Source organism: Lissotriton helveticus, chromosome 5_1 (genome assembly GCF_964261635.1).
Source record: "Lissotriton helveticus chromosome 5_1, aLisHel1.1, whole genome shotgun sequence".
NCBI lineage: Eukaryota > Metazoa > Chordata > Amphibia > Caudata > Salamandridae > Lissotriton > Lissotriton helveticus.
The window spans coordinates 112,281,897-112,426,075 of NC_136065.1; positions in this window are offsets into that span (position 1 = coordinate 112,281,897).

The window sequence follows — 144,179 nt, forward strand, 5'->3', positions numbered from 1 at the left end:
GGTAGTAGATAAAAGTTGTTTCCTTACCGGCCACTGGTGGTAGGTGGGTGCGAAAGTTTAATTGCCTGCCCTAAATAAAAAAAAAAATGGAACCAAAAGGGATTGGTTAGTCATCTTCTCACACCCAGATGCTATTAAAAAAAGACGCAAGAAAACTACAACGTTTTCCTGTATTTTTTCCATGGAAAGACTGAAGTGTTCATTTCCTTATACATTCTCATTTACTTTTTAACCCCTTAAGTGCTGCTGTCGGCCGTCGCGAGCACTACCTTCGTAGTGCTGCGCACGTCCAACGGCCGACGCAGCCCCGCCCGTTTTTGAGGAAGAGCTGCACTGCCGCGAAATCGCAGCCGCAGCCAACGGGTTAAGATACAAAATCAACAGAGTTCCACATGACAAGAGAAAACAAACCACAACAAATGGAAAGGTCGCCAGCCTCTGTGGTTTGCACTTTATAGCTTCTGAGCTTCTGAAAGAATGTCCTTCAATGTGGCATTCAATGAGATTTCGCATTGGCTCTTAAATGCTAGTGTATGTGTCCATACAGTTCTTTTCTAAGACAAGGTTGAGTTGCTAAGAATGGATTAAACATGTAAAAGAGGTAAACATTCTGTATTGTTAAATGTATCTTGGAAACAATGTCAAGGTTGCTTATTTTGACCAGTGTTAGTGGAAAATGTTTCCCCTTCAGCAGGTGGGGGTGGGGAACGGGAGGGCGGCTTGGTAAATGGGTGGGAGGTGGATAACAGGACTTGGCTCTCTCTGTGCCTACAAAAAACAAGCATTTGAAATGCAATAAGTCTCGCATTTGTTAAGGTTAGAGCTGTTGGCGTTGAAAATAAAAAAATTTTTTACTTTAGTTTTTTTATTTGTAGTGGAGTTAGTATATTTGCATAGCACTATTGCCAATGGTATAAAAAAGCAAAAGTACAAAACATTTACATTTTCAACGCAAACAGCTCTAACTTTAACAAATGTGAGAACTATTGCATTGGGAAATTCAATCGGTCTCGCATTTGTTGGAGTTGGAGTTATTGGCGTTATAAATGCCAATGTTTTTTAGCTAGCTATATTGCAGGGTACCATACCATATGTGGGCAAAAGAGGTCCCGTGGGACCTCTTTTGCCCACACATGGTACTGCACCCTGTAAACTTGGAGTTATTGGCATTATAAATGTCAATGTTTTTTACTTCCCTTGTTGCAGGTTGTAATACCATATGTGGCTGGTCCCATGGGACCTCTTTTGGCCACATATGGGTCTGCACCCTAACAAGATGGGGTTATTGGCATTATAAATGACAATGTTTTTTTACCTAGACATGTTGCAGAGTGCAGTACCATATGTGGCCAAAAGCGGTCCCACTGGACGTCCTTTGGTCACATATGGTACTGCACCCTGCAGAAGATATGGTAAATCAAACCTACCCATAATGCATTGCACGCAAGACAGTACCATGAGTACATTCAAATAGCTATGTTCATATATACAATTGAAAGCTTTGAAATGTGACAAAATAATTATTATATTAATTCCGGATTAGGTTGTACTCTGTGTGGAGCTGATGAAGGGAAATTTATAGAAAGTCTCATATACATGTGACATATGCTAGTGAGTAATGTAACCACTGACAGCCTTGCTTAGGACCAAACATGTGTCCTGCCTAAAGCCCTTTAACCCCTTTAGCTGCGGCGGCTATTCCGCCGCAGCGCTAAGGGGGCAGGGCGGCGGTGCGGCGGTCCCGTGCTTGTGACGGAACCGCTCCATCACGGCACGCGGGTGAGCTGTGCTTGTGATGGAACGGTTCCGTCACGGCCCCGCCCGCTCAATAGAAAGCGCCGCACAGGTGCAAAATCAGCGCCGCGCAGGTGCGGAGGCGGGGCCGTGACGGAACCGTTCCGTCACCAGCACAGCCCACCCAAGGCTCGTGACGGAACGGTTCTGTCACGAGCATGGGAGGGGTTAAGAAAATAGTGCTCTGAGGTTGTAATTAGTACCTAGGGAGTAACAACACATGTAAGAGGGGGTGTCCTCATGGGAGGTAACACGAAGAGACAAAGTGGTACTAAGGAGGTGCTACAAAGCCTATTGACCAATGAAAGTCAACCATTTAAAAAGCACAAGGACAGGAGCCAATTAAATAGATGGACAGAAAGTGGGCAGCACTTTATGCCCATATCCTTAATACAGCAGGTCTCAAAGAGACAGCACAAGTGCTGCCTAGGCGAGATCTAACAAGTAGAGGTCATGTGTGCCTGTTAGTTGAATGGCATGGCTAAAAAAGAGTGTAAAGTTTGTGAAGGATGTCTGTGGGTTTTATAGTAATTAAAAAGTCAGGAGTCAGAGAGATGGGACAAAGGTTGAAAGGAGGATTTTTTAAAATATCAATGGTGGTTTGTGTGTACTCTAGGAATACATATGCGAATCCCGACTATAGACAAGCACTCTGAGGCAGTCAAATAGGGTATGAAGCAGTTTGTAACCCTTCAACCCCTTCAGATAAAACAAAAATAAATGTCTGCGTGTCTTGATCACACGCACATCACTGCTCATTTGGAACTTTAAACATTTTGACTCAGCAGTGCAATGCCATTCAAGATGCATGCTCCAAAATGCTTCTGAAATATAAATATGACACTACTCTGCCTTCTAGTGCACTTATAGGTAATATTGTGTGTGTGTATATATATATATATATATATATATGTACATGTACTCTTTGCTCTCTACTGATGACGGGCTAAAACCCAGAAACATGTGGCTAGAGATAACAGCACTACCTGCAACAACTTTGGTGGAAGACTACAGCAACTTCGAAAGTAAGCGTACTGCATTTACCAAGATGCAATGGGGTGAACTGTGCTGGGATAATGTCACCACTGAATTCCAAATTGATCACATTCTTATTCATGCATTGAATAAAGTTGGCAGCATCCTCACTTGAGCCATCCCATATTTTGTTTCAAAAAAACAATATTTTTTTGTTTGATGACAATTACTACCACCAGGTGTCTGGGACGGCGATGGGCACCTGCTTCGCCCCCAGCTATGCGAACTTGTTCGTAGGCTGGTGGGAGGAGCAGGTGTCCAGGTCGCCAGGAGAGATGGAAATGAATAAGGTTATCGCCTGGTATAGGTATATCGACGATTTATGCATTATATGGGATGGCTCAAGTGAGGTTGCTGTACAAAACTACCAAGCCATGCCTCCCTGGACCGGAAACAAGCTTCAGAGGACCGATTTCTGGCATTACAGCCGTCTTCAGGCCGGCTTGCTTGAATCCAGTGGCAAAGTGAGCAAGGGACTCACGTCTGAGCATACCCTGTCACACTTATGGCGGCCAAAGCGGTACAAAAGGGGGTGGTGATGGACGGAGCATCTGAATCAATCAAACACTCACACCCAGTCAAAAGATCTGGGTTTAATCCATCACCGTTCTTTAGCCCACTCTGCCACCCCAGTTCAGACATGGCCATATGCAAATTAGTCTGACCCTGTGCCTCATGGGAACAGTCCAGCCCGAACTGCCAAGCCATGCCTTCCCTGGACCGGAAACAAGCTTCCGAGGACCGGTTTCTGGCGTTACAGCCGTCTTCAGCCCGGCTTGCTTGAATCCAGTGGCAAAGTGAGCAAGAGACTCACGTCTGAGCATACCCTGCCACACTTATGGCGGCCAAAGCGGTACAAAAGGGGGTGGTGATGGACGGAGCATCTGAATCAATCAAACACTCACACCCAGTCAAAAGATCTGGGTTTAATCCATCACCGTTCTTTAGCCCACTCTGCCACCCCAGTTCAGACATGGCCATATGCAAATTAGTCTGACCCTGTGCCTCATGGGAACAGTCCAGCCTGAACTGCCAAGCCATGCCTTCCCTGGGCCGGAAACAAGCTTCCGAGGACCGGTTTCTGGCATTACAGCCGTCTTCAGCCCGGCTTGCTTGAATCCAGTGGCAAAGTGAGCAAGGGACTCACGTCTGAGCATACCCTGCCACACTTATGGCGGCCAAAGCGGTACAAAAGGGGGTGGTGATGGACGGAGCATCTGAATCAATCAAACACTCACACCCAGTCAAAAGATCTGGGTTTAATCCATCACCGTTCTTTAGCCCACTCTGCCGCCCCAGTTCAGAAATGGCCATATGCAAATTAGTCTGACCCTGTGCCTCATGGGAACAGTCCAGCCCGAACTGCCAAGCCATGCCTTCCCTGGACCAGAAACAAGCTTCCGAGGACCGGTTTCTGGCATTACAGCCGTCTTCAGCCCGGCTTGCTTGAATCCAGTGGCAAACTTAGCAAGGGACTCACGTCTGAGCATACCCTGCCACACTTATGGCGGCCAAAGCGGTACAAAAGGGGGTGGTGATGGACAGAGCATCTGAATCAATCAAACACTCACGCCCAGTCAAAAGATCTGGGTTTAATCCATCACCGTTCTTTAGCCCACTCTGCCACCCCAGTTCAGACATGGCCATATGCAAATTAGTCTGACCCTGTGCCTCTTGGGAACAGTCCAGCCCGAACTGCCAAGCCATGCCTAAACAAGCTTCCGAGGACCGGTTTCTGGCATTACAGCCGTCTTCAGCCCGACTTGCTTGAATCCAGTGGCAAACTTAGCAAGGGACTCACGTCTGAGCATACCCTGCCACACTTATGGCGGCCAAAGCGGTACAAAAGGGGGTGGTGATGGACGGAGCATCTGAATCAATCAAACACTCACACCCAGTCAAAAGATCTGGGTTTAATGCATCACCGTTCTTTAGCCCACTCTGCCACCCCAGTTCAGACATGGCCATATGCAAATTAGTCTGACCCTGTGCCTCATGGGAACAGTCCAGCCCGAACTGCCAAGCCATGCCTTCCCTGGACCGGAAACAAGCTTCCGAGGACCGGTGTCTGGCATTACAGCCGTCTTCAGCCCGGCTTGCTTGAATCCAGTGGCAAAGTGAGCAAGGGACTCACGTCTGAGCATACCCTGCCACACTTATGGCGGCCAAAGCGGTACAAAAGGGGGTGGTGATGGACGGAGCATCTGAATCAATCAAACACTCACACCCAGTCAAAAGATCTGGGTTTAATCCATCACCGTTCTTTAGCCCACTCTGCCACCCCAGTTCAGACATGGCCATATGCAAATTAGTCTGACCCTGTGCCTCATGGGAACAGTCCAGCCCGAACTGCCAAGCCATGCCTTCCCTGGACCGGAAATAAGCTTCCAAAGACCGGTTTCTTGCATTAAAGCCGTCTTCAGCCCGGCTTGCTTGAATCCAGTGGCAAAGTGAGCAAGGGACTCACGTCTGAGCATACCCTGCCACACTTATGGCGGCCAAAGCGGTAAAAAAGGGGGTGGTGATGGACGGAGCATCTGAATCAATCAAACACTCACACCCAGTCAAAAGATCTGGGTTTAATCCATCACCGTTCTTTAGCCCACTCTGCCACCACAGTTCAGACATGGCCATATGCAAATTAGTCTGACCCTGTGCCTCATGGGAACAGTCCAGCCCGAACTGCCAAGCCATGCCTTCCCTGGACCGGAAACAAGCTTCCGAGGACCGGTTTCTGGCATTACAGCCGTCTTCAGCCCGGCTTCCTTGAATCCAGTGGCAAAGTGAGCAAGGGACTCACGTCTGAGCATACCCTGCCACACTATGGCGGCCAAAGCGGTACAAAAGTGTTAAAATCTGGTTTGCGATGTCAACGTTATCGGCGCCATCTTGTCCCCTTTCAGACTCACGCACACTTACAGCAGCAGCCATCTTTTTGAAAACCATGGTCTCTCTGCCCACTGCCAATAGCCAACGCATCTCTCCCCCTCACCCCCCCGGCCTCGCAAGCATCCCCCGCGCCCCGACAGCCCCCGGTCTCTCCTGCCTGGGCCATAAACGCACCTCCAGCGCGACCCTGCCTCCGAGCCACATCCCGTGCTGAACCCTCTCACTCTTTCATCTCATTCATAGAACAGGCCCCCTTTTTGATAACCTCTTACTCTCTGCCCGATTGTCCGGCCTGATCCCAGGCCATCACCTAGCCCAACAGATGCAGTTTATTGCCCCCCACAGTAGGACCTCGCCTCACATCAAAGGAGCGGGGATTAATCAATGCCTTCACACCCCTAGATCCGACCGATCGCCCGCATTCCTGTTCCCAGCGGAATGTCCAGCTGCGCGATAGCCATCATGCTGAGATTTGGGTGGGGACCCCTACTGTAGATATGTGTGAGAACGGGCCTGAACCGGGGATTCCAAAGATGCCTTTTTCGTACATCAAAGCAATACCATGGATGTCATAAATGTAATAAAGCCATAAACTTGTGTATAAGAGGCCAAGCCTCAGAGATGCGGTTAGAGCACCTCGAGAAGATACCCTGTTGTCTGATTTGACGTGTTCTGCTCCGTCGGAATAAACTCCTGTTTCCCGCCTTCCAGTCTCCAGCGCCTGCCTCTTCATTTGGTAACCTTGAGTTGGGTGAGAGGCGGCTACCGCCGGGCAAACATTGAAAAGGGGTAATCGATCTGACCTGCTTCCGCCCTTTTTCCACAATTGGCGTCCCAAACGTGGGGCCCATCAGCGACACGTGGATCCAGTGGGAGAGGTCCCAACGACAGTGTGAACGACTGCAACGATCGGGAAAGAGCTCCTGCCCGATAGACCCTCGTCTGGCAGCCGATCATCCGAACTTCACCGGTTCCGAGCAGACCTCTCTCGAGTGATCTACGGTCCTGACTGGGAACCATCAGGAGTGCCACAGCAATTACGGAGAATAGAGGACGATCAGGCGCTGGAAGCGGAAGACGAGAAACTGTCCATGCGGTCCGGGTAAGGTCGTGTAACACGACGAATTGCGAATTGATTGTTTGATTGTCTTGGAAAATACTAGTATTACGCATTTGATTGTTTGGTTCTGAGAGATTCTCTGTCTACAAACGGGGAAGGATAGGAGTATTCTCCCTTTGCAGATAGTGAAGGGTAGGTAGCGCAGGCTTTTGCCCCCGTTGTAACCCGTCGCGCCTACTTCCCTCTCCATTGATTGATTGTTTGTTCGAGCATTAACTGTTCGAAATTGGTTTTTCTGAAAGGATCTTCTCTGCCTACAAACGGGGAGGAACAGGAATTTCCCTCTCTCTTTGCAGATAGTGAAGGGTAGGTAGCGCAGGCTTTTGCCCCCGTTGTAACCCGTCGCGCCTATTTTATTCCTCATTTGATTGATTGATTGTTTGTCCGAACATTGACTGTTTGGAATTAGTTCTCTCTTTGGGTATTCCCTATTTGCGAATACTGTAGAATAGAAATATTCTGCCTAGTCTTCGCAAAGTAGTGAAGGATAGGTAGTGCAGACTTTTGTCCCCATTGTAACCTGTCATGCCTATCTTCTCCCCATTGTTCAGTAGTTGGTTCAGCCCGGACCGCTTTTTTGAGGTGGATCATCCGGCTCCTCTGGAGGGCACCCCTAATAAGGATATGTTTTTAAAGTATGGACTAGTCGCCGTAGCTTATAGTAAGTTATGGCATAAATATACTAAAAAGGATCAGGAAAGTCAGTGGCCACTGATAGGATCCTTCGATGATACTAAAATAAGCGTGCTGGAAACAGCCCTTCGTAACCATAAAACAACGCCCACTATGCTTGATAGTTTTGGCATGTGGCGCAAAGAAACAGAACAGCAAAAGAAAAGAAATGAAGTCAGACTAGAAAAAGAATTACGAAACGCAGCTCATTTAGCCGCGAACAAGTTGAAAGAAGAAATAAAAGAAAGAGAGGAAGCTAAACTAAAACAAGAATCTGAAACATCAAGCCAATGTCCCGTTAGAACGCCCGCCACGCTTTACCCTGAGCTACCTTCGAAGCAGCGAGCGAACGATGATCTACTGCTAGGTCCCCCGATCATCTACATGCCCCCTCCATACGCCCCTTCCCAACCCCTAGTGCAACGCACGCAACCCCCAAGCACAGATGAGAGCGGTACCAGAGGCTCGGTCCTCACGGCCTCCGCACCGGCCGAGCCCCTTGTACTCAGCGCAGCGAAAGCAGCAACAGTAGATGACCCCGATACTGAGAAGAAAGACCCCGCTAGATTAAATCGATTGAGTAAGAATGAACGAGCAGGGATTGATAAAATCGTAAAGACGCTAGTGGAACGGAAAGAAAGCGAAGATTACGTAACAGATATATGCAATTCGTACGCCAATAACCACAAACGACACTTTGTTACACGTTTCTGTTACCACACCCTTAAGGCTTATGAAGATCGGTACCAAGCCAAAGGTCCTGAAAGCCTAACGACTCTGTATAGAAAAGTCGACATTGGAGACAGAGGTGAGTGTGATGTGACGGACCTCTTCATGCGCACGCTTGAAGTCTCCCGCCACCTCACTGAACAAAGATTAGAAGCTAGCACCACGACCCCTGTAGCGACTGTACCTCAAACCGAGGGAACTAACACCATGATGCCGATAAGAGAAGCAGCTCCTTATTGGGTCCCCTCACGAGGACAGGGAACACACGACGATATTAACCACCAAGATGCGAGGGGGAGGGTAATGTACAACTGGGTCTACCAACCCTGGGATCGGCAAGACATCCTGACTTTTCGAAAGTCCTTGCCTGATCTACGAAAGAACCCCACTGCCTTCTACACAGAATTAGGTACCGCCTTGGGGTCGACGATTATGACCCTAGCGGACATCGACTTGTTTTTCGGGCTATGTCTACCAGCTGATGTGTGGAAGCTAATCCGGAAAGTCGACCACCTTGAGCTGTTCGGACATACCTGGTTACAACTCGATGGCATAGACAAGCAACGAGTGCCCGGACAGAAACCTTTGAAATCAATTCTAGACCTGCCAGACAAAATCGTACAAAAACTCAAAACCATAGTCCCAGAAAAGAAGGTGGACTGGTCGATAGTAACGGCCTGCTGCCAGAAACCCCAGGAAGACGTATCAGAATACTTTTCCAGGTTCGAAACGGTGTTCTCCGATTACAGCGGCCAGGACATGACCTCTGCAACCGGACATCACTTATTCGTCCAGAATTACGTAAAGGGCCTGACTCCAGAAGTCTCGCAGAAACTGCAGACTAGTGAAAGTAGTTGGGCTGCCTCCAAACCCGCGGCTATCCTTCAGATGGCTCAATACTACGAACGACAAAAGAATGAGAACGACAAAGCGACTGAGAGAAAGAAAAAGGACTTGAAAGAACGAGTAATGATCGCTCAATTGCAAGGAGCGACGATAGGTAGGGAACCGTACAAAGGACACTACCAGTCGACTGCCCCTAGAAATCCACCCCCTAAAGACCATACCCCCGCGCCCTATGCTGGACGGACAGACATTGACGACAACCAGTGTGCGTTCTGCAAGGGATTTGGGCATTGGAAGTCCCAGTGTCCGGTCCTGCTAGAAATGTACAAAAATAGAGACACGAAAGACGTAGCGGATGGGCCGAAAAATAGAGGACAGGGACGAGGGCACACAAACGACGCTAGCAATGACAGACCAGGCAGACCGAACACTTTTGACCGCCCCCGACAGAACCAATGCCAGCAGGCTGACTGTGACGATGCCCGCGACTTCGCATAGGACTGCCAAGGGCAAGGGAGGGATCCAGTCGAGCTCTATGTTGACCAGCAAGGTCCTTATGTCACCGCTAAGGTCCTAGGTACGAAGTCTCCATTCCTGGTAGACACTGGCGCGACACGTAGTGCGTTATCTAAACGACTGATTCCAAGGGCACCCTTGTCTGGCTCACACATAACATCAATAGGTTTTGATGGAACGCCCTCCACTAATCCCTTGTCCGCGCCGATCTCCTTCGACTTGGACAATAACCCCACTGACACGACGTTTCTGCTTTCCTCCAACACCCCCGATGCCATTATGGGGCTTGACTTACTGAAGCATTTCCGAGTTACTATTAGGTGTTCACAGGACGGAGTTCGAGTCATTCTATACGATAACCCGACTCTGCTCAGACCTTATCCCTTACGACACATGTTCTCCATCTCTGACGCTGACTCATCCTTACTCGAATCTCTACCTCTGTATCTGTGGGCCAAAACTGACGCTGACGTAGGACGCATGATGATTGACCCTGTGCACATAACTGTTCGCCAAGATGCGATACTCCCAAAACTCCCACAGTATCGGATATTGCCAGAAGGTGAGAAGGCATTGGTAAAGATAATTCAGTCCCTGGTAGAGGCAGGAGTGGTAGAGGAAGTAGTCAGCAATATTTGCAACAGCCCTATCCTACCCATTGTAAAGAAGCAGGGTGAGGGAGATGAGAAAGCGTACCGCTTCATCATCGACCTTCGAGAGGTCAACAAAGTGGTTGTACCTCAGTACCCCTTAGTCTCGGATATCATCACCATTCTGACCCTGATTCCTTCCACAGCCACCACCTTCACTGTAATCGATCTCAAGAATGCATTCTTCTCCATCCCCATCCACCCAGACAGCCGCTACCTTTTCGGCTTCACGTTAAAATCCCGCTCATATAGATTTTGTAGAGCTCCCCAAGGTTACACAGAAAGTCCCAGCATCTATAGCCAGGCCCTCAAGAGACAGCTGGACGCCGTTCAGCTGCCGGATGGAGTGGTGTTGATACAATACGTCGATGATATCCTTTTGGCGGCCGACACCACTCCACTTGCAGTCACTACCACTGTCCAACTCCTGCACTTCCTTGCGGAAAATGGCCACAAGGTCTCCAAGAAGAAGTTGCAATTCTGCCAACCCCAGGTCACCTACCTAGGCCACCTCTTGTCCAAAGACGGGAGAAAGCTTACACCCGATCAAATTCAGGCCATTCTAGAAACCCCTGTCCCAAAGACACAGAAACAAGTCCGCTCCCTAGTAGGCCTCACCTCCTTCTGCCGGCAGTGGTTGCCAAACTTCAGCCTCATTGTAAAGCCACTGCTTTCTCTACTAGCTAAAGATGTCCCCTTCCCGCTCCCTTGGACCCCTGAATGCCAATCCTCCTTCAAAGAACTTCGAGACGCCCTTTGTTCTGCACCAGTCCTAGGAACCCCCGATTATACCAAACCCTTCTCTCTCTACACTCACGAAAGGGAGGGATGCGCTTTGTCTGCCCTGACTCAAACCATCGGCCCCAAGCAACGACCATGTGCCTATTTCTCTGCCACTCTTCATCCTGTAGCGAGAGCCTTGCCTGCCTGCCTTTGAGCCGTAGCTGCCGCTGCTGTCTCTATCCGACAAACTGAGGGGATCGTACTCTCCAATTCCCTCACGGTATTAGTGCCACATGCTGTTGACACCCTCCTGAACCAGACTAAGACGCAACACCTGACTAGCGCACGACTGACTGGATACGAACTGACTCTGCTTGCACCCCACATCACGCTGAAAAGATGCACCACGCTGAACCCAGCCACCTTGTTGCCTCTTCCCAAAAATGACCCAAATATCCCCCCTATACATGACTGTGTGACCCTCACGGACGAACAGACTAGGAGTAGAGTTGACCTCCGAGACACTGCCTTCCCAAACCCTGACGGAGAGCTATGGGTAGACGGCTCTTGCATCAAACTCCCCGACGGCACCACCTCAGCTGCCTATGCAGTTACGACAGCCCGAACTGTAGTTGAAACCGCCCGCATCACGCAACGATCCGCACAGGCGGCAGAACTGATTGCCCTCACGCGAGCATGTATCCTAGCAAAGGGGACGACAGCAAACATTTACACGGACAGCCAGTATGCCTTCGGGGTGGTTCATCATTTTGGGCTCTTATGGAAGGAGAGGGGATTTCTGACATCTCATGGCACACCCATCCTGCACGGAGATCTAGTCTCCGCTCTGACTGCAGCGGTTCTCCTCCCCAAACGACTTGCCGTAATCAAATGCCAAGCACACAAAAAGGTGACAGACATCATTGGACAGGGAAATGCACTGGCCGACATCACTGCCCGAACCACAGCTGAGAATAGGACGACGACTCGCATGTACGTGACTAGGTCACAAGCAGAAAAATGGACGGACGCTAGGGAAACTATTAGGGACATCCAAATGGCCAGCTCACCACACGAATTGACTGAATGGGCACGAGTGGGATTAAAAGACGATGAAGGCTGCTGGCGGACAAAAGACACGAACAAATGGTTGCTACCCAACTCGTATCTGATCCCCATACTGACTATGGCTCATTCCCCTGCACACATAGGATCTGCCCCTATGACCGAACTTGTCTCCCGAGTTTGGCATAACGATAGAATTGCAGACTCAGCCAAACGATTAGTCCAGCAATGTCTAGTCTGCCTGCAACACAACCCTGGGAAAGGAACTGTCGTACCCCGGGGAGGGTTTTGGGTCCCCAACCATCCATTTGAAGTCCTACAGATGGACTATATCCAGTTAGAGAGATGTCAAGGACTGAAGTATGTACTTGTTGTTGTATGCGCTTTTAGCAAATGGGTGGAAGCCTACCCGACGTGTGACAACACTGCCATTGCCACTGCAAAAGTACTACTGAAAGAGTTCTTCCCTCGCTACGGCCTTTGTCGTATTTTATGGAGTGACAATGGCCCCCATTTCGTAGCCGAGGTATCCAGCTTACTCTGAAGGGGCTGGGGGTACGACAGAAATTCCACGCAGTTTTTCACCCCCAATCTGCTGGACTGGTCGAGCGACACAACGCCACATTGAAACTAAAACTGGCAAAAATAGTGGCTACCACAGGACTAAAATGGCCAGACGCTCTTCCCCTGGCATTGCTGTCAATGCGTTCCACCCCCACCAAACACCACTTGACCCCTTACAAGGTTGTTTTTGGCCGACCCATGAATATCTGGTCTGCACCCAAACCGACATCTATTCACGACGCCCCAGACGTCCTAATGTCTGACTATCTGTATAACCTAACTAAAACGCTGTCCGTTATTCATCATCAGGTGCTGCAGGCCATTCCCGATGCTTCCAGGGGCCCCGGACATACCATCCAGCCTGGAGATTTCGTCCTAATTCGGAACTTCCAGCGGGAGAAGAGTCTGGAACCCCACTGGACGGGCCCCTGGCAAGTTTTGATCACCACCCGAACAGCTCTTCGAGTGGAGGGAAAGTGCAATTGGCTGCACGCACACCACTGCAAGAAGATCTCGTCGAATCTGACAACAACCGAAGGCGTGACCACGCAAGAAGAGCTCCTGAACAAAGTTCGACCATCCCTGAGCTGCTACCCGGAAACAGACGCGCTTGAACTGGCAACATATCCCGACCCCACTGTGCCATCCAGAGAAGGGTACAACCTGCGACGAAAGGAGGGAGCTTCGGCTAAATAGACCACTGACTGAGTTATATTCTCAGAGCGGTGGCCTAACGCTACTAAGGTCGCCAGGAGAGAAGCCAAACGAAGTTTGTGGTTCTGCCCACTACCGAGCCCCCTTGAAGATGATGGAAGCGCCCGATACGAAGATGATGGAAGCACCCGACTTGAAGATGGTGGAAGCGACCGGATATCCAAAGACCCACTACAGAAACCCAAAGACTGACAAAATGCACAGTTCAAAGACTATTGCCTTCTTTGTTACCCTTCTCTTCTGTCTCCTCCTCATGACCACCCTCTGGATCTTGGAAGAAACCTCACCAGCACGAGAGACACTTCTAGCCACTGTACTACCTGTCACCGTGAAGGAACACCACCTGATCTCTCTCTCACCTCAACTCCGAGAAAGACGTAAGGAGTTTTGGAATAACTCCTTCGTACAACTTTTGCACCAGCACAACCTAGCCGCCAATGCCACCAACTGCTGGATCTGCGGGTTGCTTCTGCATGCCACTGGTCATTCCATCCCTTTCATCCCCTCACCATTCTCTGTTCATGGCTCCTGCCTCGCCTGGTTGATTCTCCTGCAAGAGAGCTACAGAGATAAGACAATCTCCAGCGAAACCATGTCACACCTTTATCAAGGGGTCTGGCTGAACGAAACAAAAAAAACGGCTGCACCCTTTTGCCCACTGACGTCCAACACCTCTGTTCACTTGGACATCCCAGCCAAAGAGCGTGTCGAAATGCAGGTGTTCAACAACCCGGCCAGACCTACCTTCTCCTACCTCCGTAAACGAACAGCAGCCACCCTGACTGTGGCCCTATCAGTTGTCAATGTCTCGGGTCTTGTATGCATCGAAGGCCTCGGGACACAATTTGTAGGTCACAGTGCCTGCAACATCACCAGAACCTTGAACGCAATTGACCCATCCTCTTTTGTCACTTCTCCAAACATGTACTTTGTCTGCGGTACGAAAGCCTACACCTGGCTCCCAAAAGGCTGGGGAGGTACCTGCTACATTGCCTTCATCCTTCCTCCGACCTTGTGGCATCTGCAAACCACCACCGACAAAACCGAGAGAGAGACATTGAACAAGCCGACTCTGCCGGAGCACAGTTCCTGGACGCAATGAAGGGACTTGTTCCACTCTGGGGTCCAATGGCAAACAGCCGTGCCATCCGACATTTGACCCAGGCAGTTGAAACAACCATGAACATTACAGCTGGCATCCTCACAAATAACACGGCCGAGCTTCAAGCGGTCCGCTTGGTGCCCCTTCAGAACCGCCTTGTTCTAGATGTGGTTCTAGCAGATCGTGGAGGGGCATGCCGCATCATAGGGTCTAGCTGCTGCACCTATATACCGGACAATTCACCCTCAGTGTACAAAGCCATTGAACATCTCCACAGACTTTCCTCAGAAGTCCACCAGGAACAAGAAGAATGGTCGCTTGGCGGATGGTTCTGGAGTACTGTAAAGAACTGGGGGTGGAGGTTGTTTACAATTATACTGATACCCGTTGTTGTGTTATGTGGGTTCTGCCTAGGAATTCAATGCCTGCCGCCTTTGTGCTCACTATGTGCAAACTGTATCTGCCCAAAGACTCTGGACTTTGAGAAGGAACGCATGAGAGCATTGTACGACGTCGAGGTTGAGGATTTAATGAAGAACGATATCGACTAGACAAAATGGCTAGATATGTTGAAACGGGAGGACTGTTAAAATCTGGTGTGCGATGTCAACGTTATCGGCGCCATCTTGTCCCCTTTCAGACTCACGCACACTTACAGCAGCAGCCATCTTTTTGAAAACCATGGACTCTCTGCCCACTGCCAATAGCCAACGCGTCTCTCCCCCTCACCCCCCGGCCTCGCAAGCATCCCCGCGCCCCGACAGCCCCCGGTCTCTCCTGCCTGGGCCATAAACGCACCTCCCGCGCGACCCTGCCTCCGAGCCACATCCCGTGCTGAACCCTCTCACTCTTTCATCTCATTTATAGAACAGGCCCCCTTTTTGATAACCTCTTCCTCTCTGCCCGATTGTCCGGCCTGATCCCAGGCCATCACCTAGCCCAACAGATGCAGTTTATTGCCCCCCACAGTAGGACCTCGCCTCACATCAAAGGAGCGGGGATTAATCAATGCCTTCACACCCCTAGATCCGACCGATCGCCCGCATTCCTGTTCCCAGCGGAATGTCCAGCTGCGCGATAGCCATCATGCTGAGATTTGGATGGGGACCCCTACTGTAGATATGTGTGAGAACGGGCCTGAACCGGGGATTCCAAAGATGCCTTTTTCGTACTTCAAAGCAATACCATGGATGTCATAAATGTAATAAAGCCATAAACTTGTGTATAAGAGGCCAAGCCTCAGAGATGCGGTTAGAGCACCTCGAGAAGATACCCTGTTGTCTGATTTGACGTGTTCTGCTCCGTCGGAATAAACTCCTGTTTCCCGCCTTCCAGTCTCCAGCGCCTGCCTCTTCATTTGGTAACCTTGAGTTGGGTGAGAGGCGGCTACCGCCGGGCAAACATTGAAAAGGGGTAATCGATCTGACCTGCTTGCGCCCTTTTTCCACAAAAGGGGGTGGTGATGGACGGAGCATCTGAATCAATCAAACACTCACACCCAGTCAAAAGATATGGGTTTAATCCATCACCGTTCTTTAGCCCACTCTGCCACCCCAGTTCAGACATGGCCATATGCAAATTAGTCTGACCCTGTGCCTCATGGGAACAGTCCAGCCCAAACTGCCAAGCCATGCCTTCCCTGGACTGGAAACAAGCTTCCGAGGACCGGTTTCTGGCATTATAGCCTTCTTCAGCCCGGCTTGCTTGAATCCAGTGGCAAAGTGAGCAAGGGACTCACGTCTGAGCATACCCTGCCACACTTATGGCGGCCAAAGCGGTACAAAAGGGGGTGGTGATGGACGGAGCATCTGAATCAATCAAACACTCACACCCAGTCAAAAGATCTGGTTTTAATCCATCACCGTTCTTTAGCCCACTCTGCCACCCCAGTTCAGACATGGCCATATGCAAATTAGTCTGACCCTGTGCCTCATGGTCACAGTCCAGCCAGAACTGCCAAGCCATGCCTTCCCTTGACCGGAAACAAGCTTCCGAGGACCGGTTTCTGGCATTACAGCCGTCTTCAGCCCGGCTTGCTTGAATCCAGTGGCAAAGTGAGCAAGGGACTCACGTCTGAGCATACCCTGCCACACTTATGGCGGCCAAAGCGGTACAAAAGGGGGTGGTGATGGACGGAGCATCTGAATCAATCAAACACTCACACCCAGTCAAAAGATCTGGGTTTAATCCATCACCGTTCTTTAGCCCACTCTGCCACCCCAGTTCAGACATGGCCATATGCAAATTAGTCTGACCCTGTGCCTCATGGGCACAGTCCAGCCAGAACTGCCAAGCCATGCCTTCCCTTGACCGGAAACAAGCTTCCGAGGACCGGTTTCTGGCATTACAGCCGTCTTCAGCCCGGCTTGCTTGAATCCAGTGGCAAAGTGAGCAAGGGACTCACGTCTGAGCATACCCTGCCACATGTATGGCGGCCAAAGCGGTACAAAAGAGGGTGGTGATGGACGGAGCATCTGAATCAATCAAACACTCACACCCAGTCAAAAGATCTGGGTTTAATCCATCACCGTTCTTTAGCCCACTCTGCCACCCCAGTTCAGACATGGCCATATGCAAATTAGTCTGACCCTGTGTCTCATGGGAACAGTCCAGCCCGAACTGCCAAACCATGCCTTCCCTGGACCGGAAACAAGCTTCCGAGGACCGGTTTCTGGCATTACAGCTGTCTTCAGCCCGGCTTGCTTGAATCCAGTGGCAAAGTGAGCAAGGGACTCACGTCTGAGCATACCCTGCCACACTTATGGCGGCCAAAGCGGTACAAAAGGGGGTGGTGATAGACGGAGCATCTGAATCAATCAAACACTCACACCCAGTCAAAAGATCTGGGTTTAATCCATCACCGTTCTTTAGCCCTCTCTGCCACCCCAGTTCAGACATGGCCATATGCAAATTAGTCTGACCCTGTGCCTCATGGGAACAGTCCAGCCCGAACTGCCAAGCCATGCCTTCCCTGGACCGGAAACAAGCTTCCGAGGACCGGTTTCTGGCATTACAGCCGTCTTCAGCCCGGCTTGCTTGAATCCAGTGGCAAAGTGAGCATGGGACTCACGTCTGAGCATACCCTGCCACACTTATGGCGGCCAAAGCGGTACAAAAGGGGGTGGTGATGGACGGAGCATCTGAATCAATCAAACACTCACACCCAGTCAAACGATCTGGGTTTAATCCATCACCGTTCTTTAGCCCACTCTGCCACCCCAGTTCAGACATGGCCATATGCAAATTAGTCTGACCCTGTGCCTCATGGGAACAGTCCAGCCCGAACTGCCAGGCCATGCCTTCCCTGGACTGGAAACAAGCTTCCGAGGACCGGTTTCTGGCATTATAGCCTTCTTCAGCCCGGCTTGCTTGAATCCAGTGGCAAAGTGAGCAAGGGACTCACGTCTGAGCATACCCTGCCACACTTATGGCGGCCAAAGCGGTACAAAAGGGGGTGGTGATGGACGGAGCATCTGAATCAATCAAACACTCACACCCAGTCAAAAGATCTGGGTTTAATCCATCACCGTTCTTTAGCCCACTCTGCCACCCCAGTTCAGACATGGCCATATGCAAATTAGTCTGACCCTGTGCCTCATGGGAACAGTCCAGCCCAAACTGCCAAGCCATGCCTTCCCTGGACTGGAAACAAGCTTCCGAGGACCGGTTTCTGGCATTATAGCCTTCTTCAGCCCGGCTTGCTTGAATCCAGTGGCAAAGTGAGCAAGGGATTCACGTCTGAGCATACCCTGCCACACTTATGGCGGCCAAAGCGGTACAAAAGGGGGTGGTGATGGACGGAGCATCTGAATCAATCAAACACTCACACCCAGTCAAAAGATCTGGGTTTAATCCATCACCGTTCTTTAGCCCACTCTGCCACCCCAGTTCAGACATGGCCATATGCAAATTAGTCTGACCCTTTGCCTCATGGGCACAGTCCAGCCAGAACTGCCAAGCCATGCCTTCCCTTGACCGGAAACAAGCTTCCGAGGACCGGTTTCTGGCATTACAGCCGTCTTCAGCCCGGCTTGCTTGAATCCAGTGGCAAAGTGAGCAAGGGACTCACGTCTGAGCATACCCTGCCACATGTATGGCGGCCAAAGCGGTACAAAAGAGGGTGGTGATGGACGGAGCATCTGAATCAATCAAACACTCACACCCAGTCAAAAGATCTGGGTTTAATCCATCACCGTTCTTTAGCCCACTCTGCCACCCCAGTTCAGACATGGCCATATGCAAATTAGTCTGACCCTGTGTCGCATGGGAACAGTCCAGCCCGAACTGCCAAGCCATGCCTTCCCTGGACCGGAAACAAGCTTCCGAGGACCGGTTTCTGGCATTACAGCTGTCTTCAGCCCGGCTTGCTTGAATCCAGTGGCAAAGTGAGCAAGGTACTCACGTCTGAGCATACCCTGCCACACTTATGGCGGCCAAAGCGGTACAAAAGGGGGTGGTGATAGACGGAGCATCTGAATCAATCAAACACTCACACCCAGTCAAAAGATCTGGGTTTAATCCATCACCGTTCTTTAGCCCTCTCTGCCACCCCAGTTCAGACATGGCCATATGCAAATTAGTCTGACCCTGTGCCTCATGGGAACAGTCCAGCCCGAACTGCCAAGCCATGCCTTCCCTGGACCGGAAACAAGCTTCCGAGGACCGGTTTCTGGCATTACAGCCTTCTTCAGCCCGGCTTGCTTGAATCCAGTGGCAAAGTGAGCATGGGACTCACGTCTGAGCATACCCTGCCACACTTATGGCGGCCAAAGCGGTACAAAAGGGGGTGGTGATGGACGGAGCATCTGAATCAATCAAACACTCACACCCAGTCAAAAGATCTGGGTTTAATCCATCACCGTTCTTTAGCCCACTCTGCCACCCCAGTTCAGACATGGCCATATGCAAATTAGTCTGACCCTGTGCCTCATGGGAACAGTCCAGCCCGAACTGCCAGGCCATGCCTTCCCTGGACCGGAAACAAGCTTCCGAGGACCGGTTTCTGGCATTACAGCCGTCTTCAGCCCGGCTTGCTTGAATCCAGTGGCAAAGTGAGCAAGGGACTCACGTCTGAGCATACCCTGCCACACTTATGGCGGCCAAAGCGGTACAAAAGGGGGTGGTGATGGACGGAGCATCTGAATCAATCAATCACTCACACCCAGTCAAAAGATCTGGGTTTAATCCATCACCGTTCTTTAGCCCACTCTGCCACCCCAGTTCAGACATGGCCATATGCAAATTAGTCTGACCCTGTGCCTCATGGGAACAGTCCAGCCCGAACTGCCAAGCCATGCCTTCCCTGGACCGGAAACAAGCTTCCGAGGACCGGTTTCTGGCATTACAGCCGTCTTCAGCCCGGCTTGCTTGAATCCAGTGGCAAAGTGAGCAAGGGACTCACGTCTGAGCATACTCTGCCACACTTATGGCGGCCAAAGCGGTACAAAAGGGGGTGGTGATGGACGGAGCATCTGAATCAATCAAACACTCACACCCAGTCAAAAGATCTTGGTTTAATCCATCACCGTTCTTTAGCCCACTCTGCCACCCCAGTTCAGACATGGCCATATGCAAATTAGTCTGACCCTGTGCCTCATGGGAACAGTCCAGCCCGAACTGCCAAGCCATGCCTTCCCTGGACCGGAAACAAGCTTCTGAGGACCGGTTTCTGGCATTACAGCCGTCTTCAGCCCAGCTTGCTTGAATCCAGTGGCAAAGTGAGCAAGGGACTCATGTCTGAGCATACCCTGCCACACTTATGGCGGCCAAAGCGGTACAAAAGGGGGTGGTGATGGACGGAGCATCTGAATCAATCAAACACTCACACCCAGTCAAAAGATCTGGGTTTAATCCATCACCGTTTTTTAGCCCACTCTGCCACCCCAGTTCAGACATGGCCATATGCAAATTAGTCTAACCCTGTGCCTCATGGGAACAGTCCAGCTTGAACTGCCAAGCCATGCCTTCCATGGACCCGAAACAAGCTTCCGAGGACCGGTTTCTGGCATTACAGCCGTCTTCAGCCCGGCTTGCTTGAATCCAGTGGCAAAGTGAGCAAGGGACTCACGTCTGAGCATATCCTGCCACACTTATGGCGGCCAAAGCGGTACAAAAGGGGGTGGTGATGGACGGAGCATCTGAATCAATCAAACACTCACACCCAGTCAAAAGATCTGGGTTTAATCCATCACCGTTCTTTAGCCCACTCTGCCACCCCAGTTCAGACATGGCCATATGCAAATTAGTCTGACCCTGTGCCTCATGGGAACAGTCCAGCCCGAACTACCAAGCCATGCCTTCCCTGGACCGGAAACAAGCTTCCGAGGACCGGTTTCTGGCATTACAGCCGTCTTCAGCCCGGCTTGCTTGAATCCAGTGGCAAAGTGAGCAAGGGACTCACGTCTGAGCATACCCTGCCACACTTATGGCGGCCAAAGCGGTACAAAAGGGGGTGGTGATGGACGGAGCATCTGAATCAATCAAACACTCACACCCAGTCAAAAGATCTGGGTTTAATCCATCACCATTCTTTAGCCCACTCTGCCACCCCAGTTCAGACATGGCCATATGCAAATTAGTCTGACCCTGTGCCTCATGGGAACAGTCCAGCCCGAACTGCCAAGCCATGCCTTCCCTGGACCGGAAACAAGCTTCCGAGGACCGGTTTCTGGCATTACAGCCGTCTTCAGCCCGGCTTGCTTGAATCCAGTGGCAAAGTGAGCATGGGACTCACGTCTGAGCATACCCTGCCACACTTATGGCGGCCAAAGCGGTACAAAAGGGGGTGGTGATGGACGGAGCATCTGAATCAATCAAACACTCACACCCAGTCAAAAATCTGGGTTTAATCCATCACCGTTCTTTAGCCCACTCTGCCACCCCAGTTCAGACATGGCCATATGCAAATTAGTCTGACCCTGTGCCTCATGGGAACAGTCCAGCCCGAACTGCCAAGCCATGCCTTCCCTGGACCGGAAACAAGTGAGGATGCTGCCAACTTTATTCAATGCATGAATAAGAATGTGATCAATTTGGAATTCAGTGGTGACATCAGTTCAGATACAGTAAATTACTTAGATCTCCAAATCAATGTAGTGAATAATGCAATACATGTATCTCTCTTTCGCAAACCCCAGCAGGTAACTCAACCCTTCACGCTGCTAGTAATCATCCACCAGGCTTGGTGAGGAGCATCCCATATGGGGAATTGCTCAGAATGAAGCGTAATAGTACAACGGAGGAAGATTTTGAGATGGCTGCCAGTGAAAGTATTGATAGATTTCTCAAAAGAGGTTACAACAGTAAATTTCTATCAGATACTCTTAGTAGAGTGAGAAAATTAGCAAGGAAAGATATCCTAACTAATAAAAAAAAACACAAAAAGGTTAAGGAGAGTAATAACAGTGTCAGAATGATTACAACCTTTTCTAATAATGCCAATGATTTAAGAACTATATTGAAGCGCAATTGGCATATCCTAAAAACTGATAGTGTGATCGGGGGAGATATTCCACCTGCTCCCCTCATCACTTTCAGAAGGGCTCGATCAATAAAAGATGAATTGGTGCAGAGTCATTTGCAAGCAGAAAATAAGAAATCTGGGACCCTAAGGGAGCTTAGGATCTTCTATCCCTGCAGCAAATGTAAGGCTTGTGTAAACAGCAAACGAACACTGACTTATGAAGTAGCTGGATTACCTAGACCGAGACCTATTTCAAAATATCTCACATGTCAGACCAATTATGTGGTATATTGCCTACAGTGCCCGTGTGGCCTCCGCTACATAGGCAGCACAATTAATTCTGTGAAATTAAGAATATTAGTACACATGAGGGCAATCGCTAAAGGAGATGTTAATTACGCAGTAGCGAGGCATTTTGTTGAGAAGCATAACAGTAATAGGGATCTATTGCGTTATTTTGGTCTCGACCAGGTACCAGCACAAGTCAGAGTTGGAGACAGAGTCAGGAAGCTCAGAAGGCTTGAATCTAGGTATATAATTGATTTGGGAACTAAGACACCAAATGGACTCAACATGTGTGAGGAAATGTTGGTCCACTTAGGAGATTGAACAAAAAAAAAAGCGTTGCATGTTGTTAGCTATAACGTGGTTGTTTGTCACATGAATTGTGTACTACTGATGTCCCATATAGGGGAGGTTAGTCGATACACGGCTTAATTACGATTCCACCGCATAAATTATGCCGATACATGGCATTATAATCATGATTAAAAGTTAATGATTGTTGAAGTTATAAAGGAACTAACAATCATTAGAGATACTGTAAACATGTATATATTTATGTCACTGTTAATGAAAACTAATGATAAAGTTTGATTTTACAGTGTTAAGATGGCGGTCACAAAAACAATGTCAAGTCCTTTCTTAATTTTGATGACACTTTGAGATCACGTGACATCTGTAACAACCAATAGCTTAAAAGAGTATGCTTCAATGGCGGCTTTTATGAAATACGAGACTAAGCCATAGGCGAAACGCGTCTTTTTCATGTTTTGCGCCCACGGACTTTTTGAAAAATAACCCCATTTTGTTGCAGTAAGCCCTGTGAGTGCCTTTTCCTATTTCGAATGGATGGTGGGAACTCGAGCGTGATATATATATATATGTATATATATATATATATATATATATATATATATATATATATTACCTACTGGCGGTCGCCAGTAGGTATATATAGTTAGGATTTTTTCTCTATGGGATTTTTGAAAATTCTATGTCTAATAACTTTGGCGTTTGTGGACGGAATTGGCTGAAATTTTCAGGAAAATGGCACATTCTGTTTCTGAGCAGCCCTTGAAAATTTGGGGGGGGTTCGTCAAGGGGGGGCCAAGAAAAAAGGGGGGTCCCAAAACGTGTTTTTAACATTGAGTTTTCCAAAGGGCGGTTGGCCTCACTTTTAGCCCGAACGGCTGAATGGATTTGCACGAAACTTGGCAAAATTGTAGGGACTGGTAGCCTGATGTGCCTTTGCTAGGTCTCAATATATGTGCTCCAGTGGATTTTGAGAAATTAACGTTCAAAAAAAGATATATATCTGTAACAGCGGACCGGGCAGCGCTCCGGTTCGCGGACTTTTCGCGGTACGGAGCTTTGTGAAGCGAAGCTGATTGGTTCTCCGGTGTCTGTGAACATTCCAAACAGTCCGTAGCGGCCGCCATCTTGTCTCTCGGTAGGATCGAGAGACAAGAGGAGGCCAAAGCGAAGGGGCAAATGACCATAAGGGGGCATAGTACATCCTCGCTGACCCCCTAGGTTTGATGTGGAGGTTTTAAAAGGGTCCCGCGGGGCAAAAAAAAAAAATAATAATAATAATCGAACGGCTGAATGGATTTGCACGAAACTTGGTAAAATATTAGGGACTGGTAGCCCGATGTGCCTTTGCTAGGTCTCAATATATGTGCTCCAGTGGATTTTGAGAAATTAACGTTCAAAAAAAGATATATATCTGTAACAGCGCTCCGCTTCGCGTAACGGAGGTTTGCGAAGCTGATTGGTTCTCCGGCGTCTGTAAACATTGCAAACAGTCCGTAGCGGCCGCCATCTTGTCTCTCGGTAGGATCGAGAGACAAGAGGAGGCCAAAGCGAAAGGGCAAATGACCATAAGGGGGCATAGTAGATCCTCCTTGACCTCTTAGGTTTGATGTGGAGGTTTTAAAAGGGCCCCGCGGGGCAAAAAAAAAAATAATAATAATAATCGAACGGCTGAATGGATTTGCACGAAACTTGGCAAAATTGTAGGGACTGGTAGCTCGATGTGCCTTTGCTAGGTCTCAATATATGTGCTTCAGTGGATTTTGAGAAATTAACGTTCAAAAACAAGATATATATCTGTAACAGCGCTCCGCTTCGCGGAGATACAATTATATCTGTATTACTTAGCTGTTGCTAACACCAGTTAGCGACGGCTAGTAGGAGATAGCGACCATCTTGGGCCCCACTTTGCATGTGAGCGATATTTATCACTAATGACATGCAAAGTGGGCATGCCAAGATGTTAGCGACTGGAAACAGTCGCTAACATCGCTATCTCCTATTATCAACTTTTGGAAATATTCGCGATAAGCGCGAATATCTCCAAAAGCTAGCACCTGCCCTGAGCAGTTCTTAGCCATGTTATCCAATGGGAGGTGGATAACATGGCTAAGAGCATTAGCTCGGTAATGCATGAATATCGCTGAGTTTTCAGCGATATTAATGCATTGCGGTCGTTTTTTATCGTATTTGCGATAAACCTTGATAATAGCAAGGTTTATCTGCGATCATTTCTGACGATGCTTAGCGGTAAAAAAATCGTTGCTAAGCATCGTTAGGGATAAATATCGCTTAACTTTGGTAATATGCCCCAACGTCTGTTAACGTTCGATTCGAAGGAAATCAGGAAGTGTTGAAAAACATTGTCTGCGCCATCTTGTCTTTTTTCAAATGCCACACTTTTGTCGTGCACGGCAGTCATTTTAGATGCCTTGACCAGACCCACTCTGTGCTCGCTGTCGATCCTTAGCATGGCTCCCCACCCTCGCAAGCATCTCCCCCAGGCAGTGGTCACCCCCGCTCTCTGTCTTATGCATGGGTAATAAACCTCCCCCCATCTGCGCTGCTCTTCCCTGAGAATCACACCCTGTGCCCGCCCGACACCTCCCTTTCGCCCTATTCACTACCGCACCCTCTGACACTCCTTTTCCTCTGTGTCCGATTGTCCAGGCCGGTCCTAGGGTATCAGCTAGCCCTGCAGATGTAGTTTATGGCCCCAGCTGTAAAGAATCACCCCTCTTCAAAGGAGTTATAGTAGATCAAGGCCCACACTCGATGAGATCCGTCACAGCAGACGCGTTCCTATTATCTGAAAACCATCCTGTATTGTGATTGGGGAGGGGACCGAGCCTGAAGCGGAAGATTCCAGGGATGACTCTTTGTACATCAAAGTTTTTACAATTATGTGTCACATTAAAAATATATAGCACTCCGACAAAGTAGTAAGATTATAAAACTTTAATAACTTATAAATATATACAAGAAAACAAAAACAGTAATAACATATAAACATTTTTAGGGAAAAACAACGAAGTAGCGGTCGGCTGTGCGAATAGTCCCAACGCAGCACAACGTCCAGATTTCTGGCGTGGGGCGTCGCGGGGGGTGGGTCATCAGTAGCAAACTGTTGTGCGAATAGTCCCAAGGCAGCAGAACGCGCTGAGATGTGGATGGCACCCAGGTGATGTCCAGTAAGTTGCCGCACTGGTTTTGGTATCCTGCAATGCTGCTCCGAATAACGGCGTGGGGCGCCCCGGGGGAGGCGGCGTGAACGGGCCTCTCCAGGTGGAGTCTCATCTGTTGTAGTGGGGCACCCCTTTACCGTTTCAGTTGCCATTCCGTCCGTTTTTGGTCCACTGTGTCAAAAGCCGCAATTCAGCTAAGTTGCGCCCACTCTTGCGGTGCAGCGATAGGCGGCTGTCACAGGACTCTCAAAATGGCGGCAGGCTGTTTCCTTTTTGGGCCTGGTCCACTGAAATGGCCCTGGGACACCTTGGAAATCGGACGCTTGTCTGCTAGGTCTTGGACCCCATTCTCGAAAGCGTCCCCTCCGCCTTGAGGATTCATCAAAAGTTTTGGGGGCCCCCGACTCCTGTAGGCTTCTGGTGGGGAGCGGCTGCCATGATTGCTCGCGGAATGACCACGACGGAGCTACGAGATGGTGGTGCTCTCATGCTGACGCCAGGTTCAGTCTGAAACATCCAGAAACAAGGTGGGGCTTTCATCGTTTGGGGAAAAAAAAAAGTTTTCATCCAATGAAAAGTGTTGTTTTTAGGTCATATGATCAAGCCTTCCATCATTAGGAAACCAAAAGTAAAATGAACCAATGAAAAGTTTTATAAACAAGTCACATGACCTGTTATGCGGCATAGGGTATAAAATGCGGAGAAAATACGTTGGCACGTGAGGCGGCGTCAGTAGCGGACCGATGTGCGAATAGGCCGAAGGCAACACAACGCGCCAAGATCCGGATGGCACCGAGGTGGTGTCCAGCAAGTTGCAGCACTGGTGTGGCCATCCTACAATGCTGAAAGTCGGCGTGGGGCGCCCCGTTGGCCTGTGAGTTTGCGTCAGTAGCGGACCGATGTGCGAATAGGCCGAAGGCAGCACAACGCGCCAAGATCCGGATGGCACCGAGGTGGTGTCTAGTAAGTTGCCGCACTGGTGTGGCCATCCTACAATGTTGAAAGTCGGCGTGGGGCGCCCCGTTGGCCTGTGAGATGGCGTCAGTAGCGGACCAATGTGCGAATGGGGCCAAAGGCAGCGCAACAATATTTTCGGAATAGAAGACACCACAAGGCGCTGAGATGCCAAGATCCGGATGGCACCGAGGTGGTGTCTAGCAAGTTGTGGCACTGGTGTGGCCATCCTACAATGGTAAAAGTCGGCGTGGGGCGCCCTGTTGGCCTGTGAGATGGTGTCAGTAGCGGACTGATGTGCGAATGGGGCCAAAGGCAGCGCAACAATATTTTCTGACTGACACCACAAGGCGCTGAGATGCCAAGATCCGGATGGCACCGAGGTGATGTCTAGGAAGTTGCTGTACTGGTGTGGCCATCCTACAATGGTAAAAGTCGGCGTGGGGCACCCTGTTGGCCTGTGAGATGGTGTCAGTTGCGGACCGATGTGCGAATGGGGCCAAAGGCAGCGCAACAATATTTTCTGTATGGAAGATACCACTAGGCGTTGAGATGCCAAGATCCGGATGGCACCGAGGTGATGTCTAGCAAGTTGCTGTACTGGTGTGGTCATCCTACAATGCTGAAACTCGGCGTGGGGCGCCCCATTAGCCTGTGAGATGGCGTCAGTAGCGGACCGATGTGTGAATAGGCCGGAACCAGCACAAGGCGCCAAGATCCGGATGTCACCGTGGTGGTTTCATAGTTGAGAGGCACTTCATCTGCAGTGGGGCGCCGAGATCCGGATGGCACCGAGGTGATGTCTAGCAAGTTGCTGTACTGGTGTGGTCATCCTACAATGCTGAAACTCGGCGTGGGGCGCCCCATTAGTCTGTGAGATGGCGTCAGTAGCGGACCGATGTGCGAATAGGCCGAAGGCAGCACAACGCGCCAAGATCCGGATGTCACCGTGGTGGTTTCATAGTTGAGAGGCACTTCATCTGCAGTGGGGCGCCGAGATCCGGATGGCACCGAGGTGATGTCTAGCAAGTTGCTGTACTGGTGTGGTCATCCTACAATGCTGAAACTCGGCGTGGGGCGCCCCATTAGCCTGTGAGATGGCGTCAGTAGCGGACCGATGTGCGAATAGGCCGAAGGCAGCACAACGCGCCAAGATCCGGATGTCACCGTGGTGGTTTCATAGTTGAGAGGCACTTCATCTGCAGTGGTGCGCCGAGATCCGGATGCCACCGAGGTGATGTCTAGCAAGTTGCTGTACTGGTGTGGTCATCCTACAATGCTGAAACTCGGCGTGGGGCGCCCCATTAGCCTGTGAGATGGCGTCAGTAGCGGACCGATGTGCGAATGGGGCCAAAGGCAGCGCAACAATTTTTTTGGAATAGAAGAGACCACAAGGCGCTGAGATTCGGTTAGCACCGAGGTGGTGTCTAGCAAGCTATGCAGCTGAGTTGCGTGCGCACTTGCGGCGAATAGGTCGAAGGCAGCATAACAATGTTTTCTGAATAGAAGACACCACAAGGCGTTGAGATTCGGTTACCACCGAGGTGATGTCTAGCAAGTTGCCGCACTGGTGTGGCCATCCTACAATACTGCTCCGAATAACAGCGTGGGGTGCCCGAAGGGGGGGGGGGAGGCGGCGTGAACGGGCCTTCCTAGGTGGAGGCTCGTCTGCTGTAGTGGGGCGCCCCTTTACCGTTTCAGTTGCCATTCAGCTGAGTTTCGGCTGCTCTTGATGCTACAGCGACAGGCGGCTGCAACAGGACTCTCAAAATGGCGGCCTGTTCTTTGGATTTGGGCCTGGTCCACTAAAATGGCCCTGGGACACCTTAGAACTCGGACGCTCGATTTTTTTTCCTTTCCTGTACATGCAAAAAAAGGTAAATGCCCGGTACGTTACACGCTTCATCTGCCACGATGAACTCTCCAGAGGAACCGAAAAAAAATATAGTTATGGTAACTATACCATGCATCGTGATATGGAGAGGTGGCACCAATTAATTATAGTGCTGCATAAAAGAGAGATTTGGAGGAGAACCCCTGACCTGCTAGTACATTCATCAAAGAAGTGGCACTGACAGCATCAGAGGCAAGGGAAACGGTCCCAAATATTTAGAAGAACTTTGGAAAGATTAAAATGACCTGTTTAGATTGTGGCAAATTAATTTCATGTGGACAGATGAGTGTTACTCTAATAAATACAGCATATGAACATCATCATAGTCGATGGTTGGTAGAGACATTTTGACTATATCCTGGACCTGCCCGTCCTCGCCCAAAATGGCGCCGGAATAAATGGGACTCGTAACTCCTTGTTGTGTACTGGTTGCAGAACCTTGAAATCACGAGATACGTATGCAGTTTTGAAGCACATGGCGGGCGGGGACGAGAATTGATTGAATATTTCGACATCCCTATTGATATTAAGTTCTGATGTGTTATTGATTACTGTACTATTGAAAGTTCGAATTAACGTCACCCATGGTACTTGCCCGCAAATGTATATCTAGATAATTTTATTGTAACTGGCCCTGTCGTATTTTAATTATAAAATGTACGTCCACCGATTCCGTAACTGTTAGACACCTTAGTTCTTGCAACCTAATGGCCCGCCCGTTACGTTCCTCTACAGTGTAAATGTCTACTCATCATATACAATTACAGTTTGCTCCGTGGCCGGCCCACGTGGTTATAGGCTCGTATTTGTATAATGAAATTTTCACAATAAAGGTTTTTAAAAGAAAACATGGTAGTAGTATATACATTGGTAAAGTTTTTAATAATAGTCACTGTTTTAGAATCATTAAAAGGCAAGTGAAATAAAGCAGACCAATTACATGAAGGGTAAAAGGTATAATACGAAGGAACGCAGTAAAGATAAATGGTCAAGGGCTGTTGTGTTTTCTATTCCTGCAACATAAAGTGATCGATAAGAATCTCATATTCAGGCGTATCGGCGACTAAGACAGCAGGTCGACCCTCTTTTGCTCAACGGCTCCGTCATGGGACGAAGAAACGCTCTTTTTCTCGAAAAAAGAATATATTTTACTTGCAGGACAGTTGTAAATTTTCCGGGAAAGTACATTAGCCTGGAACATTATAACATATATTTAAGAAAAAATAATGTTCGGAAGTAATAAAAAGCGTAATTTTTAGGTCATATGACCAAGCCTTTCATCATTAGAATAAGAAAAGTAAAATGAACCAATGAAAAGTTTTATTAACAAGTCACATGACTTGTTATGCTTACGTTACGCGCTGCGCGCCCCGGATGACTTCCGGATGCGCTAACGCGGCGCGTCATATGACGCATTACGCGACAACGCAGGTCCAGAATATAGTCAAAATGTCTCCACCAACCAGCGGTCGGAACACAACCCCTTTCAGCAGGCTAAATAGTTCTGTTAAATGACAACAGAAGGGACAGGCAACAAGAACCATTAGTCAAAGAGGGGAGGGCTAGTTCTTCTCTACCGGGTTACATTGGGGCGCTACCGGAACTGATCGAATTGGTAGTCTACAGTGTTTCTGGATGTTTCAGACTGAAGCTGGGGTTAGCATGAGAGCAGCACCATTTCGTAGCTCCGTCGTGGCCATTCCGCAACCAATCATGGCAGCCGCTCTTTATCGTTATTTTGGGCGGGGTGGGTGGCGGAGCCGAGCTGTTTTGCAGCCATCATTGTGTGGAGTTCAGTTCATTTCACTAGTTTTGTATTTGTCATGAGGGGTTGTTCCTAATGTTTCTATTTTAGCGAGGTCAAAAAGAGATCCCATTAGTGGCCTACTGATTTTGCTCGATTCCTTTTCTTTTTTTTTTTACACGATTTTTCGTTATCTGCAAAGACTAAACAGAGTATTGCAACTCTGTGTTTGTTTGTAAATAGAGAATGAACCAAAGAGAACCAATTCTAAAACAGTAAATACTTGGATAACAATCAATCAAATGGAGAGAGAAGCAGGCACGACGTATTACAACGGGGGCAAAGGCCTGCGTTAACTACCCTTCACTATGTGCAAAGAGAGAGTACTCCTAATAGAAATGAGGGGGGGGGGGGCACCATTCAAAGCAGATCAGTGTGCATAAACACGAAAATGTTTTCACTTACCACGTACTTGACATTCGACAGCTTATGATATTTGCTATTAAAAAAACATTGAAATTCACTGAAAAAACCATAGGTTATAGACCATATATAGTTAGGAATTAGCATTTAGACAAAACCTTGAAATTTCACTGAAAAAACCATAGGTTATAGACCATATATAGTTAGGAATTAGCATTTAAAAAACCTTATTTTACTCACACAAAACCATTGAAATTCCATATATAGTTAGTTGCACTAACTATATATCGCGCACCCGCAATCCACTGCTGATGATGTCACATATTACATCATTCATGACATGGTCAGTGACATCACTGATGACATCACTGATGACATCTCAAATGACATCACTGATGACATCACTGATGACATCTCATTTGACATCAATGACCACATCACTGATGATATCATTCATGTGACAATACAATGCATCTCCTCACATTTTAATATAACCTCTGTTTCACCCAGTGTTAAATACAGAGTATAATTTTTGAAACCATTGACACACCAATACTAGTTACTACATATGTACTCACTGATTCCTACGTCTACACACACATTCACTCATTCACCCATACAATCATTCATACATACAATCACTCATCTTTACAACACTATCATATGCACTCATACACCTATACAGACACTCACACTCTGCCACTCATCCATGGAGTTACTCACACACCTAGTCAGTCCTGTAAAGAATCAATCACACTTCCATTTTCTTGTCTATACAGTTAAACATAGAGCACCTTACATTTTCAAACATATACTAACACATACTTACCTTGTTATACAATCATTGATATAAGTACACATTGATCTGCACAGAGTCACACACCTCCCAGCCAGCCACACACACACTCAGTCTCCCATACAAATACTTGGACAATCAATCAGTAACCCATATAGTTAATCATATAGCTACTGATCAACACATGCAGCAGTTTACAGAACAACAGACATAATGATGCACAAATTAAGACACTTTAGTCACTAACCCATGCACTCAGTGAGACACATTTAATCACTCACTCATACATTCAGTCATGCACCTACTAAATCCATTGTCCAGAAACTTATACTTCCACTCATTCTTCAATATGTAAGACACATTTTAACTTTACAGAAACATACAGTCACTGGATGTTGTCATCAGTGATGTCATCAGTGATGTCATTTGAGATGTCATCAGTGATGTCATCAGTGATGTCACTGACCATGTCATGAATGATGTAATATGTGACATCATCAGCAGTGGATTGCGGGTGCGCGATATATAGTTAGTGCAACTAACTATATATGGAATTTCAATGGTTTTGTGTGAGTAAAATAAGGTTTTTTAAATGCTAATTCCTAACTATATATGGTCTATAACCTATGGTTTTTTCAGTGAATTTTCAAGGTTTTGTAAATGCTAATTCCTAACTATATATGGTCTATAACCTATGGTTTTTTCAGTGAATATATATATATATATATATATATATATATATATATATATATATATATATATATATATATATATCCAAAACCACACGCTCACCTCCAAAGAAAGTAAGCAGGACACAGCTCCGAGTGCCAACAAAGGATTTATTCGAGCAGAACACAGCTTTGTCCTCGCAGTCCGTGAAACGCTATGGCAGACGCGTTTCTAGCCGGAAATGGCCGTCATCAGTGCCGGCTTCACAGGCTTGGCTGGTAAGTCCTGGACATAGAGACTGCCCCCTAAGTAGCAGTCTCTCGGCTCCTCCTCCTAAATGCAGGTACTTGGGTGGATGCTTGTGATTCAAAGGAGTGATGCATGGTGGGAACTGGAGTCCATCGTGGTGCCGCATACAGTGATGGGGTGAACCAAACACCTCCGTGGTGTCCCAAATTCATGGCGCAGGACTGTGTGCCTCCATACTGCTCCCAGGTTTGTTTCTCAGCTCGAACCTCCGTTGGCACTCTTATCAGGCAGTATGATACTGCCTACTCTCTCCCCTTGCGTGAAATAACTGCCTGGTGGCAATGACTTTTGCTTGGGGGGGCGCCGCGTTGTGCACTCCTCGTGCTATACCACAGTTTTTGCCTTTTAAACGCGGAGCACCAGATGGAGAGGGTGTGTCCTTGGTACCGGTATCGGCAACCCGGTACTATACATCCAAAACCACACGCTCACCTCCAAAGAAAGTAAGCAGGACACAGCTCCGAGTGCCAACAAAGGATTTATTCGAGCAGAACACAGCTTTGTCCTCGCAGTCCGTGAAACGCTATGGCAGACGCGTTTCTAGCCGGAAATGGCCATCATCAGTGCCGGCTTCACAGGCTTGGCTGGTAAGTCCTGGACATAGAGACTGCCCCCTAAGTAGCAGTCTCTCGGCTCCTCCTCCTAAATGCAGGTACTTGGGTGGATGCTTGTGATTCAAAGGAGTGATGCATGGTGGGAACTGGAGTCCATCGTGGTGCCGCATACAGTGATGGGGTGAACCAAACACCTCCGTGGTGTCCCAAATTCATGGCGCAGGACTGTGTGCCTCCATACTGCTCCCAGGTTTGTTTCTCAGCTCGAACCTCCGTTGGCACTCTTATCAGGCAGTATGATACTGCCTACTCTCTCCCCTTGCGTGAAATAACTGCCTGGTGGCAATGACTTTTGCTTGGGGGGGTGCCGCGTTGTGCACTCCTCGTGCTATACCACAGTTTTTGCCTTTTAAACGCGGAGCACCAGATCGAGAGGGTGTGTCCTTGGTACCGGTATCGGCAACCCGGTACTATACATCCAAAACCACACGCTCACTTCCAAAGAAAGTAAGCAGGACACAGCTCCGAGTGCCAACAAAGGATTTATTCGAGCAGAACACAGCTTTGTCCTCGCAGTCCGTGAAACGCTATGGCAGACGCGTTTCTAGCCGGAAATGGCCGTCATCAGTGCCGGCTTCACAGGCTTGGCTGGTAAGTCCTGGACATAGAGACTGCCCCCTAAGTAGCAGTCTCTCGGCTCCTCCTCCTAAATGCAGGTACTTGGGTGGATGCTTGTGATTCAAAGGAGTGATGCATGGTGGGAACTGGAGTCCATCGTGGTGCCGCATACAGTGATGGGGTGAACCAAACACCTCCGTGGTGTCCCAAATTCATGGCGCAGGACTGTGTGCCTCCATACTGCTCCCAGGTTTGTTTCTCAGCTCGAACCTCCGTTGGCACTCTTATCAGGCAGTATGATACTGCCTACTCTCTCCCCTTGCGTGAAATAACTGCCTGGTGGCAATGACTTTTGCTTGGGGGGGCGCCGCGTTGTGCACTCCTCGTGCTATACAACAGTTTTTGCCTTTTAAACGCGGAGCACCAGATCGAGAGGGTGTGTCCTTGGTACCGGTATCGGCAACCCGGTACTATACATCCAAAACCACACGCTCACCTCCAAAGAAAGTAAGCAGGACACAGCTCCGAGTGCCAACAAAGGATTTATTCGAGCAGAACACAGCTTTGTCCTCGCAGTCCGTGAAACGCTATGGCAGACGCGTTTCTAGCCGGAAATGGCCGTCATCAGTGCCGGCTTCACAGGCTTGGCTGGTAAGTCCTGGACATAGAGACTGCCCCCTAAGTAGCAGTCTCTCGGCTCCTCCTCCTAAATGCAGGTACTTGGGTGGATGCTTGTGATTCAAAGGAGTGATGCATGGTGGGAACTGGAGTCCATCGTGGTGCCGCATACAGTGATGGGGTGAACCAAACACCTCCGTGGTGTCCCAAATTCATGGCGCAGGACTGTGTGCCTCCATACTGCTCCGAGGTTTGTTTCTCAGCTCGAACCTCCGTTGGCACTCTTATCAGGCAGTATGATACTGCCTACTCTCTCCCCTTGCGTGAAATGTAGTGAATAATGCAATACATGTATCTCTCTTTCGCAAACCCACAGCAGGTAACTCAACCCTTCACGCTGCTAGTAATCATCCACCAGGCTTGGTGAGGAGCATCCCATATGGGGAATTGCTCAGAATGAAGCGTAATAGTACAACGGAGGAAGATTTTGAGATGGCTGCCAGTGAAAGTATTGATAGATTTCTCAAAAGAGGTTACAACAGTAAATTTCTATTGGATACTCTTAGTAGAGTGAGAAAATTAGCAAGGAAAGATATCCTAACTAATAAAAAAAAACACAAAAAGGTTAAGGAGAGTAATAACAGTGTCAGAATGATTACAACCTTTTCTAATAATGCCAATGATTTAATAACTATATTGAAGCGCAATTGGCATATCCTAAAAACTGATAGTGTGATCGGGGGGGATATTCCACCTGCTCCCCTCATCACTTTCAGAAGGGCTCGATCAATAAAAGATGAATTGGTGCAGAGTCATTTGCAAGCAGAAAATAAGAAATCTGGGACCCTAAGGGAGCTTAGGAGCTTCTATCCCTGCAGCAAATGTAAGGCTTGTGTAAACAGCAAACGAACACTGACTTATGAAGTAGCTGGATTACCTAGACCGAGACCTATTTCAAAATATCTCACATGTCAGACCAATTATGTGGTGTATTGCCTACAGTGCCCGTGTGGCCTCCGCTACATAGGCAGCACAATTAATTCTGTGAAATTAAGAATATTAGTACACATGAGGGCAATCGCTAAAGGAGATGTTAATTGCCAAGCAGCGAGGCATTTTGTTGAGAAGCATAACAGTAATAGGGGTCTATTGCGTTATTTTGGTCTCGACCAGGTACCAGCACAAGTCAGAGGTGGAGACAGAGTCAGGAAGCTCAGAAGGCTTGAATCTAGGTATATAATTGATTTGGGAACTAAGACACCAAATGGACTCAACATGTGTGAGGAAATGTTGGTCCACTTAGGAGATTGAACAAAAAAAGAAGCGTTGCATGTTGTTAGCTATAACGTGGTTGTTTGTCACATGAATTGTGTACTACTGATGTCCCATATAGGGGAGGTTAGTCGATACACGGCTTAATTACGATTCCACCGCATAAATTATGCCGATACATGGCATTATAATCATGATTAAAAGTTAATGATTGTTGAAGTTATAAAGGAACTAACAATCATTAGAGATACTGTAAACATGTATGTATTTATGTCACTGTTAATGAAAACTAATGATAAAGTTTGATTTTACAGTGTTAAGATGGCGGTCATAAAAACAATGTCAAGTCCTTTCTCAATTTTGATGACACTTTGAGATCACGTGACATCTGTAACAACCAATAGCTTAAAAGAGTATGCTTCAATGGCGGCTTTTATGAAATACGAGACTAAGCCATAGGCGAAACGCGTCTTTTTCATGTTTTGCGCCCACGGACTTTTTGAAAAATAACCCCATTTTGTTGCAGTAAGCCCTGTGAGTGCCTTTTCCTATTTCGAATGGATGGTGAGAACTCGAGCGTGATATATATATATGTATATATATATATATATATATATATATATATATATATATATATATATATATATATATATATATATATATATATATATATATATATATATATATATAACGTGACTTGACCGTGATGTCATATTAAAACAGATCCAAGAGTTCATGGAGTATCTGAAAACACATGTGGAATCATAGATCCTGAACAAATCGTTAATAACAATGAAGGACCGCCTAAAGAAGCATGAGAAGCATGAAGAAAACATTAGAGCCCAGAAGCAGAGAAAATTAAAGAGAGACTGGTGATTATGAAAGTGGCAGAATCTTGACTTTCTGCAGGAAATATGATCATCTTTATAACCAACAAACTGCACAGGAGACAGTGAGTGGCGAAAACAGAGAGACCTCAGTGTCGGAGATTCTACAGCAAGTGGCAGTGAATCGGATGTATCAGTGGGCAATGCTTCTGTTGAGGAACGTGACCCTCGTCCTGTGACTTTTTTAGACGAATACCGGCATTTACGTCGGGGTCGGCAAACAACAGGGGATACACCGGTACCAAAGACGAGGGGACAGAGAGGCAGGGGGTGAGGCAAAGGATGAGGAAACGCTGAAACACACGGAAAAGAATCCAACAAAGATGGCAAAAGAGGCAGAGGTCGGGGCAGCATGGTAAATAACAAGACACGCTCCAGAAAGGCCTACTAACGTATCTTACAATGGTTAATATAACTGTTATTAATCTTTCAAGGAGACCGATGAGTGATATAGAAAAACAGACACTCTGCCTAGGACTCTCTTTCTGCCCTTGCTATCCTTTTAATTATATCAATGCCAGGATAGATGTGTTCAAGTATATCAGAAAATTAAAATTGAAAAAGTGGCACAAACTTAAAAGACTAGGAGGTAATAAAAAACATGAGTAACAACATCACTACCCGATATGACAATATAAATATAGGAGACATTGATACTTTAGTCACGATGATTGAATTAGAACAGCACTTTGATGTCACCAACAATGAGATCAGTACAACGCAAGTCCTTGATGAATTAGATATAGACTCTGATGCTTCTGCTTCTACTGATTTCAGACCCAGGTCGACTTTTTTACCAATTATACCCCATGACAACGTTGACACGTTTCACGATCGTGTCAATAGGGCACTAAGCAATTATCGACAAAAGTCCAATAGGGCCAACAAAGGTGACAGAAATCATACATATGTTCAAAGACAGGTACTCAAATCCCTCACTGAAGACGAAGACATTGTGATCCATCCTGCGGACAAAGGTGGCAATGTCGTCATCTTAGACAGAGAAAAATACATCACTGAAACATTACAATAGCTAGATGATACCAAATTTTACATGCCCATTTCCATTGACGCATACAACAACAGTATTCTGACCATTTGGGACAAACTCACCATGTGTAAAGACAAACGGATCTTGGAATGGGAAGAGTTTTGCTACCTCAAAAAAGATCACCCCAAACTTCCAGTATTATATTTACTGCCGAAGCTACACAAAGACCCCATAAGATCACGTGGGCGTCCCATTGTATCATCTAGGGGGAGTGTAGCAGAACATATATCTAAATACGTTGACCATTTTCTTAGGGACTTTGTCATTAAACTACCCAGTTACATCAAGGATACCAAGGATTTCCTGAGTAGAATACAGGATGTGCAGTGGGATGATGACTCTTTGTTCATCACTCTTGATGTTCATTCCTTAAATACAATCATTGATCACCAATAGTGATGCGTGTTCTTATTATCCTAACACCAGACCAGTAAGATTCCGTGACCACAGTCTTATGATACTTGACATGACAGAATATTGCCTAACTAATAACATCTTTACGTTCAATGGTACCCTGTATAGAGAGACCACAGGAACAGCAATGGGATCAAGCTTGGCTCCAGCTTTGCCAATCTGTTCATGGGACGCTGGGAGGGAGACATATTTGCCAATCCTGACTACACCTCAGATTTTGAACATGTGTCAATGTGGCTTAGATACATCAATAACTTGTTCTTTATCTGGAGGGGTTCTGAACATGATGCCAGTGAGTTTATAAAAAAGTCAATGTCAATGATCGTAATATTGTACTCACTAGTAGCATTAGCAAAACCAATGCGGAATATCTTGATGTAAGTCTTGAAATCAAGCAAAAGCAAGTACACTCGGCCTTGTTCAGGAAGTCCACGGTGGGCAACAGTATACTTCACGCACTCAGCAGCCATCCAGAGGCTCTCATGTGGAGCATCGCCTATGGTGAGCTGCAGAGGGCTAAACTGTACCACTGAAGAAGCAGACCAACAAGAAAGCAAAGCCATGGTTGAGCACTGCAGGATGAGGGGATATCCCAATTGGGTGCTCAAAAAATCAAATGAGAGGGCAGATGGGGTGAACAGAACCCAGACAATTTGAAATTGCCACATTGCCTACGCATACAGGTGAGTACAGCAAGAGAATTATTATGACGTACAACTCAGACTCCAAAGACATCAAACATATTCTGTCTAAAAATTGGGATATTCTGAAATGCGATAACATCATGGGTGATGCCATCCCTGTCAGACCCAATATAACATACAGAAGAGGTAAGAACATTAGGGACATGCTAGTACCTAGTGATATCACCATTTATCCCAAAAGATACGACCATGGTCTCAATGGTTTCTTTCCTTGCAGCCACTGCAAGGCTTGCAGGAACAGTAATTCCCGAAACCAGGAAACGTACAATGGTGTTAGTAAATCTATAACTGAGTTTTTTACCTGTAGTTCCACGTTCGTCATATACGCCATAGAATGCCCTTGCAAACTCTGGTACATTGGCAGCACCAGGCTTATGGCGTAAAGCACAGTAGAGCTATTACCAACAATGATCCCAAATGCCCGGTAGCAAGCCACTTCTATGAAAAGCACTTCTAGAATTCTTCCCATCCGGGCTTTTTTATCCTGGAACAGATTAACAAGGACCCTAGAGGAGGGAACAGAGTCCTGAGACTGAGACAGAGAGAGTCCAAATACATTGTGGACTTTCAAACTAAGATCCCAGGGAGGCTTCACCAGGACGAGGAGCTTGCCATACATTTGTCAGAGGAATAATGTTTCTGTGGTGTACTTTTATCCAAGTGTAATGTTGTGTTGAAATTCATACATGCAAATATTTTGTGTTCTAATTCTTCGTGGTTCAAGTTGTTCTGATCTGTATTCTTTCTTGTACACTCTTTCTTCCACTTTTTGTGCATTATAATTGGTATAGAGAACATGCATTTTGTTTCAATTAGAATAGTAGTATCCTTGCAGATCCGTCAATATCACAGTGCTAATTCACTAATTTTCTTTTCTTTTGCTTTCTTTGCAGGAGGAAAGGAAGGGGCCCAGTCACCTGTACTCACCTGCACGGGCCACCTGCCCTTTTCCCCTTTGGTCTCACCATCACGAATCACTAACATGGTAACTTTTTTGCATAGTATGTGGGATATGAAGAATAGAAAGACAGGGCTCTGTCTTACCAGTCGGACTTTCAATCACAGAACCATGAGTCTGCCATGGGCAGATGCACTTGTCAGTTCTAGATTTTGCTTTTCTTTACCATTCCCTTATACTTTGATATCAGGGACAACAATTAGGGCACTTGCCATACGTTGCATGTAAAGGGCACGTAGAGAACTGTGAGGTCTGGTCATTTTTAATGAAGCCAACTGGCATTGCAACCATGGAGTCAGTACTGGCTCCATTTGGTCATTAACTGATAATGTTCACAGGGCACTTTGCCTTAGGGAGCTACCAGGGACAATACGGCACAACGCCGGCATGTGTCCCAATATTTACTGTCCACATCAGAATAGCGCCCTTGATGCAAGTGCTCACGCATTATTCAGTGACTTTTACATTTTGGGATGCAACATAACACCATTGTTTCATCCAATGTAATGTTATTTTGTGTGTCACCTTGTCTTTCGATTGCAACATTGATAAAGTTATATTGATTTTGAATTACGTCTAGTTTCACCTGGCTGGCATTGCTCATCCGAATGCACTAGTACGTTTCCTTTTTCGGAATCTGAACGACACAGATCAGAAACGGTTTTATTTTATTTCCTTTCACTTGATTGAGCATATGCAACTGTCATGGCATTGTTGTGCGGTTATCACAACTAGGCAGTACAATATTAACTGTGTATTTACATCATTGACTTTTTACCATTACAATATGTCTGCCATTCTCAGTATTTCTGTGATTGTCCTATTTTGATGTTTATACAACCCACCTTGCTTTATCAGTCACCATCTCCCTTTGTGCACTTTACACGTGATCAAGGCTTCGGATGAAGTTGAAACTCTGGCGGAATATTACTTGTGCGGAGTTTCATTGTCCTGAGAGCGCACGGATTCCGATTTGGATGGGATTTGACTGCCGGTATGCTCTTCCGGCATGTACGCCACTTTCCTTGGGTCCCTCACGGTCCAGGGGCGTAACAAACGCCCCGCAGCCCCCGCAGTGCGGGGGGGCCTCACTCTCTACAGTTAATGAAGGGGGCCCCGGCCCCCTCAGCTCTTCTGAGATCTGTGAGAGAGGCCTGCGCTAAAGCAGGCCTCTCTCCCTCTGTGTCTGAAGCAGGTGCAGCCTGCTCGGAGCCCCTCGCCCCCTCCCTCTGACTCAAGAGAAACAAAGTATCAATATACATTGTTTCTCTTCAGTCAGAGCCAGGCAGGCCCGGAATGAGGATGGGGGTGGGGGCCCAGGGACAGCAGTCTCCACTGCTCCTCTGAGGCAGCTCAGAGCCGGGCCCCCACTCTCTCCTCTCCATAAGCAAAGCAAGCCTACCCCACAAGAGAAAAGAAGGGACAGGGCCACCCCACAAGAGAAAAGAAGGGACAGGGCCAAGGATGGGGTGGGGGCCCCACCCCACAAGAGAAGAGAAGAGACAGGGACAGGCCCCCCTGAGAAGAGACAGGGACAAGGATGGGGTGGGGGCCCCACCCCACAAGAGAAGAGAAGAGACAGGGACAAGGATGGGGTGGGGGCCCCACCACACAAGAGAAGAGAAGAGACAGGGACAGGCCCCCCCCCCGAGAAGAGACGGGGACAAGGATGGGGTGGGGGCCCACCCCACAAGAGAAGAGACGAGACAGGGACAAGGATGGGGTGGGGTGGGGGCCCCAGAGACAGCAGTCTCCACTGCTCCTCTGAGGCAGCTCAGAGCCGGGCCCCCACTCTCTCCTCTCCATAAGCAAAGCAAGCCCATCCCACAAGAGAAAAGAAGGGACAGGGCCAAGGATGGGGTGGGGTCCTCAGAGAGCAAGAGCAGGAGACAGCACAGAGCAGTGCTCGGGACCCTGACAAGGGTGGGCTTAGGCCCCCAGAAAGAGCATTCTCCAGGGCAAAGCTCACATGAGAAGGGATGAGGCAGCAAAATGGTTCCCTCAGGTAAGCACTCTTGTTAGAACACGCCATGGGCGTCCGCAGGGAGAGGGAAAGGGGGGCCGAGAAGGGTGCAAGGCAGAGGGGAGAAGGGTGCAAGGTGGAGAGGAGAAGGGTGCAAGGTAGAGAGGAGAAGGGTGCAAGGTAGAGAGGAGAAGGGTGCAAGGCAGAGGGGAGAAGGGTGCACGGCAGAGGGGAGAAGGGTGCAAGGCGGAGAGGGAGAAGGGTGCAAGGCGGAGAGGGAGAAGGGTGCAAGGCTGAGCGGAGCAGGGTGCAAGGCAGAGGGGAGAAGGGTGCAAGGCAGAGGGGAGAAGGGTGCAAGGTGGAGGGGAGAAGGGTGCAAGGCAGAAGGGAGAAGGGTGCAAGGCAGAAGGGTGCAAGGCAGAAGGGAGAAGGGTGCAAGGCAGAAGGGAGAAGGGTGCAAAGAAGAGAGGAGAAGGGTGCAAGCTAGAGAAGATGCAAGGCGGAGGGGGAGTCGGGTGCATGGCAGAGGGGAGAAGCGTGCAAGGCAGAGGGGAGAAGGGTGCAAGGAAGAGGGGAGAAGGGTGCAAGGCAAAGGGGACGGGTGCAAGGCAAAGGGGAGACGGGTGCAAGGCGGAGGGGGAGAAGGGGCAAGGCAGAGAGGAGAAGGATGCAAGGTAGAGAAGGGTGCAAGGTGGAGGGGGAGAAGGGTGCAAGGCGGAGGGGGAGAAGGGTGCAAGGCAGAGGGGAGAAGGGTGCAAGGCAGAGAGGAGAATGGTGCAAGGAAGAGAGGAGAAGGGTGCAAGGTAGAGAAGGGTGCAAGGCCGAGGGGGGAAGGGATGCAAGGCAGAGAGGAGAAGGGTGAAAGGTAGAGAAGGCTGCAAGGCAGAGGGGAGAAGGGTGCAAGGCAGAGGGGAGAAGAGTGCAAGGCAGAGGGGAGAAGGGTGCAAGGCAGAGGGAGAATGGTGCAAGGTAGAAAAGGGTGCAAGGCGGAGGTGGACTAAGGTACAAGGGGAAGGGGAGAAGGGTGCAAGGGGGAGGGGGAGAAAGGTGCAAGAGGGAGGGCAAGAAGGGTGCAAGGCAGAGGGGAGAAGGGTGCAAGGGGGATGGTGATGAAGTTAAAAATGTGCCCCCTCTGGAAACATTTCTGCGGACACCCATGGAACGCACACTACTTTGTGAGGGAGAGTGGGAGAGAGTGGAGAGAGAGAGAGAGTGGAGAGAAACAGTGGAGAGAAACAGTGGAGAGAGAGAGTGGCTAGAGAGAGAGAGTGGAGAGGGAGTAGACAGTGGCGAGAGAGTGGAGATAGACAGTGGAGAGAAAGAGAGTGGAGAGAGAGTGGAGAGACACTGTAGAGAGTGGAGAGAGAGAGTGGAGATAGAGTGGAGAGAGAGAGTGGAGATAGACAGTGGAGAGAAAGAGAGTGGAGAGAGAGTGGAGAGAGCATGGAGAGACACTGGAGAGAGTGGAGAGAGAGAGAGTGGAGAGAGAGTGGAGAGAGAGAGAGAGTGGAGAGAGAGAGAGAGAGAGAGAGAGAGAGTGGAGAGAGATAGAGTGGAGAGAGAGAGAGAGTGGAGAGAGAGACAGTGGAGAGAGCGAGTGGAGAGAGCGAGTGGCGAGAGTGAGTGGAGAGAGAGAGTGGAGAGAGAGAGTGGAGAGAGAGAGTGGAGAGAGAGAGAGTGGAGAGAGAGAGAGTGGAGAGAGAGAGAGTGGAGAGAGAGAGAGTGGAGAGAGAGAGAGAGTGGAGAGAGTGGAGAAAGTGGAGAGAGAGTGGAGAGTGGAGAGTAGAGAGAGACAGTGGAGAGTAGAGAGAGACAGTGGAGAGTAGAGACAGTGGAAAGAGAGACAGTGGAGGGAGACAGTGGAGAGAGAGTGGGTGGAGAAAGAGTGAGTGGAGAGAGAGTGAGTGGAGAGAGAGTGAGTGGAGAGAGAGTGAGTGGAGAGAGAGAGTGGAGAGAGAGAGTGGAGAGAGAGAGTGGAGAGAGAGAGTGTGGAGAGAGAGTGGAGAGAGAGAGAGTGGAGAGAGAGAGAGTGGAGAGAGAGTGGAGAGAGAGAGAGTGGAGAGAGAGAGAGTGGAGAGTGGAGAGAGAGAGAGTGGAGAGAGAGAGAGAGTGGAGAGAGTGGAGAAAGTGGAGAGAGAGTGGAGAGTGGAGAGTAGAGAGAGACAGTGGAGAGTAGAGAGAGACAGTGGAGAGTAGAGACGGTGGAAAGAGAGACAGTGGAGGGAGACAGTGGAGAGAGAGTGGGTGGAGAAAGAGTGAGTGGAGAGAGAGTGAGTGGAGAGAGAGTGAGTGGAGAGAGAGAGTGGAGAGAGAGTGGAGAGAGAGAGTGTGGAGAGAGAGAGAGTGGAGAGAGAGAGTGGAGAGAGAGAGTGGAGAGAGAGAGAGTGGAGAGAGAGAGAGTGGAGAGAGAGAGAGTGGAGAGAGAGAGAGTGGAGAGAGAGAGTGAAGAGTGGAGAGAGAGTGGAGAGAGAGAGAGTGGAGAGAGAGAGTGTGGAGAGAGAGTAGAGAGAGAGAGAAGGGGGAGAGGGTGGAGAGAGAGAGTGGAGGGAGAGAGTGGAGGGAGAGAGTGGAGGGAGACCGAGAAGGGAGATAGTGGAGGGAGACAGAGAAGGGAGACTGAGAAGGGAGACAGTGGAGGGAGAGAGATAGTGAGAGAGTGGAGAGAGAAAGTGGAGAGAGAGACAGAGGAGAGACCGTGGAGAGAGAGACAGTAGAGATAGAGTGGACAGAGTTGAGAGAGAGAATGGAGAGAGTGGAGAGAGAGTAGAGACTGAATACTGACTGACCGAGAGACTGACTGACTGACCGAGAGACTGACTGAGAGAGAGAGTGTGACTGACAGAGAGAGAGACTGATTGAGAGTGAGACTGACTGACTGACAGAAACTGACTGAGGTAGAGACTGACTGAGAGAGAGACTGAGAGAGAGAGAGGCAGAGACTGACTGACAGAGAGAGGCAGAGACTGACTGACAGAGAGATAGACTGATTGACTGTGAGAGAGACTGACTGACAGAGAGAGACTGACTGAGAGAGAGACTGACTGAGAGAGAGACTGACTGAGAGAGAGACTGACAGAGAGAGACTGACAGAGAGAGACTGACAGAGAGAGACTGACTGAGAGAGAGACTGACTGAGAGAGAGACTGACAGAGAGAGACTGACTGAGAGAGAGACTGACTGAGAGAGAGACTGACAGAGAGAGAGAGACTGACTGAGTGAGAGAGTCTGACTGACAGAGACTGACTGACAGAGAGAGAGAGAGACTGACTGACTGGGGTAGAGAGAGAATGACTGACTGAGAGAGACTGACTGACTGGGAGAGAGAGAGACTGACTGAGAGAGAGACTGACTGACTGACTGACTGAGAGAGAGACTGACTGACAGAGACTGCCTGACAGAGACTGACAGAGAGAGAAAAAGACTGAGAGACTGACAGAGAAAGAGAGACTGACCAACAGAGAGAGAGAGACTGACTGACAGAGACTGACTTAGAGAGAGAGACTCACAGAGAGACTGACTGACAGAGAGAGAGACTGAGTAACAGAGAGAGAGACTAACTAAGAGAGAGAGACTGACTGACTGACAGAGAGAGAGACTGACTGACTGAGAGAGACTGATTGAGAGAGAGAGACTGACTGAGAGAGAGAGACTGACTGACAGAGAGAGACTGACAGAGAGAGACTGACAGAGAGAGACTGACTGAGAGAGACTGACTGAGAGAGACTGACTGAGAGAGAGTGACTGACAGAGAGAGAGCGAGAGACTGACTGACTAAGAGAGACTGACTGAGAGAGACTGAATGACAGAGAGTGATAGACTGACTGACAGAGAGAGAGACTGGCTGACAGAGAGAGACTGACTGACTGACAGACTGACAGAGAGAGAGAGAGAGTCTGACTGACTGACAGAGAGAGTGACTGGCTGAGAGAGACTGAATGACAGAGAGAGATACTGACTGACAGAGAGAGAGAGAGACTGTGATGGAATTGGGGTCAAAGTGTGTATGAAGCTATGCAATGCCTCTTAAGATTGCTATTGTCTAATAAAAATAAAAATGTATTCTCAAAATGTGCTCTTTGTAGTTACATCTGCTTTTGAAATACTGCATTGTCGTATTATCCAATGTTTTAAGACGGAAACGAGAAGGAGCAGTGGATGCACTTTTGTCAAAACTAAACGATGAGTGGGCCCAATGTTGTATATCATGACAGGAGTCTGCATCAGGAAACCCACCTAACATTGGGCAAACTTCCTACTGATGGCAGGGACCCTGTAATGAATGGACCACCACCTTTGATAGCCTGCTGGCAGACTAAGCCCAACCTTTAACTCCACCATCCAGAGTTACTTATAACTGCTGTATTGGTGACAGTGGCGTAACAATCGCCCGCATCCCCTGCAGTATGGCAGGTCGCTGGCCTGAGAGCCCTAGACTGGCACGGAGAATGGGGTGGGCCCCTCCATGTAGTTTGCAGGGGGGCACCCTCGTGTTTCGTTACGCCACTGTCATGGTCTGGAAGTTGCAATGGTGATTGGATATATATATATATATATAAATATACACACAAATACATATATTTCCTGACAGGTAAAATAGCTGGAACGCCCTCTGCAGGTGTTCTTCTGTGACCCTCAGATCAGAGGTAGATAGAAATGTTGCGGGCTGCCAGAGCCATTTATCTTTTTATGGTCCATTAAATTAGCACCTATATAATGCATTCCTGTGTAAGCTTTAGGTTGGAGATAGAAATCTAGTGCGGCTCAGCCTCTCATCCTTGTAGACATCATTAAAGGATTTCCATCGACTAACTGTATGAAGTGTTATTTAGCGTGGTAGGAAATAGCAAAATCTGGCTTCAGAAGTGCTGTATGAAAGCAAACATTTAATATGTGTGTGTGTGTGCATATGAGAGTATGGCAACAGATATATATCCTTAAATATATGAATCATCTGAACCAAGAGGCCATATTACATATATATGTATAAATTGCATATAAGGACATACATGGTTCACACCATGAATATATGAAGCATTCTAACCAATCGTCCAAATTACATTTTGAGAGAGAGTTCCTTTTGCTAAATGCCTGCTGTTACGATCTCAGTGCAAACTGCAGTTCACATTTTGTAATCCTGCAGGGACAACTCTGCCTCACACACTTCCTGAAATAGACAATTTGAGTGGTGTTTAGTTGGGTGTTGAGAACAGCCGTGCTACAGAGCATGAATGAAAATGCAGCCTAAACTCGCATATCTCTTTGGGTGGGTGTGATTGATGGAGCGGGAAAGCCTGACATTTGGGTGTCAGCTGATGGCAGGGCAGTATTACCCTATTGTTCGTTGTACCCAATGGCGAGGCTAATTTATGGACCAGCTCACATAGGAAGGGATGCAATGGTGAGGTTGTTCAGGTAGACTTGGTTTAATCCAAGATTTTGAGTAATTGCTAAGCTGTATGTTATTGGTGTTTCACATGCCAACAGATGAATGCTGAGAAGAGAACTGTTGTTGCTTTGAGCCACATCAGCAGGTCAGGGGGTCGCTTTATTTGGATCCAAATGGATTTTGTAGAGATGCCTGTGAGTAATGGTTTGAGGTACATTCTTGTTGTTGTGTGCATCTTTTCCCAATGGGTTGAGTCTCACCTGACTAGTAGATGAATTGGCACACAGTAGCTAAGCTATTGCTAAGGGAACTCATTCCTAGATTCACATTTCTAATTACATTGAAATCATATAGAGGCACACATTTCCATATGAAGTCGTGAAGTTACTGTGCACATCTCTCGATGTGGATCAAAGACTTCAATGTAGCTACAGGCAAAAGGCATCTGATATGGTGGAGCAGGTCAATGGTACCTTGAAATCCAGGTTGGCTAAAGTGTGTGTTTCAACATCTTTGAAGTGGCCTGATGCTTTACCACTAGTACTAATGAGTCTGCGCAGCATCCCTGACAGGAGAACTGGGTTGTCGACCCACAAAATACTCATGGTAAGAGCGATGCATTTGCCTGACGTGCCTGTCAACTCACTTGTGAAAATTTCAGAAGATTTGGTCCTTGACTACTGTAAAGGATTGGCTGAAGTGGTTCATTCTGGGTCTCATCAGGTTGAAGCAGTGACTGCACAGACATCAATGGATCTCTGCCTCGACCTGAACTCAGGAGATTGGGTTCTCATCAAGAGACACCTGAGGAAGAACTGTTTTGATTCTCATTGGCGTGGTCCATACCAAGTGATACTGGTGACTACGACTGCTATGAAATGTGGCGAAGTACCGAAGAGGGTCCATGCCGCTCACACACGTCGAGTTTCAGGTCCCTATGATGAAATCGCTCCTCTCCCAGAAGAATTGCCGTCGGGACTGAAAAATCACTGGAGGGGACAAGCTGTATGGGTACCTGAAGAAGCTAGGCACGCACCAATTCAATCTGAGGGGGGTCAAGCTACGCAAGACCCTGGTATAGACTCTGAGGGAGACAGTACTGTTGCGAGTGACAGAGAATCTGAGTCAGTGGAAGAGACTGGTGTGAAGAGAAATCAGGTGCCGTTAAGGAAAAAGGTGCTGCAGGCGAAACCTGGCCTGTGAGACAGAGGAGAAAGACCCTGAGAATCGCATCTGAAGGGGAACTCGCACCAATAAGTGAGACTTTAGAGTTGGATCTGAGTGAGACTGAGAAGAACACAGAACGTGCGAGGAGAACCAGAAGGGCTGAGTGCCTTGTCGGAGGTATTCCTCTCCCAAGTGGACTAATCTGGTTGCAAATGCCAGGGAGAGCGAGGTCCGAGATTTTGCTGAGAGTTCCTGGGATTGAAGCAAATGCATTTCTGTCATTGACGGTTACTTTTCCACCAAGGTTAAGTGGTTTGTAGACTCTGATTTTAGAAGACATTGAATTCTCATGTTTCAGAGCACCACAGTATCCTCAACAGATTGCAGCATTGAGAGCTGAACTGTTCCAACGAGTTATTGAGGCCAGAGTGGAAGAAGAGTAAAATTAGGCATTCCATTTTGAAGAAGAAGAAGGAAGAGGGCTAGGCAAGTCTCCTGAACTCAACAACTCTGTAAGAAAAAAAAACTTTCCAATACTTCAACAATTGCTCCAGAACATGTCATACATGGAGAGCGAAGGAAAATAAGACTCTGCATGCTATTCCTCTCTTTGAACTGTGATCCAAGCTACTCTTTTAAGTTTATCCGAAAGCGAGGAGCATGGGCTGGTAGTACATAGGACATCCACCCATGCTACTGTTGTTCCTAAGGAGGGTACATTGTGATTGGAGAAAATCTTAATAGAGCAAACTAGTTGCTACCTTCAAATAGAGATTATACCGTAAATGCTTACGCTAGGTTGCTGTATGAGTATGTGGACACTATGGAAGTGAGAGATTGTTAAGTGTCCTTGCAGTTACCTGCATCAGTAGAAGAAGGGATAACCTATCATCACTTACCCTTGACTTATGGCATTAGTTATAGCTTGCTCCTTAGTATGTTCTAAGGAAAAGGTCATTATACAGACCCTCCAGGATATCGCGATTTCGCAATTTGCCGCGAAATCGGCACTTTTTAAAAAATGCTGCGATTTTTACAAAAATGCCTGCGAAATCGGCATTTTTGTAGAAATCGCGGCATTTTTCGCTATATCCTGTGGGGTCTGCTTTATCCAAAGACATGCACCGGTTGCCCCACACCTGTAGATGATCTACAGACACTGGGGTCAGAGGGTTAAAGCAGCTCGGCTGCAGCTGGCAGTGTGAAGGTCTAGGCTCTTTGTCATTCAGAGCTGCCCGGGACTGCACTCGTTCGCACCTCTTCCTGGCCCACAAGAATGACAATGGGAGCCCTCACCTTGCACATCAACAGGAGGGGAGGGGGGGATGGGTTGTTGTCACAGAGGATGGAGCAGGGATCGGACAGAGCAGTTCTCCTTCGAGTGTAATGTGAAAGGGTTTGCAGTGACAGGAATAGGAACTTCGAGTCTTAGGCCTGTGAGAAGGCTCATTTACTGACCTGGCAAATTGTTTTTAAACACAGTCAGCAAGTCAATTTGGGAAAGAAACGGAGAACAATTTAAATTGAAAACAAAAGACACGCTACCTTAAATCTGTTAATATATATTTTTTTAACTCGAATCTTGCATTGCTGAGAGATTATCTGCAGCATGCACACCCGGAACTGTCTATGTGCTTGCACTTCTACTCTAATGTGAATTGTATTGGCAAAATGTCTGACCTTGCTTTAAAGATGTTGCACTAAGTGCTCCATCCATGTACGATTTTTAGCATTGGATCGTAGCAAGCTTCTCCTTAAAGCTGAAGTTTAGTGCAAAAACGCTGGGCTCTGTATGAGCATACTATGAAATCATGGTTTTATTCTATAGATTAAAGAATTAGCAGAGTATCAATTTTCCGATTTAAAAAAAAGGACTACAGGCCATAGAAGGCAAACAAGCAATGGCACCTTTCAGTACTCCAGGATATGGGGTGAATGGATGAATGAAAGATTGAATAAATGGATAATGAGAGAGGATGGATGGATTGATGAGAGGGGAAGGATGGAGAGAAAATTTAAATAGCTGGATGTATGGGTGGAAGGGTAGCTGGATGATGGATGAGGGGAAAGATGGATGAGGGGAAGGATGATGAATGAGGAGATGGATGGATGGATGGAGGGGAAGGATGGATGGACGAGGGGAAGGATGGATGGATGGAGGGGAAGGATGGATGGATGAGGAGAAGGATGGATGGATGGATGGATGGGTGAGGGGAAGGATGGATGATGGATGAAAGGAAGGATGGATGAGGGGAAGGATGGATGGATGAAGGGAAGGATGGATGAGAGGAAGGATGGATGGATGAGGGGATGGATAGAGGGGAAGGATGGATGGATGGATGGGTGGGTGAAAGGATGGATGGATGATGAGGGGATGGATGGATGGATGTTTGATGAGGGGGTGGGTGAAAGGATGGATGATGAGGGGAAGGGTGGATGGATGGAGGGATGATGAGGGAATGGATGGATGATGAGGGGGTGGGTGAAAGGATGGATGGATGATGAGGGGAAGGATGGATGGATGAAGAGTGGGTGGGTAGATGGATGGATGGATGGATGATGAGGGCAAAGGATGGATGGATGATGAGGGAAAAGGATGGATGGGTGATGAGGGGAAGGATGGATGATGAGGGGAAGGCCAGATGGATGGATGGATGGATGGATGATGGGTGGGTGAAAGGATGGATGGAAGGAAGGATGGCTAAGTGAAAGGGTCGATGGAGAGAGAAAGGGAGGATGGATGACTAAAATAGTGGATGGGTGGAAGGATTAGTAAGTGAAAGGATGGCTGGATTGGTGAAAGGGTAAATGGCTGAATGGATGAGTGAATGGATGGATGGGATGAAGAGTGGATGGATAAGTGTACAGATGGATAGGGTGAAAGGGTGGATGGATAATGGAGATGAGTGAAAGGATGGATGAGGGGATGGATGAAGGGATGGATGAGTGAAATGATAGATGGAAGGATACATGATGGATAGGTTTGCAAACGGTTGAATATGTTTGGAAATGGCTGGGCTTACTTATATACTATTGCGCGACCTCTGATGTGTCTGTAAAACGTACCTATTGTCCTGAAGTTTTGTCTTGAATTTTGAGCTCCTGTCCTGAATTTGTGTCCTGAATTTTGACCCTTTGTCCTGAATTTTTACACTCACCGTCCTGAATTTGCACCAATGCCAGTTGGTCACCCTATTCGCTGGCTTGGAGACAGAGCGCCGTGCAGAGATGTCTGTCCCTCAAGATAAACAGACAGAACCACTCAGCCGAGAGAGCTGAGGCGCACACGGGACGGGGTATCTGCAGAGGCGCGCTGGACAAGGGATGAAGTGTGAGGGTTGAGCTCACCTATTGCAGACCATTTCCCCCTGGGAGTGAGCCATGGGAAAAATCCTAGAGGCGAGAAATTTAACACGGGCGTCAAGTGGCCCCATGTCATGGGTGTCAACTTCAACCAGTCCCCGCTTTTAAATCGGAGACGATTTGCAGGCTGACATTTTGCAATGAAACTACAAGTACCAGCATGCAGTTCGCTACTGTGTAACAAGTGACCACTTGGCGATTTTGACAGCTCTTTCTCTAGTGGTTAGGTCTGTCGAACGGGCATCCGGTGGGATATCAGGTTGTGTTCAAAATACACTGTACTATTTAACGTGCTTACTAATAAAAGGGGCAATAGGTATAGCCATCATTAGTGCAGCAGGTACAGTGGCACCCAGCTCTAAGGCTATTGCAAGACACAAACTGACCTGCAATGGTACGCCTCTTCTGGCGCAGGGCTTTGCAACGTGACGCATCTGGGAGATGCGTCACGTAGTAAATACCCCGCACCATGGTGCATCTTTTGCGCCGCCGCTGCGTCACAAAAGTGACGCAACGGCTGCGTAAAAGCAGCGCAAGGGGCTTGTAAATCTGCCCCAAAGTGTCTACATTGTAAAGAAACCAAATATACATAGCTTCATGTTGTTAAATAACAAAAAAAACTAAGATATCTGTGTTTGTTGTAGGAAAAATGGCCACATAAAATGCCACAAAATTGCCGCTAAATTTCCATATTTGTGCCGCTAAATTTCCATTTTTGTGCCGCTAAATTTGCTATTCCATGCCGCTATATCCTGGGGGGTCTGATTATAAGTACTACTTTTCAAACTATGACGTTGTACTCTCAGAAAAACCCGTATATAAACAGTTGAATAAGTATGATGCCCAAAGGAGAGTGGAACAAATGGATAACTATTTTGCAACAATAGTAACACTAGATACTTCCTATGCGCATAGACATAATTTAACCTGAACACCAACCGATATAGAAAATATTTTTATAGACCAGGTAGAAGATAGACGTGGGGGATTAGTTAATAACATTGATAACAAGGATAAGGATTCAGATTGGACCAACGAGGAGGTAGATCATAAGGTGATGGGAAGTTCTGGTCCAATAGCTTTAGATTGGCAGCAGCGAGGGAAGATCGGTATACGACAAGCTGAGAAGTTAAAATTCACTATTTGTGGGATAGAATGTTTGTGATCATATATTTTTGTTCAGTGGTCCTTCGAAGACGTTTTTGCAAGACTCAGTTCGCATGGTTCCGGGAGCATATTTTCTGTGTAGGAAGAATGCGTATCTAGATTTGCCGAGCAAATGGTATGACATGTGTTACTTGCCGGGTGTGTTTCCAAAGATATACCATGTGGATGATTTACCGAGTCCTGAAGAAAAGCCAAAAAGCAGGGAAAAGCATGGACTGAATGCCGGAGAGGTTGTGAGAGACATTTTTGGAGAAATTATTCCTAGTTAGTGCTTAATGATATCAAGATCAGGAGACCGTCTACTATTGTGGATGAGTTGTCTGTTAACACAGCTAAATCTTTGCTACTCATTGATAGGGAGATGGTTTTGATAAGGGTGATGGTGATGCAGAACAGGCTTGCAAAGGAGGGCGGAGTCTGTCGAATGCTGAAGGTCCAACAGTATTGTACTTATGTCCTGATAACAATTAAGATTTGAAGGGATATTTTAATAATATCACTCATATACACCAGAAAATACAGGATTTGGAAGCCAAATGAGTTTTGAATAAATTGGAAAGGGATTTAGTGCAGTTGGAAAATGGTTTACACATTTGGGAAGTGGAATTTTTGGATACATCCTATAACCGTTGCTGATTTTCATTATTGGTATAATAGTTTTGGTTGGAATGTTTAGGGCACATAAATGGCATAAAGCGAGACAACTGGAGAACTCCTTAAAAGAAAGAGAAGGAAGTTTTTGATATGTTTCTACCAAGAATTAGCCGCGTTTTAAGCCTAAATACTGTTTTGAAATTTATTGTTCGTTACTGTGGAAACATAACGTTTTTAACATGTTGGAAAGATGAAGATATATGATGACCCAGTTTACACATAGAATAGGATTCACCTTCAGGAGTCATCAGTGATCTGTTTTGATTTTAAAATTTATATTTTTTGATCATGAAAAAAGTAATGATGAATGTCATATGTTCTGCTTTGCCCGTTGTATACTATTATACTAAAAAATAATGGGAAACAACCTTTACAACGCAACTTTTACAACAAACTACCATTACAACAAAACTTTTACAACGCAACATCCATTACATAGCATGCCATTACAACGCAACCATTACAACGCATGACACTACAACGCATGCGTTGTAATGGATGTTGCGTTGTAAAAAATGCGTTGTAAAGGTGTGCGTTGTAAAAGTATGCGTTGTAACGTCATACAACCAAAATAATACAATAGGCTGCCTAAGGTCTTTATGTACAATATACTAACAGAAAACATTAACGTAAAGAAACCTACCCTACTTATGTACTAATTGTGTTAAATAGTGAGATTTCCATAATTAGATAAATTTGCTAGCGAAATGTAATGCAGTTATGTAAACTTATAATAGAGTGATGCATTCTTATGTTAACTAAAGTCGTAGGCCTGAAATGGAAACCACTGACACTTTTCGCTTTAGGATTGATGTTCTGAATTTCATGTGCACTGTGGAAGCTGTTGCAGGTGTAGAAGCATAATTTTAGCCATAGTAATGTCTTTGTTTAGCAGATAGGCAAGGGGGGAAGAAGTTGCAATCGCATGACTCCATAGCAATACAGGAAAGGTGTTGGTTTTACATGGTAGAAGGCATGGGAATCAAGGACAAATTATTGCACATGATGTACATAGAGAACACCGTGGAAAAGTACACTCATGACTGTACCCATTGTGAAATACGTGCAAGATGTGCATCATGGGAAAGCTATCTGTGGGTAACTAATTGTTGGAACTAGGGAAAGTTCCCACTTTCTTTCTTGCCAACAGAGAGGAATCATCTTAGACCAAACTCTTTCTTTGTGACAGTGGCTTTATGCTGCTTGGCCTGTCTCAACCAACAGTCGAGAGACTTCTTAGGAAGTCTTTACGACTGGCACCTTTCCTCCTAATTCCAAATACGTATGTAGGGATGTCATCTTAGTTATAGAGTAGGGATAGATTTAATGCTTTTCATTCATCAACCTTCGATGCAGGGAAATTTGACTCATGCTTCTTGATTACCTGAATCCTCTTTCTTCAGATTATCATTTGTTTTGTTCATGTTGCACCGTCTAAATTTGTTGCATAGATTTGGCTTTATGATAATTCCTTTGTATTTTTATACCCTTGTGTTGAAGTGTCTCTATGTTCAGCTATTTTTGGCTTTGTAATAAACTAAACTAACCTTTCTAAAGTGTCCTTTGGTTATTATGTATTCAGAAATAGTGTCTTGAATTGATTGTGCATTAATGTTCGGCGCTCAGAGAGGGACTGTGAGGCTGTGCATGTTCTCCACCGAGGCTGTGCATTACAGCCTGTGGAGAGCATGCAAAGTGTGCATGGCTGTTTGGCCGGCCCAAGGCGGTCCGTCAGACTGTCATGCACACTTTAGAGTGTGCTCACCACTCCTCCCACTGCCCCCCTCTCTGGCCAGCCCTGCTCTGCCCCGCATCATAGCAGGGATGAAAAACTAAAATGATAAAACCATTGGTTATTATCATTTAGTTTGCCTTTTTAAACTGCTCGTAGAGCAGTGGGGCGATTCTCCTCCACCTTAGCGGAGGAGCCACTGCTGAACACTGCTGAATGGCTCGGGTAGAAATGAATGCCTATCAAGACCACAAACATGCTGTGAAAGCAGCCACATCACATGAGCAATATGCAGAGAAGCATACTCACTGCCTGCCTACAGGCACTGACTACCTTCATCCATGTGGCTCGCCTGACAGTGGCTTTACCCCCATGGACAGACCAGCAGTTTATTCTACCATCCCCTAAACCCCTTACTGGGAGTAACAGTGGTTCAGAGGTACATATGGTGGAGTTCAAGACTGACTGGGACAGAGTCAGGTCAGCTAGCATTCTCATATCATTGGAGGCGAGAAATTACTAAACTACTTTACCAATAGTGTGGGAGTCAATTGCAGCAATCTCAGTAGCAAACGTTACTAATCCTGATGATGGGGTTGGTCTGTTTGAGCGACCAGAACACACACATAGCCTGTGTAGCCTGACATATCTGTCTTCCTTGGTGTCCTATAATTACACAATACAAAGGGACTAGAGATTGAGCCTTCCCCCACTTTCCCAAAGACACTGAACCTCATAAAAAGGGTAGGGCTATTGTGGCCCCCAAAGGGGCAGCACAGCAAGAGAAAAAGGGGGAGGGAGGTTGGAGAAACCTAAAGGACAACTCTTAGGGTTATTAAAAGTGTCCTCACCCACTAATAGTGGCATGCTTCATCATAGGGCTGCTAACACACCTTGGCGCAGACCAACGCTCAGGGTGGAGCGCATATATTTTCAAAAAAGATAATCAGAAAATATTATTTTCGTGAGGGATCCCTTGTTACAGAAATAAATAAAACTAAGACTGACTAAGTAGGTAACCCCCGCATTTTTATTATGAGTCTCCCTTGACAGGACTAAAATTAATGTGTATATTAGAGCAGCTATGTCTCTTCTGCCCTATATGTTTATATTGACATGTTTCAGCCAATATCAACTGCCCTATCAGGTCAATTCGATTCAGTTCAGTTCAGATCAATAGAAACTTTATTCGGTCTTTTACAACCATAAAAGGATACAATTAGGCAACATAGCAATCAACGATAAGTACATACGAATTTTAAAATAAGCTATACACATTCTTGAGACCAATAAACCGCTGGTATTTTTAAAATTAGTTTTAAATTTCTAAAACACACCAATTCATTTTAATCTCATAAAACATTGTATATTTCCTACCACATATGTTTTACCCTTTAATGGTTCATTCCCCTCGTACGCTTAACACCTTATTATCTCAATACTCATTACAGGTAAGGAACTCTTTAACTTTTTTTTACATATTTCCCCATGGCGCAAGCTATGTCTAAATTAATCATTTCCGCTAGAAGGTTTACTGCTTGTGTCCTATTTTTAATATCATACTCAGGCATAAAAACTCTTTTCAGATTTCTAAAAACTTCTGGCAATCCAATAAAATATTTATTATATCACATGTTGTTCCTAAAGTGCAGGTGCATTTTCCTTTATTATTTATCATGGAACTTTTTACCCCTTTGTTTGCGTAGCATGGGTCTACCCCGATTCTTAGCCTTAACAGTTCTCGCCTTAACAGGAAGCTTGGTAGCCTGTCAATATAGGGAAAGTGTAGATGTTTTTGCCACGCTGTGGCCATATGGAGATCTGAGCTTTTCCTCAAGAGGTAATCTTGGTCCTGTACTCAAGAGTTTTCTTTTCCCAGAATCCTAAGTTCCCTCTTATCAATATTGAGTTGAACGGACTGGGGGCACAGCTTAAGCTGTAACAACATGCTATGTTGACAGTGGCTCTGGTCTCTTTTGCCCAAATTAGCTCACTATTTACAATTTCTTTCCTACACCATTGTGAGATTATATGTTCCTCACCCGATCCTAAACGCTGCCAAAAGAGTAGTATTGCCATACAAGCTGTTATACCCCATGAGGTGATTCCCAATTTTAGTCTCGCTGCCTGTACCATTGACAATTTAGGCAGGGAGAATAGTTTTTTCAGACTGTTTCCCTCCTCCATGTCCCACCTATTTTTTCCACTCAAATAAAGTATCTCTGTGCTATACAAAAATTGGGGGGGTGGCGGGGAACCATTGCTGAATACGCTTTTAAAACCGGTCTATCGGACATTTCACCATAAACACTATTACATCTTTTTAATCCATTCACTGAAGCCGATGTCCTCAGTTTTAGTGCATGGAGATGGGTATGCCATTGCAGGCTTCTCTTGACCCACATCCCCAGGTATCTATATTCTGTTACTTTTTCCAGCTTCTCGGTGCCCAGATACCAAGAAAAACCCTGTTTTCCTTCTATTGGAACATAAGACCTTAGTCTTCTCCATGTTAACAACAGGTTTTTTTGGTCTGACGTTACTCTTCAAATATGTTTAATTTTCTTTGTAAATCAATCTCCGTCTGGTCCATAATTACCAGGTCATCCGCGTAAAGTAAACATGAGATATGTTTCCCACCTTGCTTTTGGCTTACCCCTCTTGCGTTTCTTAGTTTTAGGGGCAAGTCCACAATAAATAGGGGAAAAGCAAGGGGGTCAGTACACAACCCCGGCATAAACCCATTACCAATTTGGATTTTCCGGGATAAACTCCCCTCTGCATCCAAAATTATCAGGGCCCAATTTTCCGTATGCAGGGCTCGAATCAAGCCCAATAAATCCCCGTGGATGTTGTACCCTATCAAGGTCGGCCACAGCTGCTCCCTGTCCAACAGGTCAAATGCTGCGCAGAAGTCCACAATTCCATTCCTCAGGGTACAGATCCCTTAAATTAAAGTCCCTCCTAGTAAGCAACTCAATTGTAGGGATAAGAATATGGCAATACTTGCTAGTGGTAGACACACTCAGAGGGGTACCAGAGTCTCAATATGAATTCTCCAAATCCGGGGACAGAGTGGGGATGTCACCCTGTAGTCACACTGTCATCAAGGTATGATGTCTATTCTATCAGCCACTGTGCACCCTTCAACGGTGTCCTCTCTGGGCAGATATGGCACAGTTGAAGCAGAGCGCATACCATGGAGGGCATGGCGGGTGTCTCTCTGCTGTTGTGTCCTCATGAGCAGCTGCTCCTGGCTCCCAAACCAAGACAGAGAGGGGGTTCTCCTCTGAGATTGGATGCATAATAATTAAGTTAGATAAAGCACGGTGGCCATAAAGCATGCGCCACGCTTCAGGAAAACGAAAACATAATGCATGGTAGAAATCTATGCCGATGTTGGGAGGCTTTCAGAGTACAAAGACTAAACAAGATTAAAAGAAGCTTTTGTGTGACCTTTGAATATGTTTCAAGGACTCTGAAAAACAGCTGACCAAAGCTTCCTCTACAAACCCACGTCCCAACAGGAAATAAAGAAAAAATAATCCCAGACACAAAGTGATAAGCACCAAAGTGGAACAATAGCAGAAGTTAGGTGATCCTCCCTGGGTGTTAACAAAATGCTAAAAGGAGGGACAAAGGATAAAGATTACCCATTAGAAAGCAAGCCTTTTTGAAGGACAGTCCAAGTTACCAATAAAAAGGCAATGGGTGGCCTGCAAGCCCATTGGGTGAATACAGCATGCCCAAAGAGACAGCACATGCGCTGCCTAGGCTCAACCTAAAAATGTTCCCTTCGAACTCCAGTATTTATCAGGGTTCAATGGTCCCTGCAGAGAATCTGGACCGCCATGTCACAGTACCTGCTCCATCAATGATAGCTACACCCTTGCAAACTCAATATCACATGTTTTCTACACTGCCAGTAGCTCAAAGAGAAGAGCATCAACAACTAAGGGCTAGATGTAAGAAAGTTAGAAATAGTGATCTCCTTATTACATTTTTTTGTGAATTGCAATTTGGAAATCGCTATTACCTAATGTATGCAATCTTGTACCACCAAGAATGTTTTTTTGTAAATATTGACATCACTGCTTTCTTGTGCCGCCTCTAGCTGGTTTCACTTTTCACTTTGCGCCATTCACTTCTTTCACAAGCACAATTGTGCACACGTTTGTACAGGTTACATGTACATTCAATGTAATAGGGTGCTTTTTTCCTAATCCATTTTGAATACAGACGGCTCTTAGAAATTATGGCAAAAATCATCGATGCCTCCTGTTTCCTTCCTCATTGTAAATGATGTGTATGCTTCTAAATAATTGCCTTTAAGTATTACCTGTTGAGACATTGTTATTTGTTGTATATGCTTTTTAAAAAAAGAATGTTTTTTTTTAAAACGTAGCCTGATGCGTTTAAAAGAAAAAAATTAAACTTTGAAGTTTCATTTTTTAAGAATAAGCAGTGGTCCGTGGGACCACTTCCTGCTCTTAAAAAATATTTTGACAACCATTCTCAAAGGTGATCGGTCCCTTGTGGACCCATCCCCATCTGCAAATGTTTTACCACCATTTCATTTCTCTAAAGGCGGAAAATTGAGAATATTTTGTGACCACGTTACGGTTGCAAAACATTCATACATACCATTTCAATTTGGTATTAGGAAGGGACACCCTCAACACGTCCCTTCCAATTACTGAATCGCAAAACCCAAATAGCGATTTGGTAACAAGTTCCCGAATCGCGATTTGGGCTTTGTACATTAAAAAATTATTTTTGCTGCAGCAAATAGCCTGATTCCGCAAATTGGGCCACTAGCGACCACAAAAAATGCTCTGTACATCTAGCCCAAAGTTTTTTTTCTAAGAATTTGCACAGGCAAACGCATGGTGCAAAGCTATGCAAAGCATTTTGTTGATTTGCATACTGTTATAAAACCCTGCCGAATGCAGCTCAGCATCTCGAGCGCCTGTGCAATCATTAGTAAATCTAGGCCTGAAAGTATCAATGAGAAAGCTCTTCCAGAAAGAAAGATGGGCTGTGTCAAGACCAGAACCAAGAGATTAATCGTATTCACTCTCGCAAAGGCTGTGATCCGCAATGGCAAGCTTGGTAAATGAGAAAATCCAAAACAACACGACACATAACATCAACATTGTCAATCATTGGAATTTCGCAACAAAAAGTCTCAGACAAAGGTTTGTTTTTCCTTCATTAATAATCATAATAAATGTAACCATGCTGTGTGGTCACTCCTGCCACAAATCACTGAAAGGTAACCAACTATCTTTGTCAATTGGTGGAAGGAGTCTGTGAGGGACATTGTTCACTGCAACGAGAAGCCAGTCTGGGCAATGCCACCACGCACGACACCGTGGGGGCAGCATCTAAATTTCAGGACGATCTTACGGTTTTCGCCGAGTGGATGACTGCCAACTGTCTCCAACTGAATTCCAGTAGGTCAGAGGTTCTGCTGGTAGGAAAAGATCAAGCGCTGTGGGGGGAACGGTGGTGGCCGGCCATACTGGGCTGTGCACCTACCCCTAAGCAGGTGGTGAAAGATCTAGGTGTCTGGGTAGATTCAGCCCTCAGCTTTCAGTCTCAAACCAAGAAAGTTGCAGGGACTTGCTTTGGCATACTTTGGGGGCTCAAACCACTGCTTGGGTTTTTCGACCCATCCATCAAGCAAAGGATAATTCAGGCCTCCATCTTGTCAAGACTGGATTATGCCAATGCACTTTATTTAGGGGTAAACAAGACCAGAACCCTGAGACTACAGCAAGTTCAAAACACTGTGGCTAGAACCATTCTGGGTCTCCCTAGAACATGCCCCACCTCCAGGGCAATTCGTCGGCTACATTGGCTGCATGGTGCCAGGCAAGTGGAATTTAAGGTCCTTTGTACTGCGTTCAAATTTCTGAAATCCTCCTCTCCTAGCATTTTCTCAAACATGCTCTCATTCTATTCTCCCTCGCACCAACTTCGCTCGATGGGACAACATTTGGCGACTGTGCCTCGAATGAGGAGTGCGCGATGGGGTGGGCGATCCTTCTGTTTACTGGCTGCCAAGCTTTGGAACGCTTTGCCATTGTCCATTCGTGCCATGACTAACTATCTGGCCTTTTGTAAGGCCATCAAAACTCATCTTTTCCCTTCACTCTAGTGCCTCCTTTTGGTTACTTTTCTCCATGTACTGCTTCAGCACTGGGACGCCTCTATGCTGAGGCAGCTGTGTGCTCTACAAAACGTGCTAACATAACTTAACATAACAATGTGGGGAGGGGTAGCCAGACCATGAACTCCTGCCAGCACCCCAGCATCAATCTTTCACAACGATTTAAGATAGTTTGATAGATATAGTTCCGGCACATTTTGATTCCAACGATGAAGGTCTGGTGTCCCTAGCAGGCCTACATCTCTTGAGTCACAGCCATTCATAGGAAAACCTGGAGCAGATACAGCCTCATTATTATTAGTGAGGGAGGATGTTTGCACCGCTTTAGAATGCTCATCTTGTACTGTGATAGACTGACACATTCAGCACTGAGTTAACCATTGACCTGGACACTTCTCAGATGTTTACAATGTCTATGATGCAACTTGCCCACATGTACATCCGGCACTTAGGCTCCTGATCAGAAAGAAATTGGTACCTTCATTGCATTAGCTGGTCACATCTGACTTTTGGCTGGCTGAATAAATGTGATGAAAGACATATTGGTCTAACTGAGGAACTTGAAGCAGGTCCGATAGATCAGTAGGTTGAATGTCCTCTACAAAGATCTGTGTGAGCAACAGGGCATGGGATCAAAACCTACCATGACTGAGTCAATCTGCCAACTTCTCAAAGTTGATCAGGGTCGGCTCTAGGGGGATGTGACAAGTGTCACCACACAGGGTGCAAATGCCAAGATAACACTGGTGATTAATGTTCTTCCTGGCGAGCGATCAAAGTTTTGTCTAGTTGAGATTTTGACTGATCATAAAATAGCACAGAGGAATAATATGCTTGCAGCAAAGAACGTATACCTCGCATATCACAAAGTGCTTTTAATGTAAATAGGTCAGTGGGTTACTGCTTTTCAAAGAGACATCCTTCTGTTACTTGCAGTTCATAAGTTAAAATCCTAATATAGGCAGCAAATTATTAACTGTCATCAAAGAACTGCATGCAAACCTCAAAGTATATATTAGAGCATAGATTATTGTTGCAAAAAGGGTAGAAATATATTCTTATTAAAGAGAACTCCCAACTAGGGTGTTCCATTTTCAATCCTGAGTTTGTGCTTCTACAGAACAAGCACTCTCAAACTATACTGCCTAACAGTATGAATGAAATGTCACTCCTGGTGAGGTAATCTGTTGTGGAGGTGTTCACGACCTCCACTGCAATGGGGTGGGGTGCCAACAAACATTGTCGCACCAGACGCCACAAGGGCTAGAGCCAGCCCTGAAGTTGATGAACTGAGTACTACTGAACATTTAGATAATACAACTTTACATTCGCATATACTCAACCACTATAAGTCAGTCAAGCTTGTGCTGGGCACACTATCAAAGACTGATCCTGGTGATGTCAATACAGCAGCAACTGCCAAACCTGGAATGTAGCAAAATAAGATTTCTGAAAATTACCATGTAGAAAACTACTGCTTCTGGGGCATACCTTAACAAAGCCCTCAACCAGTGTATGGCAAGAGAAAACGAGCTGTCAGTGTACAAAACCCCAACGCACACCAGGTCGTTCCCAGCCAGTCACTGTTTTGGCCGGGGGAAGAAGTCAAACCCCCATCAAATGTCCAACTCTCAGCTGCAGTGCCACCTGAGCCATTCAATTGGCTGCTGCCAATTCAGCTGCCAGTGCCATACCACTACCCTTTCCCACTTCTTGCTAAGCTGTATTCAACACTTTCTCACTTGGTGCTGCAAGACTCCATAGTGCTAAACATGACGGTATCATATTCAATCACCTCTAGCACGGGGAAACTAACATTTCCCTTTGTTCCCCTGGCACATATCTTCTGCAGTAATGACTTGTGTCTTGGAAGCTTTCTTGTATATTTAAGACAACAAGGGGACCCAATTAAAGTCAGCCAGGGACCTTGGGATTCAATTTTTATTAGCTACAGTGGTCCCTAGAAAAACAGGGATAAAACACAAGAATGGATATAGACCCAGTCAGTACTATATTGGTTGAACTTGTCCAGCCGGACAGAGGTCCAGTGTTTAATATTCAACAATCCATATAAATATGTACAACCAAAATATTCAAGGAGTGGGACACAAGCCTGTTTCCTACTACAAGAACAGGAACAAAACAATTAAAAACACAAAAGGAGGCTCAGGCAAAGCTCACGGTTTGTTACAGAAAACGTTCTTAATGAGATCAACAAATCGCAAGGAACACCTTTACACAGTAAATTGAAACAAATTTTGGAGACGTATTAGGTGTTTTAAGGTGTCGACGGCGTTTCGATCCATGTAAACAATAGATGGATCATCATCAGGACATTTTAAATAAGCATGCCTGTGTGAATTTGCCTTAAATTATTAGATAGTGCTGGGGTCATGGCCAAGGTAAGAGATGAGGCCTGGGAGATGGACATCTGTCATCTGGAGTAACGTCCAGAACTTGTTAAGTTGTACAAACGAGGACAATGGACTCGATGTAGCAAGTTGGGTCGCACGCTAACGTTAGAAGGTGGTTGGTGAGTGTGGTGGGAGCCACTGGTGTGTGCTGGGCCAGAACACCTAGGTCTGGTGGCGCTCGAGGGTACGGATTACCCACACGGTGAAAAGGGAAAAATGGGGTGCGAGCCACAGTCGTGTGCTCGCGGAATGCGAAGTGCATCAACGGATACAGACCCCCAACGCTGTTTCCCGAAGACTTTGTACACAGGCCACTCCGCCGAGGTAAATCCGTGGACTTGTGATCAGGGACGCCGGATCCAGAGGGGGTAGACCCATCCAACATATAGCCAGACACAAAGCTCAAAAATGAGTGCCCACTACGGAGCCCGCATACCATTCCCCCACACCCAATCCACAGAGCAGAACATCATTCTACCACCATTAAATTTACAAGTTGAGGGTCAATAATTGAATTAGCAGTTTAATTATACAAATGTACTACTACTAGTTACTTGGTAGCTGTGGAACTATACACATTTATAGGACCTTGTGCTATTTCACATTTTAAGGGAGGAAGGGTAAATAATATTCATAGCGTCTATCATTGGTTTCCAAAAAGATGCAGATGGTGAATCACAAGGGTATGCAGAAGTGATGATAAGACTTGAAAGATATAGTAACGGCGTACTTGCAGAATAGTGAGTTTTTATATCAATCTACAAAAATATATACTCTGGAATATTAGCTACCACTATATGGTGAAGGTAGGTACATGTAGGTAAGAATGGTTTTACTATTCTTAACTCCACATCCACAACGTCAAACTATCTAGATCTGGTCTAAGAATAGTAAATCTTTATTTAACTGAATATACAAACCTTCATGATATGGTGGTAGTAGATATCCACAAGAAGTCAAGTCACTACAGTTTCCATCATACAGCTTTACAGGAATTAATACCATTAAAACAATATATATGCCAGACGAGAGGACTTCATTCCCCAGCATCCATATCCACAGAAAATTACATCACTGCAGTTTCCAACATCCATATAGAGAAGTGACATCACTGCAGTTCCGAGCATCCATCTCTACAAAAGTGACATCACTTCTTGCCTCCTTTCTACTTCAGTCAACTGCTCTGGGCCTTCTACCATCTGGGAGTCCTTGGCAATAGGGGACACAGAGAAGGGATTTACCTATTTGGGAGTTCAAGGTTATACTACAAACAGTGCTCACTGCAACCACAGTGAGCTCCTACAAGGTAACATTTCATAATGTGCCTCACCCAGCACACCACACTACCAATTCCCAATAGCACACCCACAGATAAATTGCACAGAGACTCACTCAGCATCCTCACAACACATAGCACCAACTTTATACATATCTCACTTACCACCACACACCCTCAGTCCACTAAACACAAACTGTATCTAACATTCATCAATGCTCACTCTGTAGTCTCCATATTCCAGACATTCCAGAGCTCATTACCTATCACGACCTTAATGAACTCTTCATCACATAAACATGCTCCCAACTTCCTCGTACATCCTAAGAGTCTTTGTTCACATAGCCTGCTGCATCCAGCGCAAGGAACATGCTCTTAAGAAAGAAATAGATATGCCTTCAGCTATAAGTTCTCCTGATCCTGCACACCAGGCAAGCAAGCATCATTGTACTTTATGGAGCTCCTCAGATACCACTTCCCACTCCCCACAGCTCAGTCTGCCACCTCCTTCTCATCTACATGCTTCCTGGACAGAACGAGTACTTCATAGATTTTCACGCCTCCTCACGCAATCACAAAGCTGACGCACCAACACCAACCTCTTTAGTGATACCAACTTCCAGGACAACTTAAACATGAAAAAACCCTCCTCAACATCATCAACACACTCAGCAGGATCCTGTATGTCACCCACCCAGCACACTCAAAAGGCCACCTCCTTGACTTTGTCTTCTTTATATCACCTATCATTCAATGCAAAAGACTCTTATACTTACAGACAAGACCAAACGCCTTATATCCCCTTCACACTGCTCAGTGTCCAACCATCACACCAAGGTCAAACCAAAAGAAAACAACCTTCAGATCCTTCACGAATCGGTTAATTAGCAACCTAAAGCTCAAACTCATCTCTCAACTTACCAGTCCCACTTTTGACATCAACGCCCTTCAAAATTACTTAATTTAGCAACATGTCAGCATCCGCACTACAGCAAAAGCATGCATGTTCAAGCAAAATCCTTCATCACTCTTTTACTCCAGAGGTCTTGTAGTGTAGCTCCTATTTTCCCAATAGGCTCTGCGCATTGGAATAGTACCTACAGCAGTAAAGGCCTAGGCCAGACGTTAACTAGGTCTACTACTGTCGATACTAGACTTAATTTTTGGGTTTGCCAGCTAAGCTCAGAGTTCGCTAGAAACTTTCTCGAATGTTCAGGAAAGAATTACCTCCCCTGATTAGACAAGAAGGGATTTAGTTTCTGACAACCATAGAACATGACAACTTTGCTCTCCCCTAATCAAGAGTCAATCTCAAGAGTCGTGTGAGCACAAGGCAATTATTTTACTCAGTCAGTACGTGCATTCTTAGTCTCATCAGAATGTAGAGAAAAGGAAGAGACGGGCGTGTTCAATAAAAAGGTGTTATTTATTGATCAGTCTCTTTTCTCATACATGAGAAATGGATCGATATTATTGCAATACTTATAGTTAAGTAAAGTGCATACATTAAAAGCAATAGTATAAAATAATACTGTAAAAACATTGATATGGTTTCTGAGCCATATGATGTTTTAAATGATTAAAATATATTTACATACACATATACATTTGACTAAACGTACTCAACTGGTGTTTCTAAATACGCCTACCCCGTGTACCTGACCTAAGTCTAATGCGTGGGCGGGAATAGAAAGTTACAGTTTAAGTTAAGTTTGTTTTTGCCAAGTGAATAACTAAAGAATTCTCTGCGAGGGGTTATTCAGTTCTGTACCTGGAAGTTAGGATGAATGAGGAATGGTATCTCTTTCTCTGCTCTCGATATTCCAGGCTGCCTGCGAGGGCTGCCCGAAAGCGCCGGTGCTGGGTCTCTCGGCTTGAGATAGCAGCGCGTCTCTCAGCGCGTCAGGAAGGCGGGGCTGCTGCCAGCGGGGTCTGCTTCTGCTCTCGGCTTCGGCAAGTATGGCTGCTCCGTCTTGTCACCACGCGTGTGTTTGCATAGGGCAAGGTCGGCAATATTTATACCTTAAAGGTGCCGGGATTGACGTAAGGATGGACATAGGTACGTCAATAAAGATGTCATACGACTTGCTCGTTAGCACATTCTTTACTAAAGTTCTCTGTGAAATCAAAACAATGGCCGCACGGATTTTCCAGGTTGTCATAGGTTTGATTTGTTATGAGAACGTCGTATGCCTTATCAGGGGCTGGAGGAATGTCGCTTGTCTAATTAGATCTCAAGCGTTATGACCTAATCAGATAACACGTTCCTGTGCCGTAGTGTGACTGCGTCAGATAACGGTATCTGCATCATGGGGGCTGTTCTTGCCTCATGGGCTGACTGTTAGTTAACTAGCTAGTTAGTTTAACCAGAATAGGGTCAGGAATAGGGGCATCGATTCAGAACCTATAGAAATACACGACACCCACTCCACGCTAACTATGGTCATATCTACTAATCTATGCATAGTATAACATAGTACAACATACTATAGAGTATAGTGTATACCTTACCACCCCAAAATACATAAATGCATTTTGAAATTTTCAAATATACTGAAAAATTGCAGTCATAAATATTGTATGCACTTAAGCTATGAATTAAATGCAAAAGTAAACACGCATTTTTATGCATCATTGCTTATTGGTATATGAGAAATACACATGAAATGGCTCTTAATATGGCTATACAGAAAGGAAGTTCGAGACCATCTCATCACATAATAAAATATTTGTGAACATACCAGCGGGCAGCTAAAGTCTATATAAAGTATCTAAAAATAGAAATCTTAGTTCTCTAGGAATAGTTTATTACTTTAAGCAGAAGATCAGTGTCCCTGGAAAAAATATGTAGAAAAATATTTTAAGGGGCTTGCTGAAAAAAATTGCTGTCCGTGAACTGGAGTGAAATTGTTCATGTGACTTTATTTTTAAAGTTGAAGGCCGAATTCAGGGAACGCCGTGTGCGAGTTTACTCAAAACTCTCTATTTCTGTTCTGGCGAGAACATCATATCATTCAGGCTTTCGAAAAAACTGTCAACAGCTTCATGGGAAAGTTCCACTAAGTCGGATATAGGGGTAACCATGCATTCGTGCGCATGATTGTCTCCATTGACATTCTGATTTGCATCACTGACAGAAGGTCGTACCTGTTCGATGCTGCTTTCATCTTGAACTTCACTACCCTTCAATCGTAGTGGTGAAGATTCCAGGAATGCCGTCATCAGGATTGGCAGCCTTTGAGGGCAGCACAAAGCGTGAACCTTGGTAGGAACCAACAGTGTATCTGCATCCACCGGCGCATCCGATTGTAGCGTCAGACAGGTGTCTAACACGCATTCTTCTCCGCATAGCAGACACCTTAGTACAGGTAAAACACACCTTTGCCACATTGGTCGAAATGATAGAAACCAAGTCATGTTTAGGTCTCTAAGCCGGGAGAGTCCCAGGATTTTTGATATCCGGTCCCGGTATCCAATGGCTAGGATCGTATCTTCCATTGTCGCGAGAGTTTGTTCTGTGACATGGGTTGCCATAACGAAAAATAAGGACTAGGAATAGGATTCCTGCAATTAGTCCCAGGATCAGGGGAAGTCCGCCAAAAATCGAATGGACGAAATCTGGAAAAATACCCAGTATGGCTTTGAATGGTGTTAATGCCATCGAAAATACTGTCTTAAATACCTTTGAGACCCCAGTGGTATCAGAAATATTTAAGATTTCGCTCAGGATTTCCGCGAAATGTACGGGGGAATTAGTTGATAATAATGTATGTATCTCTGCAGTCGTCCTTGCGACTTGTAGATCATACGTTTCTTTTGATGACGTGAGCCTTGTAGGCGTCTGAAGAAGCACTGTTTTCATTCTGCTTAAAGTGTCTATTCGAATAGAAGTAATTTTCAAACTGGGCCATGCCCTTGCCTCCCTGTCTGGAAAGGAGCTGGGGAACAAAGAACGTCCACAGCACTTGACCTTCGCCGTTGTAGTTACTAGATAAGGAGTCCCGGGCATAAGACTGCAACATCTGCGGTCTACAATAAGAATGTAACTCCCATTATAGAGTCTTTGAAAGAATGGTTCTATTTCAGTTGCAGGTGCGCCTTGCTGGTGACATGAAAGGTTGTATGAATTCCCTTCACAGGCTCCGTGCAAACTAATACCGTTACACAGAAGCGTGCCGCTTAGTGACATAGCACAATTGTTGCCACTAAGAAACACTTTCTGTCCTTTATTACTGACACATGCATGTGAATAGGGCAGGTTCCAAGTTGTTTTAAGGTACCCCTTTCCCAATTTCTCGTACATGCCAGCCTGTATATATTTTTGGCAGTATTGAAACCTGAAGGTTGAGATTGGAATATTTATTATTCCGTGGATTATCCATTCACTGACAGGTCGTTCTGACATTGTCATTGGTAATCTTTCTAGTTTTTCAATGCTCAAGATTGTATAATCAGCACCCTTTTGCGCCATACCGATTTGTCTATCAGTAAGGTTAAAGATTTGGAATAGTGACGTTGTGTTGATTAAACGCCAAGGCACATAGCCTGAACGCAGATTTTGTAACGTCCAGCCAAGCTGTACAATGGAACGCAATTGTGACTGACCATGTTGTAATAACAGTAAGTCTTGCGATAATATATCGATTGCTGAAGACACAATGCTGTCCAATGAAAAAATTCTGGAGGACAGAGTCATTAACCCATTGTCCACTACAGAAAGTGATTTTTCCAAATTAATACGGTCAATTTCCCGTATTCTTTCTGCTGTTTCAATTTGAGTAACCTTCCAGGCCTCATTGTATGCTGCATATACAGAGGCTGCTATGAAACGCTTTTGACGCTGTTTGCGTGGTCCCATTATGAAATCACGCAAGTCAGCACCATCAGTAAGTAAAGTTAGGTGTTGCTTAATTTCAGGCAGTGTGGAAGTTTGTAGCCATTGAAGGCATAATTTGCCCACACTGTAGGTTGTAATTATCCCTGGGTGATGTCTTTGGGGATATCTAGGGTCTGGCCTGGTCATTTTGAAACCCTGTGTTTTATTCAGGAATCTATCTTGACAGTGATTTGTATCTGTGGGCCAGATCAACCATTGTTTCCAATCAGGATGTGTTCTGTTTTGGTTAAGTATATGGTTTACGTCTATTTCTTCATCTGTATCAGAGTTATTGCTAAACATTGTTGGCTTTGGAATAGACGGGTTATTTAAATCTTTGATTTTGGCTAAGCCAAGACAGGTGGTTTGTTGAACAGTGTCATTTAAAAATATCATTTGTTCTGGGATCATGCAGGCTCTAAACAAAGCTTCTAAACCCTGTACTTGCCATTCTTTTGTACCCCAAACACTTTTCAAATCAACATTTTTGTCCCAATAATTAAATCCAAAAGTATTCATTTTTTCAAAGAATGAATCTGAATATATCAATTTTATGTTGGTTATCATGGTTTTCATCCCTGTCTTGTTTGACAATTTATAATAAAATGTTTCAGCATTACTTGTGTTAAACCCTGAAAAATATGAGTATTTGTCATAAACGGTTCTAGAGCTCCCTTTTGGAGGTGTAGCACAATGTTCCCATTGATTATAATTTAAAACATTTCTAAGTTGTGCAGATTTATGCAAGAAATGGTTACCATAATGGTTATAGCAATACATACTATCATAATTTGTAGAACCTTGCAAATAATCATGTTTTGTAAATTTAGCAGACATTACTAAGTCAGACATCATGTTGTTAATACTTCCAAAGTCCCAATCATCAGCAAATGAGTTTGGTTTTGCAAAGTCACTCAAGGAGATCTTGATTTGGTGTGGATATTTCAGGATCTCGACCGGACCATAAATTTCATAGTCAGTGTTGTCCCAGGCTACCCCACCAGGTATCGGATTGGCTGTGAAGTTGGCTGAAGAAAGTTCTGGAGAAAGTTCTCTTTTCTCGACGTGTGAAGATGTGTGTGGTTTGAGGACCAAGTTGATGTTCTGACTTGCTGTGTCCATTTTAGCATATTTTCCCTCAATGAAGCGTCCCAAAGTAAATACCATGATGAGCCAAAGTATGAGGATAAATGCACCAAAACCCACCCAAAATTCAATCCATGGAGAAACCAGATATGTTTCTTTCAGTTGTTTCAAAAGTTCCTTAGCTTTGTCTTTAAAGGATTTTGATGATGGCTGTGTCTTTGATTCACTGAAGCCTTCAGAGGAATCATCGAAGTTGATGAAGTACCCGGATGCAGTTCTGTCAATTGTTCCAATAGCTTCAGGATTTTTGTTTCTTGCATTGTCACTCGGTACTTCATTGTAGATTGGTGTGTCTCTGCTAAATGTTTTTATTTGGGTTTTCAGAGGTCTTAGTTCTATTGCATTGTTGCATAGTCCTTGTTGTTCTTCTGTAGGCGTTTCGAATGTAATGAGCCTCTTTGTTAGGACCTCTGTACTGGTAGCAAACCTTGGTGTTCTGCTACTTATTGGGAGTCCACTTGGCCTACTGTTTGTTATCGGCCACATGTTGTGGTTTTACCAGGTCGATGGATACAACTCGGTTCTCCTTTTTTCCAGCAAGTGGCGGTAGTACAACTGATCTTGTCCCGTTGACAGACAAGACAGGAACTGCTTTTCTGTAAGAAGGCCCAAATTCCTTCTTTACCGCAATCTTCTCCCTGACTAGATCCCCGACTTTTGGAATCCAGACAGGTCTTGCTGGGACAGGTGGTGATTCTTCGGTGGTTGTTGGCTGTTGTTTCAACTGTATGTTGCTCAGGTCTTTTCTTGTTTTGTTTAAGTCCTGCAAAATAGCCAAACGGTCTTTGACATCAAAGGTTTTTTCTATTACCACTGAAGTCTGACTATCAAGGTCAGAGATCAACATCCTAGTTCCGAATAATAATTCGTTCGGACTGAATCCCTTCAGAGAATTTCTTGGCAAGTTATTTAGACTACGTTGGACACTTATTAGATGTTTGACCCACCCAGCTCCCGAACCTAATATCCTTTCTATTATAGATTGCTTTCTGCCTTGGTTTTTTCTTTACACCATCCCGTACCCTCAGGAAGGAAGTGAGAAGATTCCCGCTGGGCTGTGCTCATTTGGCCATGTTTCCCCCCCAGGCTGGATTGCCTAAGTGAAAAAAATGGTCGAACGTAGCCTGCTCTTAGCGTATATGCCATTTAGACTCGCAAATCTTTGTATAACAGTCCGGACGTCAGCCGAGTGCTGAGGATCTACATTATAAGTGGAAACTAGCCTGTATATGTTAATCGCAAGCCATTCTTTTTAGTGGTGATGTTATCTGTAGTCAGATTCCACCCTATTTTATTTTTTCTCTCCCCACTGCGATTTCTGTTGCAGTTTGGGCAGTTTTTTACAAACATGGTATGATGTAGGCTCATGCCTGGCCACCAGTACCGTGATTGTAAATCTTCTAGAGAATCTTTTAGTTTGAGGTGTCCAAGACCCTCACCCATATGTGCGTCTGCGATTAACAAGCTTCTCCTGTCCATGTTTGGAATCACTCTATCCCCCACTCCAGGGATTCGAGCAAAAGGAACGGAGTTTGCATCGATTATGTATGTGTAATTGAGTGGATAGTTGATCGGTAACGCTGAGCAGTCGCCTTTTGATGACGTTTTCACCGCCAGCAATGTTTCACCGTCAATGTATTTTAATGTACGCTTTTTTCGAACTACTGGAGCCGATTTAGTGGCTGCCGCTGCGGCTGTTTTAGCCAATGAATTCCCTACAACGTGAACGCCATCACGTTGATGACTCAGTGAGTGAGTCACGTGAGTCTTTGGTAGTTCTTTTTGTAAAAGAGCTATTTGTTCCCAGAGCAGTTTCTGCTTTATTGGTGCATCTGTGTCATCTTTGTAACCGTTTTGAATCCATGTCTGCAAATCGCTGTTATATGATTTGACGCAGTAATATGAATCTGACACTATAAGTGTCGGGAATTCGCGATCCGCATTATCTAGCGCCATTTTCAATGCGATTATTTCAGTTTGTTGTTCTGAATTAGTTTCTACTGAGTGTGATTTTGTTAATAGAGGTTTTAATATACCTCCGCGCCATACTTCTTTTGTAATCTCACATGTGGGGTTGTATGCATGTTCTCCCCAAACGGATGGTTGAGCATGTCCGTCTGTATAGATTACACAGGCGTAATGTCGTAGAGGCAGAATGGCGATTGGCAGAGGATACGTCTTTTCATATTTCAGATTTTTAGAAAATTGTCAACCATGCTATGCTTGATAATTCATATCCTATGTACAAGACTGTCAGATGGGCAATTCTGGACTTTTTAAAGTTGAATTTGTAACCCTCTGCAGCGAACCCAAGTATTATGGTGTTCACTCTTTTCAAGTGAGTCTCCAAGTCATCATCTGTTAAGTAAATGTCATCGACATAGGATAATGCTTCATCATCATATAGTTGTAGTAATTCTGTTACTCTCGCTGAGAATACCCCCGGGCTGTTCTTGTACCCCTGGGCTAACCGACAGAATTGTTTTTGAGTGCCATTTACTGAGAATGCAGTTAAATATCTGCTCTCTGGTGCTATGTTTTGACAAAAGAATCCATTGGAGATGTCCAAGGTTGTTTTGTATTTTTTGCGCACTATGTTATTCATTAGTGCAGCACTGTGTAAGTTTTGCACTGCAAAAGTTTTACAACATGTGTTAAGGTGTCGGTAATCCAAAACTAGACGGTATGAATTGTCTGGTTTGGAGACCGGAAACAAAGGATTGTTCATCTGTGAGGTGCAAGTTTCAATCACCCCCTGGTATTCTAGCTGATCTAGTATTTCATTTACTTGTTTTTTAGCTTCTTGCTTAATTGGGTACTGCCTTTGTGCAGTTGGTTGTGATTTTAACTAGATTTTGTGAGGAGGAGAATCCTCATCCCATCCTACATGATTTTTATATAAAGCAGGTGCTAAGGCCACTGCCCACTTTCTAGCAAGTGTATATTTTTTATGAATCGGGATTTGATTCGAGAAGGCAGGCATAATTACTTCTTCGCCATGAGGGCACTCCCTGACAAATTCTGGTGGCCAGTCTTTTTCAGCTAGAAGGATGTCATAGCCCTTGGAGAGGTTATCCCAAAATAGTCCCCTTATTTTCCTAGTCTTATCTCCCTCTATACGTAATGTTATCTCGTATATCTTGTGGGGCTTGCTAACTCTGGTATCTGCAGTTTCCACTTGAAGATATTCATTCGTGTCCACTGTCTCCAGATGATTCATAAGGACTTTGCGAGCTATGCTCACCTCTGCTGCGCTGTCTAGCATTGTCTGAGCCCACTCTCCGTTTTTCAGTTGTGTCCTCAGTATTCTCGGCATTGTTAACTACCTTGATACTGGCTACCTTCTTTTTTGGAAATTGTAATTTCTTTTTTAGCTGAGCAGGTTCCTTGTCTTTGGACTTGGCGTGCTCTTCTGATCGTCCTCTTCTTTCCGATTTCTGCGAGGAATTCTGAAAAGATTGAGAGGGACGTGTATCAATGTCTTGATATCTATCAGGTTTTTTAATATTATCCCTATTTCTAAGGTTATATCTATTCCCAGAGGGGTCACTCTGCGGTGACCTCTGTCTTTGGTTTGGAGATTTCTCTCTTCGCCTAGGAGACCTTCCTCTGGACTGGAATTTCTTTTCTTTAGGATTGGATTGTTTGTTTCCATCCCAGTTCTTTTTTGGTGAATTATTATTATTAAAAAATATTTTTTCTGGACTTGTAGTCAGTTGCGGTTTTACTGGTATTCCACCTAGACTATCTCTGCCTAGTTCTTCATAGGATTTTTCTATGATTCTGGCAATTTCAGCTGGTTGGTCTGCTATATCTGTCTCTTTTAACCTCTGGCGGATCGCCACGTTTGCTGCTTCACCTTTTATGTTGGCTAATAATATAGCCGAGACCTGCTTGAAGTCTTTTAGTAATTTCATACCAAGAGTTAAAGCAGGTTCTGGACCGTATTCATCTTGAATTTGTTTTAGCACATCTGGTATCACCGAAATGGATGGGACACCGTGCGTTTTTGTGTAGATGGAAGCAAAGACTGTACCCCAGACTATCTCTGCCTAGTTCTTCATAGGATTTTTCTATGATTCTGGCAATTTCAGCTGGTTGGTCTGCTATATCTGTCTCTTTTAACCTCTGGCGGATCGCCACGTTTGCTGCTTCACCTTTTATGTTGGCTAATAATATAGCCGAGACCTGCTTGAAGTCTTTTAGTAATTTCATACCAAGAGTTAAAGCAGGTTCTGGACCGTATTCATCTTGACTATCTCTGCCTAGTTCTTCATAGGATTTTTCTATGATTCTGGCAATTTCAGCTGGTTGGTCTGCTATATCTGTCTCTTTTAACCTCTGGCGGATCGCCACGTTTGCTGCTTCACCTTTTATGTTGGCTAATAATATAGCCGAGACCTGCTTGAAGTCTTTTAGTAATTTCATACCAAGAGTTAAAGCAGGTTCTGGACCGTATTCATCTTGAATTTGTTTTAGCACATCTGGTATCACCGAAATGGATGGGACACCGTGCGTTTTTGTGTAGATGGAAGCAAAGACTGTACCCCAAGTGTCACAGTCCTCAATGTGTGGTGCGATTCCCATTGGGAGACATATAGTCAGAATCCTGTGTTTTTCCAGCGGGGTGGTGTCTGGAAACACCGCCTCTATTTGGGTGATTTTCTGTGCCAACCAGAATGGTATTTGTTCCCGTTTAGCTGGAACTTTACCTAGGCAGGATTGGATGTTCTGTGGTGTGATTTTATTTGTGTTCCCCTGGTGAGGGGTCAGCTGTGGAAGTTTAATCGCTGGCTGAATTGTTGAAGTCCGCATTACATACTGAACTAATTGTCTGTGAATTTTTAGTAATTGTTTTAGCTGTATTAACAGCTGTGGTGCAGGCATCTCGTCGATGTCTGGATGTGGTGTGTATCCGGCTAAGACCGGCCACGTTGCTCCTGGTCTTCCTAAAGGACCGAGCCTTGTAATGTGATTATTATGTTTTAGGGCGCCATCAAATAAGAGCAAATGCTCTTGGAATTTGAGTGGTACTTCCACCTCCTCGAAAGGAGTGTATGTTTCAGGAGGTTCCTCTACTTTGTAATAGTGGAAGTACTTTGTTACAGCATTTGCTGCTGGAAAATGTATCCATGTATAATATACCTCTGTCTGCCGATATTCGTGTGCCTCGATTACGAATATGACTGTACCACCTCTAGGTGTCAGTCCATTTTCTATAAGTTTTAGAGTTATAGATCTCCTTTTGGCGACCTGGATGAGTATTATATCCGGGTCTGCTGCGAGTGCTGTATTATCAGCTGCTGCTATTTCAGCTGCTAATCTAACTGCCTCTCTTTCTTCATCACTGTCTCCCATTTTACAGACAGGATGGTATTATGTTTATTTGCAGATCAGGTTTCTTTATGGAAACAGAGATTAGATGCACAATATTTTGGAACTGTTTATCCTTCAACGTTGACTTGATCAGAAACCATACATAGGAGTTCCCTCCTGCGAGGTTTTGGAGGATATAACCTTTCACCCACTCCAGACGTCTTTGGAGTATTTGGGAAAAGGGGTCTGAGTGAGAAAGCACGACTGAGTTACTCTAAATGTCTTACGTTAGTTTTATCGCCCTTTCCAAACGCGTTGGGCGCCATGTAGTGTAGCTCCTATTTTCCCAATAGGCTCTGCGCATTGGAATAGTACCTACAGCAGTAAAGGCCTAGGCCAGACGTTAACTAGGTCTACTACTGTCGATACTAGACTTAATTTTTGGGTTTGCCAGCTAAGCTCAGAGTTCGCTAGAAACTTTCTCGAATGTTCAGGAAAGAATTACCTCCCCTGATTAGACAAGAAGGGATTTAGTTTCTGACAACCATAGAACATGACAACTTTGCTCTCCCCTAATCAAGAGTCAATCTCAAGAGTCGTGTGAGCACAAGGCAATTATTTTACTCAGTCAGTACGTGCATTCTTAGTCTCATCAGAATGTAGAGAAAAGGAAGAGACGGGCGTGTTCAATAAAAAGGTGTTATTTATTGATCAGTCTCTTTTCTCATACATGAGAAATGGATCGATATTATTGCAATACTTATAGTTAAGTAAAGTGCATACATTAAAAGCAATAGTATAAAATAATACTGTAAAAACATTGATATGGTTTCTGAGCCATATGATGTTTTAAATGATTAAAATATATTTACATACACATATACATTTGACTAAACGTACTCAACTGGTGTTTCTAAATACGCCTACCCCGTGTACCTGACCTAAGTCTAATGCGTGGGCGGGAATAGAAAGTTACAGTTTAAGTTAAGTTTGTTTTTGCCAAGTGAATAACTAAAGAATTCTCTGCGAGGGGTTATTCAGTTCTGTACCTGGAAGTTAGGATGAATGAGGAATGGTATCTCTTTCTCTGCTCTCGATATTCCAGGCTGCCTGCGAGGGCTGCCCGAAAGCGCCGGTGCTGGGTCTCTCGGCTTGAGATAGCAGCGCGTCTCTCAGCGCGTCAGGAAGGCGGGGCTGCTGCCAGCGGGGTCTGCTTCTGCTCTCGGCTTCGGCAAGTATGGCTGCTCCGTCTTGTCACCACGCGTGTGTTTGCATAGGGCAAGGTCGGCAATATTTATACCTTAAAGGTGCCGGGATTGACGTAAGGATGGACATAGGTACGTCAATAAAGATGTCATACGACTTGCTCGTTAGCACATTCTTTACTAAAGTTCTCTGTGAAATCAAAACAATGGCCGCACGGATTTTCCAGGTTGTCATAGGTTTGATTTGTTATGAGAACGTCGTATGCCTTATCAGGGGCTGGAGGAATGTCGCTTGTCTAATTAGATCTCAAGCGTTATGACCTAATCAGATAACACGTTCCTGTGCCGTAGTGTGACTGCGTCAGATAACGGTATCTGCATCATGGGGGCTGTTCTTGCCTCATGGGCTGACTGTTAGTTAACTAGCTAGTTAGTTTAACCAGAATAGGGTCAGGAATAGGGGGATCGATTCAGAACCTATAGAAATACACGACAGTCTCGCTAATAAAAAAATGCTTCATTCACAAATGGAAAGAAAATGGAAATTAAGCAGAAACTCCAACAACCTCATGCTACTGTAGTCACTACATGTAACATGCAGGCTACTCATATCAGCCAAAGGCAAGTATTTCAAGGACCATCAATGAAGCTGCCAAAAGAAGTAGAACACTCTTCAAGAGAAGAACACTCCTCAAGACAATCAGGAACTGCATCTATCTCCTGCCTGATCCGGCTATTTCACATTTCAAAGACACACGTAATGCTATCAAGCACTTTTTCAATTAAAAAAAATACAGAGACCTACAGAACATTGACAACACTAAGCCTACTTCTAATCTATCACACACACCTCTGTATTGCATCCCACAGTGGTAATGCTGTCTCTTGCAGGCCTCACGAAGATCTTCAACTTGCTCAAAGCAACCACTTATGAAGATTTCTTACCCTTGTCCTTTGTCAAAGCCCTCTCTGGAGAAGCTCTCTACTCACCATTGTCAATGCTTCCCTCACTCAATTCATCTTCTCTGAAGCTCATGAGATAGTCCAGAACCTTTCCTTCCCTTGGGATTTGACAACAAATCCTCTACCATGCTACCACGGCAAAACCCATGCCCTCAACCTACATCCTAACTCCAACCTTTCCTTTGCTTAACCAGGACAGCTTTTGATTATATTTGTTTAACTTAACCTAACCCTGACCCTATGCATTAGGTATGTTAAAGTATTTCTATAGTGTGAACCTGGCTAGGAAGCAATGGAGCGTTGACCAATAGGTGAGATCCATGGGTAAGATTCAAGATGTTTACACAGAGGCTGTCAAAAGAAGAGCTTGTATTATAAGAGTGGGGAGGGCACTTTGGGTGGCTGAGTCTTCTACTTCTTTCTGAAATTCATATTGTCAGCGTAGTGGTTCATCCTAATGTTGTTCACAGAGAAAGGCTTGGACAGGTTCCATTTAAAGACTGAAGTTTCATAACATAACATAACGTGTATTTGTAAAGCACACATTCACCAAGAAGTGTATCTTGGCACTGAATAACAGATGTTTTATTGTTTGATGTGCACGTTTACAGGCACAAATATGGAGCCCTGGGTACTTCTGGGCTACCCTTTCCATACCCTAGCCCTTGACCTAACTTTAACATTACCCCTTATTCTAACATTCAGACTAAGGGGTCGCTTATGATGCAGATCGGAAAGCATTGCAACCAAATCAGTCTCTGAATAGTTTCCGAATGAATCGGAACCGCGGAGTTCGACTGACTGATTACGATGCTTCTGGATGCGATCGTTTGGATTCCCATTGAATTCAATGGGAGCCTGTGTTCCAACCAAACACATATGCTTCCATTGAAGAAAGGGGTGGGTGGGGAAAATTGTACATGCTGTGGCGGGCACCCCTTGGTACCTGCCACACTGCATGTTTGGTACCCCCACGTGCCCGATGTGGAAGGCTGCGGTCGAAGGTGGTCCTGCTACGCGCCCCCAAAGTCAGATTCTGACAGTCAATACAAGTCAGACTAATCTTTTCGGAAAGGCTGTCCAAATCTGACATCGTAATCGCTCGCTCGGAAATGCGGTCCGAAGACCTGTACGAGTCAGCTCCTAACGACTCAGTTCCTCCGAATGCTATCCAGAACCAAGTCGGAACTAACTCGGAAAGTCTGAACGCTTTCCAAACATCATAATTGGTCGTTCGGAAACCTTTCCGAATCGGTCGGAAAGACAGGTTCCAAATTGAATTAGGCAAACCCGAATTCGATTTGGAGCCTTTCCGTCCAGTACCTAAGCCTTAACTTGAAGCCTACCCTTACAAATAACCAGATCCTAATCCTAATTCTTACTCCAACTGCTACCTTTAACCTAATCCACACCTTAACTTTTATTGCAACATATTCTTCCTGTTTACTTCAGTCATGACAAAAAACTATTCTTTTGTTGATTTTGTTCATTGCTTGTTAAGATAGTCTGTTGGAATGAGATCTGCTACCTCTTTTTCCATGCCTTCCATATTTTTCTATTTTAGAGATATGTTGGATGAGCAAATATTGACACGACCTTGGGATGTTCCTCACTGCAATGGTGTTTTTTAGGACTTGTTTTTTCTGATAAAGGTTGAGTCTAGTATTGCACAGTTGCTATCTTATAGCTCGGCGTTTTTTCAGCCCCTCCGGGTGGCTGCTTCAAATAGATAAGAGCTGCCACTACCGTATGAACCTACGGAATGGCATCCATTTTTAACCATTTGAAGGATCAGCAGATCGTCCGCTTATTCTGCTGGATACATTTATCAAGCAGGGCTCTCTTCTTGAGGAACCGGCTATCATACCAAATATCTCTTTTTGAGGAAGGTCGTCATTGTACTAGAAACTCACAGATGCATCCTGTTTTGACGAAAATAAATCCTTGATGACACAAGATCCTTGTTCTTCGACCTGTAACATTCAAACAGCTTATGTACATGCATACGTCTTTGCTGGACATACTTGAATATTTACCATGGAGAATATCTATTCTTTCATCTTCTACCCAGGGACGCTTAGTATCTTTTTTTGAGCACAACATTCTGAGGTGGAACTCCTGATAAAGACAGTGTTCCTGTTGAAACGCACGTAGAGTCAGTTTGGAAACCACCGAAAGGAGCCAATCATTCATCAAAGTGCTGCTATTGTTTGTTTGCTACATCCTTTATAAATTCCATCATGTTTGGCGAGTGGGCAGTGGCAGTGCCCTCGAACCGCTGTGTATTGCGCCTGATTTTAATATCACTGATGCCCTTTTTTAATGGATGTGTAGCGCGACTATTTGTGTGTTAGCTGCACTGTTTTAAATACAATCAATACCTGCTGCGGGCTTGTTCACTGCGACCCGAGGCTTGTGCTCGATTTCCTCCTTCCCACCCCGGTCCGACACGGTGATTAGCATCGTTGCGTGGAGGGCGAGGAAGGGTAGAGACAAGCACTTTCGGTTGGCTGGGGGGGCGGTTAGCGGTCTAGTGGTGATTTCCTGCTGAGTCTTTCAGGGATAAAAGGCACCGAGACTACGGCCGCGCTGTGGTGAGTGAGCGGTGGCAGTGCCCTCGAACCGCTGTGTATTGCGCCTGATTTTAATATCACTGATGCCCTTTTTTAATTGATGTGTAGCGCGACTATTTGTGTGTTAGCTGCACTGTTTTAAATACAATCAACACCTGCTGGGGGCTTGTTCACTCTGACGCGGTGATTAGCACCGTTGCGCGGAGGGCGAGGAAGGGTAGAGACAGGCACTTCCGGTTGGCTGGGGGGCGGGTTAGCGGTCTAGTGGTGATTCCCTGCTGAGTCTTTCAGGGATAAAAGTCTCATGCTCAAGCGGCCGCGCAGCGGACGTGCTGCCGGTGCGCCGCGCCAAAGGCAAGCCTGTCTGCGCCCGTCCGCGGCCATACGGGGACCAGGGCCAGAATCCCTGGTCGGATAGCGGTAAGACTACAATATAACTCGGCAGAGTTGCAGGCATTGTGCCCCCTTATAGCTAGCGGTTGTAGGCACGACATGGTGGTCAATCAAAAGTGTGCCTGCAACCACTGCTCGTTTAAGTGGAACACTGATTGCATAAGGCAGTTAGGGAGTGCTGGACTCTGCTGTGGTCTATTGAACTGTAGATCCTTAAGTAAACATAAAATTTAAATTTTTTACTTGCTCTCTGAGAGAAAGCTTGAGCTCATGTTCCTCACGGAGACCTGGCTAGACACGGATTCTGAGCCGGATATCCTAGAGGCACTTCCCCCAGGCTACACAATAGCTAGAATTGATAGGGCGACAGGTAGAGGAGGAGGGATAGTGGTCATCTTCAAACTCCCCCTTTAATGCTTTCTTGAACCTTTGACGATTGGTGATAGTGAGGCGGGCTCCTTTACGATTAAAATTAGCCCCAACCTTACGGTCAAAGGGCTACTGGTCTATAGACCTCCTGGCCCTCCAACACGTTTTCTGCCCAGTCTGGTCGAGGGTATCACCCATTTGGCCATAAGACACGATATACTTTTAATACTGGGCGATCTGAATCTCCATTTGGATGATCCTTTGAATAAGGAGGCCTTTGACTTACGCCAGGGCCTTTTGTCGCTCCATCTTAGCCTGAAATCTTGTGCTCCTACACATCAGCACGGCCACTTACTTGATCCTGTGTTCGCCAGCTGGGAGGATGTAGGAGTAACCACCCCCCTCCCTGTGCCCTGGTCGGATCATTTTCTGGTCCTCTTTGTGGTGAGGGTGCCAGAGACCGGAGTCCAGGAAAAACCTACATGCAATCAACCACGCAGGAATTGGAAACATTTTGTGCGGGATGATTTTAATGGAGCATTGACCCTGGGAGGGTCCCCAGGTGGCACAGATATCGAAACTGCCTGCCTGAATCTGGAGAGGCGCATAGATAATGTGGCCCCGCTGCTTCCTATTAAAGCGGTGGGCAGGGCACATAAATCAGCACCTTGGTTCACTACAGCTCTGCATCTTGCAAAAGCTGAATGTAAACGGCTGGAGAGGCAATGGAGAAAGGGTTTTTTGTGCCAGGATAGACTGAAATATATTGAGGAACGAAAAAAAAATTCATGGACTTATTAGGCGGGCTAAAACCACTCATTACCAGGCTAGAATTGGGGCTGCGGAAAATTCTACTAAAGAACTCTTTAAAATTTATAAGGAGATTTCTTCCCTCGCAGCTACCGACTGACAGGTTAGACAGGGAGCGCACTACTCCAAGGACATCAAACTGGAACAGGGTGTGCCTTAGGGCTCTGCCCTAAGTCCTACCCTGTTTAACCTGTACGTAACACCTCTGGTGGAGATAGAGGAAGATTTTGGAATTAGGGTTGTCTCATATGCCGACGATACCCAGCTGGTGATCTCCCTATCTCAGGCACCGGACGTGGCAGCCTCTAATTTCAGGGCATGCATGCAGGAGCTTGCCTCCTGAATGGCTAAGAACTGCCTGAAACTCAATGGTAACAAGACAGAGGTGCTTGTGGTAGGGGGTAATTCGTCAGGCTGGACGTCGGCTTGGTGGCCTCCGAGTCTGGGCCCCACTCCTACACCATGCACCCAGGTGAAAAACCTTGGGGTATAGTTGGACTCCACTCTTTCCTATGAAGTACACACCAGACGTGTAGTGGGGAAATGTTTTGGAGTCCTCAAAAACTTGCGGAAAACGCTATATCTCCTTCCTATAGAGGCTAGGAAGATGTTGGTGCATGCCCTTATCACATCGCGCCTAGACTATGGCAACATACTCTATCTTGGCGCCACTGCTAAATGCCTTGGAAGATTGCAGGTTGTGCAGAATGCCGCTACACGGCTGGTACTTGCGCAGCCTAGGAGGGCTGCCTCCAAAAGAGCATTGGATACCTTGCTCTGGCTACCGGTAAGAGAAAGAGTGATGTTTAAGGCATTGTGCACATGCCATCGCATCACCCAGGACACGGGTCCTTCCTATCTGAGAGATCTTGTCACCAGCTAGGTGCCCGGAAGGTCCCTCCGATCTAGTGGGACTGGCTTGCTGATAGTGCCGATGGTGAAGAAGGCCAAAATGGGAGGCAGATCCTTCCGGCTCCTGGCAGATCAGAGCTGGAACAAACTCCCTCTTAATCTCCGAATGGAGACGTCTGAATCAAAGTTTAGGAAGGCGCTTAAAACTAATTAGTCAGGTGGGCGTATTGGAAGGTGGTTTGGGCTGCGGACACTCTCTCTCACCCCAGCACGGGGACACGCCGGAATGGCGTAACCATGCGCTTTATAAATCCCTTTATTATTATTATTATTATTATTATTATTATTATTATTATTATATCAATATGATTAGGTGTATGTGGTATGTTTGTGAACGTGAATGAATGTGGTCAGAATGTTGTGTATTTTTGCTAGCCTCTGTATGAATTTTTTCTACTTCCAATATGGTTTTATAAGGAATCCAAAAAAAAAGAAAAGATAACTAATAAATAAATTTCTTTTTATATTTTTCTAATTTTCTAGTGTCACTATTGTTTGTTCCTCTTCTGATGGTTTGAGGGATGTAATGGTCTATAGTAGCCCTACAGTATTTACACTTACAGTTGCTATCTTATACAGTTGTTATCTTAAGTTGGCAAAGGTGCCCCACGTGGCCGACGGATAGCTATCTGATACCACTTTTAAAATGTTTTATCACAAACCAATTGTGGAGGTGACTTCCACTGTAGTGGCACAGCTTTGAACGAGCATAATCCGAAGTCTCTGTTCCTGACATAGAATAAAATTAATTTGAGCTAGCACGTCAATTTTCAATTCTATTAAGGACACGGAGGCGCCGCTTATCCCACCCTCATGAGTCTTGATCATGCTTGTCATAATGATTGTTGGAGAAGTATACCATGTTTGCTTTCAATCTGATATGGTTTTGATTTCTTAACCTACCCCATGTTTATTATTATCTCTGATGGAGATGAAATATTACAACTAGGTTTTCTACTTGACAGGCCCAGAAAACAAACCAGCGTGACCCATGTCAGAGCACCGTCTTTAAGCGTTCTGTAGTGGAGAACAGAGCGGAAGGATCCGTTTTCCTGGATACCGAATTCGAGCTCTTAAGTTGATCAGTGGTGAAAGTTGGTTCCTGATTTCCATGTTGGAGACAGGTTGTTCATGCGTGGATTGAAGGTGTTATCACATTGCAAAGAAAAAGGAAGGACTAGGGTCACATGATGTCTTATATGGTCTGATGGATCATGATTGGTGGAACAGTATGTTTGAACAGAATCATGGGAAATGTAGTTTTATTTCTGTTTAATGTTTGATTGGCTGCTGTGTTTTTCAGTAGTAAAGCAAGAGAAGCATAATACTTGCCTATGTGTCCTTAATAATATTAAAAAATGTTGATGCACAAGAAAAAATGATTGACACATTGACCTAACACAGGAGCACAAATATTTATATTACTGATGGTACATCTTCAGAAGCTGAAACAGACTCCAGTCCAAGATGGAAACTTCTGACCCACAGGCAAAGTAAGTCACCCTTGGACCAAAACGTCTGTGATTGCAACCCAAGGGCAAAATGTTCAATCTACACCTGCAAATAACATAATTTAAAGCTGACTTTGGCATTAATATGTACCCCTAAATGTCTAAATCAATTTAGAACCATGTATTCCAGAAATATTCCATTAAAATAATTCTGCCGCTTTTCGAAGCCAAATTCTAAATATAAAAATATCTCAGACGATTTGTAGGAATTAGAGAAAAGAGACAAATACCTGTTCAGTTAAATCGACTTGTTTAATGTATGCCAAACATCTGTATTTTTTTGCAATACGTGGTTCAACAATAATATACAAACCACCAACCTTTTATAGCATGCACTGTCCAGGTCAGTGTGACAGCAAATAACATGAGGCAGGTGGGGGAATGAATGCCAAACTCAACAAAGCAAGAACATTATTCCAAGCTGTCCTGTGTTTTGAAAACAAAAAGTTTATTCAGCAGGAATTGAAAGTTTATTGGTGTTCAAGGCCCTATAAAGAATGATGGTAAACTTTGGTTTTGAGGGCTTGGCTGGTAAATGAGCCTTGATTGTCTCTGTCGTTTGTTTATGGGTTGTTCTCATCCAGGACACAAATTTGGCTTCCAGGAAAAGGCAGAGGAGGAAGCAAGACTTCTCTCTTTCTCTGAACATTGTATGTATAGGGATTTTTCTAGCAAGAACTTAGATATAAAGCAACAAAGCGCTGCACAAAAGGACAAAGAAGGTGGAGTACAGGAGATGCCAGAGGGTATGCAGGCAGGAGAAGAGGAGTTACCAGCTGAGGCCATAATACAGTAAGTCCCCTAGGAGGGCAACAAGAGCTGACATCCACTTCTTGGGTCCCCATGGCACTTTGGTTTTTCAGAAGGGACAGTGGATACTTGTGTGGCCCTGTTTTGTAATACAGATCGCGTCAGTGCTCATTTTGTAGTGGCGTGATAACGAAAGACTTTCCCTCAGTTGCATGGGGGTGTGGTCCCTAAAAATTAGGAAACACTTTCCCTCTGTGATCATTTTACAGATACAAGACAGAATAAGCTAGGGGGTTACCCAATATTCCTAGGAACCTGGATTTTTCATAGATATGTGCATACAGCAGTCACTTTGGAAATATTCAACAAGAATATTTTTTCTTTAATCAAAACTTAATACAAAAGCCTAGAAGCAGTATAATCATATCTGAACAATCATGATAGCACAAAAAACTACGGTAAACAAATTCAAAAATAGCTTTAAAAGGCCACAATTACAATATTTAAACAATCAAACAAGGTGCTATGCAGGTGGTTTGCGGTGCAGTGTCGATAGAATTACGAATTGGAATTTTATCCAGAATCCCAGTAAGCCCTTGACAACCACCTGGTATGACTTTAATATACCATATCGGTATTTTTCACTGGGTACTGATTATGGGCACTTTATTTTGCTGGGTGTTTTAGTAAAGTATTTGGTGAAGCTAGTCCTGATGAAGACTGCATAAAGTGGCCTTCGCGTCGAAACATCAGCATGATTATCTTTCAAACTGAATATTGTTTGGATTAACTCCAAGACCGTGAATATCAATATTCTAATGCAGACCTGAGCAGTGCACTCTATTGTAATATGGGTCCCATGGATAATCATTTCCAGAGTTACACATGGGTGCTGTAGTGCCTGAAAATGCGGATCTTCTTATCTTTCCTGTACAGCAGGAGTGGGAGGCATTCTTGACCAAGTCTCCCATCCTCAGATGGCAGAATCAGTTAAAAATACTTCTGAGTTGTTGACATACCGTACAGCAGTTTAGTTAATCAATTCAGCCCTTTAAAATTTTTGTTTTGCTGGCTTGCTTTAAACCAGGCATCCCAAAGATCATTCCTGTCCCATTCAAAGGCAAAACAATATTAGGCAACATTATAGTGCTCCAAACGCAGGGAATGCCCAGTAGGAACTATAATGAGCTGCTGCGCCACAAAATCCATGCACTGGCATTCAGTGTATTTTTTTGACCAACATCACCTACTCCACTTAAGTCAGTTGCTTGGTATTACGATGTGGCAGGACCTGTTTGAGTAAGGGTGCTTATTGTTTTGGCTTTCTTCTGATTTAAACACATCAAGAACCATCATACAAATGTAAACAAAATGACTGAGTTACTCAAATCTGACACGATACAACTGAAGATGTGTCTTGTATGAGTGATGAATATGGTAGGATGCATGAGTTCCTCTGGTAGCCAGGAGCAACACTCAGCAACTCCTGTTGTTGTCAGGGGAACAATACATCCTAGGATGCAGGACCACTATAGCCACTTCACAGCCAATCAACAAGAAAAAGTCCCTGATCCGCTGTGACATCAGAGGAAGGAAGAACAGGCAACGCCTTACATGAGAGTGTGGATGCTGTTGGAGGCACCTCTAATTGATGCCAACTGGACCTCTAATTCTTTGCTAATTTCAAATAAATAGGTCTTTAATAAGAAAAGTAGTTTGCTAGCGTTTTTGAAGCCGATTACGGGAATGGGCCCATATTTTTATTGAAATAATTATGCCAACAAATGTTCCATCTCACACCTCTCCGACAGCCCTGTATGTTCGCAGGCAACATACAATGGCAAACATTTTAACTGTGAAAGCTAATTAGGCTGCAGTTATTAAAATATTAATCAAAACAATAATTAACACATTGGAATATAAATGAACATATTTTATCTAGTTTAGGGATATGTTTAGCTAGAGGCTATTGCATTCAAACTCAGCATGGGTAAACCTTTCTAGGAAAGAGATGCCTCAGCTGCTCAGACTGTCCTCATCTGTCTGCGGGAGGGCACTACTGGGCGAAGTAGTGTATTTAGGGGTCAGAGGCGAGAGTTGGGTGCATCTTCCTTCATTTAAAGTTACTATTCACACATGTACTTCATTAACACGTGGGCTTAGATGAATCAAATACTTTTTCCGTGAATAAAAATTCAATCAACAGACAAGAGAAGATTAGGAATGCAAATTAAATTGAGCAAAAAAGATATGGTTTGAAAATGTCGTCGATCCAGAGCTTAATTTGTAAAAGGATAAGGGGTGTGGGCCAAAGTTTCTCTAAGGAGCTCACCTCTGGGGCTGCCGAAAGCCAGAGTTGCTGACCTCAAATGTTTCCCAGTCTTGGTCCCACCTCATGCATCTTTCTTGCACCCCCTGCAATTCCCTACCCTTTGTCTCACTCTTTTATATCCCTGCTTTATACCTTTATCGCTCTTTTTCTATCATTCTCCACCTATTTCTTTCTCTCTTTGATTCTTTCTTACTCTCTGGCATAGCATCAGGGGGTGTTTGGGGTGTTACACCCCCTAATAAATATACTATTTTATAAATAGTTGGGTACAGGATTTTTCGCTCTGGTATGATAAGGTGTCTGTAGGATTCCACCAGGGATTTTTAAATACTCACTCAAACAAAAACACAGACACATACTGTGTTTTAAGCACCTCTCACAATCCGCACTCCTTTCCCTTTCCACCGCCTCTTAAGCCCCTCTCATGCACTGCTTCTCATATAATGATTGACGTAAAACGCTAGCGTGAGTGTTGGAACGTCTGCAGCATGCACTCCCCCAGTCTTACTGACCAAGCTACGCCCCTGCTTACTCTTGCTCTTTGACAGTGCAATCAGGGAAAAATCACTCCCACTTCCCAAAAATCAGGGCCGATGATCACCTCCACCATCAACCACCAGAACAAATTAAGGACTGTGCCTGAACCTTATGGAATATTTCAATGGTAAATCAGAGGTGTGGCGCCGCGGCCAGGGCGACTGATGCTGGAATCTGGGGATCACGGTTCGATCCCCGGCTCCGGCGGCAGGTTAGCCCAGCACCATGTGACTCTGGGCAATAGCTCGCTTAATCTTCCCGACGGCCCCCCAGCGCCTAGAGACCCTTACGGGTGATTGTGCGCTTTACAAATGTGGATTATTAGTGTAAAAGGTAACAGCAGTTAATGTAGCCACCGTAGTTTAGGGGAGAAGTAGAGTGGGCCTACTAAATGGTTCCGTGTCCTCGCATCTACATGGTAAGTGCAGTATCTGTAGGGAGACACCACCACTGGCCTCCATTTTGGATTGGGATATAGAATATGATCATGTGATGCTTCAAAGTGAAAGTGACTCTGTAAGCTCCTTCCCTTTTGCAGTCTAGTGGTGCATATGGTCGAGTGAGGAGTGCATGGTAACCTTTGTCTCGTCTTAGCCAGTTTCAGTGCTTAATTAAAGCAAGTGGTTGCTGGTGGCACCAACCAGCACTCATATTTGGGGACTGGCACTTATTTTTCCTCATTGGACATTTCCCGAGAGCAAGAGAAGGGGAAAAAAAACACAAGGCAGGAAGTCGGAGAAATAGAAAGACGGGAAACCCGTCACAAAGGGAGAAAGCAGAAGCCTGAAACAGTGAGATAAAGGGGCAGGGAGTGTGTGCTATTGTCTGGTAGTGGATTAAAGAGGCATCATGGATGTCATTTAGGTGTTGCCAGTGGGTTGCGATTGCGACCCCTGGCATGTCCGTTGTGACCCCTGGCACTGTCTTTGGAACCCCTGGCATCAGAGTTGGCAAAATCAATGCCAGGAACACAGTAGCAATTCAACCTCATGGATATCAGTTGAGGCTCCACTCTCGTTGTTTTCTATAATTTTTTTATTACACTAATAGGGAATAATGCTTCATTATTCCCTATTAGTGTAATAAAAAAATGGAGAAAAATTAGCTTGTGAGTGAGTGTTTCTGCGAGAGAGAGGGTGGGAGTGCAAGTGTGTATATGTAAGCATGTGAGTAAAATTGAAGGTCAAAGAGCATGTGATGTCACTTCTGCTACCCCTGACATTTTAGTGAATTCACGTTCATGAGAGCCATGAGGTAGATTCGGCAAGCCAACGTTTAATTTCTCCGGCCACAGGCTTCTGGGGAGAGCTTTCGACACCAACACTCATTCTTTTACATATTAAGCAACTGCCAGTTTTGAATGTGACCTATCACTAGAAAGAATTATATTAACACATTGTTTTGTACATAGACTGCAGTTTGTGAACACAACTTGTCTACACAGTAAACTCTAAGTACCAGTGAAGACCTTGTGAAAATTGGCTTCCATTGTTTGAGTAACAGGTGGGCAAATTTGCACTGTTCAACCTATGGTTTAAAAACTCTACATGCACCCCTTTTACAGCTTCCAGCACCGACCTCTCTCTCATTTTTATTCAGTTCCGTGAGGAGTTATGCTTTTTTGAATCAAAATAAAAGGCATTTTACTTAAAGGATTTCAAGTGAATAAAATGTCAAGGTGTAACTATACTGTTGCTTGGTACTAGCTCCACAGCAGGTTAATCCACTAGTTAGGGGTGACTAAATGAAGTGATCAACTGTTGCACCATCTAACATAAAAGCTTTCTATTCTTCACATACCTTTGAAAACTTAAGTTCAGGTGTCACCTGACCTCTGTAGAGAATTTTCAGGAATTTCAGGAATTCTTTCATTCCAAAATCAGGGCTTTTTCCAAAAAGAATGTTATTGCCACTGCTAGTTTGCTTTCCACCTAGACTGGGATGGAGTGTAAAAGTTGAATGAAGGTTGCCTCTATCGATTCTCACCTTCAAATGAGATTTATGACAATAATTTCGATAAAAATATGTAAAATGGTAGAAGATGAAAAATGTGAGATTTTCTACTGCATTGTAAAACATGCAGAAATGCTTTAAAATGTAAACATTGCGAAAGATGTAAATCAAAGAGAGAGAAGAAGTTATCTGTTTATGCAATATAATCACGTAATTAAAAATCTAAACATGGATCACCTAGAAATGTGCTGCTAGTGACTTTAAATGTGTTAAATGAACTAATGCGTATGTAATCAAACACTGGAAAATGATTTAAATGTTAGTTTAAAGATGATTGACAATACAAGAAATTAGCAGCTTTATTATAGTAATACTTTTTTAAGTTTAGAAAGCGTTATTGAATTAATACACAAAGTAAAACATCAATGCAGAATATATGGTGAGAGGTGTCAGTTCTCGAATAGAAATAACAAGATAAAAGCCTAAAAAAGAATCACACCTTAGCTGAAAATAAAAATTATACAAAGTCAAATGCATTTTAAGATTTTAAGAAAAAAGAAAAAGAGAGAGGGAGGGAAAAAAGAAAGGAGGAGAAAGAACAGGAAGAGAAGAGAGAAGAAAAAGAAAAGAAGGGTCAGACAAAGAAGGAAAGATGAACAGTAACAGTGAAACTAGAATAGGAATAAAAAGCTAATAAAAATGCATATATAAACATTAACTGTTTGACCTAGAAAGAAAAGAAGTTAAAGGCAACCATAGCAAATCCTTTTTGATCAACAAAGCAGAAGAATGGGCGAAAGCACGATGAAGTCTATGGTGATGGCAGAGCAAATTCCACCAGGCTTGCACGGAGACTTTGGAGGTGTCTTTCCAGTTAGCAGTAATAATTAGAAAAGTAATAGCAAAAAATAAGTCAATGAATTTACCCACCATAACTTGAACATTCCAAACAGAAGAACAACTACCCAAAAAAACATGTGAAATATCAAAGGTAACATTAGTGGATAGAATATCATTCAATTTTGACCAAACGTGAGACCATAAAGCTTTAACTAAAGGGCAAAGGAAAAACATATGCAGGAAATCGCTATTATTATGCGGAATTATAGTAATACTTGAAAATAAACATGAATAACAAAAGCAATGCATAATAATCTATTTAAAAAATAAAAAATGTGACATGTTATTTTTAGTAGTACCTAATATTGGCATGTGACTTTTTGAATAAAGAATAATGAGTGAATTTATTAAGAAAACTTACATATTCCTATTAATGTGAGTTTCGTATTAAATATAAAGTGACAATGATTTAGCAAGTTTTCATGTAGGCCTCAAATACTTTCTTGCTTCGTTCGAAAAGTAGAATATAGCTGAAGTAGTCATTTTCAGATGCAGGGAGAACTTTTCCGTGAATTTCTTTACATGCTCATGAAGAACACCCTCTTTCCTGATTCAGCAACACTTTTGAGAGAAATGTATCAATGCAATTGCAAACCCAGAGAGAGCATCTGGAAACCGCCAGACAGTGAACAAATTAATTTTCTTACTTCCGAGGAAAGGATGGAAATTATAAAGTTGTTGAAATTGATCAATTATCCAAAAGGATTACTTAATGCTTCCAGATTTCTAAGGGAGGAATTGATCACACCAAGAGTAGCCACTGTGTATAACCAATGTAAAAAACCATAAAGTATGATGGAACTGACACTTTGTGGGCAAGACCAGAGAACTTTTGAAAGTATAATTGATCCCTTGGAAGAGGAGTTGGGCTGGTTATCATGTTCAATTTCCCTGCCTTGCATGCTGTCGGACTGAACTCTGATTCCATGGTCAAACCCTAATGAACTGAACTTTCTGAACTGACTCCACCTGTACTTTGCCAAATGGTAAAGTGTGTAGGTATAACTCATAGGATGGAGAGTTTATAGGCTATGTCCAGTGCCTCTTTACACTTCAACTCTGCATAATTAGTTTGTATAACCTAAATGCTGAACTTGACCTTTCCAAATATGTCTCTCTCTCTTTCTTTCTTATCTCCTAGGTAATTGGCATATGCAAAATGTTTGAATCTGTATTATGTTGTGTGACTAATTGTACTAAATGATTGTATCAAAAGACAAAGCTTATATGTGATTTGTGTTTCTTGACCATTCAAATTGAGGCTTAGATATACTATTCTATTAATACTTTCGCAGTTGTGTTATTCTTACTGTGGAAATTTCTTGTAGTAAGCTTTATCAATTAATGTATTTTTTAAAGGTTGTTTATGGTCAGCACAAATTCGTCATCTTCTTATTCCAAATCCTCATAAGGATTTGTCACATATTCTCTTTATATCCATGTCCCTGTTAGCTCACATAAAAGATCCATTGGAGGATCTATTGATAGTTACATTTGGTTTGAAATGGGCCCAGAGAAGAAATATTCAGAACATTTATGAAAAGTTGTAAGTAAATGAGACTGGTTGTATGCATATCTTCCACTGGATCAACTGGAACCAATATGTGGCTGATCAAAAAAGCTGCGAGTGGATTTAATCTAGTCTGCTGCTGAAATCTTGGTCTCTATTCTACCATAAGTACCGTCAATAAATAGCTTGTAAACTGATTTATCCATTAGATTTCTCTTTAAGCATTCTGTGGCTTCAGGTGTGGTTCCACTCGTTTGCACGGATATCACTGTATGTGGTTGTGTGTGTGTGTGTATATATGTATGTATTTATGTAAGTACGGGGATTATAAACACAGATAGTAATGGCACCCTGCATGAAGATGGCGATAGAATAGAGAAGTACAGAAGAAGAGAATGAGAGCAGACCAGAATGCAAGCAGGTTTACCATCTGATGTCCATCACACAGAGGGTTGCACATGATTTCTGTGCAGGCACTTGCTCTCTAAGGGCGCATAGAGGATGTGGTACCATCCACACTTCCTGTCACATGCGTGAATTGAATCATAGGATAATCATATACCTGAGTGGCATTAAGAACTGCAGGATGCTTGGGATTGAAATGTGCGATGAATCCTGCAGCTCCTGTCCATTGGTCACTTCCTTAGAGAGGCAGCTGCAGGAGCAGGGCACCTGGATATGTATTGATCTGGCCTAGCCACATTGAGTTGGCCTGACTGGCACCAGCTGCAGGGAGCAGGGCATCCGGATATGTATTGGTCTCGCCTGCCTGGCATCAGCTGCAGGGGGCAGGGCACCTGGATATTACAATGTGGTTCCACTTGATGGTATTTTTCTCATGCAGTTGTTTGCTACTCTTGCAAATATTCCCTATCTGTCAGTGATTTTACGTGGCATTTCCAATTTGGTATTTGGAAATCACTTTTTGGGAATCATATATCCAGTTGCATATGAAAGTATCTTTATTTTGCGGTAACGCTATGTTATTTTAAGATGTACTTATTTCTGAGGCTTTCCTTCATTATAAGGGTCATACTTTCTGATGGCAAATGGGTTCGTAAACAATTTGTGATTTTCAAACCTTTTGTAAATCGAGACTCCAATTCTTAGACATTTGTTTTTATAAATTAGCACATTGTCAAGTACCCCCAGATTTGAGTGTAGATTTAGTATTTTATTTAATTTTCAAAAAGTTCCTAAGAGTGCTTCTGGAAACCTACGACCGTTGAATAAAACCAATTTTATGGGTGGTGTCTGTTTCCATGAGGGTCATGGGTCATTTAAAAGTTTGGAATGCCCTAGTTTGAGGGTGTGCACATAATTTCCATGGCATCCACCACTTGGGAAACCCACTGTCTGTCCCTAGCAGATTTACTCATGCATAATAGTATGTTCTGCAGGAGTAGAATTATGGACGAGCAAGTCACTTAACAAGTGCAATTTTATATTCCCTGAATATTTGGAAATGAATTTGCTCATGCATGTCAAGGCAATTGCTTGTTTACTTGCAGCTTGTTGTGCCAAATACTTTATGAATCATGCCATAAATTCTCAGTTCTCTTCAATAGTCTCCAAAAGTTAAATACTAATACCAGTTTCAAGTCATGGAGTCAATTCTTACAGAATATTTGTCTCAGATTAAGAGGAGTGCTGGCTCTAACGCATCTACAGAGCGAAGGGATGTTCAAGGGGTGAAGAAAATTCAGTTCTTAATTTGTGCCGGTGGTTGCAGGTGACCGGCACTCAATTTTGGGGGCTTGATATTATTCCTCATCATCAGACTTTGCAAAAGAAAGAAGGGCAGAAAAGAAGGAGGGTGAGAGAAAAAGAAAATCAATAACAAAGGGAGAAATCTTCGATAAGAAGGAACCGGCGAGTATAAGATAATGAGACCGGAAGTGCAGGAGGATGGAAGAAAGAGGCATATGGTGGAATCAAGACTGGGTAGTCTTGCTTTGTGGCAACCCTGGCATTTGGCAGTGCCTGATTGCAGGCTTCTTAGAAAAAAATTGAGCTCCTGAATATATGTATGTATGTGTGCATATATGTATATATATATATATGCATGCATGCATGTATTTATTTATTCTCGAAAGTAAGCACTGCAGCCTTATCGCGAGCAACTGACCTCTCCTGGAAGGAAAGGCATGAGAACCCGGCCCTCTCTCTTTCACATGTCAGTGCCTTGTCCCGTCCTGGCTGCCTGGACCACTGTCCCTTTCCGACTCATACAGCCTCTGTCTCACATGCAGTAAATACAGCTCGGAACCTCGTGCCTTGCCAAAGTCACACAGTTTTGAGTTTCTTTCCTTTCATTTCTGAAACATGGACATAGATGTTATGCTGTGACCCTGCCTTCCTGTCTTTTGGTTTTATGGTGCCAGATGCTTCCTCTGATGTCCGATTTTGTCTCAGTCCACAAGCTACAGGAGCTAACCTCAAAACTTATCCGAAAACTTTATTTTTAGATTGACTGATTAATGGCTTCCAAGGATAGGGGTGCGAAGAAGAGTGTAAAATTAGCACAGTGTAAATGTCTGATGCATTGGTGCATTAATTTGTCCTAGGAGTCACCTTGTATGACACACGAGGCTTGATATGCTTGTTTGCCTGGTGCTACAATCATGCACTTATCATGAATAAACAAACATGTACAATGAATTACTTAAGAGCAACCTGCTGAAGGCTGAAGGACCCACTGAACCCTGGTTATGACTGTAGTTTACAAACCTCACATGTGTAGAGAGCCACCCGGCCTCTACTATACATAGTTTCCACACATGTCACTCCCAGGGCTGGCCGCCTCCAGAGGAGATAAATAAATGGCGGGAAGCCGCCTGTTGCCTTCGCCAACACGTAGGAAGTGTGTATGTGTCTGTCTTCAGCAGAGCAGCAAAACATAGGCCAGGGCCACTCTATTTTAAAAAATATATATCTTTACTGCATTTATTTTTTCTTTACAGGTATATAAACCCACACATTTCCATACATATCAATCCTTCAACGATATCACTCGTTACATAACACTGTACATAAATCAGAGCATTTCCTGTATATCGCTTCAGTGTCAGCCACATGGTGGTAATGACTGGACGTAGACGTAGACACAGATAGTTAGCTGGGTTACAGAGCCACGAGCACGAGCGCTCAGCTCTATTTATTAACTGTGTCACGTGATGTCGTGACATCAGTGGTGGGTGGGTGTTAAGTGTAGGCTTACATTTTTAACCCTTAGACTGTGTCCACTAGGACACAACAGTACCCTCTGCCCGCGCCCAGACTTCAAGGGATTTCTTCCAGTGTGATACCTCTGGCGGATCCATGTGTTTCCACCTCTTAGTTATGAGGCGCTTTGCTGTAATGAGGCCCAGGTCACGAAACCTGGAGCTTACTTTATTAGCCTTGGTTCTCTTATAGAGCCCCAGAATGCAGACCTCCCATGTGGGGGACATCGCATCATTCGTGCAGTTGGCAAGTGTTTACCGTATCACTCGCCAGTAAGAGTGAAGCAGGGGACAGGACCACAGCATGTGTAGTAAATCAGCACCAATGTGACGGCACCTAGGGCATTCGGAAGTGTTGACGTTAAAGTATTTATTAATTTTGTCCGGCGAAAGATACGCCCTATGTAATATGTAAGTTTGGAAAAGTTTGAATCGTGAGTTACGTGGTACATATGTAGCACCAGCTATGACGTGCTCCCACTCTGTGTCCGTCCAGGGACGGCCTCTGTCCTCTGTCCAATATGTGCGGAGTTTCTGTAATGGTTTCAGGACATGTGTGATCAGGGCGCGCACCAGTCAGTGTATCACATGCGATCCCTCCCCCATTACATGCAGGTACTGCAATAAATGATGCGTCGGTGGTTCATTGGTCATGTTGCCCCACTTCTGTGCAAATGTTCGCATAATGGCTGCGTGTAGAAGAAAGTGGCCTGCTGGTAGCCCATTATCCGCCGTCAGTGACGCGAAAGGTAGTAGGGCGACATCCGCATACAGGTCCCTAAGTGTCGAAACACCCACTGCAACCCATGGTGCCAATGTCGTGACTGTGATAGGTACTCTGCCTCTGGGCGTCCCAAGAAGCGGTAATACCGGGGCGTATGGGAGTGTGTCTTTTGTGAGGTGAAGGCTTCTTCTGAAACATCTCTGGGCCAGCTCGACATGTATTTGTGACGGGCGGGGAGTGTTACCTAGCGGATGAAACAATCCGCAGATCTGGGCCAGCGTCCAAGCTGTGTCTCCGGTTGCCGTGTCCGCCAGATTCTTGCCGCTTAGCCACTTCGCAACCCACTGTAGTTGCGCCGCTAAGCCACTTCGCAACCCACTGTAGTTGCGCCGCTAAATAATATAGTTCCAGATGTGGGACTGCCAACCCGCCAGATTCCAGGGGTGCATATAATTTCTGTAGTGCTACCCTAGGCTGCCCACATTCCAGATTAGGCCACGAAGCATACCCTCCAGGTCCCTGAAGAGTTTCACTGGGATATATACCGGAAGATTTACAAAATAATATAAAAACCTGGGTAGTACTATCATTTTGGTTAAGGTGACACGGCCCATCACGTTGAGTGGCAAGGACTTCCAGAACTGCATCTGTGCCCTAATAGAAGAGACAGCGTGAACCAGGTTACCCTCCAATATATCTGACTGGGTCCTGTAAATATATAGTCCCAGGTATCTGAAAGTGTTCGGATACCACGTAAGCGCAGTACAGTTAATGATTATATCATTTGCTGCCACATCCCCACAGAAAGAGTAAGCGCCTGATGTGGCCCAGTTGAACCTGAGGCCCGATACCGCCTCAAATCTGCAGAACAGAGCTGATATCTCCGGTGGTACGTCATGAAGATCTCATATACATAATAGCAGGTTGTCCGCATATAGGGACACTGTATGTATTCCGTCATTTAAGGGGATGCCCCACTCCATGTCACCCTCTCAGAGGAGAGCCGCGAATGGCTCCATGGCCATGTAGAAAAGTAACGGAGATAGGGGGCATCCCTGTCTGGTCCCCCGTCTTACTCTGATTTTGTCTGATAGGAGCCTGCCCGTGCGAACCCGCACTGTGGGCCGCTGATATAACAATTGTACCAGCTGTAGGTAATCATTCCCTAGCTCATATTTACGTAAGACCGCCACAAGATAAGGCCACTAAAGCGAATCGAATGCCTTCTCCAGTTCCACTATCAGACAGCCAGATCAGGGCCAGTGCTCCGTAGCATATTTCTGGACCCAGAATAATCGTCGAATGTTTAGAGAGGTGTTCCTGTTGGGTACAAATCCATTTTGATTGGTATGCACCAGGGTGGGCACAAACGATGCAAGACGTTTGGCGAGGGCCGACGCAAGAATTTTGTAGTCTGTGTTTAACAGGGCCAATGGGCGATAAGATCTCAAGAGATCAGGGTTCCTGCCTGGCTTTAAAAGAGAAACTAGCATTGTCTCATTCTGTGTGGGGGTAAGCGTTGAATATTCCAGCACTGCCTCATATACACGCAATAGCTCTGGCACCAGTAAGTCCGAATATGCCTTGTAGAACTCAGCCGGCGATCCATCCGGACCCGCCGCCTTGCCATTCGTTAGGGAGTATATGCCATCCCTTATTTCCTCCGTTGATAGAGGGGCACCTATGTCTTCCATTTGACAGTCCGTAAGCTGCGGCAATGTTAGTATGGACAGAAAATTCTGTATGTCTGTATCCGTGAATGTCAAGCAAGACCTGTATACTGTGGAGTAGTGTTCCTCAAATGCATGGTGTATATCTTTTTGGGTGTGTACTATGATTCCTTGGGTGTTCTGTATCGCTGTCACGGGTGCAGTAACCATGTCTTGCCGTATCAGCCATGACAGCAGCCTCCCAGGTTTGTCTCCCATATGGTGGGTGCGCGCTGAGTGTGCTGCGTAGTTTAAATTACGGGGTCGGTCTAGTAATCTAGAATGTTCATCTCTGACATCTTCCAGAGAGCTTGCATTGCCCTCCAATGCCTCTCCCTCCCTCCGAAGCAGGTCGGTTTCGAGGTGCGTGAGATCTGCTTCCAATTGTCACCTCATACCTGCCTGTGCTCCTAGGCAGTCCCCCCTCAGGGCCAGGGCCACTCTATACCATGCAGCTGCCCTGCTACACTGGCGATGAACCCAGTATGAACCCATGCCCCCAGCTGCTGATGCACCTGGGTGAGATACAAATTTCAGCACTGCCTACGTGACGCTGTCATCGTCAACCACGGAGACCGCGGTGCACACATACCCAACCCACTCAGAGGCCTTACAGCCCACCTCCTACAATGCCCTAGCAGCGCGGATCCTGGCCCGACTCCACACACCTGCAGCTCCGATTCTGCAGCCCAGCAGTGGAGGCACATTGCAGTAGGTGCCCCACGCTAGGCACCCAGAGAGCGCTGCTCCTGTCCGGGTGGCCTGACACTCGGCCTCTTCCTGTTGATGAGTCCTATTACCCAAGAACACTCCACCACTCAAGGCCCTCGGCAGCAGGCCAGCCCTGGAGCAGTAGGTGGCCCATCAGCAGTGCAGACTTGGTGATACTGCCTTTCAATTCGTTGTTTCTCCCCATGCCCTGCAGACTGGGTGCACACTGCTAAACTTCACTACAGCACTCAAGGTCCCTAAAGAGGCTATAAGGCACTGAATTTGCTGAAGCGAGGGACGAACACATAGGGGTAAAAAATGCTCAAATTCTCTTATTTTTTACATGACTGAAAAAACACAACACACGCGTGTTTAACTAGGAGCAACCAGGAGTGGCTGCTTGCCCACCTCCAAATCCCTATGGCCACGTAGCTGTGACACCGCTAACTCCGTTCAGCGAACTGGCTGACCCGGCGACAGCAGCTCCTAGGTGGCACTCATAGCTTGGATGTCTAAACCACTACTACTGTGGCACAAGAGAGGCAGATGATGCAATCAGAAGGTCATTACTCATGCACTATGGAGGGGCTGACTATATGAGCTTTTCGAGACATTACAGGACACCGGTGAAAATGATGACTTCGACACAATGGCGAGGGCGTTGATCAAACACTTTGACCCACAAATTAACCCGGCTTCGAACTTTTTAAACTGAGCTAGGCCATGCAGTCAGTCACAAAGTCTGTGACATGTTTTATGCATGGCTGAGGAAGCTAGAGAGCATGTGCACCTTTCATGATCAGCGACAGGAGATACAAGCACAACTCATTTAAGAGTGCCAGATAAAATTACTCCGGCGGCTGATCTTGAGACAGCCGGGAACTTCACTTGAAAATATTCTCGTCCTAGCCCAGGCTCATGAACTGTCAAACTCATGGGCTGAGGAGATGGAGGCAGCCCTAAACAAACCTCCCGTCACGTCCAGTGCACAGCGGGCCCCGAGAGTCAAAATAGAAATAATTGATGCCATCCAGATATGACCAGGACCCTCAAGTCAGACAGCAATGCGAAATCAGATGGGAGATGTGACAATAGCGGACTAAAAGATTCCATGGCTGCCATGTGTTTCTCAAGAAAAACCTGCTCAAAGTGCGGAATGCTGAATCACTTCGCCAAAGTCTGTCGCTGTAGTATGCGCTGGACTCCTGTTAATAAGACTAGAAAGGCACTGGAGCGTGCTCCAGCAGCTGTCCGTAGTGGACATACCAGACCTGGAAACGACCAGCATATAGGGACAAGATGACAATGCATAAGACAAAGATGACACCATCTTCGTAGGATAGTGTTTGCAAACCATACTGATTTCAGGCGGTGGCCTCCTCCACTGTGCACAGTGAAGATCGCAGACATGACAATGAGAGCATTTAATGACATCGAAGCATCAGTAAATGTTATGGACTCTGAACAATGTGATATGCTTACACCACGCCCACCTCTCTCACACCAGAGCCAAGATCTACACATATGGGAGCACCAAGCCTTTGCCACTTCGAGGGGTAATCGAGGTGGATGTCATGAGCGACTTGCAGGTCACAAGAACGAAATATCACATTAAAAAAGTGAAGAAGGGCACATTGCTGGGCTGCCACGAAGCAGAAGATCTAGAACTAGTATTCTTCACAAACTCATGCTGACACTCTACTCACAGAGTTCCTGCTGCTCTTCAAGTGGTTAGGCAAGCTGAAACATAAACATGTCAAGCTACACATCAACACACCTGCCAAACCTACTGCCCTAAGGTACAGAAGGGTCCACTTCCATCTGAGGCCATAAGTTGAACAAGAGCTGCAAACACTCGAAGACCTCAGCATTATTGAAAAAGTCACGGGTCCCACCCCCTGGGTGTCGCCTCTAGTGATAGCACCCAAGTCGAAGCAACCGGGGCGGTTAGGCTCTGCATGGATGTGAGACTAGAGAACAAGACTGTCAAAAGACCTCTCACCTCCTGGTCAGAGTCACTGCTTTCCCCCTTGCAGCTCCACCATTAAGGCTCTGCCCATGAGCCCCTTCATGGTAGGTATACGAGGCCCTCCTCCACCCACAGGCTCCTGCCTGCGCCTCATCCCTGGTGATCTAGTGGAAGAGCACCTTGCTCTTCTGCTATTCCACTATGTCCTGTTGTGCTTGCTTTCTTTCCTGTTTGCCCTTTTTACTGTCTGCCTCTTTCCCCAGGTTAATTTTTCTTTTTTACTGTCTGCCTCTTTCGCTTGGTTAATTTTTGCTTTTTCTCTTTCTCTCTTTTGTGCATTCTTCTTTTTCTCTTTTGTGCCTTTCTTCTTTGCCTTTGCTCTCTGCCGCTCCTCCCGTGCTCCCCGCCGCTGTTGTCCCAGTGGCCCCTCTGCCCAGCGTGTTATTCCCGGCTCCCAGCTGATTGCCCTCTCCAACACCTACTTAATGGCAGCTGCTGTGCGTCTGCGTGCAGCGTGCACACCACTGATGTGCTGAAGGTACGCCAAAGTCAAGCCCGTCTGCGCCCATCTGTGACCCAACAGAAACCAGCACCAGGGACCCTGGTCCCCTTACCCCCCACCACTACGACCCGAGGACTCTCCATGCACTCCACCCCAGACGCAACAACAGCCAGGTTTTGAGCAACACCCAAGGCATGATCTCCTGCCAACATTGTTGTCGCACCTTCACCCACCTCTGGACCTCGGCAGCAACCCCCAGCCCCAGTCCACCGGATGCCACCGCACACAAACCACTAAACTGCATCCTCCTCAATGTACTTTCCCTGCACAGACACACCATAGAAATCTGGGACCTCCTCAACATTCACATGCCTGACATTGCCTTCCTCAGAGCGACCTGGACCAATGCCAGCTCCGCATCTGACATTGCAACCACCATCCCCGACGGTTACAAGATCCTGAGAAAAGACCTCACAGGAGGAGGCCTCTCCATCGTCCACACAAGCTCCCTCCGATTGACTGCCACCAACTTGGACCACGCCTCATCAACCATGGAACACATTCACTTCCAGATCCAGCCCAATCCCAGAGCAACACTCCATGGAACACTCGCCTACACACCTCCTGGACGCCACGCCCCTTTCAACAACGTCACCGCCGACCTCATTGCACCCCACACCCTCACCTCTACAGACTAAATACTACTTGGAGACGTGAACTTCCACCTGGACAACCACAGCGACCCCAACAGCACAGCACTTCTAGAGAGCCTCACCAACATAGGACTGAAGCAACTTGTCTCCATCCCCACTCACATAGCAGGAGACACACTCGACCCCATCTACGCTGGAGGAAATGACATTTGCTTGAGCCACACCATGGAACTGCTCTGGACTGACCACCACTGCATCCATTTCTCCTTTACGAAACCCACCACACACAAGCACACGCGTTGCCACCCACACAGAATCTGGAAAAAAGTCTTTGTAGAACACCTCACCTCCGCCATCTCCTGCAATCCACCCCCAATTATGACAGACAACAACACAACGGCAAGCAACCTGCACTATTGGATTGCCAACTGCGCCAACACTCTCGCCACCCTTGAGAACACCACAAGATGACACAACAAGAAAGCTAATTGGTTAACCACGGCTCTCCAAGAATCCAAGAACTCCTGCCGACGACTGGAAAAGACGTGGAGAAACAGCAAAACCCCTGAAGCACTCTCTGCCTACAAAACAGCCATCACAACACACCACCAACTCATCAAATCATCAAAAGAAACTTAATCAAAGAAAGAATCCTCTCCAACGCCCACAACTCCAAGGAACTCTTCACCATCAAACAGGAATTTGACACACCCAACCTCCCTCCCAAGACCTCTGCAACAGACTCAGCTCCTTCTTTTACCTCAAGATCAAGACACTCTATGATAAATTCGACGACCAAAACCACTGCACCGCCCCATACCCCACCCCCAATGAAGCCACCCAACAGACCCTTCTCATGACAGAAGACACCTTAAAGACCATGAAGAGCAAACACTCTGGAGCACCTTCTGACCCTTGCCACCGCACATCTTCCACAGGGCCGCCACTGCCATTGCACCTGAGCTACATTAAACCATCAATTTCTCCCTCAAGACAGCCACATTCCCCGATAACTGGAAGCATGCCGATGTCAAGACCCTCCTAAAGAAGCCCTCCGCAGACCCGACAGACCTCAAGAACATCAAGCCTATCTCACTGCTTCCATTTCGCCAAAGTTGTTGAAAAGGTTGCCAACACCCAGCTAGCACACTTCATAGAAACCAACAACATTCTAGACACCTCTCAATCTAGATTCCGCAGGAACCACAGCACGAGACCGCCCTCCTTACCGCCACCAACAACATCCATGCCCTCCTTGACCAAGGCCATACGGTAGCCCTCATCCTCCTGGACCTATCAGCAACCTTCAACACTGTCTACCACCGCACACTAGCCACCAGGCTACACGACGTCGGCATCCAAGGAAAGGGTTTAGACTGGCTACAATTATTCCTCTCAAGCAGAACACAGAGAATAAGACTCCTGCCCTTCCTCTCAGAACTGACAGGAATCAGATGTGGAGTGCCTCAAGGTTCCTCCCTCAGCCCCACACTCTTCTACGTCTACATGGCCCCCCTCGCAACCATCGTCAGAAACCATGGGCTCAACATCGTCTCCTACGCCGATGACACCCAGCTCATCCTCTCCCTCACCAAGGAACCTGATATCACCAGGCACAACTTCCAAGAAGGGATGACCTGGATAAGGGACAGCTGCCTGAAACACAATTTGAAGAAAACAGAAGTCCTCCCCCTCGGCTCCACCCCCTCTGACTGGGATGACACATGGTGGCCCCCTGCCCTCGGACACCCACCCACCCCAACGGATTATGCACTCAACCTCAGTATCCTACTGAACTCATCACTCACCATGAATTGCCACATCAACGCCGTCTCATCCGCATGCTTCAATACCCTCCGCAGACTATGCAAGATGTTCAAGTGGATCTCCCCGACCCCAGGAAAGCTGTCACTCACGCACTCATCACCAGCAGACTGGACTACGGGAACACCCTCTATGCCGGAATCAACAAAAAACGAATCTGCATATTCCAGACCATCCAGAACACCGCAGCCATACTAATCCTCGATATCCCACAGCACAAGCACATCACCCAACACCTCTGCGACCTCCCGTGGCTCCATGTTGAAAGAAGTATAACTTTCAAGCTGCTTACACACACTTACAAGGCACTGGACCCCAAAACCTCAATGACTGAATCTCCTTCCAGGCCCCCAAGAGACACTTCCGCTAAGCCGACCTCCCCTTAGCCACCGTCCCATGCTTCTACAGGACCAGAGCCGGCGGAAGATTCTTCTCCTACCTCGCAGCCAAGACCTGGAACAAACTGCTCGTCACCTCCGATGGAATCCGACTCTGCACCAATTCAGGAAGGGCCCCAAGACATGGCTCTTCAAATGACCCCAACGGAGCTGCTTACACCCACCCCCAGCCCCTTGAGACCCTCTCAGGTGAGTAGCACCTTTTACAAAATCCTGATTGATTGATTGATTGATTGATTGAAAAGGAAGCACCATATAACGCCCATAATGGATGATATTATGGGGGAGCTCACTGGAGTAGAGTGGTTCTCAAAATTCAATCTTAATTCTTGTTATCATCAGCTAGAACTGGACCCTGAGAGTAGATACATCACAACCTTCTCTACGCATGTGGGACTAAGAAGATACAATAGACTGAGCATTGGCGTATCCTCCACGGCAATCTCAGCGATGATATCCTCATCTTTTCGAAAAGCCTTGAGGAGCACCACGTTCACCTCAGAGACACACTGAGGCGCCTGTCCGACAGTGGTCTAACACTGAACAAGTACAAATGTTCCTTTTATCAGGATTCCATCGAGTTCCTTGGATACATATTCTCCCGGTAATGTCTGTGTGTAGATCCAATGAAGCCTCTGGCCATACAAACTGAGCACATCCCAGGAAACCCAACAGAAGTTCACCGTTTCCTTGGGATGGCCACCTATTGCGGGCGTTTTATTCCCAACCTGGCCATTCTTTTGGAAATCCTCATGACCCTCACGCATGCCGGAGCATCCTGGGACTGGAACCATGCGGCTAACAAAGCATTCACAGCAATCCAGGATGCCCACATGGACAAGGTCACCATGGCGTACTTCCATCCAAAAAAAAAGACAGAGTTGATTTTCTACACTAGCCCCATTGGTCTAGGGGTAGTGCTAATGCAGGAAGGTACTTACAGAGGGTGGATACCAATAGCATAAGTAATCAAGGCCCTCTTGGTGACAGAAATGTGGTGTGCACATATCACGCGGGAAGCTCTGGCCAGTAGGTGGGCTGCCAGCACTTCCACCTTTACCTCTGCGGGCAGGAATTCAGAGTAGTGACAGACCACAAGCCTCTTCTTCCCCTGTTTAAGGGCACAACTCGGCTGGCTCACCCAGGATTGAAAGATGGGAAGTACTACTGCAAGCATATTCATATGACATTGTTTCCCTCCCTGGAGCGAATAACCCAGCCGAATACCTGTTGGGTCATTCCCTGCCAGAGAAGACACCAAAGCCACTCACAGAGGAGGAGCACACCGAAGAATTCATCTCGATAGTTATTCAGAGTGCCTCCCCAAGGCGTTAACCGTAGAGGAACTAAGTGAGCGACAAGTCACAATGAGAACCTGGCACGGGCCAAAGAGGCACTGGTGCAGAGGCAATGGCAATGTTTCCTCAGCGGATCCTGCTCACTAACCACAGAGGATCAGCTCACAAAACAAAAACTATGGAGAGTCCGACACAAACTAAGCAATGACCTCACAGACTACTGCAGTGAGGCCAATTGACTGTAGTTCCCAAAGATCTGTGGAGCAGGGTGATCAGTTTAGCTCACCTAGAGCATCAAGGCACAGCGAAGACCAAAGCCCGGCTTTGCAGCAAAGTATGCTTCCTGGGTAATGACATCCTTGTCGAAGAAGCAGTGGACAACTGCCACTCATGTGCGATAATGGTTTGGGACCAGCTACTCACACCCCTACTGACAGAGCCAAGCCTTGAGCCCTGGACTAAAGTCAGCATCTACTTCGGGAGCTTCCCCGCTGTCCGAAGTACGCTGGTGATGGTCGCCTCACACTTAAAGTTTCCCATCATGGAGGTAGTGCAATCTACTGCTCTTCCCTATGTCAAGGCTGTGTTAGACAAGACTTTTGTGCAGTTAGGACTCCCAGCAGAGCTGAAGTCAGACAACCCATTCCAGGGTTGCGAATTTCAAGAATAGCTTTCCTCCCTTGCCCTTAAACTCAGGAAGATCACCCTGTAGTGGCCACAGGCAAATGCGGAAGTTGAAAGATTTATGCGGATGCTAAATTGAGCTCTCTGGTCTAGGAGTGGAACAGGGTGAGGAGGCAGAGTGCTGTCTATACAGGTTCTTGAATGCCTATCGGTAGACCCCTAACGGCACTACCAACTGCGCCACAGCCCATCTGATGTTTCGAAAGCCCATGTTGGATAACATCCCAGCTTGTCCGAAATGGCACCCAGTGGACCTCAACAGTGAAGCCACTCAAGCCAGATGGGAAGTCACCAACGGATGGAGAGTGCACATTAGAGAGCATGGCACCCCTCTCTTCGAGTGGGTGATAAGGTGATTGTCAAAGACCGGTACCTTAGCTTGAAGGTCAGGACACCTCATGAGCTGAAGGTCTGGAAAGTTGTCAAGATTAATGGTATTATGGTCACAGCACAGCGAGGACAACACATGGTCACCTGAAATGTTTCCTGGTTCAAAGAAGTGCTCGTTACACCAGAAAGAGAAGAAGAAGTTGACAAGGTGGCCAGACACAGAAACATCAGCGGGGAGAATGGCTCTCCAGATGAGCAGAGGAGTGTGCCTGTTGCCGGTTGAAGAAAACAAAAGCAGAAGCGCCAGCCAGCCAGCCAGTGAACAGGTCCTCAGAGGAACACATCATGAATGGAGGAATAACAGGGCAGTGGTCGGGGGGGGGGGGGGGGGGGGGATGGCTTAACAAAATGGCCAGCTAGTCGCATATCTGCGCTGCTCCTGCCCCACTGATTGGAATCCTGGAGTATCCTGGCGGAATTTAAAACCCCAAATTTACGAATAATCAGCAGTGGACTCCTCCGACCCCGAGGGTCCTGCTAGGAATAAGAAAAAATGGCCCCTGGCGGGGGGAATTGACTTACGAACTTCAGAGCCCCGGTAGACTGCTGAGGCATAAGATGGTGACCTTGGCCTGTCCCGAGGGGTGGGGATCTCCGTGGGCTGGCCCGTCTGCCCGTGAGCTGTGACCCCACCGTCGAATCTTGCCGGGACCCCTCCGGCCGCTGCTGTGCTGCCTTGAGACTAACGAAGGGGGTGCTGAAGAGGAGGGTTTGTCGAGGAGCCTTCGGCCGAAGTGCCTCATGAGCTAGAGGGGGGGTGTGTGTCACGCGAGCCCGGTGCTTGGGGCCTGCTGTCATCGGTCCGGCCCGCCTCTCTGCCGGGCGCGCCCACGTTGGTGGCGGAGACGGCTTGTGACCAAGCGTGACAGCGGAGGGCTCGACTGACCCTGAGGCCGCTGCACCGAGTGATCAGCAGATGGCCCTGCACTGAAGGAGTCAACACAGGGCCCCCAGAGACCCATCGGACTGCTGAGCCTTGAGAGGTGTTGTGTTCTGGGGTATTGCACGCTCCTGACGCTCTCGGCGTCCAACGTTAGATCATGTGACTTCCTATAATAAACAGGAGCACGCACGCACGCACGTTCATTCGGGTGCGGAGCGGGGACCCAGCAACAGCCCATCCAGTGTCCGCCTCTGTTATTTCTAGGCCACGTGTCCGGCCTGTAGATCATCTAGGTGCCCCCGAGTGTAGGGCCCCCAGCAAGTATAACCAGGGTCTTCCTATCAACCCCCCCGCAAGACACAACAACTGGTGACGAGGGTGGTTGATCGGGCCTTCGCCACGTGTGGGTGGTGCCAGCCTTGCTGTGCGGCGGCCGCGAGTGTGTGTCTCTGCTCGCGGTGCTCGTGCCACACGACCGCCTGCACGCTGTGCGTGCACCGGAACGCGGAGTCTTGCTGATCGGGTGTGCAGGTGAGCTGGATCGCCACCCCCTCCTCGGGCCCCCGGTGCCCCCGCTCTGTCTTGGAGCGCTGCCAGGCGCGCGCGTCCTCTTCCTGCGGCCTGTATTCCTTTGGTGGGGGCACGGTCCTCCTGGATCGGCGCCGCACTCGGCCTCCCGGTCGGTGCGTGAAGCGCGCTTATCTCCGGGCCTGGCTGCTGTGCCACCCGTGAGCCACGCCCTGTCCTCCCCCACGCATCCCGCGGACGAGACGGGGAGCGCCCTCCTGTGCCAGCCACATGATGGCCACCATTCCGCCTATTGAACCGTTTGTTGTGGAGGGTTCGCCGTCGTCATTGGCCCCTAAGTGGAAGGAATGGGTGGACAGGCTGTTGGTGTTCTTTGAAGCCACGAAAGTTCATAAGGAACAGAAACGGGCCATGGTGCTTCATCTAGGTGGCAAGGATGTGCACTCCATTGCCAGGACACTTGTAGAGGCCACTCCCAAAACTCACCACACACTAATTAATGCCCTGAACGCTCATTTTGAACCTATGGCCAACCAAGACTATGAACTCTTTGTATTCCGGCAGGCGCGGCAACTACCCGAGGAGCCGCTTGACACGTACCACACCAGGCTCAAGCGGCTGGTGCAGTCATGTGGATTTGCGGATACCACGGAGGAAATAAGGGGCCAAATCATTCAAGGTTGCGCATCAGCCAAGCCGAGGGAAAGAATTCTGGAAGAGTCGGGCAAGCCGCTAGCTGACATACTGACCCTTGGCCGCACCAAGGAACTGTCTAAGGCACGGGCTGCCCACATGGAAGCAGCGTTACAAGCACCAGTCAAAGCTGAACCGGTCAACAAGCTGCAAGTGCAACCGCAGGCCAAATGGACCAAGAAACCGGCGAGACCTCAGGCCGGCCCGTCTGGTTTTCCGTGTGGGTACTGTGGAGGCCCGAATCATCCGGCGCCGGAATGTCCTGCTCGAGGGAAGCGTTGCTCCGGATGCGGCAAACCTCAATCACTTTGAAAAAGTATGCCGCTCGAAAAAGTTTCGAAAGCCACGACAAGCAGTGAACGCAATACCGGAAGGTGAGCGGAGTCAAAGTGACATGGACGATGACGATGAGGAAGAAAGGACTGTGCACAAGGTTCACATGATAGGAGCGGCTGCGCGTCGGACCAGGCCCCTTCCACAGTGTTCATTAAAAGTGGCGGAGCAAGACGTGATGGCTGTGGTAGACACAGGGGCTACCATCAATCTCATGAGTGTTGATCTGTACAGGACAATGAGTCGACCCCCACAGCTTCACCCATCACCAATCAGGGTTTTTGCGTATGGTCAGGACACGCCCCTCAGAATTAGGGGAAAGTTCAGGACATCCATCACTCATGGGGACAGAACCATCAGAGCTAATGTGTTTGTCTCGGAAGATGGGCAAGGCATGCTACTGGGGTGTCGAGCGGCCGAAGACCTAGGCGTTGTGACCTTTGCGTTTGGTGTCCATGAGGAGTCGGTGCAACACCTTCTAATGGACTTCTCTGATATCTTCCAAGGCATAGGGAGATTCACAGGTCGTGAAATACACCTCCATGTGGACCCGACAGTGCAACCAGTTGCACTGCGCCACCGCCACATAGCATTCCATTTGAGGCCTCTAGTGGAAGAAGAACTCAGGAAACTAGAAGCCGCGGGCATCATTGAAAAAGTCACAGGCCCCACCCCCTGGGTATCGCCCATTGTGGTCACCAGGAAGCCAAAACAACCAGGAGCCGTTAGGATCTGCGTGGACATGCGCCTTCCGAATGTTGCCATCAAGAGGGAACGCCACATCACGCCCACAATCGATGATCTCATTGGGGAAATGGCGGGAGCCTGTTGGTTCTCCAAACTGGACCTTCGGTCAGGGTATCATCAACTGGTGCTGGACCAGGAATCGAGGAACATCACGACATTCTCCACACACATAGGCCTTCGAAGGTACACCAGACTCAGTTTTGGAATATCCAGTGCGGCTGAAGTGTTTCAAAATGTGATCCAGGAACTGATCGCTAACATACCTGGGGCCATCAACGTAAGTGATGACATCATGATTCACGCGAGGACCATTGGAGAGCACAACCAAAGACTGGCACAAGTATTTCGGAGGCTAAGAGAGGCTGGACTAACCCTACATCGAGAAAAATGCGAATTCCTAAAGCGGAAAATAGGGTTCTTTGGATACACATTCTCAGCAGATGGGGTTCAACCTGACCCCGAAAAGGTCAAGGATGTGCAGGAGGCCCAGCCACCCACCACAGTCACAGAAGTTCGCAGCTTCCTAGGAATGGTAAACTACTGTGGACGATTCATTAGAGATTTGGCTAATCTGACACTGCCTCTAAGAGAACTCACGAAAGACTCTACTCCCTGGATATGGGGGCCAGATCAAGAAAAGGCAATTGAGGCTATCAAGGCAGCTCTATCAGACAACACCACTCTAGCCTTCTTTGACCCTCGCAATCTCACCTTGGTGGCTGTAGATGCCGGCCCAGCAGGCCTGGGTGCAGTGCTAATGCAGAAACCGCGGGATGAGCTGGATTGGATGCCGGTGGCATATGCGAGCAGATCATTAACAGACACTGAGCAACGGTATTCTCAAATTGAAAAGGAGGCCATAGCCATACACTGGGGCTGTAAGCATTTTCATCTCTATCTATATGGCAAACCGTTCACTGTCATTACTGATAACAAACCATTGGTGTCCCTGTTCGCAGGGACCTCGACGAAACCACCACCTCGCATAGAAAAATGGATGCTACAACTTCAAGAGTACAATTGCAATATTGAGTATCAACCAGGAGCCAGAAATCCAGCTGACTACCTGTCACGACATCCCAGGCCAGCAACCCCTGAAGAGATGGAAGAGGCTGAGGAGACAGAGGCCTATGTCAGATGCATCATGGAGAGGTCGTGTCCACGCTCCATCTCGGTCAGTGAAGTGGCGGAGGCCACTATCCAGGATGCCTGCCTCCAAAGGGCCAGGGAAGCGATCCAAAAGCGAAATTGGCACAGAGTTAAAGAAAGCTGGAAGACACTCACTCCTGAAGCGCAACGTACAATGGAAAGCTTACATCATGTGAAAGACGAACTAAATGAAGACAACACGGGGTGCATACTGAGAGGACACCGGCTGGTCATACCTTTGGCTTTGACGGAACAAGTCGTTCAGTTGGCTCATGTGGGACACCAAGGAATAGTCAAGACCAAGGCGCGTCTGAGAGCCAAAGTATGGTTCCCTCTCATGGATGAATTGGTGGAGAAGATGGTAAAATCATGCACGGCCTGCCAGGTTACCGGGGATGTCCCGAAGGAGGCACCAATCAGAGTAGAGCCCCGTCCGCAGAAGCCATGGGAACAGGTCAGCATGGACTTTGGCAGTCTCCCCGATGGACGACACACCATGGTGGTCATTGATGATCACTCAAAGTACCCCGAGGTTGAAATCATCAATAGCACCAGTGCAGCTGAAGTGATCCCCAAATTAGAAAAGATAATAGCAGCTCAAGGAGTGATGAAGGAACTGCGCACTGACAATGGACCACCCTTCCAAGGCCAGGAACTAGCTGCTTATCTGAGCTCGCTGGGAATCAGGCACCGCCGGATCACGCCTCGCTGGCCGCAGGCGAATGGTGAAGCAGAACGCTTCATGAGGACTCTAAACAAAGTAATAAGAATTGCCCATGACAAAGAGCAATCAGTGGAAATGGCTATTTTCACGTTCCTTCGAAGCTACCGACAAACACCTCACACCACCACTGGGGTGGCTCCGGCTCACAGCCTCATGGGACGAATAACAACAGATTCCATACCTCATCACCCCAGGTGGATGCCGAAAGTGACAGAGGAAGACAAAATTGCGACCAGAAAGCGCAAGGCTTATGCCCAGGTCAGTCAAAGACGAAGAGCCACAGAAGTGGAATTCTGCAGAGGGGACGTGGTACTGTTGAAAAACAGAGTGACCAGTGGCAAATTCCGGCTAACTTATGAACGAAGTCCCTGGAGGGTGATCAGTGTGAAGGGTACCCGGATTACCGCCATGAGAGGCCGAGAAGCTGTGACCCGGAACGTGTCTCATTTCAAGCACTTTCACAGAGAGCGGAGCCCCAGGGCGCCTTCCCAAGATGTCACTCCACAGCAGATGCAGGACACGACCGCTGAGGATGACTCCAGGGCTGGTCCGGGGGACGAGTGGAGAGACGCCTCCTGTGAGGAATCTGGTGGTGAAGTAGAAGAGAGGGCAAGTGAGGCCGGACATCAGGAGGGGCTGGATGAAGCATCCAACGACTCCCCATACCCAGGTGGGAACAGTGAAGAAGGTGTCCCAGGCCGAGACAGGTCGCAATACAGCCTGAGAAGTAACCCTGAGCCTTCCTGTCGGCTACGAAACTATTTCACGTAAGAACATTCCTGTTTGTTATATTATCAGTGTGGAAGTTTTAAAGTTGCTATACGGACACTGCCAATGAGGCCATAATCAAGGTGAACTGTTTGAACTGTTTCAGCAATTGTTTTTATTGTTTTCATGTTTTAGGAGGAATGTTGTGTTCTGGGGTATTGCACGCTCCTGACGCTCTCGGCGTCCAACGTTAGATCATGTGACTTCCTATAATAAACAGGAGCACGCACGCACGCACGTTCATTCGGGTGCGGAGCGGGGACCCAGCAACAGCCCATCCAGTGTCCGCCTCTGTTATTTCTAGGCCACGTATCCGGCCTGTAGATCATCTAGGTGCCCCCGAGTGTAGGGCCCCCAGCAAGTATAACCAGGGTCTTCCTATCACCCCCCCGCAAGACACAACAAGAGGGCGGCCCTGGGATATCCAGAGAGGTAGGGATTGCCGGGGGGCTGCCCCGCCTAATAGTGTACTGTTAGCCTGATGGCGGAGACCCGCCCCGACCCCTATCGCGACGCCCGGGGATAGTCGGAAGGGGTGCTGCGGGATACGGGCGGACGTGGATGGCCTGGTGGCTGTGACTCCAGGACTGGGAGACGCGAGTCACATGAGCCCAGCACTTAGGGCATGTGGAGTTCCGCGGGCCCGAGCTGGTGGCGATGATGGTCATGGAGCTGATGGGGCCCAGGGGGCCTGAAACAGGACAGTGCAGTTCCCATCTGGGGCAATAAAGATAACAGCGCCGGGGGTATTTGACCCTTACAGGCCGGGGACCTGAATTAACCAGGAACAGAGGCCTAGGGCACGCACAAGAAGCCTGAGGGGGCAAGTAGCAAATCCCGACTATCAACTGGGGAAGTAAGGCAACCACTACGCAGAGCGCCTAGAAGGTATCCTTGACTCCAGGTTGCCCATGAGGCCTGTCCTTGCACCAATAGACATTAGAGGGGGGTCGCCGGGAGTTGCCCTGAGACGCGGGGGCCAGGAGAGGAGGAAACGTTCTGAATGGGGGGTCACTTTTACGCCACTGAACCCTTTCGATGTGCCGGCTGTGGTGTGCTGTGGCAGCCTGGCTAGACTTTTGGTTGGGCGGGACCACACAGTGCCAGTCGGTGAGGCTGTTTATCGGAGATTGGAAGGGTTATTGCATCTGAGAAAGTTGTATAACTTATAGTTGTTACTTTAAGTTTGGGAGGGTACTCTAGGGGGTGGGTGGAGCACTGGGGCGGGGTCCTGAGTCCTCAGACCAGGGTTGGGTTATGAGACTGAAGTACTAGCGCCTGGGGGAGGGGGGAGTTGGGGGTTTGCACTTTGGCTGTTTTCTTTGGTTTACTGCCGGGTCTGGTCTATGCTGTGCTACTAGAGGTCAGGTGAGATTGTAACGAAATGGGTCACAATACAACGCGGGTGGAGGTACCGCAGGCAGAAGCTGGGGGCTGCCGAGCCAACGATGGATAACTCTTGCCAGGTGACACGCAGAAATATACATTTATAAAGTGGAATGTCCGGGTGTTCAATAATGTGATGAAAACAAAACGGGTGGCAATTTACCTCAGACGGTATGGGATAAGTATAGCTCTACTGCAGGAGATGCATTTGTGGGGAGACTGTCTTAAGTACGTCCAGTGACGTTGGAGGGGCCAGTTTTTCGCGACCTCCTATTTGGGATTTGCAAGGGGGAGCGCTTATTTGGGTGGCCCCGGGAGTGCCCTTCAAAGCCATACATATTAGACAAGATCCAGAGGCGAGATACATGATTGTGGTGGGACGATGGATGGCTGATGCATGTGCGTGGTGAATGTATACGCCCCGAATAGTGATGATGGGGAGTTTTTGAGTCAGGTCTTGGGGCAGTTGGAGCTGGATCCCGATACAGAATTGATAGTCGCAGGGGATTTTAACTGTGCCCTTGATGGAGAGATAGACATGCACCCCCCTAAACTGGATGCTAAACCTAAGGTGAGAGAGGCTATGGGTCGAAAGCTTCAAAATGATCACCTACTGGATATTTGGAGACACCGCCACCCTGGCCATCGTGCCACACACCTGCTGCCAATACCTATAGTAGACTAGACTATTTCTTTATCCAAAAGTCGGCGGCCCATCAAATAGGGGAGTCACAGTATTTGGCCCGATATTTGTCCAATCACTCCCCCCTATTGATAACATACTCTCTAGGCCGGCCAAGATCTAAGATACCGCTGTGGAGACTAAACGTTAAAGCCTTAGCTGACCCAATCTATAAAGACGCGATAACGAATGGGATGGAAGCCTATTTTGATGTACACTGGGGCCAGCACTAGGGCATTCGAATGTGACGCGATGAAGGTGGTCCTGCGGGGGGTTTGCATGTCAGCGGAGGTGGGGGTGAAAAAAATGCTTGAGCGCGATCTACGACAACAGAAGGAGCATTTGGCAGCGCTGGAAACAGAGACCCCACGGATAGGGAAGGGCTGGCTTAGTGGTCGGAACTGCGACGCAGGATAGGGGACATCAGGGACTCGTTGGGCAAATTCAACTGAACTGTGAGTAGATGCCGCTGGTTTACTGAGGGGGACAAAGCCGGGCGTCTACTGGCGCGATTGATTAGACTGGAGACTCAGTCTCACCCAATTTTAACCATCCAATCTGAACTGGGAAGTATGGTTTACACACAACATGAGATTAACCAAGTGTTTGTGTCCCATCTGCGCAAAATATATTCTGAGCCGCAGCCCCCCGTCGCCACGTCGGTTATATCAGCCTTTCTGGCGGGAGTAGAACTGCCCTGCATAGACCCAGAGAGTTAGGAGTCCTTGGGGGGCCCGCTCAGGGGGGAGGAAGTACGGGCAGCGATCGCGCATCTGCGGACTGCTAAATCCCTGGAGATGGACGGCCTAGCGGCCAAACTCTATAAAGAGTATGGTGGGGGGTCCTGATCCCCAAACTGTTGGAAAACATTGCGGAAGCCGGAGAAAGTGGTATCCTCCCGGACTCCATGCACGAGGCACTAATAGTGATGATTCCCAAACTAGGGAAGGACCCCCTGCTCCCCAGTTCTTATAGGCCTATTTCAATGCTAAATATGGATCTTAAAATCATTAGCCAAGTGTTGGTGAGCAGGCTCTTCCCACATCTCCAACGACTGGTACATGATGATCAGTCCAGTTTTATACCGGGCAGGAATACATTATGGAATATCCGCCGCCTTGCGCATGTTATGCAATCCTTTGAGGGAAGCGCTCAACAGTGCACCCTAGCTTTCCTTGATATCGAAGAAGCGTTCGACTCGATCCAGTGGGACTATTTGTGGCAGGTGCTCCTAAAACTGGGTCAGGGGGAGGGATTTGTTAATTGGGTTAAGGTACTATATGCGCAGCCGGTGACAAGGGTTCGCACGGCTCGGTATGTATTGGACACAATGCCTATAGAGATTTATAGAGCAAAATCGCAATTTTACGCAAGAGGACTTGGGACTTCCGTGGGTGACGGATACGCTACGTTACCTGGGGATATGGATAGGCAGGGATGAGACCACCTTTTACCAACACAATATGGGGAAAATACTGCGGGGTCTCCAGGGCAGTATTGCCTTCTGGAACACACTCAAACTTTCTTTAATGGGGAAGATTGCCTTGATAAAGATGGTGGTCCTGCCTCGATGTCTATTCACAATGCAGGGTTCCTTCTTCGAACTGCCGCTTCGGGTATTTAAGGAGTTGGATACATTAATCACTATATTGCTGTGGAACGGCAAACGGAGTCGGGTTAGCCTGGAAGTAATGAAATGTAGGTGGGGCAGGGGAGGCTTGGAAATTCCAGATTTGGAGCTCTACTATTGCCTCGCAACTCCAACACGCTGTCGCCTGGCTGGAAATGGACCCCTTCTGGGAAAGGTCCTTGCTGGCAGATTCCTGTGGGGATCAGTAGTTGGGGACTCTTCTCTAGTGGGCAGGGGGGAGACAGGAGCGCAATCCCCCATTGGTGCGGCTATTAGCCGGGATATGGAATAGAGTAGTCCACAGACTCATCCGGGCCAGGCCGTTTGCCCCCGAGGTTGATTTATGGCTTATGCCGGCCTTCGCTCAAATTGAGAGAGTTATGTCCAATGATAAATGGAAGGGGGGTTGCCTTATGCTGTCGGACCTCTATCCAGATAATAAATGTATCACCTATCAGGAGGCAGTGGCCACCTTTGAGTTGGGATCAGGGCAATTCCTGCAGAATGCGAAAATAGCGGCAACAGCGCGGCAGATGTGGCCTTCATTCCCAGAAGCTCCAGAGCACACACATATACTGGTCACTATGATCACCATGGCCGGAGGTCACCCACCTCTATAGGGCGCTGAGGGAGGATAAAAAGAATAGACCCCTAAAGGTAGAGGAGAAATGGCAACAGGTGTGTCCGTAAGAGATCACGGCGTGTGACTGGGAAAAATACATGAGAGTGTGCGGAAGGTGTTGGTATGCAATCGATTCAAATAAATCCAGTATAACATGGTACACATGACCTATCTCTCACCCAGGCGGCTTCACGTCATTAACAACTCCAGAGATCCACACTGCCATAGATGTCGCCACGCCCGGCGGATTTCCCGCACATGGTGGGACCTGTTAGATAATTCAGATGTATTGGAGGGCGGTCCTAGAGCACTTGACTAGGATACAGGGTGGCAGATTGACATGGATCCGCACCCTTATCTTTTGGGTCTGATTCCCTGAGATCCTAAGCGTAAGACTAGTAGGCGGTTTCTGGTTCTGGGACTTGTTATTGCTAGAAGGCACATCGTAATTCACTGGTTAACTCAGCAGGGGCCCTCACTGGCGAAATGGAAAGCTGACTTAAGGGAGTGGGCTCTGGCCGAAGAGGGGGAAATGCGGGCCACTAGAAGGGATGATAAATTACCTGAGGTATTGCTGGTGTGGGGAGTGATGACTCAGGAAGTAACTGGATGGGCCTCACAATCCACACAGGGATCACAGGGGGGACAACTACCAGTGGGGGGCTAGCCCCCAGCCAAGAGGAGAGGAATATGGAGACCCCGACCGAGCATTGAGATACATGGACTTCTACTTAAACTGACCGGGCGGAGGGGGGGAGTGGAGTTGTTTTTGAGGGGGAGTTGGGAGAGTTGGTGGGGTGAGGGTTGGGTTGGTTACAGCTAAGATAATATGACACAATACCAAAGCAACAAAGTCATCCATGAAGGCTTGGACAACATCCAAAGGACTGAAAATTGGACTGAATTTTTGAGTTTATTGTTGGGCTGATTCATTACCTCGGCTGAGGTAGAAGTGTTATGTAATTGTTTCTGTATATGAATGTGATATGCGGATTGAAAGAATAAATTAATAAAGAAATTTTCTTTAATAAGAGGGCAATAGTCCAGAAACAGATCCCAGAGCCAGAAACATGGCCTCTGGCTGAACCCTGCCCCCAGTCACAGATTAAGAAACTTTGTATGTAACGCTTAACAAGAGTAAAGCATTTTGTTGTTTGAACGTTCTAAAGACTGGGAGGGATGTAGAGAGCCACCCAGCCTCTACTATACATAGTTTCCACACATGTCACTCCCAGGGTCTGGCGTATGTCGGGCGTGAGTCAGGAGCGGCCAGAGGAGATAAATAAACAGGTGCTGACATATATGAAGTGTGTATGTGTGTGTCTTCCACAGAGTAGTGACACGTAGGCTGGGGCCACTTTACGCCGTGCAGGTACTCCAGCTACAACATGGTGCCAATGTACACTCTTGACATAGTCACCCAATAAAGTGCTGATATCACACAGTGAACACTTTAAATTCTATTACCCTTGTCGAAACACCTTCCCATGACATTGGAGGTGGTGTCTTGTGCATTTGGTGAGGGTGGGAAAGGTTGCTTAGGACTGTAAGTCCCACCTAAACCCTGTATGGCCTGCTCAATCCATTGCTTCTCCATGGATTTCCTGGCAGTGTCTGGCACCAAAGCTCACACTCTGTCCAAACTCCACTCGCTGTACAGTCCCAACAATCATTGTTTATTGTTCCAAGATGGCTGAAAGTTAAAAGTATGCTCTGATAAAACATGATAAAGTATAACAAAATTATTGCAAGATGCTCACCCGTGTGAGCTGTCTGATGTGCATACATACTTTGGCAGCGGCCGTTTTCTCATCCTTTAGAATTGCTTATCATTCAACAAGGCCAAAATGTTGAAAGGCCTTCTAGGAAAGGTAAAAAATGTCAATAACTGAAATGTAATCAAAACACCAGAACATTATTCATACAGGATGCAGTGCACTGCAAGTGGAAATGAGTGGTCCAGTAAGTATGTGTGGTGAGCAACTGTCCCTTTACAAAATAAAAAAATTATATTGTTTTGAAAATTCAGACAGAATGTTTGGTCAACAATCCCCAGTGTGACTACTTGTATAGCAGATGTGCATACTGTACACAGTAAAAATGCCATCATTACAGTGATAGGAGAAATTGGCTAAAGGGGATTGACCCACTGCTGTATGCTGAATGCTGTAGGTGGAAGCAAATTGTGAATGACAATTTAGTAGCACGGATCCAGCACGGCTCTCTAACAACCTTTAATACACATTTCACTTTACCCAGATGCAATCACTTATTTACTCATCGGTGGGGCCCATAACACCGTGAGTCACATACACACGCACACACATAACTCTGCATCTGAATCAGTGACAATGAGGTAGAGTTGCTGATTAACATTTATCTGGTCATGACTTTATTTTAATGAAATGCAATGCGAGTTTAAATTTAAAGTAAGTTTTTATCTATTCATTTAAGAAACAGAATTTTTGTTTATTCAGACAAGCAAGAATGTAGCCATTATTTAGTACATGTTAAAAGAAAATGAAATTGGAAATCATATTACCTAACTCCGTAATAAAGAAATAACAGAGTTGCACGAGTCTCAATCTGCCTCTCTATTCTTCTTAACGCCTCAAATAAAATCTCTGCATTCGGTCATCTTCAATGCTTCAAAAGTTAAAGTCCCAAAAATATTTCAAAGTCTTTAGCACCATAGAATAGTTCAAACTGACAGCATGTCGTGGTGCAAAATTGAATCAGGAGCAAGCTTTTTTCTCTTTTTTCAAGCACGATCTTTTATACCAGTTTTTACTAACTATCTAACTAAAATTGAAACTTTTAGTGTCCACAGTTCATTCTGATTGGTCCATTAGAGGGATGGCTATGATCACCTCATCTTATCCTTGACAGAACTGGTTTTCCAAAATGCTCAGTCATTCTCATATATTCCCATAGATGTCATCTCTGTTTATACTTTGTCATTCATAATATGGTAACACGGTCTTCCGTTTCCCACAGTCTTAGATGCAAACATCTTTTGGCATCCTCTCACGCCTTAGGTCAGGCCGACCTTGACATCACCCGCTCGGTGAACCAGGCTCTCTGCTGATTTAGCCATTGGTTTTTTTCTTGCTCATGCGTAGAGGCTCATTCTTTCAGGCCAACGCTAACACTGCAGTCAGCAGCCATTTACAGCCCCCAGGCCACATAGGCCTCATTGAGAACTAGTACGTAAACACACACAAATCAAATGTTAAAATATAGAATTGTTATTTTCTCTGTTAACCTCCCACCTGTTTAATATTCCCATTAGTAAGTTACCTAGCTGAAGCATACACACATAGCTTTATATACTTACCAAATGCGTTTCTTTTCTTTTTGCCACAATAAGCCACACATTTAAAAAGCAAAACACACCTGCTCCATCAACTCCCCCTTTCATGATTTTATCACCACACAATCCACCCACAAAAAATGTCTCTAAGAACATGTTTCAGGCTCTTTTATTATTAGACTTTTGTATCTCTCATAATTTGCCCTCTTGAATCCTCCATTATTTTATTATTCAACTCGTCAAGTTCAATTTCACCCATTTCATGTTCTCTCTGTATTCTCTTTTAATATTTCTTTTTAATTTCCTTTCAGCTCTTCTTCACCTAGTACAAACACATTCTAATCTTATCATTATTACTATCATCACTATCATAGTCGCAGGTATTAGTATTTTCCCTGTTAGTGAACTACTTATTTCAGCAAACTACTTCTTTCCATTGGAAAAATCCTTATCAAGTTTCTCAATAACACTGTAAATCTCCAGGGGGATAATTTATTTATGCAATACAGTAATATTTCTAATATACCTCTGTATATTTTTACTTTTGTCTGGAATATAAGTACAACAATGTTGCACCTTCCACAGGCTCCTCCTTCTTTCACCAATAGAATATCAAGAGCAAGTCTATTTTCCATTACCATTGCTCTCATAGCAACAATTTCAGTGTTTACCATTAAAATTCCACCTGCTGTACTTGTTGATAAACGATCTACTATCGTTGATCATTTGTGAATTTTGTTTGCATTAAAAGATATACCCACTGCTGGTATCAGTGCACCAGAAATATCACCTACAATCTCTAGAAAACTTTCTCTTTTTCCTACGCATTAATGGTTTAACTATTTCATGAACTCCATTAGTACCCCTATCTACATGAACATTTTTAGGAAATACCAGGCCTACATAGCAGATGCCATACCAATGGTCTGGCAATCTATAATAAGCTTTGTTGCCACATATAAAATACAATCCTGGAAACACAGGATCTTTTCCATCTTAAATCCCCCACTAATTCTGTAAGTGTCTTTACAATTACTTGCTCCCACAAAATAGTTTTCATACGCTGTATTGTCTCTCCTAGTACACAATTTTCCCTGTTGTGGTAAGTCTATTCCCAATGCCACATTTGTATCTTCTTTTACATAATTCTCTTCACCAAAATTGAATTTAGATGACTTTGATTTATTTGCAATAGCTTTTCTTTGATAAGCTAGTCTTCTGTCTTCTGCCATTTCCAAAAATGCTTTCTCTGCCTTTTTCAATTTACATGTGAGATTGTTGGTGTATACATATTCTATTGTCAATTCATCAATTTCCAAGGAAAATCCTCCCAAAACTTTCCAGGTTTAACTTTGTTCATTCTATTTACTACAGGGACTTTAGCAAAAATGTAATCAACATCAGAATAATAATACTCTAATTTACCTGTTTGATAAAACAAACGAGCTATAGCACTACAAGTCATTCCATATGTCAAAGGGAGGTGATGGTAAGTCAAACCCTCTGATACAGATGCAGGCAACTGCATACAAACATGGCAGTCTTGTACATCCATGGTTTCGACATACTCTTTCAACAATCTAGAAAATATATATTTTTAGAGAAATCGTTAATTGATCTATCTTTGTGTAATTCTGCTTTGTCTACCAATTCTACATTATGTATTCTCACACTTTTATTATCAATATTATTTCCATAAGAATGTTCAAAACTTGAGTGAAATGGAATCCATATTGCTAAAATAACCCATATAAACATTAATGTAATAGTACATATCAAACACGTTCTATAAAATTAACGTAATATACCACAATTGGATGAACTATTAGTAGGCATTTTTTTTCAGTCACTTACAATGTCTCCTTGTCACTTTCCCACACAAAATATGTGTCCTTTTCAAAAGGTTTTTCTTCTTTTATTTTATTTGCCACTTAAATTTTCTTTAAATTTGTAATCAATGTTTTTTCCTTCAATGTCTTTTATTTCTCTCACTCACCAGAGTCACTTTGATCTCCTTGATTACTTTCAATTTCTGGTATATCAGGTAATGATATGTAGATCCACTCAGGTGATCTATATTTCTGATTTGGTCTCCTTACTCTTTTGGGTCTTTGCAAAATTTCTTTATTTTTCACCGTTTGACCTCCTTGGCTAGAAATTTCATTCACTTGTTCTTGTGGCACTCCATTTACATTTATCAATTTGAACTTTAGTCCTTTAATTTCGTTAGGCCAAGTATCTCCTTTCTTGAACCTTTTGTTTGCTGGTTCAATCTCTTTTCTTTCAACTTTCCACGCTCTTTTTCTTCAACTTTTTCTCAAAGTGCTTTCTCTATCACTTCCTTCAGATTCAGTTTCAGATTTGTCTTTACTTCCTCGTATTTTGAACTTTATTGTTTCAAATTCAGTCTGACTCTTGTTCTTTTTCAGCCAATTCAGCTCTTATGCAAGGAATTTCTGTATAACTGGTACTGGGAATCTCATCTCCATCGTGAGTTATTTCCTTTTCTCCAGTTTCAAGATCAATATTTCTCTTTTCAGAAATTTGGGGCATATTATCAAGGACCGATGTTAAAATTATCGCCGTTTTATCGGCAGGAAACTGGCGATAAAACGGCGATAATGGGCTTGCTAATACGCCCTTGTTAATTTCCATAGAAGCCCATGTTCTGATGTTAACATGGGCTTCAATGGGACTTAACAAGGGCGTATTATCAAGCCCATTATCGCCGTTTTATCAGCAGTTTCCTGCCGATAAAACAGCAATAATTCTAACACCGGTCCTTGATAATATACCCCTCTCTTTTTGACTTTTACAACTTTTCCTTTTACCAGTTTTACTCTGTCCTTTTTCAATGTTCAAACTGGTTTCTCCTTTTCTCAGATTTCGAATTCTATGTCGATCTTCAAGATCTGAGATTTCAATTATTTCAGCTTCTGCTTCTGATGCTGAACTTGTATCTGATATTTCCAGATGTCGCCTCACAGGTCGATCTTTCTTATCTGGAACTTTAATCACAGTTTCTTCTGCACCAAAATCTGAATCTGACTCTGTTTCTGGTAATCTTGGAATATTAGGTTCAGGTACACGTATTGTGTGGTTAGCATGCACCCATCTTTTGACTCCAGCACACTTCACTGCAGTTGTGCTAACCAGAATCACCTGCCTTGGTTTGTCCCACCTTGGAACCAGACAGTTTCTCCTTCTGTGCACTTTTATTCGGACCCAATCGCCAGGACTTAAATCATGAGTTGGATTATTTTCTTTTGTACACCCATCTGTTCCAACCTGGTGAAACACATAATCAACTATGTCAGAAAGTCCTCGACAGTAATCCAGTATGATATCATCATTTATTGCTAGCAATTTGTTGACAGGTATGAATGCTTGTCTCATTACTCTTCCCATCAGAATTTCATGTGCTTCTCAATGTCATTAGAACAAGTGGCAAAGCATTAGGCCATGTCAATCCAGTTGCCAAACACATTATCCCAAGTCTATTTTTAATTGTTCCATTTACTACCCCTGAAGCCTCTGGTCTGTAGGCACAATGGCATTTTTGTTGAATGTCCAGTGCCTCAAAAATAAATAGAATCAACTCATTCTAAGAATGTCTTCCTCGGTCTGATTCAATCGTGACTGGAAATCCGTACTTTGGAATTACTTCTCTTAATAACAGTTTTGCAACAGTTACTGCATCGCTTCTCCTTGTGGGAAAAGCTTCGACCCATCTTGAAAATAGACAAATGATCACCAAAACATACCTTAACCTATTGCAAGGAGGCATTTCAATAAAATCCAACTGCATTCTTGTGAAAGGACCACCCTGCCGTCCTATAGTTCCCAAACTCACAACAGTTTTTCTTCCTGGATTCAATTGTTGACAAACCACACAACGTTGGCACAAGCTTTCAGCTATTATTCTGAGCTTTGGATTGTACCAAGTTTGTTTAAACATGCATATCATTGCATCCCTGCTTATGTGAGCTTGACCATGGTACATTTGAGCCATATTTGAGATCATGCTATCAGGCGTTACTGGTCTTTCATCTTTGCAAACCCAAATTTCATCCTCTTCTCTTTATCTGCAACCTGATTTTATCCATCTGTCTTTTTCCTCATCGTCTGCTTCGTCCTGAATCTGTTTCACTTCCTGCCAAGTTTCAACTATGTTAGTAAACATTAAAGGACTTGAAACATGTTATTTTTCCCTGTCCCAATTGATTGAAGCACAATGTTTGGCACAATATTGAGCAATGGCATCCGCGAAACGGTTGCCCTCTGTCACATAGTCATCTCCATTTTTATGAGCAGCACATTTCACAACCGCAATGCATTTAAGCAGCTGTATCGCCTCTAGCAACATTTTTACAAATTCTCCATTCTTTATAGGTGATCCAGCAGAGGTCATATATCCTCTCTGAGACCATAGTTGCCCATAATCATGAACAACTCCGAATCCATACTGACTATCAGTCCCAATGGTAATTCGGATATGTTCACCCAATTTACATGCTTGGATTAGGGCAATCAATTCAGCTACTTGAGCAGAACGTACTCCCTTCAAACAAGACACTTCCATGACATCTGCTACCGTGCGCACAGCATATGCAGCACTCAAAGTTCCTTCATCTGTTCTCAAACAGGAACCATCAATGAACAAAACATAATCTGATTCCTCGAAAGGTTCATCTTTAATGGCAGGTCTTGGTTCGGTACAATACTCAAGTACATCCTAGCACTTATGTTTAACCTCATCTTTCACCTCTACATCTAGAGCATCTGTCAGCAAGGTTGAAGGATTCACATTTACACACCTTGCAATTGTCACATTATCTGCACCCAGTATCACTTTTTCATACTGAGTCAGACGATTATTGATTATGTACTGTGTTTTGGTATGGGTCAAAAGTATCTCCACAGAATGTGGTACGTATTTTTTGACTGGATATCCCATCACAATTCCTTCACTTTGTTCAAGACTCATACTTGTGGCTGCAACAGCTTTTAGACACCCAGGCAATGCTTTTGCTACTGGATCTAATACTGCTGAAAAATATGCAATTGGTCTTCTCATTCTTCCATGTCTCTGAATCAAAACTGATAATGCACATCCTTCTCTTTCACTGCAATATAATTCAAATTCTTTTTCATAGTCAGGCATACCTAGTGCTTTACATAGACTATTTTTCAACTTTTCAAATGCTTCCATTTCTTCCTCATTCAACACAATTTGATCTTTCACATCACTTTTTGTCAATTTCTGTAATGGTCTGGCAATTAATGAAAATCCACTAATCCATTGACGACAATAACCAACCACACCCAGAAACATTCTTACCTGCTTCTGCGTTTTGGGTGGATTTATTTATAGATGATTTTTATTCTCTCTGATGTCACCTTTCTTACTCCTTTTCCAATCTTATGACCTAGATATTGTACTTCTTGCTTACAAAATTGCAATTTTGGCGGGGACACCTTATGTCCTCCTTCTGCCATGTGAATCCGCAATTCAATAGTATCAGTAACACAATTTGCTCGTGTTTTTGATGCCACCAATAGGTCATCAAGGTGCTGGACTAGGACTGATTATCCCGGCATGTTTAAATCTTCCAACCATTTTTTTGATAACTGATTAAACATTGAGGGACTCTCAGTATACCCTTGAGGAATTCGACACCAAGCCAAAATACGCTCTCCAAACCGGAATGCAAAAAGTGGCTGGCTATCTGGATGTAATGGAACTGTAAAAAATGCATTGCATAAATCAATAACAGTATACCATTCTACATCATGTGGAATCTGGTATAATATCACTGCTGGATTTGGCACAATTGGACACCATGGTACAACAATTTTATTCACTTTTCTCAAATCTTGCACAATCCTAAATGTACCATTAGGCTTTTTCAATCCCATAATAGGTGAGTTACATGGACTGCTCATTATTTCTCTCAGTATTCCGTGTTCAATCATTTTATTTATCACTAGAGTCACTCCCTCAATTATTTCTGGTGGCAATTTATACTGTGGAATATTTGGATATACAGCATCTTCCTGCACAGTGATTTTTACAGGACTTACATCTTTCATTAGCCCTATTTCTTCTCCAGTGAAATTCCACACTTCTTCTTTAACTGTTTCTTTTAATTCACTTGGGATATCTTCTTTATTAAATAAAGGAAACGTTTCACTCCTTTCTGAGTCTATTATGGACATTGTCATTTTGTACATGCTATCGTCATCTGCTGTTTGGAAAGCTATGCCATCTGGAGAAAAATAAATAGCACAGTTCCTCTTACACAATATGTCTCTTCCAAGTAGATTTACAGGACTGCTGTCACATACTACAAAACAATGCATTTCTTTAAAGTTAACAATTTCTGTTTCCATTGGTCGTGTTAATGGAGCTTTAATTTGTCTGTTGGCTATGCCTACAACTTGGATTACTTCACCAGAGAGAGGAAGGTTTTGAATTTCTACCGATCTTACCATAGAACGGGTAGCGCCTCTGTCCATTAGAAAGGTAACATTTCACCATTCACTTTACCATTCACAAAAGGACCAGATTGATCTACCTCCAGAGTTGCGCCAGGCACGCACTCCACTTCCTCTCCTAGGCACCATCAGAAACTCTCATCTGGTTCATTTCCATCCGATCTTAACCAATACTGTGGAATCCCAGTCCCATGTGGTGATCTTTTTACCTGCTCTCCTTCGTAGAATCCTGTCTCTGCACTGTATCGTTGACGATTAGCACTCTGTGGAAGAGGTGGCAATGGCACCTGATTCGGTTGAGTGACTATTGCTGCTGTGGTGGGATTTGTTGATTTACCGCATTCTGCACCTGAGAATTCAATGATTTATTTTCTTGGTCAACTCTTGGTGGTAATTTACACTCGTTCCTCCAATGCCCCATCTTACCGCAATTATGACATAGCCATTTTTTTTTAGCTTCTTCAAGCCCCTTTCCTTTATTCAAATTATTTTTAAACTTACTTTGACTCCCATTATTATCAATTTGTGCTTCTTGTTGTTCTGCAACTTTTACCTGTGACCACATTGCCTTTTCTTGTAGTTTTCGTTGTCTGGCTTTGATGTCATCACTACAATATTTTGCACATCTCAAGACTTCATCTACCGGACTAGACTGCCAACACATCATGTGATGTCTAATCATATCACCTATTTGAGGTCTTAACCCAAACACAAATCTATATACAAAATGACTCATATGATTCTCACTTAGGTTCTAATATCCATTGTATTGTTTGAAAACTAACAACAATCTTTCATAAAATGCATGTACTGTTTCTTTTGGTTCTTGAGTAGTCCTATCAATCTTTAGGCAATCAGTTTCTTTTGATGGGATCTTATTTTTCAAAAAGGTAATAACCTGATCATACTTTCTCATAACTTCTGGAGCCGGACACCAGTTTTTTGCATCTCTCGGGTATTCTTCTTTTGGCCAATCAAGAGTAATTTTACATTCTGTCCATAAATCTGCTGGTACGCCTATATCAAACAACCCATCTAAGTCTTCCCATAGTATTTTAGATACTATCACAAATCTATCCACTTGTCTGTAACATTCAACTGGTTTTTCTATCTATCTGGGGAAATCATTTGTAAATGACAAAATATCCTGTCTGCTCCATGGAACATGAACATACCCTCCTCCTGGTATCTCTCTCTTAGGGTATTCTTTTGCTGTATTTGTTTCCTTTTCTCTAACAGGAAAAGCTAACAATTTTTTATTATTAGGATCTTCCTTCTTTTTCATCCATTTAATTTTCCAACGATCCAAATCTCCCCATCTTCTTAGAATTAGAATAATTTCTTTTATTTTGGTTAATGTTCCTGCAGTATTCATGTTATCAATATCTTTTTCTGTAAAGTCTACTCTATATGGTTTTTGCAATGTTTTTATTTTAGCAAATTCTATTCCTAAATCATGTGCAAGTTTTTCCAATCTACTATGATGATTCTTAGCTCTCCATGTTATGCTTTTGCTCATAAAATGTCATTCCTCATCCTGATAAGTTTTCAATCTATCTGTTCCAATAGTCCCTATTATCAATTCTTCCATATCTATTTTTAATTTCACCACATCTAAAACTTTTGGTTCTGTATCTTTTTGCTGCAAGAATTTGAACCAATCATTTAATTCCGCATCTGACGGTCCAACAGGAGTTTTTATTTCATCTAAATCAATTAAACTCTTCTCTGGGGTTACGGTTGCTGATTCAGCTGCCATAGGAGTATTATATACACAACCTTGGTTCATGGTCAAATTAGGTAATGAGGTTCTAACAGTATTTCTAGTTTCATTCAAATCCGGATAAATCCTTTCCCTGCTTTAATAAGTACTTGAGTTTAAAGGCACATTTTATCATCTTTTTTCTGATTCTCAAAAACCAGAATTACAGGGCCTATTGTTACAGGTACAGTCACAGCTTCAACATGTTTGGTTAATTCTTTAAATGTATCTGCCAATTCTTTTGTTGCTTTTTCTAATTCTGATGTGTTTGCCTTTTCATCCTGCACACATTCTAATTCTTCAAAATTTTATCTTTCATCTAAATATCTTTTTGAATCAATCTGCTACCAAGAAATCTGATCCAGCGTGGCTCTCTAAGAACCTTTAATACACATTTCACTTTACCCAGATGCAATCACTTATTTACTCATCGGTGGGGCCCATAACACAGCGAGTCACATACACACGCACACACATAACTCTGCATCTGAATCAGTGACAATGAGGTAGAGCTGCTGGTTAGCGGGGTACCTAGGTTTAAACTATGGGCCAGATGTAGGTAATCCCAGATTACCGATTCTTAAATACCGAATTATACCGATTCTGTATTTAAGAACTGGCAATCGGGATGTAGGTATTTTTTACCTATTCAATTACCGAATCGGTAATATTCGGTAATTACCGAATCGGTATTTACCGATTCGGTAATTGCCATTGATTCCTATGGGCTTTGAGGCCCACAGGAATCAATGTCAATTACCGAATCGGTAAATACCGATTTGGTAAAATTACTGAATTTACAAGGGGAACAGGGTGTCACTTTGACACCCTGTTGCACCCCTGATTCTGGCTTGTGCGCAATGTGACACACATACATGCCCTTAAGGCATGTATGTGTGCCACATGGCACCGGTGTACATGCACAGATGTGCATGTACACAGAAATTCATTATTTACCACCAAGTATTATTTGGTGGTAAATAATGAATTCCTAAGGGCCTGTGGCACTGTTTTCAGTGCCACCTACATCTGGATTTACAGAATCGGTAAATTTACCGATTCAGTATTTTACCAAATCGGTAAATATACCGAATCTGTACCTTTACAGATTCTGTAAAGTTAGGCCCCCTACATCTCAAACTCCAAATACCGGTCGGTAATGGCCAAAATCGGCCGTTACCGACCGGTATTTGGCGACCTACATCTAGCCCTATATATATATATATATATATATATATATATTACGCTCAAAGAACTCCTCCGTGATGTAAAAGAAGAGAGCAGCACTCAGGAGAATTACTAGCAGCGTGCAGTTTATTTAGCACAGACAAACGTTTCGGCAAAAAGCCTTCGTCGGTGTCACAACCCATAATTCAAAACACACCTTAAATGAAATCATGTGGTTAATCATAAACATCAACAAGGGACTAAACCCTCAGCAATACCATAAGCGCCATCTTAGAATGGTTTTCTAAGAATCAAAACCATACAGATCTAAACCATGAATTGGTTAAATCAAATAGGCAGGGGGCAAGATTCAACAATGCATTTCAATAATTATACAAAAAAAGTATAGCCGTGGATCGGCACGGGTCCCTTGAATGAAGAGAATAAACAAATTCATGACCACATACAATAAGGTGCTAAAAATTATACTTAAATATGTGCAAAAGGAAGTGGCCTACTTCATATCAGCAGTCAAAATGAATAGTGTTAAATGTTATAATTCAACCATAATTGAATAATATAGAAAAAGTGATTAGTTAATCAGTCCTGCACCACAGGAAAACAAACAGCCAAACGTCCGTCTGGCGGGAGATAAGCACAAAGCTATATACAAATGATCATAACTATACAGTAGGGAATGGTCATATTCATAGGATCCATCCAATCAGAATTTGATTAATGTAGAGAATGATCTAAATCAAAGTACATACACAAACATACAGATACTAGCACAGTCTAAGAGGAGTGAGATTCGAAACGAGATGTATGGTATATGTACACACAATATGCTATTAGTTATGGAAAAATATATATGTGTGTGTATGTATATGCACACAATACTATACAGAAACTGTTGATCAGCCTGAGTATATAATATAACCATATAATCAAAGCACAGTATGTACATTATATACATATTTACATTTTCATAAGTTGACCATACTTTCAAATAGATATGCGAGATGTTCTAGCATACAGATGGTATAGAGGCAAGACGGAATATCTCATAATAATGACTACATACTTATATTCTGCCCTCTCATTTTCCCAGATGGACCACCATATCCTCACCACTATTCATACCCTTGGGGAACTTGGTAGACAGATCGATTATGTATCTAGACTCAAGACGTCTGAGCCTCCTTAACCTGTCTCCACCCCGTGGATTGGATGGGACATAGTCCAAGCCAAAGTAGCGCAATTTCGTTCTATCCCTTTGATGGTATTCGGCAAAATGCCTCGCTACTGGGTACGTGGGGTCCACCTTCTCGATAGCCCTCTGATGTTCGAGCACTCTCAGTTTAAGTTGGTTGATGGTACTACCAATATATCTGAGACCGCATGGGCATATCAGACAGTACACAGCGTAAGTGGTGCTGCAGGTGATAAACTTATTGATTTTCTTAGTCTTTCCAGCATCAGGAATATCATACTGCAGAACCCTACGGCTGTTGCTACACGCTTTACATTTCCCGCATGGGAAAAAACCACTCATGGTTTTCAAAGTGTTGGTATTACTTTGAGTGGGTAGGGGTTCTAGATGGCTGTGTACTAACGCATCTCCCAGAGACCTCGCCTTGCTAAAGGTGACCTGGGGATGCGCGGGCATATCCTCTCTGAGTACTTCGTCTGTGAGCAAGATGTGCCAATTCTTACGCATCAAGCTCCTCAGTCTATCAGCACCTGCAGAGTAGGGGGTAATCATTCTAAAGACATTCCCAGTGTTCTTATCAGGTGGCCTTACTTTCTCAGCTAGCAGATCAACTCTCGAAATCGTTCTCACTTTTTTCAATGCATTAGACAAAAGTGGCTCATCATAACCTCTGGATCGGAAGCGAGAAAGGCATTCCGAGGCAGCTGCCTCGAAATCCTTATCTTGGGTGCTGTTCCTTTTTATTCTCAAGAGTTCGCCGTACGGGATACTCTTGACGAGCTTAGGTGGGTGAGCACTACTAGCAAACAGGATAGAATTTCCTGCTGTCTCTTTGCGATAAAGAGACGTTTGGACTCGGCCTCCTTCAATGTGAACCCGTAGGTCCAGGTAGTGAGCTGCCACCCCACTAATAGTACCGGACAGGTGCACATTATAGATATTATCATTGAGGATATCAATGTATTTTCTGGCCGATTCCTCTGTACCTTGCCACACGATGAACAAGTCATCTATGTAGCGGTACCAGTGTACCACTTTCCCGCTCTCACCCTCTTCGTCATAGCTCCTGGGCACATGCTCCTCCCACCAGCCAACGAACAAGTTCGCGTAGCTGGGGGCAAAGCATGTGCCCATCGCTGTCCCAGAGGTTTGTCGATATAGACTATCTTCGAACAAAAAGATATTATTCTCCCAACAAAATTGCACAAATTCTTTTAACATCACATTGTGTTGTGCAAACCGAATGGGACGTTTGTTTAGATAGTGTTCGACAGCAGATAGTCCATGTCCGTGCTCAATGATGGTGTACAAGCTGGTAATATCCATCACTAAGAAAAGATAATCATCTTGCCAGTCCATAGTGTCCACTCTCTTTAAAAAGTCCTTTGTATCTTGGACATAAGAGTCTAGACCCAAAACCAGAGGGAAGATATAGTTGTCCACAAATTTGGACATATTCTCTGTTAGCCCACCGATGGATGCCACAATCGGTCGGCCAGGAGGAGTGACATTGTTTTTATGTAATTTCGGCAAATGATAAAAAGTAGGTATCATTGGATTGCTACTTCTTAGAAAGATGTGTTCGTCTTTGTCCAGCATGGAGAGGTTATACCACTTGAAGATCAAGTTATCATATTCCCTAATACTTGTATCATACAGATCTTTAGTCGTGATGGCATAGTATTTTCTATCAGAGAGTTGCCTCATTGCTTCTTGGTGATAATACTCCCTTGTCATTAAGACGACATTACCTCCTTTATCCGAGGGTTTTATAATTGTTTGTTTGTCGCTTAACAGTTCCTGCAAGGCTTTCTTCTGAGATTGAGTGATGTTACTGGGAATAGAGTGGGAAACCTTTCTTCCCTTGACCAGCTCCATCAACATGGCTTCAGAGAAGGCGTCGATCGCATCCCAAGGGGACTGGGGAATGAACGTTGAGAGAGGTTTAAACTGACTCCCATCTCTTTCTTGTTCAATACCTTGGGCCACTGCCCTCTCTGCCATATTCATTGCCGAAATGTCCATATCAACATTTTCACTCATTTCACTCCTTAGAGCCTCCATGGCTTCAATGCAGGGCATGTCCCAACCAATCAGGGTGTCAGTAGCTGTTATCCTGAGCCCAGGTTTTGACATACCCTTAATGTGTGGTCTTAATTTAAAATGTTTGTGTAACTTCAGTTTTCTCGTAAACTTGAAAAGATCGATCTTGGTTTGAGTAAATTCGAGATCTGTATTAGGGCAGAATGAAAGCCCAAGGCTGAGTAGCTCTTTCTGTTCATCGGTCAGGAGTTTCTTTGTAAGGTTCACCACTGTGAGGTTGCTCCCATTATCGCGCTGTTCTTCACCAGTTCTTACTTCTTTGTTTTGCGATATGACCGTGTTTGGGGTTTTGTTTTGCCCTTTCCTCTTCCTTTTACCGCCTCCTCCGGCTCTTCTAGTCCTCCTTCTTCTGATCGTTCTGGAGGCTTGTTCTTGCCACCTCTGAGCCAATTCTGTCGGATCAGCTGGAACTCCGCGTGAAAAGGAGCAGGGATTCTCCTTCTTTCACTCCTCTGTTCTCGTTGGTCATCTCCTGATTCATCTGCTGTTACCTCTGACTCTGAGGTTGGCGCACTGGAGCCTGGTGTTGGCGCGGTGCCTTGAATCATGGCCTTCCTTGGTGCGTCGTACTTTTTTGCGAACGTCAGGATGCGCCCCTGCCGGTAATCGTTTTCGTCACGTTCAAATTTTTCTTGTTTTCGTGACATTATTTTCTGCTGATACCGGACCAGACGTTTTTTCAGGGCTTCCTTGAGTTCGTTCACCCTTGAAGAGTCACCTTCCCCATCTATGAGGGTTTCTAATGCTTGTATTTCGGCTAGAGCCTTATCCCTGTCGCTCCATGCGTACTTTACCAAAAGTTTCAAAATACCCTCACAATATGCCTGGGTATGTTCTTGCCAGTCCGTTAACAATTGGGGATCAGGGTGTTCGTACGCCGGTACTGTGTACACTCTTAGTCCTCTAGGCACCATTTTTTCATCGATGTAACTGCTGAGGCTGGTGGCCTCCCACCATTTACGGATCTCCCGCTCATGTAATTTCTCAAGTTTAGAAAATAAATCGTTCAGCTTGTTGCTCCCATCTCCCGCCCCGGAGGACGAGGCTGCCGCTGTAGCTGTGAGCGGTCTGTCACGTTTTTTAAACATATCCTGCGCCATAGCACGGCGCTCCTGCTCGCCAAACATTTCCATAATTGCACTGGCTCGGGTTGCATTCACTCCGTTAAGTGCTTTCACTCATAACCATCCTGGTTAGAGGCACGCTGTGTTTCACTCTCCTCGGCGCTCTGCCGTTGCATGCAAACGCTCCAAACTAAATAGAAAGGAGCAGGGCTTACCGGTTAGACGCGCAGTCTTTCTCACCTCAGACGGAGGCAGGCAGAGGAATTTTCTCACGGCGCTGTTTGTTTCCAGAAGCCGGAGCCTCACCGGTGTCCGTAATTGCTTCGGCGGTGCTCAAGGGATACCTTTTCTCCACGCTCGAGTTTTCCACGAAACCCTCAGGCACTCTGGAGCGGGTGCTGCTCGGCAGGTCGTAGAACCCTGCGATATATTACGCTCAAAGAACTCCTCCGTGATGTAAAAGAAGAGAGCAGCACTCAGGAGAATTACTAGCAGCGTGCAGTTTATTTAGCACAGACAAACGTTTCGGCAAAAAGCCTTCGTCGGTGTCACAACCCATAATTCAAAACACACCTTAAATGAAATCATGTGGTTAATCATAAACATCAACAAGGGACTAAACCCTCAGCAATACCATAAGCGCCATCTTAGAATGGTTTTCTAAGAATCAAAACCATACAGATCTAAACCATGAATTGGTTAAATCAAATAGGCAGGGGGCAAGATTCAATAATGCATTTCAATAATTATACATATATATATATACAAAAACCAGAGTTGCCCACAACAGATGAAGCCACAACACAGCGTGTCAATTCATTTAATCCAAGGAGTGCATCAGCCTGGTTCCAGCGCACAAAATTTGCCATATATATATATATATATATATATATGTATATATATATATATATATTTGTATTCACGCTCCAAGGTTGTCCACCTTATGAGTAGCACGCGAGCAGCAGCTTTATTTATGTGTAGGTGAGGACGGGGATCCGCTCGTAGACGCCGCTCCGTAATGGATCTGCCCGACGCGTTTCGAAGCTCCATCTGCTTCTCTTCAGGGGCTTTAACGGAAGCGGTGTGCGCACCCGTTACACTTCTCCAATTTCATATAACTCACCCGCCAATGGGAGGCTCCAATGAGACTTCTGGGAAGTGTAGTGCGGAAAGCACACAATCAAGTCCTGTATGGACTCCACGAGTGGGCCCGTCCTCGATCCCATGTACGGATCCCCGTCCTCACCTACACATAAATAAAGCTGCTGCTCGCGTGCTACTCACAAGGTGGACAACCTGGAGCGTGAATCTATATGCGGCAGTCCAGCCGCAGAGTATGCACCACCTCGTTAACGTGGGGGTCACGGCAGTGAAGTAGCAGCCGTACATGGGATCGAGGACGGGCCCACTCGTGGAGTCCATACAGGACTTGATTGTGTGCTTGCCGCACTACACTTCCCAGAAGTCTCATTGGAGCCTCCCATTGGCGGGTGAGTTATATGAAATTGGAGAAGTGTAGCGGGTGCGCACACCGCTTCCGTTAAAGCCCCTGAAGAGAAGCAGATGGAGCTTCGAAACGCGTCGGGCAGATCCATTACGGAGCGGCGTCTACGAGCGGATCCCTGTCCTCACCTACACATAAATAAAGCTGCTGCTCGCGTGCTACTCACAAGGTGGACAACCTGGAGCGTGAATATATATTTGTATATATATATATATATATATATATATATATATATATATATATATATATACAGCAACGCTCCCAAGAGTGCCACAAAACCGCAGCACCCTCTCAGAGGAGAACGGACACCAAGTCAGGTAGCGAGTGCAGCAGTCTTTTTTTATAATTTTTCTCATGTGTAGCAGGAGTGCCACGATCCTGGATGCGTTTCGGCGACCCTGTCGCCTTGTTCACCAAATTACAGAATGTTTGCCATCACAAACAAGATTTTATAAAAAACGGCAGACCACCAATCAGAACACTGATTCCCATACCATGTGACCGCAACTTGTGCCTCATAGAAATAGATCAAAAAACAACACAAGGGCTTTGACTCAGCCTCAGTAAAGCAGAGTCTATGTACTAAATAAACACCAAAAAGCAAGTACTGAGTTCTACTTTGGAATGCAGCTATTTAAACTGGTTAATAACCAATGAATTATTAACCATGTGGTTGGATTTAATCCATCAGAGTTTTATTTATTTTTCTTCAAAAGTTCAAACAAACACATAATAGAAAATCTATTTATAAATATGTGATACACCTAAAAGTATCTAAAGACAGACGTGCACAAGGCAATACACAAAAAATGTGAAGCATTCATACAATCTCTTGCAAAACCAGACTCACATATCCATCATATCAAACAATCACGCCTTCAAATTTACCAGCACAACAAACGTGAAACAAAAAACATGAAGAGGACAATACATTTGGGCCTATGTCATGGCATAAATCAATAAGCATGGATCCAATTCCTCCATAGTTAATTATATATATTTTTCTTCAAAAACATGACAACAAACAAACATATTATGACATAGGATCCCAAGAGAAAAGGTCGACGCGTTTCGAACCGGACCCTTTGTCCGATTCTCATCAGGACCATACAGAGTATCTGAAAGAAGAAAGACAAGTCTCCTTACAATCTATATAATTCAGTATGTAAGAGAAGGCAAAAACGCGGTAACCGGCTTAAAGCACTCCCTACCTGAGCGAATCAAAGTGAAGCTTCAAATGACACAAAAGGAACGTGAACATCTGTAGGAAAGGATAGACGTCGATTAGTTGTTTAGAAAGTTAGTGCCTATTGTCAACACAGCAAGGGTGGTTTACCTGTAAGTTGGCTGCTCTCAGAGAAGTGTAGAAAAGGCTCCTTCAGTTGTTTAACGGAGCGAGTTGCTGAGGGGCTGTGCAAAATCGAAAAAAGTTCAGTCAGGGTCGCACAAGGGACAAGTCATGTGAAGAACAGAGGGAGGCGGGGGGCGGACAATTACCTTTCAACGGTGAAGCCGCCTAGCCCAGCGTGTGTCCGAAACTGTTCAGGTAGGGTGGATTCAATTGCGCTGTTACTGGCCGTACTCTGAAAAACAGGCGGATTTTGAAAGCATCAGAAGGCTGTGGCGTACAACGACTAGGTTGCGTGACGGGAGTATGGACCAAATCTTTCACGACATACCTTTTCCACGGCGCAGATTCCTCACATTCGTGCGGTGCTTGAAACGTTCAATGCACGTAGCCGGATGTTTGTATGTGCCTCCGTGAGTCAATAAAGTGCAGGATGTCGGTGGGCGTCGCATCCAGGTCACATGGCCCTCAAGAGGATCATGGTAGTTGTAGTTTTAGACTGCCGCATATGAAAGAAAATCGGAAAGGGCTTAGTGATGTATTATAAGAACTAGGTTACAAAACCCCGCGGCATTTCAGCAAATTCATTAAGTCCATTAGTGACTGTATCTAACCTCAAAATGAATTGTGCTTCCCGTTGGCTGAGTCTGACTTCCATGTCACCCCCTCTTGAGTCACATTCAATTTTTGACAGGACAGTCAATTTTATATCATTTTCAGTATGTCCTTTAGAAGTCCAATGGTTAACCAACGGGGCATTCGCCACTAATCTCCTAACCCTTGATTTGTGTTGAGTAATCCGCTGTCGGATTTCCTGTGATGTTTTTCCTATGTATAATTTCTGACAAGGACACAAGATGCCATAAATGACATTTCTAGTCTTACAATTTGAAAAAACAGAGGGGGTCATTAGGATGGCGGACGGAAGTGCCTCCGCAGCACCGGAGTATGCGGAACATGCCTATTCTCCGTCCGCCCGTCGCGGACACTCCGTCCGCCAGATCAGGATAGCAAATAGCGGTCAAAATCCGTCCGCTGCGGTAGATGACGGTCCACCGCACAACCTCACCCAACCACGCAGCGGACGTAACCAATCCAGATACGCCGCCGTACGGACTGACGTCTACGCCCGTCCACCAAATCAAGATAGCGGAAAATACACATAAAAGCGCCGCGGAAAAACAACCTGCCTGAACACAGCGGATTCACCACAGCGACCATACCCACCACGAGCCGCTCGCCGACATAACCCCGCACTACACGCATACCCGATACTCTACGCGATCCACCACGTCCTAGTCTTGGCCCACCATCGAGGACGACGCAGGTAGGCTACAAACATTTCGCTGCCTGGTGAGGAGTACCTGCAAGGGACGTGACGTAGAGAGGGGGGAGTGACATGTAGCGGAAATGACTGATACGTGTGGAGGGCACCACCTGCAAGGGTCGTCACCCAGGTAGGGGGGAGTGGCATGTAGCGGAAATGACTGATTCTTGTGGAGGGCACCACCTGCAAGGGTCGTCACCCAGGTAGGGGGGAGTCACATGTACCGGAAACCACTGAGTCGTGTGGACGGCAGCACCTGCAAGAGTCGTGACCTAGGTAGGGGGGAGAGACATTTATCCGAACACACTGCCTTGAAGGAAAACCAAATACACACCAGCATCACACACGCAAGAATGACTCCGACAACCCACGACACATGAATGACAACTTTATTTACACATAATCGGGATAACATCACAGTGTAGGCTCGAGCATGGGCAGTGTGGACACCAGAGCAGGTACATCAGAGGCAGTACATCACAGGGCATAGAGCAGTATGAGAACAGCAACAGGGCAGTGTGGACACCAGAGCAGGTACATCAGAGGCAGCACATGAGAGGGGCTAAGTGCACCAACAGTCCTTGGCAAGGCACAGGTCCATCAGAGGCAGCACATGAGAGGGGCTAAGTGCACCAACAGTCCTTGGCAAGGCACAGGTCCATCAGAGGCAGCACATGAGAGGGGCTAAGTGCACCAACAGTCCTTGGCAAGGCACAGGTCCATCAGAGGCAGCACATGAGAGGGGCTAAGTGCACCAACAGTCCTTGGCAAGGCACAGGTCCATCAGAGGCAGCACATGAGAGGGGCTAAGTGCACCAACAGTCCTTGGCAAGGCACAGGTCCATCAGAGGCAGCACATGAGAGGGGCTAAGTGCACCAACAGTCCTTGGCAAGGCACAGGTCCATCAGAGGCAGCACATGAGAGGGGCTAAGTGCACCAACAGTCCTTGGCAAGGCACAGGTCCATCAGAGGCAGCACATCACAGGGCATAGAGCAGTATGAGAACAGCAACAGGGCAGTGTGGACACCAGAGCAGGTACATCAGAGGCAGTACATCACAGGGCATACAGCAGTATGAGAACAGCAACAGGGCAGTGTGGACACCAGAGCAGGTACATCAGAGGCAGTACATCACAGGGCATACAGCAGTATGAGAACAGCAACAGGGCAGTGTGGACACCAGAGCAGGTACATCAGAGGCAGTACATCACAGGGCATACAGCAGTATGAGAACAGCAACAGGGCAGTGTGGACACCAGAGCAGGTACATCAGAGGCAGTACATCACAGGGCATAGAGCAGTATGAGAACAGCAACAGGGCAGTGTGGACACCAGAGCAGTACATCAGAGGCAGTACATCACAGGGCATACAGCAGTATGAGAACAGCAACAGGGCAGTGTGGACACCAGAGCAGGTACATCAGAGGCAGTACATCACAGGGCATAGAGCAGTATGAGAACAGCAACAGGGCAGTGTGGACACTAGAGCAGGTACATCAGAGGCAGTACATCACAGGGCATACAGCAGTATGAGAACAGCAACAGGGCAGTGTGGACACCAGAGCAGGTACATCAGAGGCAGTACATCACAGGGCATACAGCAGTATCTGAGGCACCACAAGTACGAATCACCAACAACCCGTAACAAGGTCCACAGCAGTGGAAGACTGTGTACAATGGACAATTCACACACCATGTCCAATTACATGTGAGTGAAGACAACAGCACCTTACATCACACTATCAGGTGGATTGCGTGAATTTCCCGCATCGGACAGACTGGCAGCACCAGAAACCGTAGTGTGACACACAGCCACAGATGTAGTGACTAACACGTGAGCCACAGACCCAGACAGACTGCCAGCACCTGAAACAGGAGTGTGAGACACAGCCACAGCCCGAGTGACCGACACATGGGCCACAGACCCAGACAGACTGCCAGCACCTGAAACAGGAGTGTGAGACACAGCCACAGCCCGAGTGACCGACACATGCGCCACACACCCAGACACACTGCCAGCACCTGATACAGGATGAGGCACAACTGATACAGTGCCACTACATGATGCATGACAGCAAACAACAGACACAGTGCCACTACCTGACACATGCGAGTCAACTGCAGCGGCGCCACTGGGACCACTGAAATGATGACCCACAGGGCTGTATGGGCCAGGAGGCAGGGTGGCTCTGGGAGCGGGGGATAGTTGCAATTGGCCGACATCGGGTTGGGCATGTGTCAATGGTGTGTGTTTCCGTTTCTTGGTGACATGTGACTGCACCCTGGACAGGACAGGACTGGCAAGTGGGCCTGACTGGGTAGAAATATCACCCACCATGGGAGGTGCATCTGCTGGCGGGGGAATGCACTCTGGGGACGTGCTTGAGCCAGCTTGTCGTTTGCTGTGTGGCTGCCTTCTGGCCTCTGCAACATGTGGCATGGGGGATGCTACTACAGGGTCAACCTCCATCCGCTCCTGACGGGCCCTGATGGGAGTGGAGGTAAGGGGTGACTCCACTGCGGAGACATCTGTATTCCGTTTCCCAGAAAACAGCAACCGCAGTGCATCAAGGGGTGATGTATGCCTGTCCTTGACAGCACCACTGTCCATGGGAGATGCCTTTGCCCTTGGATGTCCTATTTCCCTAGGAGGAATGATGTCTGTGGATCTTCCCTGTTCCCTGGATGGTGCCCTGTCCCAGGCAGCAGACTTGTCTTTGGTGTACACATCCCCAGGACACACCTTCTCCCTGTGTGTGTCCCTGCCCCTGGGAGTGTCCGTGCTCTTCTTAGGTGCGTATGTCTTGTGACTGTCCTTGTCTCTGCCCTTGGGAGTGTCTCCTTCCTTCTAGTCTCCCTGCCCTTGGGAGTGGCTCCTTCCTTCCTAGTCTCGCTGCCCTTGGGAGTGGCTCCTTCCTTCCTAGTCTCCCTGCCCTTGGGAGTGGCTCCTTCCTTCCTAGTCTCCCTGCCCTTGGGAGTGGCTCCTTCCTTCCTAGTCTCCCTGCCCTTGGGAGTGTCTCCTTCCTTCCTAGTCTCCCTGCCCTTGGGAGTGTCTCCTTCCTTCCTAGTCTCCCTGCCCTTGGGAGTGTCTCCTTCCTTCCTAGTCTCCCTGCCCTTGGGAGTGGCTCCTTCCTTCCTAGTCTCCCTGCCCTTGGGAGTGGCTCCTTCCTTCCCAGTCTCCCTGCCCTTGGGAGTGTCCCTGCTCTCATGAGGTGCCTTCCTCTTCTCACTGTCCATGTCCAAGGTAGTGTCAATGGAACTGGGAGTAAGGTTTGCCTTGGGAATACCTTGTGTGTGGGATGCCTGTGCAGCATGTGTAGCCATTGAACCCAAACCCTCTATTGGATCACGTGTCTGTACTCCACTGTCTCTGACGGTGTCTCTGTGAACAGATTTAGCTGACCTAGGGGATGGTGTCTGAGCCCTCCGAGACTTGACGTGCTGGCTGACGCTGCTTCTAGTGCAATGACCTGTGTTCGAGTCCTGGTCAGACAATTGACTCCCCCCTGAGACATCCAGTGTTGTAGATGGTGGAACAGAAGTTGCACCCAGTCCCTGCGACTGTACAATGGCAGACGACACACTGTTCCCCAATGACTGCACTGTCCTGTGTAGAGCAGCCAGATCGCCATGCATACCTTCCATGAAAGCTACCACCTGCCCCAACTTCCTATCGTGGTCTTGGAAAGCATTAATCATATTGGTCTGCCCCACACACAGCTGTCGCAGCAGATCAACAGCCTCAGCACAAAGAGAATTTTGGCTCACGGAGGCCGGGGCAGCGGTTCCGGCACCGAACGCTACTCTGCTCCCCCTACTCCTGCGTGCACGAACAGTACATGGTGCAGTTGGCGGCAGGGTGGGCCCTGTGTGCTGTGTCCCGACCAAAGGTGTTGATTGCCCACTCCCAGTCTGTGACAACAGTGCTGACTCACCAACACTGTCGGAAGATGTTGACGATGTTGTCTCCACATGCGAGTCCTCCGGGACGGTCCTGTCCCCCTCTCCGGCGCTGCCCCCTTCTGTGTCAGTCTGCATGTGCCCGACGTCTGATCCGGATGCATTGGCTTCAAACATCTCCTCGGACTGTGGCTGAGTGTCCTCTGCCAAAGCTGAAATTCAAAGAAAAGAGGTGTAAGTCACGGCCACACTCACGTACAGTACTGGTACGGAATCCCTATTGCCATTGCTGACGATGTACTTCGATCCCCCAACCTGCACACGGGCCACCCCTACCAGTCATCCTCACACGAAATAAGTGGGGTTGTCCGTGCGACATGTACAGCATGCAGACAGGGCATGAGCAACTACATCTGCACACCAGTCTTGCCATGGGGTGACGGAGCACTACAGCATGTGCATCAACACTCAACTGCTTAGCGAGTGCCGTCTCAACATGCCGCACCGGAAAGTGACTTTTAACTGCGCCAATGTCACCAACATGGCATTGCAACGAGACGCACGATTCACGGAAGTCACTAATGTGTCTGGCCAACATAACATGCATTGCACTCACAAGCAACATTCACTGACAGTATGCTTACCGCCACGTTGCTGGTCATCCACACGCAACCGCTCGGACAGGGCAGGATGCATCACAGCTATGATACGGTGCATGAGAGGGGTCATTGAGCGTCGGGCCAGTCGTGGCGTTCTTGGAATCATCCCTAGTGTCACTTCCGCTACGTTCCTGCTCAGCCTGGAAATGTCGTCCCAGCGTTTGTGGCAGTGTGTATGTCGTCTATTGGACACCCCCACTGCTCGTACATCACGTGCAATGCTCCTCCACACGTCCTTGCGAAGGTGCAGCTTGACCTACCATGATGGGAGACAAAAGGGTGCAAGTTAGTGGACAGTTGGCCAGTCACACAGATTGGGGCAACACGTTACTCTCAGCAGCCATGCACATTGTGAATCATGTGTTGGTCCCACATCACACCGCCAAGATCCCAGAGCCCAGGTGTCATGGTACACCTCATGCACACCAACTTGTCCCCCACTGCACTTACCACCTGTCCGGGTGCGCCGTACAGGCGTCCGTAGTTGCGGAGCACAACGTCCACGAGGACATCCAGCTCCGCGGCGGTGAAGGGACGAGACCGGATCTCTTTTACTCTCGACATGGCAAGGTCACGGAGTAGGGCACTAGAGCGGCAGTCGGTGGTCAGCTCTGCAGCAGCAGTTGGAGGTGATGGTCACAGGCAGCAGTCGGTGGTCAACGTGGAATGTGTGGTATTGCACATGACACATTTATAGGGCCCTGTGGCCATGTCAGAGGCATACGGCGACAGCCATTGGTCAGCCCTAGAAGCGTGTTTGGAAATGGGCCAATGACTGGCCCTGGTGTTGCGCTGCACAGCATACGGTACATTCTATTGGGCACACGCCGCCCTTGTTCGCACCTCCCATTTCTGCACGTGCACAGACCGTCACGCTCACACACCGGCAAGTGCATGTGCAAGGTTCCGGGACGGATGGTCGATTTGCAACAATGTTGTATCACTGGCGCCAACATGGCGGGGCACGTGTTCGGCGGGGGACGTGCAGGCCAACACATCCATTAGCTGATGTCAATGCGCATGGCAGGTCATGCCCCCCCTTACAGTGACATTGCATCATCCAGCCTTCACCGGCCGGCCGGCTGGCCCTGCCCTGCCCAGGACCGCCGTGCCGGCCATGCCAACCACCGCCGTTGCACGGCCCTTCCACTACCGCCGTTCCCTGGCGGTGCCCAGGACCGCCGTGCCGGCCATGCCAACCACCGCCGTTG